Source organism: Parasteatoda tepidariorum, chromosome 9 (assembly GCF_043381705.1).
Source record: "Parasteatoda tepidariorum isolate YZ-2023 chromosome 9, CAS_Ptep_4.0, whole genome shotgun sequence".
In the NCBI taxonomy this organism is placed as follows: domain Eukaryota; kingdom Metazoa; phylum Arthropoda; class Arachnida; order Araneae; family Theridiidae; genus Parasteatoda; species Parasteatoda tepidariorum.
The window spans coordinates 2,482,444-2,595,402 of NC_092212.1; the positions used below are offsets into that span (position 1 = coordinate 2,482,444).

The 112,959-nt window shown below is 31.7% G+C and overlaps 4 protein-coding genes across 8 annotated transcripts in view; 3 read left to right on the forward strand and 1 right to left on the reverse strand.

Moving 5' to 3' along the window:
• LOC107455568 (protein Gawky) overlaps window positions 1–18,179 on the forward strand; it is a gene marked incomplete in the record, with an annotated part of 49,839 nt that extends 31,660 nt beyond the window's left edge. Inside the window, 8 exon segments of the mRNA XM_043042604.2 lie at window positions 1,353–1,564; window positions 3,875–4,009; window positions 4,750–4,857; window positions 7,237–7,476; window positions 8,645–9,390; window positions 10,924–11,057; window positions 15,147–15,202; window positions 16,582–18,179. Coding sequence (XP_042898538.1) covers window positions 1,353–1,564; window positions 3,875–4,009; window positions 4,750–4,857; window positions 7,237–7,476; window positions 8,645–9,390; window positions 10,924–11,057; window positions 15,147–15,202; window positions 16,582–17,091 — 2,141 coding nt within the window.
• A 13,378-nt stretch (window positions 18,180–31,557) lies between these two features.
• LOC107455570 (double strand break repair nuclease mre11) lies at window positions 31,558–52,025 on the reverse strand. 4 transcript variants are annotated; one of them, XM_016073190.3, is made up of 5 exons: window positions 51,802–52,025; window positions 50,367–50,450; window positions 45,642–46,408; window positions 42,833–43,019; window positions 31,558–32,556 (listed from the first exon to the last, which is right to left on the reverse strand). In XM_016073190.3, exons 2-5 carry the CDS (start codon window positions 50,446–50,448, stop codon window positions 31,637–31,639), a joined length of 1,956 nt encoding a protein of 651 aa, XP_015928676.1. In that variant the 5' UTR covers window positions 50,449–50,450; window positions 51,802–52,025; the 3' UTR covers window positions 31,558–31,636. The 4 variants fall into 4 exon arrangements, with proteins under 4 accessions (XP_015928676.1, XP_015928677.1, XP_071041618.1 ...); XM_016073191.3 differs by having other exon boundaries at window positions 51,740–51,975; XM_071185517.1 differs by lacking the exon at window positions 51,802–52,025 and adding an exon at window positions 51,519–51,545.
• Window positions 52,026–52,082: 57 nt separating this feature from the next.
• LOC107455572 (RNA polymerase III subunit RpII33) lies at window positions 52,083–65,788 on the forward strand. 2 transcript variants are annotated; one of them, XM_016073193.3, is made up of 8 exons: window positions 52,083–52,220; window positions 52,308–52,402; window positions 55,504–55,675; window positions 56,276–56,404; window positions 58,986–59,037; window positions 61,666–61,834; window positions 64,664–64,701; window positions 65,537–65,788. In XM_016073193.3, exons 2-8 carry the CDS (start codon window positions 52,317–52,319, stop codon window positions 65,716–65,718), a joined length of 828 nt encoding a protein of 275 aa, XP_015928679.2. In that variant the 5' UTR covers window positions 52,083–52,220; window positions 52,308–52,316; the 3' UTR covers window positions 65,719–65,788. The 2 variants fall into 2 exon arrangements, with proteins under 2 accessions (XP_015928679.2, XP_015928678.2); XM_016073192.3 differs by having other exon boundaries at window positions 52,181–52,402.
• A 1,027-nt stretch (window positions 65,789–66,815) lies between these two features.
• On the forward strand, window positions 66,816–97,497 carry LOC107453824 (galactoside alpha-(1,2)-fucosyltransferase 2). The gene is made up of 5 exons (XM_071185294.1): window positions 66,816–66,851; window positions 70,567–70,804; window positions 82,989–83,188; window positions 88,039–88,290; window positions 96,952–97,497. Exons 1-5 carry the CDS (start codon window positions 66,816–66,818, stop codon window positions 97,414–97,416), a joined length of 1,191 nt encoding a protein of 396 aa, XP_071041395.1. The 3' UTR covers window positions 97,417–97,497.
• Window positions 97,498–112,959: the final 15,462 nt, after the last annotated feature.

Here is a 112,959-nt window from a genome sequence, read left to right on the forward strand (position 1 = left end):
TATGTATATATATATATGTATGTATATATATACTGTTTACAAATGTGACATTCATAATTGAGAGAATTGCCCGTTAGCAAAACATTCAGCCTACGAAATAATTTACTTTTTTCTATTTATAGATAGAATAATTTATAAGGAATAGAAATAATGCATTAAATATGTATATGAAATGCATTATATATTTCATAATAAAATAAATGATATTTTATTATTATAATGAAACCAGCTGCTTTATTATATATTGCCATCGTTGATTAATAGAAATCAATAATGATTTAAAGATGTACATATGCTTATTTAATTTCTTTTAAATTACAAAACAGTTCTAATTTAATCAGTAAAGTGTCTTATTTAATTGAAATTTAAACTTTTATAAAACTTTTTTGAAAATGCTGCAGTGAAAAGTAAACCTGAAATATGCAGCAAATTTTAAGCTAAATGCGAGCTAACAAACGAAATAAAAAAAAACAAACATTGTATCTAAATTTAGAAATATTTATGTTATCTTTTATTAATAAGTAAATGATGACCAGTTCAAAAAAAGGAAAAAAAAAAGCACATGAAAAGTAAATATGAAATAAAATGTTTATGATTTATTTAATCAAATAATTTGATAGTTAAGTAATAATTAAGTTATTTAATTAAACTCGTGATTTTGCATAAGAAAAATTTGATGTCTGAATATCAGATAATTTGTATTCTGCTAACCAAACTTTCAGATCTAGCTGAAATTACTAATTGTTAAATTTTTAGTGTTTTTATGTTTCTTAAAATTTACAGTTAGATTAAAGCAATTTTATTTGCTTATGACGTGGAAGGAAATTTTTTTTTTCTATAGTAAATTTAAATTTCCTTAAAAAAATTGTTTCCAACTTTTTTTAAAAAAATAATTCTTAAGTTATGTAATTTTAGCTCCGTTAATCCTTTGGTCTATGCTTAAAACATTGGTTTTTTAATTTTTTGTAATCAAATAACAATCAACATTATTGAAAAAATTTGCTCCTTTTCTTCTTTTTTTTTTAATTTACAGTGCTACTAGCTCAGAGATGCCAACTTGCTGTTGACAGCGGATAAATATTTTCGTGTGGAAGTCTTTTAATGTATGATTCTTGGTTTTAGTAAATTTATAAATAAGTTTTTTACTCAACACTACTTCTAAAAACTTCGTGATACACCATTTTTTTTACAGTTGAGCCTTAAAAAAATTGGCCAAATTGACCAAAAATCTACAAAATTTAGTTCGTTAGTTCTCTACAGTTTTTTAAATTTTTCATCTAATCTGAAGCAGTTGGCATCTCTGCATGTTACGTATTTATATAAAAAGAAGCTAAAACTTTGTGTGTTTTCAGCGGAACTACAAGCGTTGGGTCAAGCTGCTATGGATTTGGATAATATTGCTGGTGGTAGAAAGCTGAGAGGAAATAACATGTATGATGATGTTCCCATGCCTGACCATAACATTGACTCTTTCAATCCTGATAATCTTCACGGCCCCAACAATTTCCAAAGTGCTATTAACTTCCCAGGAATGGGACATAACTTCAAGCAACCACCACCCAAAGTATGTCATCACCACCCTTCAAAATATATGCTATGCTTCAAAAATTTTTTTTTATTCAATTTTATTTTTGTTTTTTGACACTGTGAAGAAATACCCGGGGAAGTAATGCTTAAATTTTTTTTGTGTGTTTTTAAGCATTCAAATAGTAATAGTGAAACAAAACAAATATTTAAAATATAAAATAAATGAGTTAAAAAATAAATGAAATACACATTCAGATTGTAAAAGCCATTTTATGAGTTTTGGCAGTACAAATGCATTAAGACGTAAGTTCCAAAATTTTTCTGTTTCACTGCTCACTTCGAAACATGAGCATTTTTAAACGCTCCTTAGCACAGGAATCAAACATCACTGTCAGTAATCAGTGAGTTGGTTATAACTATCATTTTAAATACAGTACACTCCCGATTATCCGTGCTCTTTCCAGAGTCACATAAAAAAATTTATTTAATGAGAAACATTTAAAAAAAATTTTGATTCATGAAGTTATAACACTAACAAATTTTTAGAAGCAATATTTGTTATTGGATTGCAGTATATGGAAAATCAGCTGCATGGCCAAAGGTAAAATCATCGACGTTATTATGATCGTGGAGAAAGATCATACAGCTTGATGAACAATCTTCCTTAGATATTCAAGAAGAATATGATAACAGTAGTTTTGAACAAGCAAAAGAAATCTAAGGTTTCGAAATTCTTGACGAAGAAAATTTAGAAGATTAGTTTCAAAGTGTGTGCCTGTCTTCCACTATTTGACAGAAGATGACATCATTGCTAATTAAATCAAACAGTGATGATAGTAACTGATGCAGGAAATGTAGTAAATGAGTGAAATACAATTTCTCATTCTGCTGCTCTGTGGAAACTTAATTAGGTTATATGGGAGAATTTGATTACGGTGACATTACTGTGTCAATATATGGCAAAGTCGCATTAAAATTTTTTTAAGCAGCAAATGTTAAAAGGAAAATTCCTAGTTTACAACATGCAAATATCAGTAATTTTTATATTTTTTGTACTGGTATTGATTTTTTCTTTAATAAAGAGGAGTTTTCGGATTAACCGTGTTTTTCGATTGTCCGTGCGACCTGTCCCGGTGATTAACCCGGATAATCGGGAGTGCACTGTATTGGAATTATTTTTCTCTTTGCACTGTAATGTACTCTTCTTCAGATGCAAGTTGCCTGGCTACCAAAGCCTATTCCCTCTGCAAGTTGTTATGGCATGTCTTTGAATCATCCTGTGGGATGTTTTCCAGACTGTTGCATATAGTCTATTAGGAGCTGTGGGGGCTCAGGGGATAGAACTTTCCCCTCCCGATGAGGTGAAAGGTTTCGAATCTCACACCGACCACTGTGCTGTCGCCAAATATCCTCAGTGGAAGACGGATCGGGGTTAGAAGTTTCTTTGCCGTTAGGCGTGTGGGAGGTTTTCGTGATTTTCCTCGGCATGCCCTGCAAATGTGGACTAGTTTTATTAAAAAGTCTTCCATGATGGCAAAGTCTCCCCAAAACTTGATTCAAGAGTTCCCTTGTCTTTTGGGCAGGGTTCGAAATTACAAAGCTGCTGAGTTGAACATTGGTAGTAGTAAATCCAAAACTTTGGTCGGCTATTCAACGATGATTATAAAACTAAATAACCCATTAGAAACCTCTGGTAAGACGTAATTAAAGTACTACTTATGCATCCCATTAATATATATATATATATAAGCACTTTCCGTTTTTCCTGGGTATTTCAATTTACTGTATCTATCATCCCCGCATCTATTGTCTTGTTTTAATGAACCATCACAAATTATCAATTTTAAAACTAGCGAATTCCTGCCGTAATCATTCAAAAATTCTGCCGACATTTAAAAAAAACAAAGAGTTTTTTTTCGTTTTGAGAAGGAAAATGGTAACACCTAATGCTAATGGTCAAAATTAGGATTTATTCTAGTTTGGCTGAAACAATGTAATTTAATAAAATCTGCAATTTAATTTTTTAAAGCTCTAAACGTAACATATTTTAATTGATAACTTTAACAAAAACTATTTAAGACTGCTTGCTGTTTGAAGATTTTAATCTGAATACGATTTTTAGTTAACATTTAGTGTCAAATTAGTAAATCATATCAAAGATAACAGAAATAAAATATTTTTAGATTAATTAGAAAAGTTTTGCCTTTATGTTGACATTTTTATTATATCATATATATGGCAATTTTAGAGCTCCTACCTTTGCATTGTGTACTTTTGCAAAAATTAAATAACTTTCAAAGCAACAATTGAGGCAGCATCTTAATGTTATATTGTATGTAATTTATAGGGTCCCAACAATAACCTAATAAATTCTGCCTTGAATGGGCAGCAATTGCAATCTGGTAATATATCTCCTGCTATACTCCAAAAACTTCTTCAGCAACAGCAGCAGCAGCAACAATCTCTTCAAATGCTAAACTTAGTAAGTAGATTGCACGGATTACATTTTATGAGTGTTAAAAATTGTCTCAGAGAATGCTTAAACTTAGTAATGTTCAGTCGTAAGCAGCTTCTGACACTTCTTGTAGTTAATTTTTTTTAACTGAACGAACCAAAATCTAAGAACTCAGAAGTCTATTTAAAGAATTAATTTACTGGTCCTTCACAAATTAATTCATCATAAAAGCAGCCTCTTCATTTCCTTTGAGATACTAAATCCATGACTACACTCATAATTTAACAATATCAACTTTTTTAAAGATGTTATTTCACAAGAACAGGATCTTATAAGAAAAAACTGATTGTAAGATAATTTTTTGTTCAAGCAATTATGACCAGATTTTTCTAAAAAATGTGCACCTATTTAATCTAATTTACAAGACTATGAGGACATAACACAATAAGCTCATCATAAGGCTTGTTAGTTTAAAATGCAATATAAGATTATTTTATTAAATTATTTAGTTTGAAACTTGCATTAAGTAATTTAATGAGATACAATTATTTATCATTAGTATTATTTTTTGTTTATTCTTACCCATTAAAAATTTCATTTTACCTTTTAAATAACAAAATTATTTTAATGATAAGAAAGCCTTTGCCTCCCGTTTTAAAAAAATAAATAATGTTCTTAATTAAATTTAAATAGCATGTTCTGGTACATTTTTTAACCGACTTTCAATACAGAAAATATTTAACTGTGACCTTTTCTTTCTTTTTTAGAATAACATTCAGGGATTTGGCAATTCCAAATTCAACAATAATGCTCAACTTCGACATTTGTGCCAGCAGATACAAATGGCTGTTTCTGCTGGTCATTTGAATGCTCAGGTAATTGAAGTACGTTTCTTTTTCTGGCTATCTTTCTACCTTTCTTTCAATTTTGGAGCACAGGGCAGGTATGGTATAGAGAAGGACCCACCTTTTGGTCATATCAGGACTTGACAATTCTTCTTGAAATATTCCTTTTACTTTGTTTAAATTAATATCTTGGTATTGTTCAGGTATACTCTGTTCAGAAATATAAATTACCCAACCTTGGGTTGAGCAACTAGCCCTGTTTTTCAAGGCTCTGTATTTTAACTCCATTTTAGGAATATCATATAATTTTGATCTGATCGTACAAGACGGACCGTACACACTCTACTCCCCACAAACTCTGGGACTCTCTAATTTCCTGCAATCAAAATGAGAACTTGAAGCCATGCCATATTCAATGTGTATCTTACGTGCTAGCTGTTCAGTTGCCTACCAGAATCAAACTCAGAGCCCTAGCTCTCCTCTAGCTGTTGGAGTGGTGTCTTAACAGACTATGTCCAATTTAGAAACAAAAAATTGAGGGCTTAGAGTTGATATAAAATTTTCTTTTTTCCATGTTACTCTGTTAAATATGGTTGATTTGCTTCATCTTGTTTTTTGGGAGGTTTTCCTATTATATATTTGAATTGTCCTACATGCAAGAGGTGTGGTTTGAATCATAAAATCCTTTTTATCAAAATACTTCTGCTTCGGAATGTCACATTATTATCTGTTGCAATATCAAATTGCACAATTAGCACATTGATTACATTTCAGCAACGTTTTGTGATTAAATGGTTATAAATTGGAATTCTGTTATAATTGGTAGAGGTATTTTTGACAGAAGATTTACAGTTTTTTGTATTATGTCTGATACTAGTTGCATTTTCAGTAAATAGAAGACCAATATCATGTAAACTATATAAATAAAAAAAAAGTGTTGAAATCCTTACAGGAAAAAATTAATTTTAGTGGTCGTTGAAATATAACAAAATACAACTTACCATCAACCTAGTTGAACAAGATTGAAATGCATCAAATATCAATTCATCATCATCTATAATAATCTTATTTTCCTTTACGTTTTTCAATCTGTTTATTCTAAATGGGTCCTGATTAAATATATAAGTGACTCTTTTGGTCCTCTCAGATTGGTTTCATTTAAAGAAATTTCAAAATTGTTGATTCAGCTTTATTTATGCACACATTCATTTGCTGCTGCTCAGTGCTCTATAATTCAACTAATTTTCATCTTATTTGCTTTTTTAACTCTTTTTTTTTTCCTGACTTTAAATTAGTTGTTAACATTTAACTTTTTTCATTTTAAATATTTGTCTCTCTTTGTTGTATATTTTTGAAATTTAAATTATATTAAATAAGTGTGTTCATGTAATTTCATAAATTATTTTTTTGTTACAACTGTTTTTGGGAATTTTTTATGTCATAAAATGTCTATTTGTTTCTTAATTGATCTAATGTAATTTAGAGTGGCTGCTAAACTAAATCTGCACTCAAAATACAGATGTGATATTTTGTAACTACAATATCTCATCTCTTATTTTTTTTAATTGCTTCATTATAAATATAAAGCTGATAAAATTTATGTATTCATAGCTGTCAACTCTACTGGTTTTACCAGTAGACTACTGTATTTTGCCAGTTTCTCTTGGTCTACTGGTTTTAGAAAATTACCTAAAATAGAGTAGTTTTCCAAAAAAAGAAAAAATCCCTATTGAAATAGAATTGTTTGCTTTAATACGAAATAAGTATTGCTAATACATAATCAAGTGAGCCTCATTTTTAGTAATCAGTTAGAAACTTTTTTGTTCTAAAAATGTCAGTTTATTTTTAATCAGAACTCCTTTTTTAAAATAGTTATAGGAAATTTTAACTATCAATAATAAATTACTTGTTTTACTATTAATAATTAACATAATGAAAAAAAAACATTTCAAATTCATTTAATGTTGATCAAAAGCGAAAAATATTGATGACCATTTGAAAATGATTAAGTTTTTGTATTTTGATGTTAACAAAAATTCCTAAAATTCTCTATACGTAAAATATACAGTTATCATTAAATATATGCAGTTATCATAAAATAATAAAATATATACAGTTATAATAAATAAATTTTTCATAGATTCGATTGGATTTTTTCCTATCTACATTGTTGGCTATGTATATTCAATTGTGAGCTTATTAATTTTAGAATATTTTTCTTAAATTATCGATGTTTGTAGATAATAAGTTACAGATATTTCTATTTTTCGGATATCTGAGCCACTTCCTGAATAATATAGAGCATGCCTGCAATTTTTTTTTAACTGGTCTTTATCAAAGTTGCCACAGCTCTCTGGTCTTTAATTTCAACACAGGAATAGTTATAATTGTGTATTTAAACTCTTACAGATACTTAATCAACCATTGTCTCCACAAACACTGCAACTCCTTTATCAGTTATTGCAGCAAATCAAAGCCCTTGCAGGATTACAAAATCAGCTTCTTCAAGCAACCTCTCATGGCTCAAAACAGGGTAACAACAATGCAGCAGTTCTTCAAATAAATGTTCACATTGCTCAAACTAAATCTAGAATTGCCACCCTTCAAAATCAAATATGTGTTCATCAAGCACAATTCATGAAACAACAGGTAAGTTGCTTACAAAACAGTTTTTATTTAAAGGATAAATTTTTTTTCCAAAATTACTGAATATATATTTTTATTTATAAAAAATTTCACTTGTCCAAGCTCTTATTAAATGCATCACAATTTTTTCTTACTTCTATTTTGTAAGTGAAATTTCCCTAATTTAAAAAATTAATAGTTCTAACAAGTTAAGTTAATAAATACCTTAGTATAACTAAAATCATAGATGATTATTAATTTCAATACTATAATGTAAACATATTTTAAGAATATAAAAATCATTCAATACTTGGAGTTAAGCATTTAGCTATTAACGAAAATAAGTATTTCATTTAAAAAAATTTTAAAATAAGTTAAGTATAAAAATTAACTTTGACTTTTTTTCTTTTCTTTAATATTCCAGTTTATCCTTAGAAACACTTTTTTTTTTTAAAGCACCAACAAAGGTATTATAGATAAAAACAATACTGCAGTTCTTAAATTCAAATATTCAGTATTTTTTAAATGATTATTCAAAAATAATATGCTTCTAGTAAAATTTTGTAATTTATTTTTAAAAAAAATCTTTCATTATAGATTTTTAATATGCTGCTACAAGGTAGTTAATACTAGTTTTATAAAAGTACATTTCATAAATGTACAATTATATTTATCTAGAGTTCAATTTTTCAGCAATAATTTTTGAAATTATTATTTATAATTAAGATCTGTCTTTAATATTTAGTAGAAGTATGATTTAGAGGAAAAATAGCGTTATTGACAGACGCTCAATAAATGTTTAAAAGAACTTTTTAAAATTTTTCAAGCATTTAATCTGATGAAATAGTAATTAATCAATGTTCTTACCTTTAAGCAAGATGCAATATATATATATAATAAAAAAATAAAAATAATTAACAAAGACAAACTATCATTTTGATACTGTGAGAAACATCATTATTCATCTCACACTAAACAAAATGATTGTTTGATCTTTGCTTACAGCATTGCTCGTGCTTTTATTTCTGTTTTATTGCAATGTGCTCAGAGGATGCCTCTTCATTCTTCGGACAAATAATAGCTTTTGCCTGTAATCCCACTTTTAGGTTAAGATGAATCAGAAACCATTAAGTTTACATGATATGTTTTTCTCATCATTGCATACACAAATTCCATTGATCTCTTCCTATAGCTTGCTCAACAGCAGCCAAATCTCACCCCTCACCACGGCACTCAATCCTCCATGGACATTTTCAAACCGAATGTCGATCCCATGTCCGGATTACAGGCTGACTTTCGGGATATTTCAATCAAAGACATGTCACACCAAAATCACCAATCCAGACTCAATCAGTGGAAACTCTCCTCCCTGGAAAAAGACGAAAATCAAATGATAGATCCCCTCGGAAACTCCGGGGATTTCAGCCGGGCTCCCGGGCCCATCACCTCTAAGCAAGGAACCAACTCTGGCTCGTTGATGCATCCACTTCTAGAACAGCCAGACAACACTTGGTCCGGACTGGGAGGTCGTGGTGAGTCCAGCTGGCCAGATCCCGCCTCGTCGTCCGACAGCACGAACGTCCCTAACTCCACTTCCCTGTCTACATTAGGCTCTGGACAAACTGCTGAAAACAAAGACGGTTCTCACTCAGCGACTGTTTCCACATCCACCACCAATTCTTCCACGTACAACCTTACTGACTTGGTTCCAGAGTTTGAACCTGGGAAGCCCTGGAAGGGTACTCAGCTGAAGAATATTGAAGATGACCCACATATTACTCCTGGCAGCATTGCAAGATCCCCTCTATCCGTCAACAACATCAAAGAATCCAATTTGTTTTGGCCTCCTAAATCTAGTCCAGCCAATAGTGACGGTGTGGGGAATTTACCTACTAACACATGGATGTACAGTGCTCCTCCAGTTGGCACTCCTAATAGGTAAGTCTCTTTTTTTTTTAGCTCAATGGGTGGAAAATTTAGAGGAAAAAAAATGGTTATTAGTTGCATGCAGATTTGTATGAAAGTGCGGGGGCAATTCCTCGTTTGTACTTCATTCTTTGGAAACAAGTTTTTTTAAAAAAATATGTCACTTGGTTCATACCTTATATTAGTTACCTTTTTGTAATTAGTTCTTACTTTCTATAATGATAAAGAATGAAAACAGTTTAAGATTTAATTTAATATTGTATAAGTTCAATATTTAACCGTACTTAGTTTATTAAAAAAATTGCATTCTAACTCAAGCATGTCACAGAATTATTTTTTTTTATTAAAAACAGAACAGAATTATTTTTTTATTATGTTCTGTTATTGATCCAAATTAAGTTCTTTCTCGCTTTACACCTTAGAATTGTATTTCTGTTGCACTATAAATTAAAAATGAGTCTGAGATCTTAAAACTCATCAATTAAATGTCCCCCCCCATTTATTGGAAGTCTATTAATCTAACTAAAGAACTCTTGTCTAAAGCACTGTCCGTGACTATGGTTATCAGGTTGATCTTTTTTTAGAAGAGGTGTTGAGTAAACATATAGAACAGCTTTTGACTCTAGTCTTTAAGAGCAGTATTATAAACTTATTTAATACGCTTTGTCTTGATTCTATGGTGTGTAGAGTTCTTTGAATAGGTAGACAGTAAGAAATGTGTAAACCAGGGTTGGCAAGATTTTGCCGCAGGTGGAAAAAACCATGGTAAATACCGGTAAAAACCGTCCTGGCAAAAACAGGTTTTTGCCAAGCAAAGTGGCAAAAAGTGGCAAAAACCTATATTTTCCAAGATGAGAGGACAAAAACACATTTTTGGTACAAAATTATTCCTAAAATTGAAATATATACTATGAATATAAATAATTACAGAAAAATTAACAAAATTATTATTAAATCATAATTAAATGATAATGTAATAATATATCATTTTAGTAGTTTAAAACATTATTGATTGGAAAATTTGTGATTATTCTCTTTTTTCCAGTGAAATGAACTTATTTTAAATTAATATAACTATAATTTAAAGCATAAAATATCTATCAACATGTGTAGTTAATTATTGTACAAATAATAATTTTTTATAATAAATAATAATATTATACAAATAATAATATTTATTTATTTGTAAAAAAACATTTATTTTAGGATTCTAAAATGAAAAGAGATCAAAAACTTTCAATCTTTTAAAAATTATTACCTTTATATTAATTATTAATATGTTAAAAATAATTTTTTCATGTAATGTATCAAAATTATTATTCCTTATGATTGATTTAAATTTGTTTCAAGTATTTTGTAATAATATTTAATCAGCAATTTAGATAATTTGGTTTTTGCCGGTTTTTACCAGTTTTTGCCGGTTTTGACCAGGTTTTTGCCACTGTCCTGGCAAAAAAACCTTTTTGCCGGCAAAAACTCCAACCCTGGTGTAAACAGTTGATTACATAAGTGTAATTAACTGAAATAATGTTTTTATGATTTTAGCTCAAGTGCAAATTTGAAACCTGGAAATGGTAAGTCGAGCTGGAGCTCTGAAATTGGAACAACTAATGACTTATGGGGATCAATGCCAAATAAAAATTCTCGTAATTCTGCTCCACAAGGGATATCCAATCCAGGTACATGTCATCACATTTTTAATTAATTTTCTAAATTACAACTACTGTATTTCCTGGTGTATGAGTCCCTTAAAACCCCCAAAATTTTACAAAAAATCAGGGGATTTAATTTTTATACTATGTTAAGAAAATTGGATATTCAATGATCGGGAAATATAGATGCATTATAAATGATGAGAGTGTCATTTTACTCCTTTCAAAAACTATTTTTAATATCTTATATACCATGGACGTGAGGGGGAGGAACCCTTTCATATTAAGTTGAAGACAACTATGACAACAATAAACTTNATTTCAATCTCATCATAGAGTGGGAACCATGAAATAGTAATGAGAAAAAAAGTAATAAAAGTAAATCGTTCGTCAGCTTTGCTCTGCAAAGTAAGTTAATGATTTATTTCCGTTTATCTCGGAGAGATTGTTGCCATTTAATTTTGCAAGTACTATTTATGGCAGTGGTTCAGTGTTAAAGTAAAATTGAATTTTTATCAATAAATAGGAGGTATTCTTTAAGTGAAGAGTAAATATTAAAGCATATGATTTTAACAATTAATAAATTTTGTTTTCGAACTCAATAGTAAAAGTCAACTTTAGAAATAAATGAAATTTTGTGAGTTTCTTTTTTATTTATCATTTGTTTACTTTTTAATCTTCCAACTATGTTTAAAGTACTTTAAATTATTAAATATATTTATTTAATTTATGATATTTTTATTATATAGACAATTTAGTTATGCATGTTTAATTCATATCAGGGATGTAACAAATATTTCTCATTATTCTGCCCTTTTGCCTAATAATCGGCAAAGTATCATTTGTAAAATTATTTTTCAAAAAATTTTTTTTGTGTGTTGAGGGAAATATTAATAGATTTAATATAAAAAAGTTTGAAATTATGTTTTTTCTATGCATTATTAGAAAATGTTTTTACACACGCTTTTTAAGCTCTAAAACTTGAAAACTTTTTAAGCTCTAAACTAAACCATAAGTTTTGCAATGCTGATTTTAAGTTATATTGAGGCAAATTAATTTCATCGTTTCCCCCAAATTTTAGATTTTAAAAATTCAGAACTTTTTTTAAAGTTTCATTTTTGCTTGTTTTTCTGTTTCAACTAAGCGAAACTAACAGATCTTTTCTAATAGGTTTAATTACTCATTGCCACTTTTTTTTGTTTGGTACGACAAATAACTAGTAACATAGCAGTGTTTTCATCATAGAAAAAAAAAGTGTGAGAATTTCTCACCCTTTCTCAAAAACAGGGTGAGATTTCAAAAAGTTAAGTGAGATTTCTAAAAACTAAAAAAACACAAAAACTCATGAAAAAAAAATCATTTCTTTAATTATAATACATTTTTAACATCTTCTATTTTTTAAAGTATTGAATATTTTTGGTGCATCATCATAGATTTTGCCTTTACAAGGTATTTGTCCATCTTACATAAGTGCATAAAAAATTTGAACGTCTTACATGAAGAAACCTTACCTACCGTAAACACGTGGTTGCAGAGAAATGTGTTGTAGGTAATGTGATGAAAGGGGTTGTGTTCTGTTGTTCGAAAAGGTTCTAATACTGGAAAATAGGGAAGCTAGATAATGGGGCAGATGTTGTAGATAATGAAAGATCCAGGAAGGGAAGTGAAAAGAATTTTATTCTAAATGGCGTAATTCGAAGCTTTTTCCAAAATGCTAGAAATTCGTGAATTTTGAAAACGATTTATAGAATGCCCGAATTTCTCGCGGTAATCATTTCTTGATGCGAGAAAAGAAAAATATCTACGAGATTCTCGCGCTGTAGTGAAAACACTGCATAGAAAACTGTAATTACCGTCGTGGAAGTTATATTTCAAAACTGAGAACAATTTTTTTTATTTATTGACTTTTCCTTTCGTCAGCGTTTTTATTATGACCGCTTTTTTTGAAAGACCGTTTCTAATGAACATTTTTCTTTTATGATAAATTTTTTTCTAAAAAAGTGGCAATGTGAAGTTGTTAAATTAAGATTTTTAGCATTAAATCTTTTGTTAAAAAATTAAGATTGTATTTTGTTTTGGTTTCTATCCTGCTTTTGCAAAAAAAAGAAGTATGTTTTTTATTTATAATTTTCATGTGACTCGGCAAATAAGAGAATTTCTATTAAACTTCATTTTTCCACTCTTAACTTTTTCTTGAAAATACGGTAATTGGAGAACTAAAACGTTTAGCTTTAAAATTTTCTTTTAAAAATTAAGATCGTTTTTTATTTTTTCTGTTTTGCTTTTGTATATTATCTTCATTTTTATAAGCATTTTTTGATAGCATTGCATTTTTAAAAGCATTTCTAAACTAATTTCTATATAAAAAATAATATGTATTAACAATTAAAAAAATATTGCATTCGGCTGAATTTTTTTTTGGCCGAATATTTGGCGAAATCTCTGTTACATCCCTAATTCATATTAGTTTTTTCAACTAGAGTCTAACTACAACCTGAATTTTTACGATTGCAGACTTAAATGTTTGCAGGCCCTTAACCTAATACTTCCTATACTATTTATTTTGCATTTTCACTCATCATATAAAGATTTTTTTAAAACAGTACTTTAAATTACTTTCAGAAAAGTTAAGATAATTTATTCAAGATCATTTAAAAACGTATAGCACAGTAAAAACTTTTTATACCTTAAAAAGCAATAAGTATAGGTTAAAGCTTCAAACTTGTAGATTCTGAAACATCTGTCGGATTCAGTAACATTAGCAGTTTCGTTATACAGGACGAGCCCTACTCTGTGACCCGAAACCCATAGTTATAACTAACAAGAATGCGTTCCTAAAACCAAGTGGGAGTACATGCGAATAATCAATGATCGAGTAAATAAAATAAGTGATTCTGCAAATCAGCAATTCAGCCAAATGAAGTATCATCATATTAAAACATTGTTATTTTAAAAACTATGCAAAAATACATTTTGGTAACTAATGGAAAAACAATCGAAAACCCTGCGGATTCATCGTAAAGTCATCCCTAATCGAGTGGAGTCGAGAAATGCACGGTTCAGAATTTGCAATAAATTATAATGGCACAATAAAATATTTTGTTTTTAGAAGGAAATCTGTAACAATAGCTGCCAAAATAGTGATTGGCAAACCAAGTGGATCTTCGTTGATTGAGTGTAGCTAAAAAGTAAGAATGCAAATGTGTGATTCGACTCACTATAAAGTTGTATGGACACATTGAGATCTTCAACATTTTGTGGAAATAAGTGCTAAAAACGCTATTGTCAAAAATAATGGTTAAAATGTAGAATATATCAGAAAGTGAATGAAAATTGACTCAATTCGTTACCATGCTTTAAGTTTTAGGGTACAATTAAGTAAAATTTCTCAAAAAATGAATTAATCATAACAAAATTTTTAATAGATTAATTTATGTTATCTGCATCATTGACTCGCAGTGTTGATGAGCATATAACATAAAAACCATTAAAATAAAATTTTTAAATTTCTGACTTTAAAAAAAAATATTTTTTTTACTGTGTTCATGACTGTTTTTTCATCAGTCCTAAGTTCCGTATCCGTTTACAGCGTGCATAGTGTTTTTATAAAGTGCTTAATTTTGATTTGCGTTTTTTAAAAGCCCTTAAAGGAACTTTTTTTATTCAGGATTTGTTAAAAGTGCTTAATTTTATATATTTTAAATACAGATTTTTCTTTGCTGTGTCAATGTCATTTGAAATTACAAAAAATGCATGATTTTGGCAATTTTCTCTGCAATATTTATCTGAAGTTAGTTCTATCATGATTATGTAAAGTTTTTGAATTTTATTGATTTTATGTTCATAAATTAAGAGCTTTAAACGATGGAAAAAAACTTTTTTATTATCGCACAGATCCTAATTATTATTATTATTTTTTTTATGGAAAGTGATTAAAAATATTTTTTGAGTGCTTAAAAAATGCTTAAAAGGTTTTTATTTTTTGTTGAAAATTTGACTACGCCTGTTTATAATAATTCAATCCTTATTTTAAAATTTCTTGTGGTTCCTTTTTCAATGTTTTATTGTAGTGATTGCGTCATTATTACTGAAAATAACTACACATTTCCTTTACAGGTTGGGAACGCCAGTATAACTCAACATTTTTGCTATTGAGAAATTTGACTCCTCAGGTAAAATACTTTACACGCAGTTATTATTTTACTGTTTGAACAAACGATAGTTATTTTTTGCTTATTTGTAATGTTCTGCGAGCTTTATTCAGAGGAATTTCTGTGCGTAAAATAAACATTCCTAACAATAATTTTATCTTGGCTCCATTTGGGTTCAAAATTGGCTCACTCTAGGTCCTATTAGAACTTGCACAGAGGGACCAGTATTGGGATCTCCAGATTTTTAAAGATGGGTCCTAGAAGGGCTTTTAACAGGGGACAATAAAAATTGTGTATAGGGTTAATATAGGTTGAAAAAGGTTGTAAAATATCGGGTGAAGCGGACCATCCTACTTATTACCTTAGTTATTATATATTATTTTATAGTTATTAGATTAGGATAGGGATATTATCCTAAGTTATTAACCGTATTGGGCCGATATGGGTTGAATAACTGATTTAAAATGTTAGGTTAGGTTTTGAAGGGCAGTCATTCTGCTTGCCCTTCGATCCTATTAAATATGCCCCCTTTGTAAAAATAGCCACCATCCCTGAAAAACACTGGCTTTTTACTCATATTCCATTTTGAAAAAATTCATTGTTTCAATTATAATGACGCACTGGTAAAATTATTTGTGTTTAGGTTTAATTCCGTTTACTATTACAAATATTTATTTTGTTAGGAATATTCTTAACTGGTTAAACTGTATAAATATCTTCTTACGGGGTATATTAATAAATTTTTGGGTGATTATAAATTTTAAAACTATTCTTTAAGCAAATAACTTTTTTTTTTAAATGCACTTTTAAATGTTCATTTTCTCGTAATTTTCAGTTTAAATTATTGAAAAAGTGTCCAAGTTGTTAATCAATTTATTTATTTTTGTAAGTTTACTTTTTTTGAAGAAAAAAAATTTGCACAGAGATTGCCTTTTAGCATGCATTTAATTATTTTAAACACTACAAATTTTTCTCTTATTTTGATAATGAGGGAGAATAACTTTTTGAACTATATATGTTAAGTAGTATAAGAGGATAATTTAAAAATTTTTGTGTATAAAATTAAGTTATTTCATAATATTGTAAGTTTTTACGGTGTTATGTGAGTGCCCTTTCAAAACTAAAAGTGGCTTTTTTTTATAGAAGAAGCACCCTGCCCTTTTTCATTCCTAGGGAGAACTCTTTTTAATCTAACAATTCTGTGTAGGGTCAATATCGAAAAAATATCGGCCTTTTTGAGTCAACATTACAAAATATTGGTTCAATGAGGACCCGAGTTATTTTGCTGCTATGGATATTTTTTTGTTGCTTTTATTAAATAAAGGTGCTCTAGTTGCTTAATGTTAAAAATTGATATTTTTGTGGGATGTTATAATTGTATATATTTTTTTTCCTCCCAGATTGATGGCTCTACCTTAAAAACTCTCTGCATGCAGCATGGTCCATTGCAGATGTTTCATTTGTTCTTGAACCGTGGAGTCGCTCTCGTTCGCTATTCATCTAGAGAAGAAGCAACCAAAGCTCAGTCTGCTCTCAACAACTGCGTCCTCGGCAACACTACCATGCTTGCCGATATTCCGAATGAATCCGAAATACAACAGTACCTCCAAGTGGCTTCTGGTCAAAGTAGCGGTGGTGGCGCTGGAGGCAATTCATGGCCACCCTCTCAGAGTAACAGTGGATCATCTAGTTATCAGAGCAGCGGTGGCAGCTCCAACACTTATTACGGCAATTCCAACAACGGAAGCAGTGGCGGCAATTGGAATTCGAATGCCCCAACCTCTCAACTCTGGTCATTTTCTAACTCGAGCCTCTGGGGATCATCTCAGTCGAGCAACGATCACGATGCAAGTACAAATCCTATTAACTCCTATCTGCCGAACGACTTGTTAGGTGGCGAGCCCATGTAAATGCTCATTCACAGCTGAAAAGACTCTTCAGGGAGTAGAATGTGAATCGGACAACTGTGGGCTCTCGTACCTGCAGTCTTTTGTTTAATGTGATATGAACTTTTAAGTGTTGCACTGGCCATGTTAACTTCTTCCAGTATGTGTAATTGTCAACATGAACTTATGATTGCATATGCTAGAGTGTGATATTTTCTCCCTTGGCTTATGCAACACTGTATTACTTCTTTTTCTTTTAGTTTTTCTCTTTTTTTTTCTTGATCATTGAAAACTGCCTAAAAACGAGCAATTCAATGCTCCCTTTACAATCATAGAATAATACTGACGAGAGAGCAAATCAAATGATTATTAAAGTATTGAAAAACTGTCTCCAGTTTTTTAAGTGCCACAGGAGAAAAGCCTTAAGTAAATTCTGCCATATCAGTTGGTTTTGGTGGATTATCGAAATATATTTAAGATGAGGATTTGTGACGCGGGGCCGGCCATTCAAACAAGAACGTTTTCCGAGTATGGCCAGCTCCGAATAATTGATTCCGCCACTTTTAAGATTTGGACTGGAATATTGTATGATATATTTAATTTTTTTTTTTGTTTCCATTGAGAAAAAAAAAGTTTATTTGAGATTTATGTATCTTGTCAATTTGTTGCTGTATTTAAATGTTAATTTGTGCTATTTTATTCAGTAGAGAGCCTGATTTCTTTTTTTTGTTATTAAAGAAAAGGGTGTATACTATTATAATATATTATATTAATATTTTGAGAAATGGTGTAAAAATGAGTTAAGTTTGTGGTGTTTCTCTTATGTATTGTGTTTGGTAAGTCTTTCTGAAAAAATTGATTGCATTTTTAACTTGTCGAAGTACATATTTGTTGATTTTAGCTCCTAATTTTTTCTTCTTTTTATAATGGGAGGGCGTCGTTTTCCAACTCTCGAGCCAAAATGTTTTTTTCTTTCTCTTTTATTTTTTACCTCCGGTTAATCAAAATCAAATGTGCTTTTTTAATCCCCCATGTTCCATTGAATGCACTTAAGAGTTGGAAGCGTCCTTCACAGTTGAATGTGTGCAAAAATAAAAATCATTTTGTGTGTATATATATCTTAGTGAGAGAATCCACTTGAAAAAAAAAATGTGTGATAATTAATAGTACATGTATCTGTTTTACTGAAAATAACAAAGTAAATATAAATATCAAATAGAGTTTTTTGGGAAAGGTGCTTTTTCCCAACGAGTCAACAGAAAAATGTGATCAGTGATATTTAAAAAGAATTTAAATCTAAAGTGCATATGATGTAGTTGTATACTTGGTGCTAATGCTGGTAAACGACGTTTCGCCTATAGAGTGCAACACCAAACAATGGCCTTTTTCGTAAGAAAAAAAAACTCCTTTTTCTGCACTCTTGTGGCAATCGTCATTTACCGCCCCATCAGCACTTTATAGTTTGCCAAAGTTCACCTTTTAATGATCAAATCAGAGAGCTTGCAGCAGAATATTTTATCCTTTTTCCCCCCAACCCCTGTATGGAAGCTGTATATAAATATTTTATTGTGAAATAAGTACTAAATAAAAACTTCCAAATTGCTAAATTTGCGTTGTTCGAGTCGGTGGTTCTCAAAACGGGTAAGCCTACTCCTTCGTCGGGACTACGCTGTTACTAGGATCGAGCCTAATTTCTTTCCCCCACCCCCACATTCCAGTGAATTGAAATTATGGAAGCAGGGATCAAGAGAAGCATTTTTAATGTATTTATGATAATGTGCAATGGGCGTCTGCATACCTAGAACATTTTGAGAACCACACATCTTAATTCGGCCGTTCTGATGGTATGTAACCCCCGGTGAATAGTCAAGTGATATTCTTCTTTTTTTAAAAAAAAAAAAAAATTCTAGCAATTTCTTGTGATGTGTTTTATCCTTTATGTGTGACTGTGTGTGTGAGACTTAATGTGTTGCATTCTTTCCAAATTATATATATATTTAATGGCCATCATGTTTATTGTTCAAGGGTGTTATGTTTTTGTTCAATGTACCCACTCTGCTCAGATGTTCTCTTCCCGTACCCTCCCCCTCTTCTTCACAATTAAAGAAAACAACAAAAAAAAGTTAGCTTTTGTGAAACATATCAGCCTATTTGTAAATGAATGTTTGGTTTCACCATCTCTTCCCACCTCCAAACAAGACATAGCCTTGACAGTGCCCTAGCCAATCGTATTTTAGACTTGTATACTCATTTTTTTTTTAAATGAACTTTTATTTTCTCTTCATTTTTAAATCATCTACTGAACATTGTTTTTGGAACAAACTCTCTCTCTCTCTCTCTTAGTGTACTTAAAAGTCATTTGCAGTTTGGCAAAAGGGCTAGAAGGTTGCCACAACTTTTTCCCCTCGTGCCTCTCTGAAGCTTCAAGTTCTGGACCAAGCGGGTATCAAAGCGAGCCTGCGACGGTTCTGTAGGCCCAAAGATTATCATCCTGTGCCATTTTAAGTGATGAATATATATATTATATACATGCATATATATATATGAAACCTTATTTAATCAAAAGAAAAAAAAAGTTTGCTTTCCATGCACAAATGAAAGAAAAGAGGCTAAAGCAAACCAATGGCCCATCGTCGGCCAGATTCGAGTCGTACTCATCCATCCTTTGTGTTAGTCTTGCGAGTTTTACAGCGAGCAAAATTTAACTTACATCATTGCCTTACAGCAGAAGAAATTTGCTTTGCTTCCCAACTGCTAATAAACAAAAAATAAACAAAAAAATAAAATAAAAAAAAATTAACCTGTACATATGTAAATGTTAATGTATGTGTTCTCTTGTGCTGTTCTTTGGTGGAAAGGGACAGCGATTTGTAGGCAAGTTCTACCGTCCACGCTTCACCATATCTCTGGAAAGAAAAGAAAAAAAGTTTTAAGTTCCCGGTCATCCGTCGTCGCATTGTGGTGCTAGGTCACGACCAGCATTCCGTTCTGACGTTCCTCCCTTCTGATAAAAAGAAAAATTCATTTGCTTATGTAGAAAGAAAAACAAAAGTGATTACCAAAGAGCTGGACAGCATTTAATTGACATTTTGAAATGGGCTTTTACATCGTGTTATTCAAAATAGATATAGTTATTTGTAGCAATCACTTTTTGTACTGGTCTCACTTTTTCTATACCTTATTTTCCTTCTTTAACTAAAATCTGATTATTCATACCTGCCGACATCTGTTACCGTCACAATTATTTATAATTCTTAAATGCAAAAGATACCAAATATAAGATTTAGAGGCCTAAAATATATTTGACATCTTTATTATGTGTTTTACAAATTAAAAAGTAAACTGAAAAATAGGTGACACTGTTTCCTGTTTGATTAATAAGGTAGCGATCATTTTCCACTTTGAATTAATCTGCTAATTTTAATCGATAATTAATTAGTTTTCTAATTTCAATTTTATTATGTGTAGATCTCATTGATTTATAATGCAATAAAACTTTCTTTTAAAAATACTTATATTGATCTTATCCCAAAAATTTTGATGTACTTGAAAAATAACATTTATTTTATATTCATTGCACTAGTTATACTTAATAATATAAAGCATTTTTTCAGTATTATTTATCATATTTAGTGTATTCACCAGGTCAGTTAATATTTATTTTAACGTTTAAAACGATGACTGATTCTTTCAAAAATGTTTAAATTTTTAATAGTTCATAGATGTTGGCAGATTATTTTTTATTTCAGTCTTTTGTTTATTAAGTTCACTAATTGATAAATCAATTTCTTATTTTTGAAAACTTTTTTTTTTATCAACAATCTTTAGGGAAGCAAAAATGGACCAAGTTTCCCCTTATAATTCTTGTTTTTAATAATTTTTTGTATTTTAATTAGAATTTTTATATGTGCTATTATTGAAAAGTTGTAATTCATACAGTACTCTATTCCGACGCAATCGTGAAGGAGCCTATTCCAATATCTACTGGTTTATGCATATTGTATTTGTCAAGAACTTATAATATTGCCTAAGTGGCAAGTTCCGTGTCAGTTATTTAACACTGAAACTTCTCATGCATGTAAATCACTTTTTTTTTTCAAAGGGAAAAAATATATTTTGCAGTTGCATTAATCCTTAATGATGAATTTGTCACAGTAAAAGTAATGGGCAATATATTTTAAATGATAGGTTTAGTTTTTTCCCTTATTGTAAACGTATATATTTTTATGTGAATCATCCATTGAGCAAGCTACTACATTTCTGCTATATAAAAAATTTAAAAAAAACCATAAAAGGTATTAAACTCTATTTTTTTACAAGTATGAAGCTCAGAAAATGCATTTCTCACTTTCCAAGTATTTCTAATTGAATTCAAACTGCCGATTTATCATCGTATTTATCAACTGTGACTATGCATCAGTCTTTTTTTTTATTTTGCAAAAAAAAAAGAACTTAAGCATGATTTTGAAAATCTACATAATTGTGATAATCATGAATTTTTTTATGCAAATTTCCAATTCTTGTATGTTAATTTGCAATTCTTTGAAAATGTTTCTAAAAATAGTGATGCTTATGCTTTGTGTCCTATGTTATGCAACTAATACTCATTTTAGGTAATGTATTAGCATATTGTTTTCATTACCGAGTATTTTGATTGTAAAATTAAATGAAATATTTCCTGTGCCACGTATATATTCTGTATTTATTAGCTATTTTTTGGCAGCTGTAAATATGATGTAAAATACTGCTTTGAATTAATTTATTGCTTGTTACTAGGGTAAACATATGCAATAAGGCATATGCATTAAACCAATTGAAAGCACAAAATAATTTTAAAATAACTATACGATTTTTAAAATGCATTCACTTAATATGATTTTTAACTATTTTCATATCAAGTGTAGTTTTGTTTTTTAAATAAAATTGCCATCAAATTTTTTTTAACTTATTTTATGAATAAAATTTTTAGAGCTTTGTGACTTAAATCTTTGAGCTTTTTATTTGTAATTAGGAAATTCAATATTGGTGTGGGGTTTAATGAAGGAATTTTATTTAAAATTAATTGAATATTCTTTTTCTAAAATTCCTAGGTTCATATGATTTTGATCAAAAGTTTCGATGTAAAATTATTTATTTATTTTTTAGTAAATACCCGGAATTATCATGAATGTTAAAGTGTGAAGGATTTTTTTTGTAAAGGCAATTTGATATTAAATTGATACAATTTTACGAAATCTGATATTTTATTTATAAAGAATATATTTGGTGTATTATTTCAGTTATTATATTCATTTCCCAATAGCAGGACTGTTATTGTTTTCATTTGCTAATAGGATAGGATAAATCAGCTTTTAAAATATAGTTTGTACAATTTGTGTCTGAAAAAAGTAGAAAACTATGTGTCTGACGACCCAGGACAAGAACATAGATAAAATTGGCTATTTGGAACTGTGCCGAATTTTCAATTTATTAAAAAGTGTAATATGTCAATACATTTGCATAATTGTTAGTGTGTATGTTTACCTTAGTGATACTGGTGTAGTGATTTCTTTCAAAAACTTGTCATCATAGCAGTTTGTACTAGAGCTTAACGCACATCTAACTAGTGAGTGGACAACCAGTGACCATTCCAACCACTCACTGGGCAATAACTATTTGAAATTCTTATCTTTATTAAACTGGTTTTTAATTTAATGAAATTGAATGGGTTGTTTTTATTTTCTGAGGACAAAAACGAAAAAAAAAATTTAGTGGGTCTCAAATTCACTCGAGCTTAAAAGAAAAATAAAAAGTTTACAATTTCTGAACAAAATCTTATTTCATGCCTAAAACTAAGATGAAATGCCTCTTTGATTTTGTAAACTTGATCGACTAGTCAGAATTGTGACTCTCGGATATTTCGGTATTTTTTATACTGTAATTCGTATTAACAATAATCCAGTGGATGTAGCTGCAATATACGACTCAATATTCCATTGTATTGCTCAGAATAGCATAACTCCATTTGGGACTACCTAAACATGCTTCAATGTTTGTAGTTGTGAGACGTAATATTGACAAAAGGGGTGCCAGGTCTAGTTTATTTTCCTTGCAAATAGATTCGTACACTTACTTAAAAATCCTTTAAAAAGTTTAAATTAAAAAAAAAAAAAAAAAAAACTTTTTTAAGGCCCTTAAAAAGTGCATATTTTATTATTTTTTGAATCTTTCATTGTTTTTTTGGATGCTTTGCCATTTTTAGAATGTTTAAATTTGGTACCCAATTTTTCCAGGATTTTAACATCGTAGATCCAGGATTCTTATTTTTAACATCGTAGAAAAAAAGTTGATGCTAACAATTTAGGATTCTTTTTTTTTCCTATCTGTTTCTTTTATTCTGAATTTTATAAAAGAATTTGATATAGTGTTTCTTTTATGTGTAATTCAGGGATTTGATTTGTAATTTATTTTAAGCCACTGGTTATATTTATAAATTAATTTTATTTGAAAATAACTAATTAGTTTGAATGTTCTTAAAGTAAACAATTTTTGTTCATTTCAATCCATTAAAAATCTATTCAAAAGCGTTTTTTTTTATTTATTAAATTTATTATAGCTATTTCCTTCTTGATTTTTTAACATCTATTGGCTAACTACGGAGAAATTGTTCTGATTTAATTGCAGAATATATGAAAATTTGTACGCAAAAAATAAAGGAAATTTGATATAATGTTTTTCCCTCGCCTATGCCTTAAGTTAAAAAGGTGCTCACGAAATTATATTAGGTTAAAGTCTGCTGGCATCCCTTGAACATCATTTGGCAATGTTGATTTTAATCCTATAGCGATGATCTCTTGCCTTATCTCATTTTAGGAATAGGTGTTGTGCCAAAATGCTTAATTATAAATTCATGGAGCCTTATCTCAACACTGTGCGCTAATCGAATGTGAGAATAAATTATAAGCAGTATTTTTATTCAGTTCCCTTTTTCGCTTCTCACTTTTTTGCCTTTAATGTGATAGATTCACTGGTGAACTTATGTGATAGAAATGACTCTCCCTAACTCCTTGCTTTTTATTTTTAAAGCTTACAAAGCAGTGTATATATATGTGTGACTACCATATGTGCAGAAATTCATCTCATTAGTATCCATATTCACACATGACGTAATTCCTATGAGTTTGAGACCCGTGTCTTTTTCCTAATCAAAAGGTGGATGTTCCGAAGGGCTGCTCAAAATTTTTTCACAATCTTGTAGTATTTTTTATGAAACAACTTGGCTTTCACTTAGTAATAAATAAGCAGCGTTTCCCAAATTGGGTTTTGCGGACACCTTTGAAAATTTGAATTGCTTGTTGTGATGCCATTTCAAAATGCCAAAACTTCTGTGAATTCCTCTAATTGTATTAAAATGAAATGTGTCTTGTATATAAATAGATGTTCCTTTTTCATTCATTTAGTATTTTTTAGCACTTATGTTGTTATGAATTATTCTGTGTAAAGTTGCTCACTTTAAGGAACTTTGTATATAATGCTGCAGTATTTATTTCAATGTTAATGCATCTTTCACAAAAAGCATGAAATCAATTTCATAGGGAGCAGATTTAATTTTGAAAAGGAATTAATCTTTTTTTATATATATATATTGGTTTTAAGAGTAGCTGTTTTTTGTTTAAAATATTTATTACTTTTCTTCATATTTTTTCCTTTTTCTTAAAGCTCATTACATTTGAAGGAAAGAATATGCGTAAATCATTGTTTATCGAAGTGTCAATCTAGTTTCTCTGTCACAAAATGTGGATATAAAAACTAGTGTTTTGTTTATTTAAGAAGTATCTTGTATCGAAATCTTAAATATTGTTTAGTTTAAAATTTTTCTGTTTCGTTTTATTTGCAATACCACTTGTTATAATAGTTTACTTTTCCTGGCTGTTTAAATTTACTATTGTAAATAATAATAAAAGATTAAATGCTTAAAGAAGCTGATTATCATTTCATTAGATATCTGATTTTAAAAAAAAATTAAGCAATGGAATTAAGATGTTCTTCCACTGTTATAAAAAAAAGGGGGGGAAACTAATTCCACAGGAATAGGAGTTACAAATTGTACCTGATATTAATTATTAAACATGACAACTTATTACTTAAAATTTGTTTAAGATTTATATGTAAATGGTATATGAAATCTGTTATATAAATATATATATATCATATTATTAGACCAAATGTGTTCCTTTTTCGCAACTGTGTGCTATTAAGTTCTGGCATTAGTGGGGTTTTTTTGTGCATTCCTTAATTTTTACTGTGTGTTATGACTTAATTATGGTTTTCATTGTAGATTCAATGAATATTTGGGATAAAGGGTCCGCAGGTGATAATAGTTTGAGAAACGCTGGAATTGTTTTGAATACTTACAGGTGGCTGTGTTCATAATCTCAAAGTCTTTTTTATCTGGCATTTTATTTATACTTGTTTGTTTTGCTGTGTAAATTATTTTACAGAAGAAATTATTCGTCAATCTGTGTCTTAACATTTCCAAAGAACTACCAAATTCATTTTCATTGTTTTATACTTATTAAATCATATCATTGCGTGAAAATCTTTTTTTTTCTTCTTTTTTTTTGGCATTGTATACTTTTAGTATTAATTTTGTTTTGTAATGGACGGATTATATCTAGTGCAATTACTTTATATGTATATTTATATCAATATGCTCATGAAAGATTATATAAATAATATTGTGCCAAACTAATGAATGTAAACAAAACCCATTTTGTTTCACGTTAATTATTGCCATTTTATCAAAATTCTACCCTTATTACTTAAAACGTGCATTTCTCAGCCCTTAAAGATAACCGGCAGTAGCTATCTCAACATTTTTTGAACTTCTGTTGTGCGTGAGATAGTTGCCTTTCATTGCATTTTTCTCTCTGCCGGCCTAGTCAAAAACATAAAAAGTAAGTAATCAAAGATTTCCAGAGCTTCACTCTGGTTAGTTCCGCTGAGATTTTCACACTGACCGGTGGTCGTTAGTGGGTTTAGATTTTGAAAAACAAAAATGTGCCTTCTTAATCTTTCAACAAAAATATATATATATATATATCTATATGACGCAACGAGCCCGCTTTGAGATTGGAACTAGCGAAATAACATTTTCCTTGTGGTTCTGAATATGTATTGTCCTTTTTTCTACGACAATTCAGTAGCTTTTCTGATTGTCCTAAAAAAAGAAAAATTATGATGTTGAGTTTATGCATTCTATAAATAAAATTTAAAAAAAAAAATCATAATGAGTGATTTCTTTTGGGAGAAATCAGAACCACTTGGAACGTCGAATGCAAAACTGGTCCAATAAAATCGCCATCATCGGCTTAGCCGAAATCGTCTATGCACACTTTTCCAGATGTGGAAGCACGTTTGTTAGTGCCACACTTTCCAAGCTTTGACCAAATGCATTCTGTTTTTATTTAAAATTATGACACAGTGTACGGAGACCCCAATTCTTATGCTTTTATTCACAATACATGTGCATATTGTTCCTGGATTATAAAACATGCGCTCTTGATTGTACAGGTAAAAATTTTTGTGTATTGATGTTATGTAAAACATTGTAAGCAGTAGTAATTGTAAATGAGTGTGGTTGTTTTCTGTTGCTCAGGGGTATCTAATAATATGTGATCTGAAGTTGTTTTGAGCATTATTAGATTAAATTGTTCCTTTATTATTATTATTATAAAAAAAAAAAAACTAAGTGTCGTGTAGTACTAGTTTTAGAGATGTTATTTACGGAGCATGGATCTTCTAAGTGGCCTGCTTATGTTAACCCATGTCCCTGACTAATTGCTCGGTGCAAGATTCAAATATAAATACACTGCCACCATTGCATCCCTTTTGTGGCGATTTTTCTTTCTTTTTAGTTCTTCCACCTAGCAATTACTTGGGAGTGATCTTGAATGATTGTTCTAAAGCCATTTTGTGGCTTTCATTTATGAAAAGATAGTGCAACGGTTTTATATGTATTCAATTTAATATGTATAAGGCTGGCCTTGTAATTTTTGCTCAGATATGTATAAGACAGTGATTTTCGTGTTACCACCTGTGCAAACACATTGTTCCTTTTAAATAAGATATATTCCTGCTTTATTATATATATAACAAAAAACAACAAACATAATTGACCAAGAAACCATTGTTGCCACTAAAGTCAACATACGTTTATAAGTGTGTATCATAACTTTTCTTGCTGGTTTGTATTTCAAAGTGTAAGATAACTTGTAGAATATGAAAAATAAAAAAAAGTGTGTAATGTTTTCTCTTGACAACAACATGGTTGCAAATCAGTATATATTTCATGATCTGATCGTCCCTGTGATTTGTGCACTTAGCAACCACCAGGGTACAAAAAGAAGGGCGCCTCATCTGAGAAGCATGCATCTGAATTATGAAAAAAAAGAGAAGGGAAGAGAGATCATCCCAGTTTTTTCTTCCCTCTTAAAACGAGCTCTTTTGAGAAAGAAAAGAAGAAAAAAAAATATACATAAATGATGATAAATAAAACAAATCTTTTGTGATAAGTTGGGAAGTACACATTCCTTCCTCTCTCTCTCGCGTTGCTGTGTCAAATGCACATATTTTGAGGCCTTCACAATCAATTCTTGGATATCTCTCTTCGCTTCTCACGTTGAGAATACTTATGTGATGTTAGCTGATTTTTTGTACTGTACTGGGGGTAACTTTCAGCATTAAAAAGTATTGTGTAATCTGTACACGGCTGTCCTGTTTTATTTCTTTTTTCCATTTCTTACCTTAAATTTTATGAGAACGCTTTGTTGCAAATTCTATTTTTCACCTCTAGTTAAGAGGAAAGAGATTTCGGGTAAACCAGGCTGTTTCAAATGCAGAAATTTTTTTAAAAATCAAAAAGTAAACTAAGTATTGCTGGATGACTTCACCATCCTGCAGTAATCTACATTCTGAAAACATTTGAAATTTCCTGGTTTATTTTAAATCGCTTTCCTCTAAACTTTAAAATACAGATGGAGATGAAACAGATATTGCAATGAATGATTTCTACTGTGTGACAGTGTCTTCTTAACGGCGAGTACAAATCAAAGACTTCACCTACTAAAGAATCTGATCGAACTAGGAAACTCCTACTGTGTTTAAGGTGTTAAGAGAAATTTAGCTCGTACCAAATTTTACCCTATTCTCTATTATTTTACTTTGAAGAATTCTCATCTCTGAGGAAAATTTTTTCCCTTAAAACAGTTCTTTTTAGATGCAAACAATTCAGCTAATTCTAAAACTTTTGATGCATAGGGGTCATTCTCATTTAATAGGAAATTATTTTGAAAATGGACAAAAATTAATTACAAAATTTTGATTTAATTCCCGAGTATTTTTCTCCCCTTCATTTTAATGCAAGTATTTATATGTCTACTCGCTTAGAAAAAATAGGCAGCCTTTTCTGTATTATCGAGATGGAAGCAATTTGTTAGGGTTTCTTGAATGGCTTAATTCGCAAGCAAAGGTGGAAGCGACGTTCAAACCTGCTAACTCTCGGTTTTTTTTTTTTTTAGTAATTGGTGTGAGCAGAATTGTGTATACCCTTTCTTTGAAAACTCTTTCCTTCAGATCAGCGATTTCGTAGTTGGAGTGCATTTGGTTATCATTAATTCCTTTTTGGTAACCTTATTGAAATTTTAGTTAAACAAAAAAAAAGTGTAAGGCATTGTTTTTAACCAAACTTATTTAGATTATTCCTTTTTTTTAAATATCTTAATTCATGTTAAAATATCTTAATTAGATTAATAGTTGTATTGTACTCTTTTCAAACCCCAAGAATTTTTGTTAAGTTTTTCAATGTTTGTACAAGTTTTACTATTGAGTAAAAAAAAACTCGTTTCTTGATATTCTAGAAACTTATTTTTTGTACTTAGCAGTAAAAAGACTTTTCAGGATTTTTTTCGTTATCGATACAAAATTGTGTAAAGTCAATAGCAAGGAAAGTAATGCCCACAGTTGTGTAGGCCAAGTTACTCAAAGTGATATGGGACATGTGAGACAATAGTTGATCGCGGGAAAAAGAAAAAAATCCTCAATTTTGTTCTTTGTCTAAAACTGACTTCGGAGAATTATTTGGCTTCGAAGGCAAACCAGATGACTTTTTAAAAAAAACTGAATTTCTCATTTCGTTTTAAATTAAAACATAAATTTATCTTGTCATTTTTACGGGTAAAAAAGTTAATTAAATTTATCGGTATTTTATTGTGTAGATTATATCAAGCTATGCTGTGTTCACAAAAAGTCAAAACTTTTTTGGAGGTTGATAGGTATGAATGTTGCTTGGATAGACTCTTAGAGGCTAGCTTCTTCTGTCTGGAAGAGTGATTTCAATACTTGCATCACATTGGCTTTAGAAGAAGTCCATGACAGTAGTTTCATGTTATTATTTTCAGCGTACAAAGAAGAAAAAAAAAGTCCTAATTGAAAATTATCGTAAAAGATTTGGATAATGACTATAAGATGTCACTTATAAGATTACACATTTGCAGGGCCGTCTTAATAACATGCAAGGGGCACAGAAATGTTAAAATATGTCATACTGTATAAAATCGAACTAAAAAATTACATATACATAAAGTAAAGCTTTTTTAAGAAATGCAAAAATATTTACAATTTTAAAATGCATAATTTTAAAAAAAAAAATTTGAAATGGTGACCAGTTGTAATCTTCGAATAATAAGATAACTTTGAAAACCATAGAAGCTAATTAAATTTTTTAAAAAAGTATAACAAATGAAAAAATCAAAAGGTATGAATCACTTCGTCAAACTTAGCACTTATTAAAATTATCTTTCAATGCACATAACCAGTTTAAAAGTTGTCCTATAGGTGCTGTATAATTCTTAACTCTTTCAATTATTACTTTATTTAAATCCTAAACAGAGTAGGTGGTGGCCAAGCATTTTTCGAGACATTATGACTTAAAACATTAATTTATTTTGCAGCGATATTTTTTTTCAGGAAAGCAATGATTATGCCGGTAGTGCATCGAGTACCCAAAAACTGATCGCAATGTAGACAAATAAATATCGGGTGCCATTTTTAAATTTTCCTGTTGGTAAGTTATTCAAATTATTGGTTTTCGTTATGATAATCAATCACTATTTGTAGAAGGAAAATGCACTTTTAATACAATAGAATATATAAGGCAATATTGTTTATCAGCAGTTTTAGTTTTTTTCAATACAATTTATGAAAGATTCTGAGGAGGGCCCCTAGGTACTGCCTCATTGTGCCCATGCGTGAAGACGATACTGCACATTTGCGAGTGCAAATGGTAATAACTTTTTATGTGCTTTCTTTGTTATCGTAAATCCGGCACTACGTATTTCCACACGATTTTGAAAATTCCAATTTTTTTTTTTAACACGACATTCCAATCGTGCATGTAAATGTGCGCTTCATTGGTGCCGATTTCATCGCAAATCTAAGAATATTTTTTTTTATCGCTCTTTCAACACTCGTTGCCACGCTTTTCCACGGGCATAGCTGCCAACATAAATAGGGAAAAAAATTCAGTAGATTTTATGAAATAATATTCATTTCATAACGATTGTTGCATAATGTTCTTAATATTTTATACATAGAGAATTTTAGGATCTGCAATATTTTCCACTTATGATTGACATAAAATATAACTGAAATGTTAAGTATTATGTTTACTCATAGTTTCGAATATGCATTTAATTCACCAAAGATAGTTATAAGATTTTTTTAAAATTAATTTAAAAAGAGAATTCTGAATAAAAATAAACTAAACATATTAGAACAAAAAAAATTTTTCAACTGATTTCTTTAGATTAGGTTCGCTTCATTATATATTAGTAATTCTTATTTAAATATTTTAGCAAGCGAATAATAATCTGTACAAAACCAGGAGAATTTTAATTAAACTAGTAGAAAATGGCCAAATACAGTAGAGTTGGCAGCTATACACGGGTTTAGAATCAGGCATTTTAATCATCACTTTCATCGTAAATCCATTGCAACTATTTATTTTCACGTATTTTTTATTTTTATATCACGACATTTTTAATACACTATTAGTACAAAACACAAAATTTGAAAGTGGGTTTTTAAACTGTTTTTACCTTGTGAATATATACATACATTATTTTGTTGTTTAACTTAATTATTATTATTTTACTCTCTTTAACCATGATTTATATATAAAGCTTAACAGTTTGCTGGACTGTCAATATATACATAAAAAAAACTTTAAGTATGTATGCAATACATCAATGTTTTTTATTTATTTATTTTTAAGTTCTCTGTGCAAAACAGTTTCACACACTTTATGATTTGAACTGATAGGTAGTTTCAGAGCTTCTGTTCTTTTCCAACACTGAAACCTGATAATTATAGATGATATTTTGAAAATAAAAGCAAGATATAATTTAATAGTTAATAAAAATGAAAGGAGCGAGAAAGTAAAGAATGCAAGAATAACAGAAAAATGAAATTTATTTCAAATTGTAAGTGCTAAAAACCAAACATAAAATCTAAACATTTGTACATCATTTAATCAATCAGAATCTGATATTTGATACACAATCCCTCTTCTGCCACCACCCTGAGTCTTAGGGGCGGCAACTTTACGACGTTTCGGTTGTACTATTTCTTCGTCATCAGATAAGTCTATTTCCTGGAAACCATTATTATTACCTGTATTAAGAAAACTACTTAAATTAGTCTGCCTAGTTTTGCGTTTATTTGGAGTTTCCTGTTTAGCAGCACGGGAAGTAGCTCTTCTGGATGGAGCTGCCACCACACTATCATTGTTGGATGCAGCACCTCTTCCTCCTCTACCCCTACCACGTCCTCTTCCCCTACCTCTTGTTTTGGCCGCAGGGATTTCAACAGTTGTATTATTAAAGTGGTTATCATCCTCGAGGTCACTACCAGAGCTACGGCGAGAGGACCTCGGTTTCGTCTTGAGGATGGCTCGAAAGTCTACCACTTCTGCCTGAACATTCCTCTGCCTCTCTTCTCTGAATTTCGATATTTCGTCGTCAATCAAAGTGTGGTCTTCTACCTTGTCCTCTAAGTGACCTTGAGTTTTCTTCACTTGGTGATCAACTAATGATAAGATGGCCTCCTTTACTTCCTTATCTACAAATTCCTGAACTGCGCTGCTGATTCCAACTTCGGATAAAACTTGCAGCCTCTTGTTTTCGTCCGTTTGCTCAAAGTATTTTTTTACCAGGTCCTCCACTCGCTGCTTGTCGAAACCTTCTTGCTTCAATATTGTTTTTAGCATTTCATTGTCGATTTCGGTCGCTTTCAGTTTCTCGAACTTTTTGCGGCTGAAAAGAATGATGTCTTTGGTGTTGGCAACTTTTGATACATAGGAATGACCAAACCTCTGTACACTAAAAGTATCAAAGGTTGGTGGATAAAACACTCGCAAGCGAATTAATGGTAACTTAGGTTGCTTCGGATGACCTGAAATAAAGTTATAAAAAAAATCTATAAATTACTGATTTGTGTAAAAAAATAACATTTACTGATTCTTTTAATAAATAAAATGTTTACACTTTATACAGTCAAACCTCGATTCTCACATCTTTTGTTCCCCTCCCACACACAAATGTTTTTCTTATAATGAAAAAAATACCAGTTTTGATAATTTTTGAAAATATCTACTTTCCACCTTTATTGTTCAGAAATTTTATCAACATTTTTATTGCAGAATATGCTTTAAATAAATATACAGGATATCTGCTAAATCTAAAGTTTTTAAATCAATGACCTTCCATGACTTCTACCAAACACTTTCCATGACTTAAAGCAGGTCAATACTTTATCACTCAAAACAGTAAAGAAAAAGATAATAATAAGTGCGAGTTTCTTCCTGAAGTGTGATCTTTTTAAATCACACAAATGCAGATCGTGATGAGGGATTCTTCAATCTCACGAATGTGGATCACGATGCGTGATTTTCAAATCGCACAAATATGGATAGCAATGTGTATTTTTTAAATCACGTGAATACAAATTGTGATGTGTTCGCACAAATACGGATCACGATGTTTGATTTTAAAACCACACAAATGCAGATCGTAATGAGGGAATTTTAAATCATGCCAATTCAGATCATGATGTGCTATTTTTAAATAATGTAAATACAAATCGCGATGCAGGATTTTTAAATCGCCGGACAGGATTAAGGGCTCCAATACCTCAAATCTATGACGAACTGGGAGTTTCCATGACTTTTTAGCATTTATCATTGAAAATCATGACTTTCCATGACAAATTTTGATCAAGGTCGAAGTCAATGAATTTCCATGATTTTCAATGACTTTCCAGGTGCGCGGATAGCCTAAATGTACGATGTGAAGCTCTGTCATCTTTTTAAAATGACTTAAATAGACATAATTTTCCATCCTGCCTGCATTCCTAAACATTCGACCCTGGTTGTTAGCATCTCAAGCCTAGCAGGATCAGGCAGTTGAAGAAGAAGAAGAAAAAAAAATCTCTCCCCTTCTGTTTTCAGTTTGAATGAATCTCAAAAAAGGAGTCCTCTTCTTGAGTTACAACTTAGAGCGCTTTTAAATAATCTGTAGAAGAAAGATACAACCTTGTGTTTGACTCCCAAATATCAAGAAGCATTCAAAATTTTTAAAAATGCCTTAATTTGTAAACCTGTTTTGAAAATATTTAATCCTAAATTACAATGTCATATTTTTGTTGAAGCAAGTCAAAGCAGTGTTAAGACAATTTTGAAACAGCCAGATGTTTCAGGTGTCTTACATCTGATAGCATTCCATTCTCGTTCTTTAAGAGACTATGAAAACAATTATACTATCACAGAATTGGAATGCCTTCTATTCTTTGTTGATGCATAAACAAATTTTATCATTATTTATTTGGCAATAAATTCACTATACATACTGACCATGCAGCATTATTTTGACTAAAAAAAAGTAAAAAGTCTAAAAGGTCGCCGGGTCTTTACAATTAAGTATGTACATATGAATATGATACAAAATACACAAAGGGTTTCCTCACTTTGAAGTTCACGTGTTATCTCAGGTCATTCCTGACAATATTGGACACAATAATAGTAATAATAATATTGAAATAAAAAATGTAAACCATTTTTCACATCTTTTGCAATTTGCAAAGCCCAACAAAATGATAAAACTGGAAGTTTTATTGAAATTAATAGCGTTTTTTGTTTTTGCAAAAAGCGTTTACTAAAATGGTTGTCCCATTTTCTTTACGACATAAATTGTTTGAAATTACTCAGGAAAAATTCGGTAATTAAACAAACAAATAATTTACTTACTCTCGTTTATGATTCGGAAAATATTACTTTGCATATTACAAATTTTTTACTTTTCATGTTAATTGGGCTTCTATCATAGGGAAAGTATTGCAAATAGATGACTTTTTTATAAATTTTTAGATGGAACTGAAATTTTTCGGGAAGGGGGACGTAACATAAAAAGCTTCAAGTATCTTTTGTGTTATTTCTTTATTGCGTTATTTCTCATCTTTCTGTGTTATTTCTTTATCTAAATTCTCCTTCTTAAATTCTTCCCTTTCTCACAATTAATTATTCATTTCCTCTTTTCTTATTCTAATTTTGGATTCAGTATGTATAAATTAAAATTTTTGATTCTTCCCTTTAATTTAACTGCGAGAAAGACCTTAATTCCCTCAACTTTTTAATGGACCAATTAAAATTATTAATGTTTTACATTTTCCCCGAGATCTAAAACAATCGAGAGAGAAACTCGTGATACTTTCTCAAGGATAAAAACTCAAGCACACAGATTTTTGAGCATGAATCAGGCTCCTCCAATGATTGAATTTGCTTTTAATAGATGATGTGCAGCTCTGTCATCTCCTTAAAATGACTTAAACATCATTTTCCATCCAACTGTTTGCCTGCGTACCTGAACATTCGACCATGACTGCTAGCATCTCAAACATATATATATATATATATATATGAAACATAAAAAGCTTCTATTAATCTTTTTATGTTAGTTTCTTCGTTATAAAACAACTCCTAATTTATTACTAATTATTTATTCAAATCGAACTGCTTTCTCACACCTTTAAAAGCTACATTCTGTTTCTAAATCTATTTTTGGCACAAGTATGCATAAATTTAAATAAAGACATTTTTCCCTTTAAGCTTCGTGGGAATCAATCAACCTAGTTCATAAACCAATAGTAATTTCTGAGATTTCCCTAAATAGAGACATTATCGGATTTTTGCAAGATTTTCCCTACCAGAAAGACTGATCGTGAATGAAGTTAACAACACTTTTCATTCTCCACTCAACAAAGAATGACTTAATAAAATTTACTGTGCTTTCATTAAAATCCTGTGTCTGTTTTCTTGCTCGGTCCGACTGCATCATTTTACAAGCCGATGAGGATTATAAGAACTGATGAAACAGGCGCAGGATAAATGCTTCTTCAAAATATAATTCAAAAATTAAAATAAAAATACAATTAGCTGAATCATGAAATTGATGCTGAATTGACATTCATGTCTGAATGTTGAATTGACATTGTTAGTGAAGAAACAGATATTATTCTTTTGAATCCTGACTAAAGGAATCCGATGCCAAAAAAATTAAAAGAAGAGATTCTTGGGACTTTCCTCTTTCATGTATCCAGCGGAGTTGTCTTATTTGTGATTTGATTCCCGCCTACCTAAATGCTAAAAGTGCTGTGTAGTGGTTTCAGAGTCGCTGAGTCCCTACTTGCTTACTGCCTCATTGAGAGCTGATGGAGGTCCAGCCTGTGATTGACTTGTTTTGTTAGCGGTGGTTTCCTTCAACGAAAGATGATTTGTGAAAGAGTGCAAAAATCCGAAAATGTCTCTATTTAGGGAAAAGAGGGAAATCTTAGAAATTACTTTTGGTTTATGAACTTGCTCGAGTGATTCCCACGAAGCTCAAAGGGAAAAAAAGTCTTTATTTAAATTTTATCTTATTTGTGATTTGATTCCCGCCTACCTAAATGCTAAAAGTGCTGTGTAGTGGTTTCGGAGTCGCTGAGTCCCTACTCAGGGCTGAAAGCCCACATATATCAAGACGGAAAAGTGTATAAACTGGTAAAAAATAAATTTCATTTTTTAATTTTTTTTCGGGAATAATAAAAATATATAACTACCAACTGTTTTTAACGCATACAATTTTTATATTGAATTGCTTCTTCGCCGAGATAAAATTAATTACAGTGAATTGTTTATTATTAAGAAAAGATTAACTCCTCCTGAATATTATCTAATATTGAAATAGTTGTCCTACCAGTATTTTCTCTTTTCCGTCTCGCTTTCAGGCCTGTCCCTACTTGCTTACTGCCTGTCGGTCTAATTGAGGGATGATGGAGGTCCAGCCTCTGATCGACTTGTTTCGTTAGCGGTGGTTTCCTTCAACAGAAGATGATTTGTGAAAGAGTGCAAAACCAAAAATGTCATCTGAAGCAGTGGCTTCGCGTGCGCAAATGTTTATGATGGTAAATACTATTCGCGTGTTTCATCAAAAAAGTGAATATGCGAAATAATTAATTCATAGTGAACAATTTTCAGCCGTGTCTCTATGGCAGTTGAAAGCTAAAAAGTTAATGATTTGAAAATAATTCACCTGTGAACAATTTCACATAAAATAGTAATTGGTGTTTAAATGATTATAATTTTTGAATTTTTTTTTCATTCTTGATATTTCATTTGAAATGCTTAATTTTTATTTATTGATCTTATTCTCATTGTTTATTTTTGTATTTTCAAAAACTTATTTACTGTTATTGAAATTTATTTCTTCTTTGAGGAATTTCATTTTAATAAATTGATTTAATATGACTAGCATAAAAATGTTATAGGATATTTAGTTTCGTTTTAATTATATTATGTGTTATGAAATATGACCAATTGAATATTTTTGTAAACTTTAAATTTTGCTTTAGTATTTATCGTAAGGTAGCGATAAATGAGCAACTATGAGATTTAAGTTACTTCTAAATGCAATATTTAATTAATGAAATTTATTTCGGTTATTTGAATGCCCTTACGGAGTGGCAAAAATTTTAAAAATTTTATATCGATGAAAATGCTAAAAGCAATACAGATAATTCTGAAAATGAATTAAATGATAATTTATAAAAATTAAGTATCGATCAAAACGTACAGGATAAACCAGACATACTAGTCTTTGAGCCTGACATTGGTGTTCAATTCACATCCTGGCTGAAACATTTTGAAAATCTAACTCCAGATGCTAAATTAAATGACGAATGGAAAGTTAGAAATTTTCAAAAATTCATTAAAGGTTCAGCTTTGAAATTGTATATTAATAACTGCCTTAATTGTAATACATATCAGGAAATAGTTTAAATTTATCAAGAACATTATTTTTTATCTCCCTTTGGCTTTAACGATTTTCAAAATTTAAAATTTTCTGGCCAAGCTAAAGACCTAAATTCATATTTTACTGAAAAGGTAGAGTTAGGTCGAAAAATAAATGTAAGTAATGATCATATAATTGAGGGTCTGCCTAGTGGTTTGCCCCCCCCCCCCAAATTAAAACACTTTTGGTTTTAAAAGAACCCAAAATCCCAATTGAATGGCTCACAATTGTTTCAAAAATAATGCATGATGTACCTACGGTCTTACCCCAAACTGAAACTAAACAAAAATTACCAGAATCCAAATTTAATGGGTATAGACCTCAATATCAAGGCTGGGCACCAAGGCGGCCATTCATTAATAACTCAGGTAATCCAAATTATAATCCTCGACAAAGTCAAAATTTTTCTCGGCCAAGTCAAAGTTATAACTAGAGCCCGGAAGTTCAGGCAAAATGCCATAAATGCCCTTTTCTGCCTTTTTTAAACGTTTTCTTCTGAAAATGCCTTTTTCTTTCCTTTAGTTCATAAATGCCTATTTCTGTCTAATTTAAAATTTTTCTGCAAAGCTTTTTGTGCTTTTGACCGAGCATAAACGCAAAATGAAGAAATTTTGAGGTACAGAAACGGTTGACTGTCATCCGACGTATTGTAATGCATTTATAGAGATTAGGATTTTATTCCCTTTGGGACAGCTCCCTCCCTCTGAGACAGTGGTCACCCCTCGTATAGTACAATGGCTATTCATCTGAGCTGATAGGGTACTCGTGCTTGAGTGAGCAAGGCAGGTGAAAGACATTTTTCTGTCCATGAGATTGACAGTGTTGATTGAATAGAATACAGAAATGAAGCTTTGCCTTTTTCAAAGATGGCCACAAGAAAGGAGATTGCCACGCGCTTGCATAGCACCTTGTAATCCATCTTTTATCGCCCAGAGGGATAGTTTGGGAGACAAAGAGCTTGATTGGAACTCGTTCGCTTGGCAACTAGCGGGAGCGCGTGGGGAATGCTGGGAAAAAGAATATTTCCTCTTCGTCTCTTCGTGGCGTCACCTTCGCCCAATGCGCTTTACAAGGAGAGAGAGAAAGGGAGTGAAAATATTGGAGTTATTTTTACTTACAGTCAATAGGAGTTATTTTTACTTACAACCAATAGAATTTATTCTTACTTACGGTCCATATAGCCTACACCATCGAATAACTCGTATGCTCTCTTATCTACAAAACGAATTCACCAAGCTGGTTGAGCACATTGTAGCAGGAGCACGAAATAGTTTTCTAGTACTAGTTATTTCAAAAATGCCTAAAGTAAAAGCCTGCACAAGCAAAAAAATGGACAGTTTTGTGAAAGAGTTTGGGTCGGATGTGTTTTCTACTGATGGGAGCATTCTGTTTTGTAAGGCATGCGAGAAGTCAGTAAATGTTGAGAAGAAGTATTTTATATCTCAGAACTTGGAGACATCTAAGCATAAAACAGCAAAAGATAAAAAAGATGGGAAAACACCGACTCTGATTCCCACCTGTTTTCAATTATCCTCTCGCAAATTGGAATTTGCAATGGATTTATGCAGATCATTTGTAGATGCCGGCATTCCGCTGTGGAAACTTGAAAATAAAAGCATACGAGCTTTTTTGCAAAAATATACGAATCAAAGTGCGCCCTGTTAATCAACTTTAAGGAAAACTTATTTAGATGACTGTTACACCGAAGTTCTTAAAACTATTCAAAATGAAATCGGAACAAAAAACATATGGCTATCTATAGATGAAACGATAGATGTAACTGGACGATATGTTGCGAATGTCATTGTTGGTGTTATGGACCCATTTGAAAAACATAAAATCTTTTTGTTGACATCTGAACAGTTGCAAAAGACTAACAGTACTACAATTGCTCAGTTGTTCACTAATGCACTGGCTTTACTTTGGCTAAATGGTACTAAGCATGAAAGAGTGCTATTATTTCTTACAGATGCAGCCACCTACATGAAAAAAGCTGGAAATGCCTTAAAAGTTTTATTTCCTAATATGATCCATCTAACGTGCCTTGCTCATGCATTGCACAGGATAGCAGAGGAAGTAAGAGGTCTCTATCCTGAGGTAGGCTCGCTTGTTTCTAGTGTGAAAAAAGTATTTGTGAAAGCCCCTTCAAAAGTTCAAAGAAATTGCACCAAACATTTAATTACCTCCTAAACCGATCCTTACGAGATGGGGAACATGGATTTCAGCAGCCTCATACTACTGCACAAATTTTGAGGAAGTTACTCGAGTCCTTACCAGCTTTTCGGATGAAGAGGCAATATTCATAAGAAAAAGTAAAAGTCTGCTTAGCAGTTCTAAAATAAAAAATTGAACTGACTTTTATTTCAACTTATTTTGGGAAGCTCCCTGGAGCTATTGAACACATGAAAAAAAAAGAAATATGTCTTTGTCCGAGTCACTAAAGATTTTCGACAATACCCTTGAAGAACTAATGTCTGTGCCTGGACAAGCTGGTGACAGAATAAGGAAGAAATGTGAAAACGTCATCTCTGCAAATACAGACTTTGAATGCATCAAGGACATTGCAAAAGTACTTTCTGGTGATACTACAGTTGAACTAACCATATCTCCTACCATGGCAAGTTGTTTTAGGTACGTGCCCATAACCTCTGTCGAAGTAGAAAGATCCTTCTCTTTGTTTAAAACTATATTGACTAACAGGAGACAAAATTTCTCCTTTGAAAAAGCATCTAGTTGTGACTTGTGATGTGCAACAACAACCAATCATCAGAATAAATCTGCATACAATATTATTGTAAGAATGAGTTTTCAATTTTTATTTCACACTTACGCAGTTGAGTTTTTTTTTTTTTGTTGGTGCAATTATGTCCACTTCTTTTGTACTATTGCTACGACAGTCGAGTAAAATGAATATGTAGGTATATCAGATACTTCTAGCAACTTTTTTTATACCTTGGATACCTATCTGGGCTTTTAGGCATTACCAACTACCATTTTGCTCCAATTTCAAGTGCCTATTTCAAGCTTTTTAAATGCCTTTTTGCCTGCCTATTTTTGCATTTTTTATTGCTTGAAATTCCGGGCTTTAGTTATAACCAACAATCCCAATTTAGACCTAGAATTCAAAATGAAAAGTTTCATAAAAATAAACAACAAACTAGTCATTTCGCCCAGGCTTCCCAGGAATTGCCTCCTAAGCCATGTAAATACTGTGATATAATGAGTGACTGTGAAAATAATAATAAAAAGTTATTGTAACCAGTGATGTAAGTAGTGGGAGAGGAAGAAAGAACGCCTGTCCCTGGGCATCAGCCTTAAGTAAGGGTGGTAAATTTTTAAAAAATGGTTAAAAATAAATACCTCAGAAAATTATTTTTCTCTTTTAAATATTCAAAGTTTAATTTTCTAATGGTAGGCCAAATAACGCCTTCAAACTTTTACTTGCTTAACCTAAAAGTATATCAAGATCTCTATTAATAAAGTAGTTTAATTAGCTCAAATCATTTTTATTACTATTATTATTTTTTTTACAATTTGGCGATAAATTGAATGGAAAAGGCGTTTAGGAGAAATACTTGACATTTAATAAAAAATAATAAGCACAATCAAAAACTTAAGCATAATAGAAACTACATTAGTAAAACATTCTGTTAAATTTTAAACTGAATGAAATAGAAATTTATGAAGTCAGGAATGATTGTGAGCCCAAGTCAAAATTCCGGAAAATTTCTTGAGTTAAAAAAAAAAAAAAAGTTTAAATTGAAACAAATTTTAACAATGTTTTTTTCCTTTTTCTCAATATTTCTTAGTTTATTGAAAATATATTTAAAATTTTACACATACCTACACCATTTACACATACCCATGATGACCTGGAGAAGTAATTAAAATTTACAAATATGCCTTTCGTTCTTGAGTTTATGATTATGACAATTATTTACAGATAAGAAAAATGAATATAAGCTTATAAAGTATCTCTCTGGCTCTCTCTTACAAACAAATAAAATAAATTGTGTTTTTGAGTTCCACCTTTGAAAATTTGATTTCCGAAAACTTGTGATCAATGATTTTTCGAAACGTCCGGATCTTCGATCTCCGGAAACTACCGGATCACTGTTAGCGAAAGTTCCGGAAATCCGGATTTTTTCCGGAGCACAATCAGCCCTGTGAAGTAACCTAAAAATCACTGTGCAAAGTTGCAAAATTTTATTCAAAGTAAACTTTTAAAAAATAATTTCAGATGAAGTTGATCTAACCTTTTACATTATCTTAGAACTTAAAAGTGTNATAAAGTAGTTTAATTAGCTCAAATCAATTTTATTACTATCATTATTTTTTTACAATTTGGCGATAAATTGAATGGAAAAGGCGTTTAGGAGAAATACTTGACATTTAATAAAAAATAATAAACACAATCAAAAACTTTAGCATAATAGAAACTACATTAGTAAAACATTCTGTTAAATTTTAAACTGAATGAAATAGAAATTTATGAAGTAACCTAAAAATCACTGTGCAAAGTTGCAAAATTTTATTCATAGTAAACTTTTAAAAAATAATTTCAGATGAAGTTGATTTAAGCTTTTACATTATCTTAGAACTTTATCTAGTGTTTAAAAAAAAGCCTTCTTTTAAGTCTTACACCAAAATGTGAGAAGTGCTAAAACTGAGTTACTCCCAGGGAGCTGTAACCATTGCTACGTCTCTGATTGCAACTAAAACAATGCTTTGATTTTGTGAAAAATTTCAAGAAAAAAAATAAATAAAATAAAAAACAGTGTTCTGGAGACATATTAGGTTCTGAGAATTTTCAGTATTGAGCAATGTGCCCTTTTGGTAGCAAGATTTTTTTAAAAATTTGACTCGGGATATCTAAACATGTAATCAACAGCATAAGTTTGGCCGTTTCGAGAACATTGATTACCTAAATTGCTGTGCTCTAGATTTTTGCTTAGATTTTATCTGAGTGGGAAAAGAATAGAATGCTTATTGGATTGCGGATGTAAATTTACAGTTTGCTAGATAGTATTTTGACTGCTTTGAATCCATTTTATTTCAGTCACCATGACAAAAAGAGTGATAGATTTAAGTGAGAACAAGATTTATAAATTGATGAGCGAATCAGAAAGTGAAATAGAATGTACTTAATAGCACTGCTAATTTTGTATGAATTTTTAAATAAAATTAGGCCTAAGGGAAAAAATTGCGCGGTCATGTGAATACAGATTAAATATCCATAGTTTAGATAATAAACAGAAAAAGAAAGAAAAGGAGTTTTCAATAAAAGTAAATTATCAATAATGTACATCTTTGTAAAAAAAAATGAAAGCAGCAGGAAAGAACTTAACCTGTGTGTTCTTCTTCAGCCTTCTGTATGAACTGATCAACCAGCTCCTGACAATATTCAGTCACTTTTTCAGAACTATCAGGGTCATTCAGATTCAGGCTTGTTTCAATAAGGTCTACATCTTTGATGTAAAACTGACGCACAGTTTGAAGAGGTATTTTGGTTATTTGGAATTCTTTTTTACGAATCTATAGGCAGAAAAAAAAGTGAAAATTTGTATTAAAACCTTTTAGTAAAAAATATTATCATTTTAGTGGAAATTAAACCATATTTGAAAGGTATAAATAGGGTATATCAAATTTTTTCAGCTTAAAATTATGATTTTTTAAATTTTAAATTAATTAAGCAAGAATTTTTTAACTAAATATTATTGTGTAAGCTAACAACTTTTAGGTTGAATTACTTTTACTATTGTCCGAATCTTTCTGCAATTCAGCTTTGTTCCAAAATATAACCAGCAAAAGTAATAATTTGTGACAAAACTACATTTTCCTCATTTAATACACAATATAACTTGTATTAGATAAATTTTTAAAAACAATATAATGGTATAAAAAACATTTTAATTCCTTGTTTAAGCTATAAAATTTATAAAATCATCATTAATTTAACTGTACATATATTTGTTAAGTTCTAAAACTTGTTAATTTATGCTCTGTAAGACAAATGGAAAAGCAAAATCTTAAGAATTGTAACTAGATTATTCTTATAATGAACAATTTTTTTTTCTTTTATTGTTCAGGCAAGTTAATTTCATTGTTTTTTTCAACACTTTAAGTTTTTTTGTTACATTTAAAATATTGAAAGCCCCTCATCTCATACTTTTTTAAAATCTTGCCTTTAAATATTATTAAGTTTTTTCATGCAACAAATTAAGAGCACTGAAAATTGTAAAAGTAAAAATAAAACAATAAAAAGTAATAAGTAAAACAAATTAATAAAATACAATAAACTTTAAAAACAAATTATGCAATTAGTGGTCGGTCCCTCAGGTCACACAAAATCACACTTAATTTTTATCTTTGTTAAATTAAATGAATTAAAGGAGATGAAGATTTTGATGTGATGAATCTTTGTGATTCTTGACTACTCTGGGCATCCACATAAAAATACGTAATTGGAGAATGATCCCCAAGTCAAGTTCAAAGATGTAGTTTCTGATCTGTAAATGGAATAGCGAGAAAAAGCCACTGATGAATACGATGGCGCTTCATCAACGAGGAAATTAACAAGAGAAATAAAATTTTCTTTCGCTATTAGGATTTTTAAAAAAATGGCAATGTTTATTGGGTCCCTATGATCAGCGAAAGTTCGAGAGATTTTTCGGTTCGATTTCAGAGGGCAGAAAATGAAGTCTGAAATTAAGAATCTCTTGTAAAATGCAGCAGAGTTGCACACATGAGTGCAAGAGTCCTTCCCACAGAATACAGCTCAGTATAGGCACACGCGGACCTGCAACTATTTCATCTAACAGGTCGCTTTGATACGCTACAGACCGACAGTAGGTCAAAAAGGATTGTGGTTGAAAGAAACGTGAAAACTTTTAATATAACAATGAGAAAACGAAGTTCCCTGCCTAATTTGTGACGAAAATCGACACAGTAAAAAAATACATAAATAAAACTCACTTAGGTAAGGGAAAATTAAGCACCTTTTAAAAACGCTACACACCTTGAATATTTATTACTGATTTTTAAAAAAAAAAGAATGTTGCTATTAGGCCGAATATTTGGTATTCGGTCAAATCGTGATTCGTTACATCCCTACTTTAAACCAGGGATGGCAAGTTTCCTTCCATAGAAGAAAAAAATTGCCCTTGAAGAAATAGGCTCCTTCCAACTAGTGGATGAAATAAAAGAAACTTTTCTCAATAAGAAATATAACTATTTAAACAGCTTATAATTCGTAATGTTATGTCGATTGATGAACGTAATTTGACAAAATTCAGGGGTTTTGTTTACGCTAGCAGTCTGGAAAGGTTAATGTTGAAAGACGGTGTGAATTGTGTTTAACTGTATAAACAGGAGCTTGGGTTAAGATTCGAGTGTCTCGTCGAACCTTGAGCAGCTGCATCACTTGCAGAATGTTATGCTTGGTTCAATGTGCAGTTGTTCAAATGAACTCTTAATATCATAGAACTATGATGGAAATGTTCACCTATATTTGTGTTAAGTATTGGTTCCATGCTCTTCTATTTTTGGAAAGGAACCTGCAAGAAAACATTTTCCTTTGCTAACTCCAGTTTTAATCGTATGTGCTACCGCACATACGATTAAAATTACAAATTGAAATATAGCTTAAATTATTTATAATATACCATTTTTAATTAGAAAAAAAAAAACGAAAGCAACAAAAAGTAAAATAAATTTAAAGGATTGGAGTTTAATTATTGGAATTCTGCAATATTGGAGATTAATCGCTCTGATTCAGGTCAAAATTACGATCTGTCGATGAATGAATGGGTCCGCCCTATAAACGGGTGCGACGTATAGTGTGGCAGAAGTGGAATTCTTAGCCATAGACGGCGCCACTGGAAAACACGAATAATCGCACCCCTTCTGCCTAAACAGGCATGCGTCAACAACAACAACACATCTTGGAAAAATAATTTTCTTTATGACGACATGTCCATCTTCCTTTAACCTTTTGCTTATGGCTGATATTGCATGTGATGTTACAGCAAGGTACACCGTAAGCAAAGGGTTCACCCTCCTATATTCATAAATACCTCATTTCATTGATTAAAATATGAGTAAAAATGTATAAGGGAATAAACATAATCTATTATACTGATAACATATTATACTGACTTGCAGCAATCCAACATGTTTAGGAACTGCTTCACCATGGCACAATGAAGTGGCAACAGAACTTCCAGGCTGTGTCACATAGAATGCCTGAAGCACATTTTCTTCTGGGTCAATCCGACACTCGTGCTCATGGCCCCAAACCACAAGGTCCAAGAAATTATCGAGAAACTGTTCGGGAATGTAGTTTTTCGCACCGTGCTTTGTCCGATTCTGATGAAGAACCATGAGGTTGAACCAATCATCACAGTTCTCCCTTGGCCTCAGCATCTTCACTTTACCTTCCAAGAACATCCTGTGTAGTCTTTCGTCACGAATGGAACCGAGGCCGTACAGGCACAACTTCGTCCTACCTTTCTGAAACATCAAGGGGGATATGTTGATGTCCTGTAGGTCAGTACACTTGCCAAAGTAATTAACTAGACCCGTCGCACTGAGAAGGTCCAAGCTGCAGTAGCATCCTGGACCAGCAGGATCGTCGTGGTTGCCGTGAATGGAAAAAAGTGGTATGGATACGTTCAGGTTGGAATCTTCAAAATTAACTATCGGTTGGGCACAATGCTTAAAGTTTTCAGATTGGTCACTAAGAAACTCAAATTGGACAGGTCGATCACCCATGCAATACTTTCTCAACAGGGAGATGCAATCGTGTAGAACCTTGCGAGATGGTTTGTTTTCATGAAATAAGTCTCCTCCCAACAAAATAAAATCAACTTCTTTATCAACAGCAATTTTAAGTATTTCTTCAAAAGTAACAATGGAATCTGATCCTAAAAAACAAAAGATATTAAATGTTTAGGAAACTATGTTTAACATAGTTTCAAAAAAATTGAAATTCTTAGATGACAGAAAAAACTTTTAATAAAAAAGCAGATATCCCTTATTTATTTAGTGTCAAAAACATTTGAATTCATTTTTAAAAATTTCAAAAGTATGAGAAAAATTCTTTCAAGCAAGTATTTAAATTTGGATCAATGTTTTTGGGAAATAAATAAATTTGCACGATAAATAAAGCTAAGAATAGTCGGCTAAAGCTAATTTATTGCATTTGTGTTTCAGCTTACTAGTTTAAAGAAAATGTTGACTGCATAACTTTTTACAATTTTGTTTTTTCCTAACTTAAGAATTTCTCTAAGACTTCAAATGAATAAACATTCTTGTTTTCATTTTTAATAAGAAATTTTAGAAAAAAAATTATGTTTTACTGCAAATTAACATTTTATACAGTGGAGGACTGAAAAATTAGAAAAGCTTAATTTATTTTTGAAAATAATAAATACTATTTCAAAGATTTAAAATTTCAACAGTCAAAATACTTTGTTAAATTATTTTGCCTAATTTGTATAATATGTGTGGCATTTATTTTCATTTTTTTTATAATCGACTTTGATCAGCAGGCCCAATTTTGAGTTTACAACTACTAACGTTCAACCCCGCAGCCTAGTATCTTTGAACTTAATACAGAAGACAAGGGAACTCCTGGATCAAGTATTGGAAGAAATTTGACATTGTGCCGAACATTTTGATGGAACTAACCCGCATTTGCAGTTTATAGGGGGAAAAAACCTCCCTATGTTAGCCTGATGTAAGTGGACTCTGACCCATGATCCGTCTACCACTGAGGATATTTTATGGTAGCATTGTAGTTGAGGAGGTACTTGACCCTATGCTTGGATCCCTTCTTTTGTAATCAAGTGAGAAAAAAAAAAGTCTGAACTTTTATCAGTTATAAGCAAAGTCAAGTCAATAACTTCACTTTTCTTATAGAAATTTTTTTTTCAAGAGCTAGATAGAAAGTACTATTCTGGCATAGCATAAATAGAGATGGAATAAGCTAAGTGAGACAATCAAGGCCAGCAACCGGCTGTAGTACTGGTAGGAGAATAAAAAATTTGTTAAAAATTAAATAGAACTATCAGTTTATTTACCTATTTTTTTTCTTTCTCTTTTTACTCATTTTCTATTTATAATTAATGCTTTTGATTAGATTATTCTTTTTTTTTTAACTCTTATTATTTCCAAACAATTTAATTAACAGTTCTTTAAGTTAAATTTAACTTTATACTAGCGTGAACCAAAAAGAAATTTCAAGGTAATTCAGGGTTGCCACTCAAATCTGGAAAAAAAAATTCCTTGTTTTCCCTCTACATGCTATACGCAATATATTAAGAGGAAACAACAATTACTGTGTTCTTGTGCGAGCTATATTGGGCTAACTATATATATTAGTTTCAATTGCTGGAAAAACAGCTGAACATACTTAAATAATGCTATGGTAAATGAAATAGTTTAGAATAGCTGAAATATCATGGTTAAATATCCCATAGATTACGCTTTGAGTGGTCACCATTTTTTTAAAGACCAAAATAAAAAAAAATTCCCTGTATTTTCCCAGTTTGTACAGAAAAAATCAAAATTCCCTGCATTTTCCCTATTATTTTAGGTGATTTTTAAATTCCCAGTATTTTCCAGGTTTTCCCTGTGGAGTGGCAACCCTGTAATTGAAAAATAGGCGCTTATCCATTTTGTAAAACATCTTTCTCTATATCTTTGCGAGATGTTTATATTTTGGTTCGTTCGTTGAAATTACTCTTAATAATGACAATGGATTTGGATGGAATAAATATTTATTTTAGTAATCTAGATTATATAGGTACTCGAAATAAAATACGGAAATATACATGAGCTGCATAATATATATATTCCGGAGCTCTACTGCTCCCTTCTAGTCCATACTCTCTCTACATTCCATATCTTTCATATTCGAGCTAATACTACCGAAAATCCTCTTTCTCACCAGAAAAAAGTCCTTCGATTTCCCTTACTCCACCCCCACTCTAGGGGGACGACACTTCCTCATTCTCAGGTCAGGGGTCAATAAATTGAATGGGAGAGGAATCAGGATCCTGACACATTTCAAGCATCATAAAAAATTGCTTAACTATTGTTGGTGCTTAATTAATTGTGGTAATAGCTACAACTGGTATTGTGGTAAATGTTACTTAATATAATAATTTTGTTCCTGAGGTAATATGCTTCTTTTTAAGGTCATTAAAATAGACAAGTACCAAAAAAAATGTCAACAGAAAAGAATCTTTTAAAAAAAAAAGGATCCGTGTTATTATTATAATAGTTTTGAACTCTAAACTGACTGTCATATTAGTTTTGGTTTTTTATCCCGGCACAGAAAGATCAATGATTTTTTAAAATTTTTTTAATTCAAATAAGTGATTATCAAAATGGAAAAAGAAACAAAATCATTGTAAAGAATCAGTTCACAGCGATGACATTCAATATTCTATCACACTCTAACAGCGATATATATAGATAAATATATTATATAAATACAGTGAAACCTCAATTAAGAGGACATTCATGGGATCGAAAACATTTCGGTTTAGGGGAAGAGTACACTAATAACAAACACCATAAATTGTTTTTAGAATATTATCTAAGATAAAGAAATAATTAAATAATCTACAACGATATTTATTTAAACTTTAAAGAGATAAAAATGAATATATAAAGAAGTTTGATATAAATACATAATTCTAGATGCAGCTACAGATGAATGAATATAATTTTCCTATTAGCCCAGATACTCAAGTTAGACATATGATACTGAATAGGAGCTTTTAGTCCTAAGTCGGTTTCAATTATTATCCCCTACCTATCATTTGATAGGGAACATGGTCAATACTTCCTTCAAAGTAAACCTCCCACGAGTCACAGAAGAAAAAAAAAAAGGTGTGAAATACAGTCTTCAAATTGATTTTAAAAAAATGCATAATTATCAATGGGAAGAAGCATTGACCGCATTTCAACTTGAGGGGTTTCACAACCTGTATTGTCCAGATGAAAAGATGCCGCTGTCAGAATTATTTTACAAGAGCAGTATCATTTTCTTTCCTTTCTTTACAAAGATAAGGCAAGGTAACAGAAGGAAGATTGATTCTTCAGTAGTGAAATAGCTTAACAATATTTTTAGTTATGGATAAGGCAAAAAATTTACATCATTTAAAAATGGAGAAAAGTTGCATATTTTTTTCGTAAAATTTAAAGCAGAAATTTTTTTTTTCAAATTTAGGAAAAGTAGTGTCCGGCTTGAAGAGATAGAAAATAACGTTTCAGGGCAAAAACGACTGTCCGTCTCCGGTTACCGGAGTGTCCGTTTTGCGAAGAATGTGCATAATGGTTTATTTATAGAAGATTCTAGGGGAATTAAAAATATGTATGTATTGAGAGGCGTCCGTTTTGCAGGAATGTCCATAACAGGAGGTTTGACTGTATATATATATTTGTTACGCTTTGAAAGCATTAACATTGTAAATTCGTAGCGTGTTTATTGAAAAAGATACAGGAACATGGAGAAATAATGGAATTTTATTAAAGTAAGGGCCCAAAAATTTAAACATTACATGCTGAGGGATAGATAGAGAAGATAGCGATTGACCTTGGAAAGAGGGTTTTTTATATCTTCCTGGATAATATATTTAACTATTAATAGGTCTTAGAAACATGGAACAGATAAATTTCCCAAGCTACTAAAGATCATCTTGCTTTCTGAGATAATTAGATCAATATTATTACTTTCTTGTGGTAAAGGTTTTAAATGATTGTGCGTTAGATATAAGCTCTATTTATAGATCACATTTAATATATAGTTCTTTTAACATTATATATATATATGGTTGAAAAGGAGGATTCAAAGTAATCAAGAATTCCTACCTCTAACTGCATCATTTTCCTGATAGCCTAAATGACAATCAGTAGCCAACAGGATTTGCAAAGTATCATCTTCACTTCCCATGGCTGAAATAAACATTCATAAAATCAACTAGAGAGTTTTCACCTGTTTTCAGAATGGGTGTGAAATTGTATCGTAAAATAAATGACAATAATTTTTCATTATACACTAAAAATGAATCAGTTACAGTTGAAAGTTTTAGTGAAAAGTTTGACTCCTTAATTGTTAAATTGATTTCACATATTCTTCAGTAGGTACATAACTGGAACTAGTGAAGCTAATGAAATAACATTTTGATCACAAAGATACACCTCATTAACTGAAATACAATTTCAGGTAAAAATAAATTTCAAATTTATTTACTATTAATGAATGAATTTAATAACAGTGAAATACCCATTTGCATAATGTGGTGTAGATATCTTAAATATTGCAGAAGTTAATTGAATCAGTGGACTGCAAGAGAATGCATCACAATCCTTATTAACGTTATTTAAAAATCATATGTCACGATTCATATTCAATCTGCATTGACTGAGAATGAAAATAGTTTAATTAAAGAAGAAAATGGCGCCCATTGTTTGATAACAAAGAATAATGAAAGATTAAAATTAGCCATTTCAAAAAGTAGAAAGACATACAAGTTTTACAAATGATGGTCGAGGCAGTAAATAACTGCCTACAAAACACTTCCAATCATTTGTCAAGATATAGCTAAAAAATATATATATATTATTTATCTAAGTTTTTAAGTTTAATTTGATTTTTGAAGTAATAAATGCCTTCAGGAAGAGGTTGTTTACCATGCATTTATTAGGCATTTCTTTTCCTCTTATTGTTAAGCTATTTATTTCATGAAATAAACGTTAGAAGTTAATTTTAGTCCTCATATTTTTAAAGTTCGTGAGTATTGATTTTTGGCATCATGTAAATATTAAATATCCTCTTCATTACGTTGGTCCACGTATAGTTTGTCTACGATACAGTTTAAATCTACAATTACTTAACATTTAAAAATTAATACAGGCAAGAACATGCAAGTTCACGCATGTCCCTTGACATGTAAGGAGGAATTTATGACAGCGTAGTAGTCAAGTAAAATCTCCTAGTATTAAATATTTAATCTTAATTACTTTTATGTGTATTTTAATTAATATCCCCTAATTAATTGTTTTATGAGGTACATACATTCAATTCATGTTTATGCTTTTTTTTTTCCTCTGTAATTTTGAAAATTTACACACAAGAATTACATATTTTTCCAGATTCTTTTCAATAATTCTTTATTTTGAGTGCTTATTTTCCAGTTATTTGAACTAATATTTCTTATTGACAATTATTATTATTCAATTACTTCATAGCAGTTGCCTGTAAATAGAATTCCAAAGAATTACATAAGAATATAATATTCCTTACTGATGATCTTCGTAAATTGAAGTTTAAAAAAAATTCTTGTTATAGCAGATGATAAAAATGTTTATTTTCTTGAAACAAATGCACATATTTAGATAAATTTTAAGTAGATAAATTAAAGTGAAAATAAGTCCTCTGATAAGATATGTAATCATATGAATTACTATGGAAAAAAGTAAATAAACATTACACCTCCCGCCGTATAGTAACATGTTTAGATGTTTCGAGCTGGATCTTATTAAATATTTGTTGACATCTTTCGGCTCATTTTGTAGCAGAAAAAGCTTTATTAGAGGTAAATTGTAAAAGAAATAGATAGCCTAAAGCTGTTTATCTCCTAGCAAATTGAAAAGAAGTCCGCAATTTGTTTGTGTTTGAAAAACGTTCGCTATTATTTGTTTGTGCTCGAATATTCCTTTCTTGTAATTTTCAGTTTTTCATCTCTAATTTCTTTTTCGTAATATTAAATTGTGTGTCAAAGTTAGTAATACCCAATACTATTTCTTCAGGGGAAGAAAATGCCCTACGCTAACCAACCTTCGGTACAGCTCAGTGATTTAACAGAAGAAAATGTTAAATTCATTATTGAAGACACTGATTTAAGGTGATTCAAACTATTTTATCGAGAAGTTGTTTTGTTTAAAAAAAAATTTGCAATTTTTTTAGTTAATTTTTATACATTTGATTTGTCTAGAATTGCACTTTTGTTAATTTTGGTTGATATGGCATTCGCTTGTTCTTAGTTATATATTTGATTATGTATTTTTGATTTTGTTCATATTTCTTTTGCTTCGCATCCTAACGTTTGACGATGATTATTGAATTTCACGATTATTGAATCACTTAATATTATTATCGTATTTCCCCATGATTAAATATTACCAAACTGTTCTCTGAAATTTTTAGACTGTGAAACCAGGTGCTGAAAATTTTCATGTCTGTGTACTCCTCAAGATATTATATTAAATGTCATATAAACAGAATATTTTTGTCTAAAATGTTTTGTTCAATTTAAACTTCTTGTGTTTATTAATATTTTCTTGATGTATTAATTGGTATAGAATAATTTTTAACCTTTTATTATTTCAAGTCATTTGTGTGCTGAATATAATTAACTTTAGACGTTATTTTACATAATTTAAACAAGTGTTGGAAAAACAGATTTTTTTTTTTTTGGTCAAAAATCGATTTTTTTTTTATTTCTCAATATAATATACTAGATAATATTCTAAGCCATTGATTGATATTAAATAAACTATTCAGAAGTATTTCATAGTATTTCTATTAATTAGTGTTCTCGATAATAATTCAAAAACATCCACTTTTGTTCCTAAAATGTGCTTACATAATTATAAGGACTGTATACTTTATCTATGCTTTTTATTTTACTTTAAAGCTCCATTTAACATGCAAATAAGCACTTGACCTATAAATTGTATAGCAATACTTCAATATTATTTAATATTGTCATTGTTAGTACAGTAGAGAATGAATTATCCGGGATGTTCGGGACCTTCGCTATCCCGGATGTCTGAATTTCCCGGTTTTCACCAAAAATTGTCGTGAACCGATGCTTTATGGAACCCAAATTACAAAGAAAAAGTGTAACACATTTTAAAGTAAGAGAAAAAAAGAAAAGCATTCCTAAATTTAAAAAGAAAAGAAAAAAATTGTAGAAAAATAACATTTAAAAGAATAAAAAAATTTTTTTGCAAGTTTCGACAAGAAAAACAATTTTAAAAAATACAAAATTCTCATGTTTATTTTTTAAAAATAATTTCAATTCCTAAATTAACTAATATAAACAAAATCAATGATTAAGTAATGCAATATATTTCATACCTAATTATCCGGGAGGGAAAACGATAAAATAAAAGGAAAACTTATTAATCTAAATGAAAATTATCGAACTGAAACGATAGTTAAAAAAGGCACTAACATAAATATTAAAACCCGGAACAAGGCAAGATCAATAAGATCAACGAAATTTTTAAAAAAAGATGGAAACAAAAACCTAATGATAAAATTGATGAATAAAAAGAATTAATTTATTGAGTGCGAAATTTATTGTGAAAAGAAAAAAATAAAAACAAAAGTATAGTGGAATCAAAAAACAAAACTGCCATCTGCTTCATAAAATAATCGTATGTTTAAATTAATAAACAATTCTTTTATTTTTTTTATAAAAACACATTTTTTTTTTGTTAATCAATGTCACATAGATAAATATATTTTTCTCTTTCATTTTCTGTTCACTGATATGCATGTGCAATGCATTTCCCCCACCCCCTCGTAAATCAAAGCGAAAATGAAATCAACATGCCACTCCTTTGAGTTTGATTGACGGCCTAAAGGAGAAAATAAAACATTCATCCCTTCCCTGCCTCCTCTCGATCTGAAGATCTTCAAAGTCACGGAAGAAATGGTAAACAGGGGCTTCCCTTGGTAAACGGGGAAAAAAATTCTCCCCTTCCTCTCATTTTCCTTTACTCAACTTCAAGGATAAGTCCAATTTCCGTTTTTTTCTTCATAATCGTTTTAGTTTAAAATGGCTGGAAAACCGAGCAAAATTTCCCCCGGTTTTCTGGTTTCCCGGAGCATTGAACTTGTATTTGGAAATTTCTGTTAACAGATGAGAAAATGCTTTATTTGAATATAAAAAAAAATAGAAATATTTAATGATTTTTTTCTATTTGCATCCCCCCTTTGAAAAACTAAATTTCTGGGAGTGCATCATGTGTATGTTGCAATTTTAATTATTTGGCTAAAAATTTCCTACAAGTTGTAATTATTTTGACAATATAAATTATTGTACATCAATAAATTTAAAGCAAAGAATTAATATTGTGTGATTTGTCATTGAAACTTGTAAATAGAATAATAAAGAAAACATAAAAATTCTTGAGAAAATGTTACGATTAGTAGTTTTGTATTTATTATATGGAGTGTTAAGCTATTTAGAGTGCTGATTTAGAGTCCCATTAATTAAGAGATAAAAATTGAAATAATTTTAAATAATCAAACAGCAAAACATCTTTCTCTTGTGAATCAAACCTATGCTATCTTATATAATTCTACAAGCATATATAACTTCCTTAATTGCTTTTTTTTTGTTTTGTTTTAAAGGCTTACACAACATTTTTAGTCTTTTAACTATTTGCCAGCCTGTTATAAAATTTTAAAAACACTATTAGAATTGACTGAGGTCTGAAGAGATTAATCAGTTATAAAAAAAACCTATTTCCAGTTTAATATATTATAAATACAGAAAATTGTTATAATTTTTCAAAATGTTTGGAGGTAATTTTGCCTAGAAATCTCTTAGAGGAGAGTGAAATCGCTTCCATCATTTTGTCTCGTCTTTATTTATTTATTTATTTTTATAATTTTTTATGGAATTTTTACCAATGAAACTGGAATAATTAAACAATAGAACTGGAAAAATGACCACACAATTACAAAATTATTCGTTTGATAAGTCAATCATTAGCTTAAAGATTATTCAAAATAGTTAGTTTTTAAATAATAGTATTTTACATTAAATGAAGAAAGAAGCATTTTTTTATTAACAGTTGCAAATTTTTAATCACCGGTTTGTTCAGATTGTTCTCTGCCTTCAATAGAATGAAACAAAAGAAGAAAAATAGCATTAAGCGTTTTAATAATTATTATTTTAATTATTTTATCTTGTTTTATTTCTTTTAGTGTTGCAAATAGCCTTCGTAGAGTTTTCATTGCTGAGGTTCCAATGTTGGCCATTGATTGGGTTCAATTGGAAGCTAATTCTTCTGTCTTACATGATGAATTTATCGCTCATCGCCTTGGCTTGATTCCCCTCACAAGTGACGATGTTGTAGATAAAATGCAATACTCCAGAGTAAGTGAATGAAGCTAGGGTGGCAAGTTTTTGACAGTTATGATCATGGATAAAATTACCACAACAAAGCATGTATTATGAACCTAAAATTTACATCTACATATTTGTAAAAATATTCATATTTGAACTAGCGAGTTGCATATAATGCCTAAGACTAATTATTATATATTCTTTTTAGTATGCAATTTAATATACATAAAAAAAAACTTTTATGCTGCTATTGCGTTTGATAAAAAAATAAAATGAAATGAAATTTTAAGCTGAAAAGTTAAATTTTTGTACTAAATTCTAATAAAAAAAAGTGTTGCACCTTTTAGTAATTTGAAGTCAAATATAGCCTTATACTTTTTAAATGTGTATGTAAAGTAATACTGAAAAAATGTTTTGAGGGAATTTTAATTGTAATATACAAGAATTCGGAATGGATTTTAAAAATCATATATGTTTTTAAGCGCAATTAAGCTCAGTATTTGTCAGACAAATGTGCATTTTAATTGAATTTGTTATTTAACCTCTATGCCAAAAACTATTTGTTTCATCCCAACGATGACCCTTTATTAATTTTCATTTTTCATAGCCTTTGTTAATATTTTAATTTAGGATTGCACCTGTATAGATTTTTGCCCTGACTGCTCCATTGAATTCACACTGGATGTGAAATGCAACGAAGAACAAACTCGTCATGTTACAACTGCTGATATGAAATCAAGTGATCCTAAAGTAGTCCCAGTAAGATACACTCATATTTTATTTTATATCCGTTGCTGAACAGCTGACCCAATTTTTTGGGTTTACTACTACTTTATAGCCTTCCTTGTTTTGAAACCAATCTGGAAGACAAGGAAGCTCCTGCATCAAGTATTGGGAGAAATTTTACCCTCATAAAGGACTTTTTGATGGAACCAACCCGCATGTTGTTTTACATGGAAAGGAAAACCACGAAAATCTGCCATGGTTAGCCTGACAGCAAGCGGACTCTAATCTATGATCCGTCTACCACTGAGGATATTTTACGTCACCACAGTGTTCAGTGCAAGCCGGATGTGGGCGTATCGACCAGCCATCGCTGGGATTCGAACCCGGTGCTCCTCATTGGTAGATGAACTCTCTATCCCCTGAGTCATCATGGCTCAGATCCACTCATATGAAATCTTTTTTCTAATGAAGAAAGGGTATACTTTGTGCTGCATGTTGTAAATGAAGCTAAATAACAGGCAGTGGGCCTATATCATTTTGACCTAAAATTTTAGAATGATCCAAATATAAATCAAATGTCATGGATACTATTAAATTGGAGCTCAAAATTGTAAATTTAGTCTATTCAATCATGGTGGCTCAGGGGATAGAGCACTCGCCTTCAATGAGGTGACTCAGGTTCGAATCCCAGCGATGGCAGTTCGATAATAATTCTGCATCTGGCTTGCTCAGACCACAGTACTGATGTAAAATATCCTGAGAGGTAGACAAATCATGGGTTAGAGTCCCTTTGCCTTTAAGTTAACCATGTGAGGTTTTCATGGTTTTCCTCTCTATGTAATGCAAATACGGTTTATTTCCTTTAAAAAGTGTAGGCAAATTTTTTCCAATACTTTATCCAGGTGTTCCTTTGCCGTCTGGATCTGGTTAAAAATTATAAGGCTATGTTGTGGAACTTAAACTGTCGTAAACTCAAAATTGGGTAGGCTGCTTAATAACAGTGATAAAATAAAACTTAGTCTACTATATTTCTATATATAATTAGGATATATCAAATGTTTATTCATTGTTCTTACAGCTTTAAATCTACAGCATTAGAAATTTAGTTGCAAGATTGTCCCACAAAATAAAATGTGCATTTTCTTCAAATAATATAATTTTCTCATCAACAATTTTCTGTTTTTTATTTTTACTGAGCCAATAGATGAAGGTCTAGTGGCTGAAGCAAGTATTCTTGCACGGAAAATGCTTCTTTATGTGCTTCATTGTCGTAACTAAAGAGAGGAAAAAGTGCAAAGAAGAAACTTCTGTAGAAAAAATTATTTTCTTCAATATATATATTTTCCAGGGTGACAGAATTATTTCATCAAATAAGGATTTTCATCTTTAGTTCAATTGATTTGATCACCAGAATTATTGAAAGGACTCACTAAATAAACTATTTTTTAAAATTATTTAATATTTTCCTTAACAATTATAAAGTAATATCCTTAACCTCAGGTTTCTGTGATTGTAAACTCATGATTTTAGCTTTTGAGGTACAAAATTAGTTTTTATGTTTTATTATTTTGAAGGTTATCAGACTTTTTCTTGTTTAATTGTTATTCAAATGTAGTTGAAGTTTGACTATGACAGAGATCCTGCGCTATAACTCGTCAGCAAAAACTGTAGTACGGACACAGAAAAAGATTTGTAATTCTCCATCGAGGAAAAAAAACACAGAATGGCATCCTAGCAGTTTTATGTTGACAGAATTAAACCAAACTTCAAAGAGAAAAAAATATTCTAGATTAAAAATAGAAGGTGAAAATGATCCAGAGTATCAATTTTCATGGATGCTTTTCCTTGATACAAGTGATTCAGTTCTAATTAAAAACTGTGATTTCAAATCTAATTTTTTCCTTTTTAAAAATTCCTTGCTGTTTATCGACGGATGGAATCCATATAAGTGTGCATATTAATAGATAAAGAATTCATTGATTTCTCAATATAACAAATAGTTTTTTATGTTTTCTTCGAAGACTATCTTTGCCTCTCTTCTCTAGATTTTTTTATTCACAATTTTTAAAACATCGTTTGAAATATTAATTTATTTTATTTTGCATGGAATTTCGAAATTCTTGAAAATTTAGAATGTTAGGAAAGATTTATGTTGTTTTAAATTGGATGCCGCACATTTAGTAAAAAAGAAAATTTGAAAGTCATGGATCCTAAGAGCCTGTAGCTTCCAAAGTCTAGCAGAATCACTGTTATAAAATATTCTGTGTTTGAAAGTCTTTTTTTTTCTTTTTGTGTTCATCATTTAACCTTTCATTTTTTTTCTTTCAGATTCTGTTTTGCAATCCTGTACCGTATTTTCTTTCTTGTGTATTTCATATGCTCAATTTGTTGTTTTTTATTTTTATAACTATGACTGTCGTACAAAAATAATATGGAAATATTTCATAGTTCAAGTTTTCTTTCTTTTTTTTTTAAATGTTTATTATTCACTTTTAAGTGACATCATTATTGTTTAAACTATAAATTTTATAAATGGCAGATTTATGTATTTATTAATTTTTTTGTGTTTTAATATTTACTTTTATATCCTATATAACAACTTTAATTTTTGTAGGTAACTTCCAGACATAGGGAAGATGATACCAGTGAATATTGTGGAACTGATGGTAATTGGGAATATTTAAATTTAATTACTTGCATATTTGGTGTTGATTAAATTTTTCCCCTTACCCTTTTCTATGTTTTTTTTAATCAAACTCTAATTTTTTTTTACCAGGATTTTCTTTTTTTATCTACTGTATATTTTCATTTGTAAGCAGGTAGACGAAACGAAGAGCTGAATTTTTTCCACTTAATGAAGAGAGCAAAGCAAAAACTTTATGGCGTGAACACCTTTCTATCTTGACTGCTAAAAAAAATCAAATTTTTTATAGAAATATAATTGAAAGCCATTAGAAAACCTACGTAAATAAACTGGATAAAATTACCTTTAACAGAATTTTTTTTATTATTTTTTATGTGAACTGCAATGGTTAATCATAGGTGATTGTATTCCAGGTCTAAAAATTAAGAGTAGGGCTGGTTATTTTTTTAAAGGGAATTCTGGTAAAACAATTTTCAAGACCATTAATTTGGGGATTTCTACCAATTAAAAACCTAGTCCGTTTGTTGGATGTTCACTGTTTTAATATTTGAAACTATGATGGAATCCTCTAATATTGTGAATCATATTCACGCGATTTTAATATAAAGCATGGATTTTCGTATTTACCTCATTTAAAAGCTGCATCGTTCATCGAGATTCTTATTCACGTGATTTAAATACCCAATGTCGCGATTTGTATTTTTGCATTCTTAAATCTCAATATCGCGATTTGTATTTTCACGTTCTTAAAACGCAATATGATTTTCTGGCCAGTAAAAATGTGCTGACAACAATGGAAAACTGCGACAGCATCATTACACTTTAATATATAGTTACATCCTGCAATTTCTTCAACAAGCCCCAGAAGGTAATCATTGTAGAATTGAAATAATATTTTTTTTAAGGTTCTATTGATCCGAGTTCGCCTCAAATGTTCTATCTGACTCTCAATATTTTATTTGAATTCAACATAAAAGCAAAAAACGTTCATGCTACTTTCTATTCACTAAAATTGGTCCTGACATCTAAATTTTTTCTATGTTTGTAAACACTGTGTATTCAGTGTATCTTACGTTAAACACTTTTCATTCAAATAAACTAATTGGAAATTTTAAAATTAATTTATTTAATTTTTTGTTTAATATTATGAATTCGATAACGAAAATTTTCCAGAATTTGGTACTTGCATTTCAAGAAAACCACATATTATGACACATGTGACCTATGACGTCAGCTTCAGCTAATCTTTATCATCAATATGGAGTATTGAAGTTGAGCAAAGTTTCTCTACATAACTTAAAATGTTAATCAACTTTATGTAAATTAAAAACAGAGCACATCCAATGAGTTGAAATATAATTCTTTCACGTCTACTTCTTTTACTTTACTGAGATTTAATGTTTGTTTATTATAAGCATGATTTTTTTTTGTTTTGTGTACCTGGCAACTTCTTGCCCGTGTTTGTGTAAACATATAGTGAAAGAATTGAAATCTTTGTGAAAGAATATAGGCTATGTTACTTAAGAGAATTGGTACTTGACAAGCTTGGCTTACTTGAAATAGAATGAATGGAAAGAACAGTTGCTAACGTAAACAAATGCCACATGTCGACAACCCATCAGGATCGAGATACCCCACACTTGCCATTAAATGTAGTTTTGTCTGCCTCGAATCATTTAAAGCTTTTGTGTGGTTCTCGTAAAAATGTATTTCATAAAGATCTATTTGGATTTTTTCTTTTCATATTAGCATCTATGTTTTTCGCTTAAATAAACGTGTTTAAATCCTCATAATTTCATGTGTTCTGTGGGAAGAGTCGTTATCGACAATGTCGACCTTCGTCTATGAAAAGAATCGAGTACCCCACCCTAGAAACGAGTTAATATGTCGTATGCACTAGTGAAGTGGAATTATATTTTTGTAGTGGTAGATACACTACCTATTCATTGTAAGTTTTTTTTGCTTTTATTTCACAGGATGCGTAGCATTTTTTAAAAAGTGCTGGCAGGTGCTTTTTTTTATATGGGGTTTGTAAAAGATGCTTAATTTTCTGTCTTTTAAAAAGAGTTTTTTTTTCTTTGCCGTATCGATTGTCGTTCTAAATTACGAAAAGAAAAAAATTCACGATTTTCACAATTTTCTCTTCGATATTCATCAGAAATTAGTTATTCTATCATGTTTATGTAAAGATTTTGAAAATGTTTTCGAATTTTATTGATTTTATGTTTATAAGTTAAGAGCTTTAAACAATAGAATAACTAATATTATTTTAATAAAATAGTAAAAATTAATTTTTCTATCATGTTTGTGTAAAGATTTTGAAAATGTTTTCGAAGTTTATTGATTTTGCGTTTATAAATGAAGTTTATAAGTTTTATCATGATTTTGTAAATTTTTTGAAAGTGTTTTTAATTTTATTTGTTTTATGTTTATAAACTAAGAACTTTTAACGGTAGAAAAAAATCATTTTTATTACGGCACATATCCTAGTTATAATTTTTGGAAAGAGATAAAAATATTTTTTGAGTGCTTAAGAAGTGTTTATAAGGTGCTTATTATTTTATTTCATTTTTTGAAAAATCTGGTGTTTTAGAAACTTTTTTATTGATGTTGTGCATTATTGAAAAAAGCCTCTTTTATAATTTATTAGATATCCTCATTGTTAAACTACGTAAAGGTCAAGAGGTGAAAGCGAGAGCATATGCTAAAAAAGGATTTGCTAAGGAGCATGCAAAATGGAATCCAACGTGTGGTGTGGCATTTGAATATGATCCTGACAATGCATTTCGTCATACAACATATCCCAGGCCTGAAGAATGGTATGCTTCTTATTTTTCCACATCTTCTATCAGAATTCAATTTAAAAAGACTGTTATCTCTAATACTCTTCTAGAGCTATGATGGCTCAGGAGATAGAGCGTTCGACTTCCAATCACCGAGTTCGAATTCTGCTGTGACTGCGATACAAATTCAGCACCCGGTATGAATTCTGCACCCAGCTCACACTGACCATAGCGCTGGTGTAAAATATCCTCAGTGGTAGACGGATCATGGGGTAGAGCCTCCTTGCCATCAGGCTAACCGTGGGAGGTTCTCGTGGTCTTTGTAACGCAAATGCGGGTTAGCTCCATCAAAAAGTCCTTCACGAAGGCAAATTTCTCCTAATACTTGATCCAGGAGTTCCATTGTCTTCTGGATTGGGTTCAAAATGACATGGCTACAGAGTTGAGCATTAATAGTCGTAAACTCTAAATTAAGTCGGCGGTTCAACGATGGTAATAAAATAATATTATGATAAAAAAATCCTAATTAATAAAAGGTTTCTTCAGCATATTTATGAAAATCAATCACAATTTCAAAGGACTAATCTAGAAATTGAAATTAAGAACGTAGAATTAAAGAGTAGAATGATGTTAGACAAAAATAATTTTTGCTCTATATGATCAGACTCTCTCTCTCACACACAGTGGTGGCCAAAAGTGTGGACATTTTTTGAAAGTTTCATGTTTTTCAAATTTGTGTGCTTGTAGAATATATTAGTTTTTCACTTAAATACAAACGTTTATTTATCAAATTGAAGATAATTTAATGTAGAATTTAATAAAAAATACAGTATTACAATATCTGTATTACAAAAAAGTTGTGCTCATTTTAATAGAACAAACAAACACAAATCGTTTTGAATAAGGACGTATTTTGTAATAAAAGCGTACTAGCCAATCACAAACTATCGCTTCTTAGGACTAATCAAATGTCTGTAATTATAGTTTAGGTTATTTGGATGGTAAAAGAGTTATTGTTGTGGAAATATTTGATATATAATATATATGTTGTGGAATACTGATGCATATTAGTACAATTAAATAGAGTATTGCTGTTTTTGAATATTTAAAGTCCTTTTTTTTTAAATTAAACTAATTTTAAACAATGTCATCAACAAGAAGAACTAATTGGACATCTACAAAAAGAAGCCGAATTGTCATATTGAGAGAAAATGGCCTCTCTTATGCTGAAATTGCAAGACAAGTTGGTGGTTCAGTGACTTGTTCTGGTGTACGAAAGTTCTGTTTACGTTATGAAAAAACGAAATCAGTGGAAAATAAAGCCAAATCAGGCCGAAAAAAATGCACAAGTGCTACTGCCGATAGAAAAATTAAACGGCTATGCCTTCAAGATAGAAAAATTTCATCAGATGCCATTAGATGTGAAATGAATGCAGCGGGTATTGCAGTAAGTTCAAGAACAATAAGAAGAAGGTTATCAGGATTTGGACTACAAGCTAGAATTCCAAGGAAAAAACCATATTTAAATCAAAAGCAACGCGAAAAACGAGTTAAGTGGGCAAAAGAACACATTAAATGGTCAGAAAATCAATGGAAGCAAGTAATCTGGAGCGATGAGAGTAAAATATCGCTCTTTGCTAGTGATGGTAGAAAATATGTGAGACATAGAGTAGGTGAAGCACTTCATCCTGATTGCATTGAAGCAACTACAAAAAACCCATACCTTGATACCTTCCATCAGGGATCTCTTCCCCAACAACGCACCATTTATTTTTCAGCAGTCTTCAGCTCCATGCCACACAGCAAAAGTATGCAAAGCATGGTTTCAAGATGAACTCCAAACACTCGTTCACTCGATGAAAAGACGCTGTGAAGCTGTCTTTAAAAATAAGGTTTATCCTACTAAGTATTGATTGTGTAAATATCACTTTTAAAAAATGCAAATCTAAGATCTTACTATTAGTTGCATAGCATTTTTTGTAATTAAGATATTGTAATACTGTATTTATTATTAAATTACCTTCAATTTGACATATAAACGTTTGTATTTAAGTGAAAATTAATATATTCTACAAGCACACAAAGTTGAAAAACGTGAAACTTTCAAAAAATGTCCACACTTTTGGCCACCACTGCATATATGTGTAATATCAAGATGATCATAACAACAAAGCAACAAGAAATATCTTATACTCCTGTGTAATATTTTAATGAAGCTAATCTTGTAATCAGGTTTTTAACATTAAAAACATGCACAATTTTTCAAATAGCAAATTTATAATATTAATTTTACACATTAACAAATTTATATTGTAATTTTACCTAAGCAAATACAATAAACTCTTGATATCTCAATTTTTTTTTCTAGATTGTAAGTTTTCGAGATAGCAAGTTCCGTACTAAATATGTTCTAAAAAGTAGAAAAATATGTTCTAAAAAGTAAAGTCGTGAAGAATAACTAGTAATAAATATGTATGTAATGATAGTTGACTGTAAGTCTAAATACGTAATTTTATTTTTAAGAGGGAGACAAAATTAAATTGAAAAATTTGGCTTACTTTGTGATTTTTCTGAAGAAATACATTTTATATTTTCAAAAAAATATTGAAATAACAAAGTTTTGAAAAGAAACCCTTCGACATAGGAATTCAAAAAATTAACATTAGGTAAATCTATAATGACAAGGGGAAAAATATTTTTTGGTCATAACAAGATTTTCGAAATATCGAGAGTATACTGTATTTATATTCTTATTTATATGTTAATTAAATGTTTTAAATGTACTATAAAAACCATATAGCTATGTATAATGTTTATGTATATATAAACTTTATTATATTGATGGTGAATGTTTTTCGTTTGCAGGCCTAAGAGTGAATATACTACTATTGATGATGATAAAGGTAATTTCTGTTTTTAAATTAATCAGTAACATTTAATTGCAATTATTTTAAAGTAACCCATATTTAGTTACGTGCAGTGTGTACAGGTATATTCTAAATCTGTCTCATTCGACTCTAGGACTATTACATAGACTTATCTTTAGTGTCCATCAAAAAATCTGTACTAAATAAGAATCGAGGAGATGTCATGGCTCAGGAAATAGAGTTACTTTCTTCCCAACGAGGTGAGTGAGATCTCGAGGACGGCTGGTCGAGTCTAATTACGCTCCTGGCCTGCATCTGCCATACTGACGCAGAAAATATTCCCAATGTCGACAAAAACATGGTTTCTGAAACAATGGGTTCAGATGATTTTCAGATTGTTTTTATTTGCTTATCTTAATAAGCTATTGAGTTAATTTAGATGAACGTTTTTATAATATGTGCCTCAAAAAGTGTTTTTTTTTAAATTTTAGTTTTTTAATTTCCAAATTTTTTAAGAGTTACTGCAAAAAAAATCAAAATGATTGTACTGAAATTTCCATGGTATGCATTTCTTTTCTGTTTAATAACATGGGGAAAACTATTTTTTGATACTCAGAAAAGCCTGCATTTTGAAGTTCGGAAAAAGTTTGGACTAATATTTAGTCAATTTTAAAGTTAATTTAGATACAGACTTTGAGATTACTAAAATATTCTTATTTAGAGGGTATAGCAAAAAATTATTTTCCGTTAAAATTAAGACTAAAAGTTTTAATTTTTCTCTTTTCATTTAAGCGTGAACCCTGATTTTGATGAGTTATCATAAGTCTTCTTGACAAAAAATTCGAGACAAAATCTTTTTTTTTCTTTCCAGCTGAAGCTGAGTATGTTCCTGATGGGAAACCCAATAAATTCTTTTTCAATGTGGAGTCGTGTGGAGCCATTCGGCCAGAAAATATTGTACTGACCGGCCTCAATATACTGAAGAAAAAACTGAGTGACCTTCAGACACAGCTGAGTCATGAAATGCAAACAGATGCATTGGCCATCAGCTGAGCTTATTCATCTCTCCAGGAATGTTTCAACTCAATGTGTATAAAGTTATTAAAATGATGTGAAGTTTTAAGCATGTTTCATTTCTCTTTATTTTCTTTAAAGTTTAACATGACAGGGAATTTTATAATTACTCCATACAATCTGTTAAAACACTCAGGTGGAAAATCACTCTCCATTTACAAGAGGCTTGAGATTAGGTGCCTGCATAGCTGCCAACTCTACTGGAAATAATCAATAACTGAAGGAAATAGCTCATAAAAAATAACAGTTTTTATTGTAAACAAAAATACTTAATTATATTATTTCGAATGGATCATAGTATTCCAAAGTATGGTTACAATTAACCTTAAAACAGTAGTTATCAAATCAAAGTTAAAGGAAACGATGAGGAGCTTAAACAACTGGTAAAGTGAACGGGGATGCCGATAACAGCGAAACTCAATACCTACAATACACGATACAGAGTGGCATAGAGCCTTCCAGTGAGGCGATCCGACTTCAAATCCCTGCAATGACTGATCGATACAAATTTCGCACCTGGCTTGCACAGTGCTGATGTTAAAGTATCCTCAGATGTAGACGGATCATGGGTTAGTCTCCTTGCTGTTAAGCTCGCCATGGTAGGTTGATTTTCCTTTTTATGTTACGCAAATTCTGGTTAATTTCATCGATAAGTCCTCCACAAAGGCAAATTCCTCCCAATACTTGATCCAGGAGTTCCCTTGCCTTCTGGATTAGGTTTAAAATGACAAGGCTACGGAGTTGAATATTAGTAATCGTGAACCCAAAATTGGGTCTGCTGTTCGACGATAGTTATAAAGTACACTAATTTTACAATACAATGTACATTGGGTCGGCTCTTCAACTCTAGTTATAAAAGTAAATTAAAATACATGATGCAGTGCTGCTGAGGCTCAGGGTATCGAGCACTTCCCTCCCAATGGTGACCTATGTTCAAATCTCAGCGGTGGCTGGTCTACTGGTCATTTTGAATTCTAGCCATGGCTTTTTTATAAGTTTACAGTGCTGAGGTAAAATATCCCCAGTGGTAGATGGATGATGGTTTTTTTTTATAGTTTTCACACCATATAACACAAATGCGGGTCAGTTCCATCAAAAAGTCCTCTATGAAGGTTAGTTTGTCCCAACGATTCGGGGGTTGCCTTGTTTCCGAGGTTGAAGTTTAATATTACAAGACTGCAGAGTTGATGGCTCTGACGTGCACCGACCAGTGTTCACCTATAGAATATCCTAAGTAATGGAACGAATCATGAGATAGAACATGTGCGAGTTTTCCTCTCCATGTAGGGTATAGAGTGCTCCCTTCCCGATGGTGATCTAGGTTAGATGGTTGGTTAATTCGAATTTTCCCCCTGGCTCGCTAAGACCACAGAGCTGACATCTAAAATATCCTCAAATAGTTAATGAATCATGGGACGGGTTTTGTTCCCCTCTCCATGTAACGCAAATACGTTTCATCAAAAAGCCCTCCACCATTGGTTAAAATAGTTTGCTGAACGGATATCGTGAAGTCTCGTTTATAGTGAACCGAAATTTTGGTCCCTTGAAGCAGTGATCTGTTTAGAAGACGGACCCTTCACAAAATATCTTTTCATAAAAACGGACCCTTCACAAAATATTTTAACTTAAAAATGGACCCTTCACAGACTTGTTTATCTTCATTATTGTTTTGCTAATCGAATAAATCCTTCCCAGGAAGGGGGAGAAAGAAAGACAAATTTAAACTAAGTTTTGTTTTCGGCAGACGCTTCTTCCTTTATTCGCCCGAAATGAATATTCTGCGTTCAGCAGTATATGCTAAATATTGTGTATGTTGCATCTCTAATTTAGAAGCAGAAATTGCTGTTTATTTTTTGAAATAAAATTTAATTTTTTAATTATAATTGTACAGTGTTGAGCATAATCTTGTATCTATTTACAATTTAAAAACTCCTTGAAAAAGTTTTTTGCAATAACAGGACCCTATTTGCACAAATTCACAAAAGCCGGACCCTGATTGAAAGAATATGACTAAACGTTTATTTTACACTGGTGTGCAAAACTTAAACAACAAGTGCGTTTTTTGTCATAACTCTACAAGAAATCATTCGATTGACATGAAATTTGAATATGATGTACATTATTTTCTACTTAAACGATGGTAAAAGAATAATGGCGCAGAAATGAATATAAAGCTTAAAGTAGGGTATGGAACAAAAAAAGGTTTTTTTGACATATAGTGGCGTTACACATGACTGCCTGAAGAAGCGTAAGTACAACTGGCAGATGTTCCTTAGTATGAGATATGCCCTCCCCTTACTGTAATTGTTGCTTGGCATCGTCTCTCTATGCTAAGCACCAGATTATCTAGGAGTTCTTGGGGTAAAAGTTTCCATTCCTCCTTTAACGCATCTTTCAGCTGATGGATGTTACCAGGAGGATACTGTCGTGTCGCAAGACGTCTCCCTAATGCATCCCACACATGCTCTAATCATGCTTCCCAATCATTCTTCCTCGAGTAAAGTCATCTAAATGATTTCTTGAAGACATGTTTCACAAAACAAATCACTTGCACTTGCAGCGAATGTCTTTAACTACGGTGCTCTTCATCCTTTTATCACAGCTTTGACCTGCGCGAGCCGACCCACAAAGTTTACGTATACTTATATCACCTACGACGTTTTATTTCTAAAATTTGCATACAAATAATCTTTCTACTGAATTACGGTCCCGCAGTGGACTGATCGTTAAGACACGGTTCCCAGCAGATCACCGAAATCAAGCATCGCTGGCTACGGTCAGTGTGCGGGTAGGTGACCACTTGGATCAGTCTGCATAGGGACCGACGGTGTGCGGTATTGGTCCTCGTTAAACTGTGCTACCGTAAAGTGCTCGACTTCGCGCGCAGGTCGTCGGACGACCGAAGCGGGGGTGCCATCCCCTCCGCAGAGGATCAAAATTGTGATGGCATGTCTTTGGATCATCCTCCGGGATGTTTCCCAGACCGTCGCCAATAGCCCATTGTGCAGCTTTAGTGCGTCGTAAATTAACAACAACAACAGATTAGAGGGTTATTTTAGAAGTGAAGAGCTAAACTCTTGTAAGATAACAAAAATTGAAAATGCATCACGAACATTAACGGGAAAATGGCCGTCCGCGCGGACGCCGGATTCGAAAAATTCGTTGTCCGTGGGGAATTTTTGTCCGCCAAGGACGAGCGGTATTTCGAGCCCTGAAGTCCATCATGAAAATGTAGAGTATTGTTGCTTTTCAAAATTAGATTTCTCAAGAACTCAGGTGGATTATCTTAAATATTAATTAAAGTTTTATTACAGGTCGCGGTGATCGAAATCAATATTAAAAATAAAGCAATTAAACGCAACATTTCCACTTTAAATATTCAAGAGAAACCTGTTGATAAAAGGTTTAATGCTTCGATAAAATAAGCATTGTTAACATTACTTACTCAAATTCGTACAACCTTCGTAACTTAAAGTTTTATATTTTTTGTCAAGCTAAACAAAATGTGCAGTAAAACAAATCAATAAATAAAAGAGAGAAAGAGAAATTAGGAGAAAAGAAGCCCCACTTAACTCTGCAATTATTTTTTAAAATTAACTTCGTGTTAAGTTCATAAGTTTAGCATGCCAAATTGTTTACTCCGTAATTGTATTTCTGAGGTCTGCTGAGTGGCCCACGTGCTATTTTTTACTACAAGACACATTTCACTACACATTTTCTAACTAATTATTGAATGCCAATTTTTTTCTTACATTAAATTTAAATTTACTTTTTTTTCGTCCTAAAACAATAAAGCTAAATTCTCAGAAGAGCGGTGGCGAATGCAATTCTTTAATATACTCTTGATATCTCGAAAACCTTTGTTACGTCAAAAAAATATCCCCCCCCCCTTAGCATTATATAGGGGAGAGTCGGGTAGCCCCGCTCACTTAAGGAGTATTGCTTATATTTCTGTATAATACTGAGTAATAATCANGTTTATTTACTCTTCATCTTTCACCATCCCCTCCGCAGAGGATCAAAATTGTGATGGCATGTCTTCGGATCATCCTCCGGGATGTTTCCCAGACCGTTGCCAATAGCCCAACGTGCAGCTCTAGTGCGACGTAAATTAACAACAACAACAACTTCATCTTTCACCTTTTTGATTTTATCAACCTATGTTTCCTCATAAGAACCATGTATTTTAAACTGAAATATATTCTATAAAGGGTTATTAAGCAATTTTTATCTACTTTCTTACTTCGATAAATTAACTTACGTTCATGAGAATTTATAAGTAAAAAATGCCTAAAAATGATACACTAGGAGCCGCATACGCTTCTCGCACGCGGTGTTTATGTGGAGTAGAGGGCCGATATCTCTAAAATACCTGGGCCGGTTTTAGGTCCCAGTCCGGGCCTGTGTGGACCCCTCTTTTAAGTGTGCCACTTTTAACCCCCCCCCCATATTAAGAAGACCATCCATGCCTCTGACCGGGATTCGAACCCGGGTTCCCTTATAGACAAAGTCAGCTCCTTAATCACCATACCAGAAGGAAAGATTATTTTAAAAAAACTATACATCCTAATTAAGTAGATAAATGTTCATATTTCAATTTAAAAAATACTAGATATGCTCAAAATAATGAATAGTGCGTTTTTTTATTTATTCATTTATTTCATTTAACAAATCAGTTGAAATTTTTCAAACTAGTCCCTTTGTCAACTCATTTTTGAACAATACATTAAGGTATAATGTCTTAGAATTTTTTTTCTTCTCCTCTTTTAAGAAATACGGATAAGTTAATCAAATAATGTGATATCAGAAATGATATCACATTTATAGAGTCAAAAGCGCATTTATCAATCATTGTTTAACAACAAAAGCAAAAAAGAGTCATTATCACCTTTATCATCAAACTTCTGGTACATTTTACCTGTAAAAGGTGAAGATAAGGAGGTGGATTACTTCAGCAGCAGATGGGTGATGGATATCGGGCAGCTCTACAAAATACTTTATGTGCTCGCCATTCTTTCGTGTGCTTGTTTCGTCATCTTTTATTTGATTCCATATGAGAACTCAGGTAATTTAAGATTCATTCTTCTACTTACGAAGAGTCAAAATGTATTTATTTTATAACCGTCGGTGAACAGCCGATCCAATTGTATGGTTTTACGGCAACTCATGTTCAACTCCGGAGCCTTGTCATTTTGAACCCAATCCAGAAGACAAGAGAACTCCAGTATTTGCCTTCGTGGAGAATTTTTTGACGGAACAAACTCGCATTTGCGTTACATGGTGAGGAAAACCTCCCATGGTTAGCCTGACGGCAAGGGGACGCTAACCCATGATCCGCTTACCACCGAAGATATTTTACATCGACACTGTGGTCGGGTGCAGTCATCGCTGGGATTCGAACCCGTTTAACCTCATTGGAAGGCTCTATCCCTTGAGCCATCACGGCTCAAGAATCACAATTCGTTACATGGACCGATCAACCCTAAAACGGGCCCCAATGGTGTATCTTGAGGGGCTGCACATCCCCTAACGTAGCCTTGGAGGAGGGCCAAATTTAAGTTACATAATTATAAATGGATTCCAAAATAAAATGCCCATTTTGATGTCACTGTTTAAAACTCTCTTTTGTTAATGAATTTATAAATGTATACTGTAAAAGTCCGACAGTTTATAATAGCAGATGAATTTGTTATTATAATAGCGAGCTTGTCGTTATACGCAAATATGCACATTTAATGTTAAAATAACCAAAAAAAAATTTAAAATGTTATGTACCACTTTTTATTTTATCTTTATTTTAAATAAATTTTATTTCAAATCTAGAGCATCGGTTGTGGAACCCCAAATAATAAACCATTTTTCGTCGGAACCCTGACATTATAAATAAAATTTATGAATGAAATTGTGAGAGTTATAATCTACAAAAGACTATTTTTAAAATATTTAATTAGAGAAATGATGTTTTATTCCATTGTTTTATCATTAATAATCTTAAATCACATAGCCACTTTGGTAAATGTCCGAAATATATACCAGGTCCAGTTAAGTTCCACTGCCCGGTATGCCATACATCAATGTTTTTTTAAGGTCAACTTAAATTGATTTGCTAAAAATAAATAAATAATAAAAACGTACTATTAATTATTTTGAACTCATCTAGTTTTTTTTAAAAATCGAAATATGAACATTTATCTACTTTTTGAATAATGCATAAGCTAATTAGGATGCATACTTTTTAAAAAAAAAAATAATCTTTCCTTCTGGTATGGTGGTTAAGGAGCTGACTTTGTGTCAGAAAGAACCCNTTTATTTTAAATAAATTTTACTTCAAATCTAGAGCATCGGTTGTGGAACCCCAAATAATAAACCATTTTTCGTCGGAACCCTGACATTATAAATAAAAGTTATGAATGAAATTGTGAGCGTTATTATCTACAAAAGACTATTTTTAAAATATTTAATTAGAGAAATGATGTTTTATTCCATCGTTTTATCATTAATAATCTTAAATCACATAGCCACATTGGTAAATGTCCGAAATATATGCTAGGTCTAGTTAATTTCCACTGCCCGGTATACCCTACATCAATGTTTTTTTTTTAAGGTCAACTTAAATTGATTTGCTAAAAATAAATAAATAATAAAAACGTACTATTAATTATTTTGAACTCATCTAGTTTTTAAAAAAAAATCGAAATATGGATATTTATCTACTTTTTGAATAATACATAAGCTAATTAGGATGCATACTTTTTAAAAAAAAAATAATCTTTCCTTCTGGTATGGTGGTTAAGGAGCTGACTTTGTGTCAGAAAGAACCCGGGTTTGAATCCCGGTCAGAGTCATTGATGGCCTTCTTACTGTGGGAGGTAACGGTGACCTACCTGAAAGAGGGGTCAACACATCTACCTTTCTGATACCCGAATATCAATATATGGGTGGGCATTTGGGAAGAATAAAATATATATAGTATACTCTCGATATCTCAAAGTTGAAGAGACGCTAAAAAAAATTTGAGATAGCGAGTTTTCGAATTAACAAGTTCAGAACTAAATACGTTCTAAAAAGTTAAAAAAATATATTCTAAAATATGACTCTAAAAAGTAGAGTCATTAACATAAGAGTGAAACATAAGAATAACTACTATTAAATACGTATGTAATGACAATTAACTATAAGTCTAAATACAACAATGATAATTTTATTTTAAACAGTAAGACAAAAATAATGATGCATTAGATAGAAAAGAATTGGTTTAAAATGAACTTTCATTGTGATTTTTCCGAAAAAATTCATTTTCTTATTTCTAAAAAAATTCGACATAACTAAGTTTTCGAGATATCAAGAGTACACTCTGTATATTAACAATTGAACGGGAGTTGAACTTCGGGAATTGGAATTTTTTTGGGAGTTGGGGAATTGAACAGTATTGAGAATTGAACTTTTGTGTGTTTTACTGCACAAAATCTAATGAAACTTACAAACTTGAAATTACTAAGATATGTAGAAAAATGTGCTGGAAGTGCAATTGAATGTAACCCATTATATTACCTAATTGGCAAAATGGGTGCTGTTTTGGGTTGGATGGCGTGCGCACTTTATTTCGACGTCATCACACTTTTCAACTGTGTTCAAGAATATTAGTAAACAGTGCGCATGTGTTGCTATGGCGACCGCTGCTGTTTGATAATTTTTTTAGAATTCTTTTTCCACTTTTAATTTTGTTATGCATTAGGTTGGTGAATTTATTTTTGAGATACGGGACCAGAGAGATCCCATAAATATTTCTTGAGTTGCGAATAAAAGCGAATTTCATCATTTGAATGATATTTTTGTTTTGAATGTTTTAATTAAAAATCAGAAATTCTAACCTACAGTTTAAACTGGATCGTTTTCAATACTAATTCAGGTGAATATCACAGATAAAGAGGGTCCCAAACTGACTGACACAGTCCCAAAGGTTAGAGTTGAAGTATTTATATTTAAAAAAAAAGTAGGCAGCAACCATTTTGCCAATGGATAACCTGTGATCGCCTTTGGGCAATAATTTTTTTTGTTGAAAATTGTCTTTTTTCTTTCCTTTTTTTTAAATTTATAATAAAAGTAAAGTTTAAAAAAGTTCAAAATAGGGATTGTCCTTGTTTACTTTCCCTGCTCTACAAATTTAAATTAATCCCGCAGACTGAGGTAACTCCCCTACATTAAATGGTAACTGGTTTTCGTTAAATCTGTCGGGGTCACAAAGTCCTCCTCATTCCCATAGTAAATCAATACTTCTGGGTATACTGAATTGGAAATTGATAGTTCTCTGATTCAGGTCGAAATTACGATCTGTGGACGAATGATTGGATGTATGAATGGGTCCTTGCGAAACGTGCTGTGACGCGCGCGTATGCTGCTGATATCGTATTGTTAGCCATAGATAGCGCCACTGAAAAACAAGAAACGCACCCTCTGCCTTAAATACTTGCTTGGTTTCTCAAACAAGCTTGTTGGCATGGCAAGTAGACAATAGCAACAACAATATTTATCCTTTTACGTTAAGATTTACCTCTATTATATTTAAGTTCTTAAATAGTGTAAAGTTTTCTGTTTTAATTAGCCTTTCTCTTATGCCCTTTGCCCTTATTTTTTGTTTAGCACATTATGATGCATCATCTTATTACTACAGCTTTTTAAAAAATACGTAAGACGCTGCTATTTTCGGAATAATTCGATATTAACTAAGAGCATTTATTTAATTTTTGCTCTACAATATGTTTCTTGTTTTTTTTTCAAAACATGTAAAAAAAATCATTCTTTTGTTTAAAATCGTATTTAGTACCTTATGAAAAAAAAGTCGGACTATCGTGAAAATTAAAAAAGTTTCAATTAATTTTACGAGTAGTTCATATAAATTTTGAAAGAAAGAAAGTTGAGAAAGGGTTTCATTTTGTATCACAAAACAAAATTCATTAATAAATGATACAATGGTTGTGCGGAGAGCGAAATGTATGATGAAAGAAAACATATTCTAATACAAGATAGTCCTCTATGATGCCATTTCAATTTGAGTTGCGTTTTTTAATTTCAGGGATATTTAAATATCCCTATAACTAAAAATGGCTATTGTTAACCAGGGGAAATAACATAAAGAATCAATATGGGTATTTTAAATGCAACAGAAAAAAACTGCTTTTGCTCTTTACTTCAACTTAAATCTAATGGTTGGATCTAAATATATTCGGAAGTCTTAAAACTCATCACTGGTCTTAAAAACTCACGGAAACCCTTTCACTCTTTCAAGGAACTGTGGGGTTCCGCGGAACACCATTTGTGAATAGCTGATCTGAAACTTTTGCAAACAGAAGACTGAATTACCTAGCTCTGTATTTTATGAAAGACTGATAGAAACAAAGCAGGAATGTTAGAAACAAAAAGTTTCCAAATTGTAACAAGTTTTTACTAGAAGAATTCCATCTTCCATTTAATTTTATACAGTTTTTGTATGTAACATTTTGACGGCGACGTGAAAATGTGTCGTAATAGCAAACGTTTCGTAATAGGCCGTACTCGTTATACCGAGTTTTTACTGTATTCACTTTTTTATTTAATATTGCTCATAGAAAGATTCATATTAATAAAAAAAAAAAAGACTCCGTAAGAAATAAAAATAGCTCCTTCATTTATCTATTTCGATTATTAATTATTTTTTTTAACATTTAAATAAATAAATTTTATTTGGAAAACAAAATGAAGCCATTTAAATATTAAAACTAACGCAAATAAAAAGGTAAAAAAACAAACGATTGAAAAATGTCTCCATTTCAAAATAGGGACAGAAGCCCCCAAATCCTTGGCTACGGCCTTGGATATTTGTTTATTCAGTTGCATTTGTTGGCACTAATGAAATATTGTTTGGAAATAGTTGCGTGAGAAAAAAAATGGTTTAAAAACGTGAAACAATTTTTATTTTTAAACGTGACGCTTACAAATCTACTGAAAATTTGTAAAGGTGCGTGTAGAGAGAACGAAGTTGGACGAACGAAAAGTTTTGCACGTTTTCATCATTTAAAACATTTATCTCGTAAGAAGAAAATGCATAAAAGATTAAGTGGATGAGAAACGTTCGAATTAGTTGCCAGTTTATAGTGTGGATTCTGTTCAGTTTCGGTCTAATAATTTCTTTTCACATCAAGTTTGTTGGATTAAGTGGTAATTATATATAGTTTTTGTTAGAATAAGTAAAAAAAAAAAATTCCTTTAATTGCAGGGTAACCCACGAATCAATCAAATGTTTACACTTTTATGTCTGGCGTCCTTTTAAAACAAGATGTTGCACTCTATTTTTAAAAAATCATTTTTCAGAAACAATTTAGTTATGCTATATTAATGATAGAAATATTTATACTTGAAGTCAAAGTTAAAGTGATTGTTAATAGGAAGAATGGATTGTCTTTAATTTCTTAAAATATTCATAACAAAATTACGTTCCTACGTCTTCAACAGTGGTCAGAAAAACAGTATTTTTTTTTTTGTAGTTGACTGCAACTACTTTGTTACAAATGTAGTTAACTACTTTTTTTCTAAATGTAGTAACTGCAAACTACTTTGGAATTGTAGTAACTACTTTACAGAGACGAACTTTGCTGGAGAACTTAATTTACACCAATGTTCAAAATGGTTTTGAATAAAAAATTGGCTTACATTAAATATAATGGAATATTTAAGAAATATTTTTTTCATTTTTTATATTCGCCAGTTTCTTATTCCAAAACATTTTTTTCGAATTTGTTCATTTGAAGTTCAACTTTTTTTTGCCTTTCTTGAAAGTGAATACTTAATTTAAGAAATGCGAAGTTATCTAATTTTTAATTGTTTAAGGCTCTTTTATTTCCTCTAAGAAATGAAGAAATACGTTCCATTTCTTTGAAATAAACATTCATGTTTCACGAGATTGCATTCGCGTTGATAAAAAGTGTGACCAAAATGAATAATTATCTAATTTTCGTTATAGCTAGTATAAATATTAGTCACACATGATTTTAAATACGTAATTTCTGCCAAAGCTCAGTTGCAGTTACAGGGTCATGTTCATTGCAACAATTCAAGGACCCGCAAAGCTTTTCTACACTAACGTTAAAAGTAGTTGGCGGGAAACGCTGCAAACTACTGCTTTTTTTTCCCTTTTTGATATTGCACTTGATTTATTATAGTTAATGTATCACTATTTTTTGATTAATTAAACTTAATTTATAGCAAGGGTTGTTTTTATAGTTTATTATCATTTGATGTCCGCTGAAAAATAATTTTTGAAAGTGTTTCAGACAAAAAATAATTTTTGTTTTTAACATGAACATTAGAAAATACTTTCATTAAATAACGATTTGAAATACATTTAAGATAAAATAGCATTACATAGAAAGAAATTAGTTAAGGGAGAACTAAAAGTGTAGCTGTCAAAAACTAAAAATTACCTCACTGTCATTTTTACATTTGTATCAAATACTTTAAATAATGTGTATCGAATCTTTATTTGGAGTATTTGATATAAATGTATTATCGAATATTCTAGGGTATTACTAAAAAATATAGGTTTTTGCATAAATATCGTTGTCGGAAAATTTTTCAAAATTCTGTTAGAACACTTTCAATTACATTTTTTAAACTATAAAATTAGAATTTATGCGTAACAACAGCTGTTTTTTTATCTGTAAAACCAGTTTAGAAGTAATAAAGCAGGTATTTCGAAAGAAGAATTATAAGACGGTATTTAGTTAATGATGCAGAAGCTTCAGAGTGGTCTTTTTTTTTAAAATTTAACTGTGCCGTCTGTAACAATAATTAGTTATATAAAAATGTTTTATTCAATTTGATAATTTAACTTATAAGGTTTTTAGAATAATATGAGCCGCGATGGAATAGAGCATTCACCTTACAATGAGGTGAACCGGGTTCGAATCCCAGTGGTAGCTGGTCGATAGGAATCCGCACCCGGCTTACACCGACCACAGTGCTGACGTGAAATATCCTCAGTGGTAGATGGATCATGGGTCCCTTTGCCGTCAGGCGAACCGTGGGAAGTTTTGGTGGTTTTCCTCTCCACGTAACGCAAATGCGGATTAGTTCAATCTAAAAAGACCCCCACGAAGGTAAAATTTCTCCCAATACTTGATCCAGGAGTTTCCTTATCTTCTGGATTGGGTTCAAAATGACAAGGCAACAGAGTTGAACATTAGTAGTCGTAAACCAAAAAATCGGTATAACTATTGTTATTTGATTAATTGAGCTTTCTGAACTTTTATTTCTTAAAATGTGATGGACGTTGCCGGTCATTATCAACAATCATGACAAACATTTAAATGCTGTTCATTTGAAAATCGTGTAAGAAACTTCATCTAGAAGGCATAAAATAATTAAGAATTACGATATCAAATCATTTTTATCGAATCAGGCTAAAAATTATTAACTAATATTAAAAACTAAAACTGTTTTGAAAAGAAAGACATTGATGGCATATGTTTTAAATTACTTTTAAAAACTAAAAATTTTTCGATAATCTCCATTTTTCAAAAGACACCTTATTTTAAAAATTACTCGCAAACACCTTATGTTTTAATTATATCCAATAAGTAGAATTTCAGTAAAGAGTTTCGTAAGATAAATTGCCGATAAATAGTAAATTTTTTTATCTAAATAAAGTGTCTTTCTGTATATCCCCATTAAAAAAAATTATTCTGTTTACTGCCTATTATCTTCCATGGACTAAATAATAAATAAATAAATGAATAAATAAATAAATGAATAAATAAATAAATGAATAAATAAATAATTTAATAAATAAAGCAGTTGAGGAGAAAGAGAAAAACATTTAAAAGCTGTTGTTTCGCCTAAACAAACCTTTAAAACATTATTTTAAGAAACGCGAGAAAAGGCCAAATGTAATTCAATCAAAAGAAGAAAAGAAGTGTTCGAACAAAAATCGATTTTATTCCATTTCTCGGTTGACTGGCGGCTCTGTTACGGCTGTTAACCAGCTTTTGGCTCCAGTTTTCCCTTTCTCCACCTCACCACCCCTTTCTCAAACTTTCCTTGCATCAGCTTCCAAAATGCTCGCTGTTTACTTCTCCCTTTGCTTCCACAAAAGCTACGAGAACTTTTTCCCCTGAAAAGGACTCTACAGTTTGTCTAATGTAGGAAAACCCCTAGCCATTCGTTTGAACCCATGGCGGTGACTATGGTAACGAGGTATAACTATTTCAAGTAGAGGTGTGGGGTCATTGTTCGGAACAGGTGTTGGCTCGGATCGGGGAGAGAAATTGAATCTTTTTCTTCAGTTTACTGTGTTAGCCCTAGAGTGAAAAGAAGATACTCTTTCTGAAATGAGCTATTCTTGTTAGCAGCAGACACCCTCCGACTTTGTGGCGGAGGGAGTTCTTACCGTAGACAAACTATAATCTACTTCTTCATCTAGATAGCTATTGTAGAAGACAGTTTAAACTGATCTGAGAACACATAGTTGAAGGGAAGTGTGTAAAAGTTTTTCCTTAAGTGTTAGGACCCATTTTGGAACACATACTCTTAATGGAATGGGTGCTCTTAATGAGTTTAGAATAAATTTTGTACTGATTGAGATTTTCTTTTTTATCCAATCAAATCTCTTGAGTAAATCAAAATTAATTCTATATCTACTCAACTGGTTTTGATAAATATGAACGGTTTGTTAAAGTTTAATCATACAATTTCGTGACGTAGCAAAAGCAACAATAAACAATTTTGCATACAAATTTTTACAACAAACTAGTTTATAACGAAAATATGTCGTAGCAACCCGCTAATTGAATCAAATCATTTGTCAGTCAAAATCCTCAGAAATTAGCTATATAATTTTCTAGTGCTATATATCTAGAGCTTTAAGCAGTGAAAAATGCTTAAAATTGTCTTCTTACCTTTTACTGTTTTTTAACACTAAAGAAAAAAATGTGTCAGCTTTGCGTCTTGGCTAAAGATGGCTCCACTGGAAAACAAGAAAAATCGCACACCTTGCCTTAATAGCCTACGACGACAACCACTTCGTATCAGAAGAAACAGTAACCCCAGTCAGTGTGAGTGACACTGAAATCCCTTTTGCTGTCGAAAATTGAGGTCATAATTTCGTAGACTTCTGTGTCAACTTCATTATCAAAATTGATATCTTGAATTGGTGTATTCGAAGTAGCTGAAAGATCTTCCATCTTTTTTCTTTAAAATCTAACAAATGAGGATCGGATTTTGAAAGATTATACTCTTCAGGATGAAATCGTTATTTTCCTTCGAACACTTTCTCGTAACATATACTGAACTTGTTCTGAAGTTTGTTTCTGACTAGTAATTTCTTCCCAAAATTAAATTTTTGCTCCTTTTGTTCGTTTGTAAATCTAACATTTTTTCTTTCAGGAAGAGCCCAAACTTCCCAGAATAATCCAGATAAAATGTTCTCATTGAGTTTTTTAGTCGATGCATTAGCAAGACAGCTTGCATGTATCAGATTCACTTGATGGTAGTTAGTTTATATCCTTGCACAGTGTTCAAGAAACTTAGGTTGATTTTATCATACGAAGTTATAATTTTTATACAGTTATGTTGACCGCTGTAAATGCATTGCTCTACATTATGAAATTTAACTCACGCTGTTTTTGGTTCACGCTGTTCTTTTGTTTTTGCACTGAAAGTTTTATTTAATGTGTGCTGCTGTGATGATGTCTATGTTACCATAAATGACCGAATTCAAGAGAATGTCGACTTTCACCTGTGAATGTTCGAAATATTTGATATATCCGATTTGATATTAATTTATTATTATAATTATTCGATATTTTAATATCTACTGAATATAGATTAGGAGAAATATCAGTGTTCGGAGTGCCGGTGAAATGGATACCGGGCAGTGGCACGTGACCTTATAAAAACATTGATGTAGGGCATACCGGGCAGTGGCACTTCACCAGATCTAGTATATATTTCGAACATTTGCCTAAGCGACTATGTGATTGTCAATAACCACCTATTTCGGTCATTTAGAGTAACATATNCTTAACAGCAGAATGAAACAAAAAGTGTTCTTTTCGAATTTAAATTTTACGACCATCAGTTAAAAGTTAAGTTTTGTTGTAACCGTGAATGACCGACATCAGGAGAATGTCGACTTTCACCAGTGAATGTCAACAATCACGTAGTCGGTTCGAAATATTTGTTATATCCGATTTGATATTAATTTATTATTATATTTATTCGATATTTTAATATCTAATGAGTATAGATTAGGAGAAATATCAGTGTTCGGATTGCCGGTGAAATGGATACCGGGCAGTGGCACGTGACCTTAAAAAAACATTGATGTAGGGCATACCGGGCAGTGGCACTTCACCAGATCTAGTATATATTTCGAACATTCACCAAAGCGACTATGTGATTGTCAACAACCACCTATTTCGGTCATTAAGAGTAACATATATACATTATATCCAGCAGAGAGAACTGCCTCTTTATTTAGAGAAATATTTTTCCCAGAACCCATACCAAAGTACTGCCATACTTTTAAACCATTATCTGTGGCTTCTGCAGAATGACATGTACTAATATTTTGAAATGTAAAATGGGTAATATTGATCTCAATCGCCAACACTCAATCCCTCCCATATACAATAAGCTCTCTTTTAGCTCTGTGGCGTTAGCTGATATTCGTTCCAAAATTCAAGTAAGCTGTGCGACAATGTTCTCCATCACATTGATCTTCACCGTACTGAGGCTCAGTAGTTTTATACCATCATTTATTAATATTTCCATTTCTAATTTGGAAGATCCGTCAGTTCTACCAGAAAAAGGGAAGTGATATCTATCATTGCACTTTCGCAGAATCTCGTAAATGAGACGCGAGAGAGGTCCCATTCATCTTTCTTTTCCACCTGTTAGTAGATTACCTAAAAAATGGTATACTTCATTTTGTTGCGAGACGATGCCGTTTTGAGATAAATCTGAAAAAATATGGATTTCGCATTTTTTAAATTTTGAATGGTTATATTTACTAAAAGCTTCAATAACCCGGACAAGTGTTGGATCACAGAGCTTATCCTTAGAGTGACCTTTCATGTTCAGTAAATAAAAAAAAAATGAGTAGGGGGATTGTTACTTAACCAAGATTTTCACGGTAGAAAAGTGCCAAAAAATGACATTTTTCAATAACTATGATGCATCATCAAACAGAAAAGTCGCAATGCCCCCATGGACATGTTCATAACTAGGCAACGATATATTAATACAAAACAGAACGTTAGTGCGTTGTTGCTTTTTATAGATAAACTACTTCAAACATACCTTGAACTACGATATTTTTTGTAAGGAAGGGAAAACTTTTTTACGTTGGTTGGTTAGCTAAAGTTTATTGGCACAAGAGCCAGAAGTGGCTATACTGCGCCAGTTTTATAGGTAAAAGAATTGAACTTTTACTTATATTAATGAATACAGTCCTATTGTTTTGATGAGATTGTGATGCATGGGGTCACTAAGTAGGGATGAAAGATCGGGATAAAATCTGTCAAAAAGTTTCTTCCTCAAATAATTGAATCGTCTGCAGTCAGTTAACTTAGTTGAAATGTCAACTTGACACAGAGTACAGCTGGGTGCAGGTTCGGCTTTCATTAAATGCATATGCGTAAAACGAGTATGACCGATACGTAGTCTATTAATTAAAGTCTGTATTTTGCGATCAACAGTAAATGATCTTACAATTATCAAGATTAGGATAAATTTCATGTAATTTATTATTATTTTGCGTATTCCAATGATTTTTCCAGTCCTGATGAACTGAAGATTTACAAATGTGCTGTAAGGTCAAAATGCTTAAGTTATGTTTTAGCTATGATATCAACACGGTCCAAGAAAAAACTTTTTTAGGAGATCTAACTTTGTTTCTCACTGCCTACTTCAATATAAAAAAAAATTAAGCCAATCAAAAAATACAACTATCACACATTGTCTGAATTTCAAAATAATGGCTCTTAAGATAGATATCTCATGCTAATTTAACTTAATAAGTCATTATAAACTTTTCAAAGGCTGGTTGATGGGTAAATCAGTTTAGTTTTTATGGCTGCATACTTTGTGCTGTAGCTAAAAATATATTCAGAATACATATTGTCAGAATAGCTTGCTCATTTCTAGCAATCTGCTCCTCGCTTATTATTTTGAAATTTTTACAATATCACGGAGTATATGACTTTTTTTTTTTACAGAAGGGGAAACCTTTCGAGCTCCTCCACCTCTCGTTGATGCACTCGATCTGACCATACACACAAATCAGGGCCGACTGGGCAACCAGATGTTCACCTATGCAACCCTCTTTGGACTGAGTGCGTTGAACAAGCGACATATGCAGATAAAGACCTCCAACTACGAAGTCCTTTCCAAGTACTTTGACATCCAGACGCCTGTAGTGAGTTCATGCTTATTCTTAAGATAAAAAAAAAAAAATTGTATTGAATTGCTTGGCTTAGAGCAAAAGACAGCTCGTCACATCTTCCCTTTGTGAGGAAGTGAAGTGGAGCTGTTAAACCTCTTTCATGGCATCGAATAATTATAAAAGCGGAAGGATACTCCGGAAGTTTTCTAAATTTCTTCTGATTTTAAGGAGTTTGCTATTGTTTACACTCCATCCATAGCAACAATTCATAAGAAATAAAATTGTCGTCGTAGCATTCCGATACACGATCGGAGAAATTGCATTTCAATCAGCATTTACCCCGAAAAATTGAATTGTAATCTTAGCCATCTTAGGCTGAGATGGTGTCCACAACACTGACACAGAGACAGAATTTTTTTTTAAATGACGTGATGTTTGTTCATTTAATGCTCAACAGGGTAATTCAACTAAGTGTTTCTTCGTCAGTAAATGTGATATTCTCGAGTATAATCCGGATTTATTAAATAGAAAATATTGCGGAAATTAATCTTTGCAGTATTGACTATCACTTTACATTAAAAGTCCCGCAGTGGACTGGTCGTAATGGGCAAAATTCTCGTAAAAACACGGCTACTAGTAGAACACCGAAGTCATTGCTGCGATCAGTAAGAGGGTGAGTGACTACTTTGATCAACATGCTTAGGGACCAAGGGTGCACGTTATCGGTCCTCGTTTAANCTGATTTTAAGGAGTTTGCTATTGTTTACACTCCATCCATAGCAACAATTCATAAGAAATAAAATTGTCGTCGTAGCATTCCAATACACGATCGGAGAAATTGCATTTCAATCAGCAATTACCCCGAAAAATTGAATTCTAATCTTTGCCGTGGTAGGCTGAGATGGTGTCCACAACACTGACACAGAGACAGAATTTCTTTTAAATGACGTTATGTTTGTTTATTTAATGCTCAACAGGGTAATTCAACTAAGTGTTTCTTCGTCAGTAAATGTGATATTCTCGAGTATAATCCTGATTTATAAAATAGAAAATATTGCGGAAATTAATCTTTTCAGTATTGACTATCACTTTACATTAAAAGTCCCGCAGTGGACTGGTCGTAATGGGAGAAATTCTCGTAATAAAGACACGGCTACTAGTAGAAAACTAAAGTCAAGCACCACTGGCTGCGATCAGTAAGCGGGTGAGTGACTACTTTGATCGACATGCGTAGGGACCGAGGGTGCACGGTAGCGGTCCTCGTTCTACCGTTAAGTGCTTGAATTCGTGCCCAGGTCGTCGGGCTACCAAAGCAGGGGAACCATCCCCATTGCAGAAGATTAAAATTGCGATGGCTTACTTTCAGATCATCCTCAGGGATGTTTCCCAGACAGTCGCCGTGCAGCTCCAGTGCGACGTAAATAAAGTACCTAGCTACCACTTTACATTAAAATAAAATAGCATATAGAATGAGGAACGCTGAATAAAAATGTTTTTACCTTTAAGCTCATGGGGGATGGCAACAGCTGAGTGTAGGTGATCTGCGTTTGTTAAGTGATTTCTACAAATGTTATTTTAATGTTATCATTGATTAGTGCTTATTTTAAATAACATTATTGTTCATCTTGTCATGAGCTTTACGTCGATTTAAAAATGTTAATGGTGAGCGAAATTTGTTTAAAAATGTTCACGTTATATACGTGCTGAAGTACATTTATTCAATATGGCTGCAAAACACAAGCTGTCCCTAATCCATTACCTACTTCAGTGTTGTTCAGTTTATCCTTTTTGGAAGATTAGTATAATTTGTGACTACTTAAATTGTGATTCAACAGACGACAATTTTCAGAAATGATCTATGCTTGTACGTATTTGAATTGGCATTTTTCATGCTGTAGTGAATTTTACTGTCAACTAAATCTTTTGCCTGCTTTATTTTACTTCACTGCATATTTCGATTTTTCACTGATGATTTTGAAATACTTGTTTTGATTGTGCAGTATTGATTGATACTAATTGTCAACAGCTGATGTCTTCAATGATCTGTGTGTAAACAGTTTACCTCTGGTGATGGATGTCAACTTGTGCTTAATTGATTTCTGACGTCATCACTGGATTTGATTCCCTTCGATAATTGGTGCATTCATTGACTCAACATCATCTCAAGATTCCTTTGCATTAATGAATTGCCTTAATCTGAATATTGTCTGCTTGATCACCGCTCCTGAATGATTTAGTTCAACTGTCTTACTGATGGTCCATCTGCGTCGGGTCACGTGATCTGATGATCTTACTGACTTGCTCTCTTGATGATTGTTACTCTAAGGTGGATCTGTCCCTGACAGTTCTGGTGATTCTTCTGCCTGCTGTCTTTGAGGATTGTGGTTCTCCGTGAGCAGCTGGTTCTCGTCATCTCTCTCATCTTTGGCTCTCTTGTGGTTCACTGACTGGTCTGATCTGCTCTAAATCTTTGCTGAACCTGAGTTGTAAATTGAGTAACACGTGATCTACATCGAGTTACCGATTGGTTATCTGTTCGTCTTTACTTCTATTCCACTTGTGTGCCACTCTTCGGGTGCCACTTTGAATAACGTCAACACGTTGACTCACACTGTTTGCAAAAATTGAATTAATATTCAAGTGATTTTTCCACACCACCTCATTAACTTGCCTTTGACCCAGGCGTATACTGTGTTTGTCTCTAGCGATGGCGATTTCTTAGGAACTATTTAACCGATTTTACTCAAGTTTTGTATTTTGTCATTTAAAATTACATTCTTCAGAATGATGCAAAAATGTGTACCTTAAAATTCAAAATTTTTTTTCACCATTATTAAATAAAATAATAAATATTTACTAAAAGTTATTTTTTGCGTGGAATTAAGCTTGGATAATTGAATTTCACAATTGTGCACAAACACTTTTCAATTAGCTTACAAAGTTCTGGAGATATAACGAAAAACGCAAAAAGTAAAATTAACATAAAGGGGTCCAAAAGCAGTATAATAGAAATAAAATAGTGTTGCCCTTACCCATTATTTGAAATCAATTGGTTAAAATAAGTAGTTAAAATCTATTCGCCATCGCAACGCTAGAATACGCCTCCCTGAAAAAAAACCGGTTTCACGTCCTTACCCTCCCTCTCCTTCTCTTCTCAGTTGTATAGGATTGCACAACGATTATTACTTGTCAAAATTATTTTTTAAAATTATAGCGACATTTTCATTTAGAACTATGTTTAATGTAGTTTTCAGTTCCATATAGTTCCCGAAACTCAAAAGTTTTTAATCTATTTGAAACTTACGTACTTCCCTCTCCTATTGCTGAGGGTGAAAGAATGTGAAGTGTTGCCATAGGTAGAGATTTCTGCGCCACGAAGCCCATTTCGCTCGCCAATAGAAAATTAAAAATCCAAAAGGCAGCAAAGGTAGGTACTTTATTTACGTCGCACTAGACCTGCACAATGGGCTATTGTAATTGAATTGAATTAAAAGTATGGTTTAATGCCATTAGGTCCAAAAAGGACATGCTGCTCCAAACACTCGGTTTTGAAACAGGTTTTGAAACAGGTTTGAACACGGTTTTGAAAGTGCATCATTTATGTTCGGAAAGTACATAGATGAGAGATAGCATGGCGATTACTAGTAAAACTGCATAGGTAGAAACTTACAAAAGTTGTTTAAAGTTTTGATAAAATTGTAAATACAATAAAACAGCTATATACAATTTAAAATACCAATAGCAAATATGTTGGGTTTCATCTAACAAGTCTTTTATACATAAAATGGATCTACCAAAATAGGTGATGCGATGTTGGTTAAAATAAGGGCAAATGATTAAAATAGCATGGATTGCAAGTAAAAACTTGCAAGTATTGCATTGAGGATCTCCGAACAACAATTGAAGGTGGGTGAGTTGGGTACACTGGGCTATTAGAGACGGTCTGGGAAACATCCCTGAGGATGATCCGAAGACATGTCATCGCAAGTTTGGTCCTCTGCTCCCCTGCTTTGGTAGCCCCGTTGACTTGCGCGTAAAGTCAAGCACTTTGCGGTAGGACAGTTAACGAGGGTCGATACCGTGCACTCTCTGCCCCTAAGCAGGTTGATTAAAATGGTCATCCACCTGCTTACTGACAGCAGCCAGTGAAGCTTGTCTTCGGTGTTATACTGTGTCTTTACGATCAGTCCACTGCATGACTAAGAGACAGCCAAAAGAAATATTGAGAGTTAGGATATCCTGTGAATTGGATTCTGAGTTTAGTAGGTTTTCTAGTGCTATTCTTATAATGATTTTAATAATAATGGTATAGATAAAAAAAAATTCACTTACATCGAAATATTCATGATTCCTTATAAATGTAATCTTGCTCGACCATTTCTCAAATTTGTATCCTTTGCATTTTCGTGATCATTTGTCTCCAGTGGTTGAATACAGTATGCTTAATCATTCAAATAGAGGTACCTCTTCCAAAAATGAGATATTTAATTATGTTTATGATTGGCTTCTGAATCGACACATGTCACGATTAACTAACGATGACATCATTTAAAGGTATCCAATTCACTTGGCTTTTTGTGGCAATATAATAAAAAATAGACGTAATCATTTGTAATTGTATTCTGTGATCTAGTAATTGTTTTTTCACTTTTAAGTTCTATTTACATCTGTGTGATATGATTGATGCTGTTCAAGTAACTATGTCATGATTTTGAAATCTTTTTGTTAAGTAAATTTTATTTAATCTGGAGTTTTACTCTGCTCATCTTTAATTTAACAGTTTTATACCTTTCTGTTAACTAAATTTTATGATTAAATTCTTCTTGCAAAGGGTAAAACGAAAAATTATTCATGCTTGTTTCTTCTTTGTTTTTCTGCTTTAGTTTAATGAGAAAACGTTTGTTGAAATCAATCCCTACAGTATTGGAAATTGGTTAAAGGAAAAGGATTATCATATTCCGATTACATCGAACATCATCAAGGGGAACGTCTACCCTACCTCCTACACTTTCTTCGATCACGTGAGGAAAGAGATTCGAGAAGTCTTCCGATTCAATCCCACCTACAGGAAACACGCTCAGGACGTCCTCTGGGGGATCAAGAGGCAGAGACCCCACACCAAAGTTTATGTGGGAGTAAGTTAAGACATTTTTGCCTTAAAGTAACTGAATAACTTAGGAGACAAAATTTTTAATTTAGTTGACTATAGCCGCTCCCAATTATAATGCAAGCTTTTATTTCTCTTAAAATTTGTTACACGAACTAAAAAAAGTCAAGCATCAAGTTCTTGTTTTATTTAAGAACTGGGGGGGGGGTTACGCCCCCTATTCGCTGCCGCTCACCAATCCCGATGATGCAATAATTGTTGTTTCTTGGCAGAAATTTTTTTACAAAAACTGAAATTATTCACTTAACATGTATGTACTACAAAGAATTCTGTTGACTTACGCTTCTACTTCCACTTCTCACTCTCAGTTCAAATATTATTTTCTGTTATTATTATAAATGTTTAGATCTATTGGTGAACAGAAGTAATTTTTCCCAGGAAACATTTTTTACCATAATATTTATATTTTTATAACATTATATTGTTTTATGAGTTCACAATAGTAATTTAATATTTTTGCTTACCAATACAGGTGGATATATTAAATACAGTTTTTGTTTGCATCACATTGTTCATGCAGCTGATCGTTAAGTTCTAAATCATTTAACTGATGTCTTAACTATAGTTTATAACAGTACATTAATGTTATTTGCACAAAAAATATAATTGTGAAATGTTTAATGAGATTAGGCCACCTTTCTAAATAACTAAGCAGAATTACATTATAATAATAATAAAAAAAAGAAACAATAATTCTCTATGTTTTAAACACACGAATTAAAAGAGTAATGATAGCAGTACAGCAAAATAGCTATAAATTAGGGGTGCAAAAATGTTATAGAAAAACAATACCTTTATGATTTGTTTTAGGCTAATGACAAACAAAACAATATGGAAGTGAATGAGGGAAAACTGGATCCTACCACGTTATTTTTCCACCAATAAAAATACACGGACAACAATGAAAAACTGCGACACAATCATTCGATTTTTGTATAAAGTAAGAAATTTTGAAAATAGTTTCTAAAAAGAATGTGAGATGACTATTCGGATGTAGCTACTACACTGCTCAAAAAAATTAAGTTGGTTGATTAAAGTTTATTGGCGCAAGAGCCAGACATGGCTATACTGTGCCAGCCACTAGGTTAAAAGAAAAGACTTTCTTTTTAAAGCAGAGAGTATAGTTCTTTTTTTTTTTAAACAAATGTAATAAGATTGTGATCTAGAGGGTCACCGATTAGGGATATAAGATCAGGGTGCTAAAATGCCAAAGAGTTTTTTCCTCAACTGCTCGAATCGTTTGCAGTTGGTTAAAACATGCTAAATAGTTTGGTCGACTTGACATAGAGAACAACAAGGTGCAGGATCAGCGGTCAGTAAATGTTTATGGGTGCAAAAAAAATAGGAGAGCACATGGATTTAACGAAATTACACAAATATATCTTCTCATACTTACATCAAAACAACATATAAATAGTTTTAAGTGTTGCAGAAAACAGCAGAAGAAAATTTCATATGCAAATAAAAGTTCATGACGATAAAAACGAAAAAAAAAAGGATTTAAGTGCAGAAATCTTGATTTCGCAGAAGCTGCTGTCTTTCGACATTTCAGAGTAAAAATCAACCTTTCCGCTTTTGTTTTGAGGAAAATAAACTTAAAAATATCACGACAACGTGAATCTACCAGAATTCATGCCTTGGCGTGTTATCGGGAGACTGGAATGCAGGCAAACACAACGAAGTGTAGTGGATGCTGTTGAAGACGCAAGAAGCGTCATTGCAAGACTGGAATTGATTCCGAGAAACAGGGCATGGTTGACGTCATGAAGGAAAAGGTCGTCCACATTCTACCACAGCAAATAATGACTCCATATTGACAGCTTGTCGAGATAGAACAGCCAACACCATACTAATTCAAAGACAGGTTCTTTTGGCAGCAGGACGAAGGGTATCACGGTAAACAATTCGAAACAGATTTCATGAGGGTGGCCAAATGGTGTGTATTCCGTTGCAAGACAGGCACCGTGTTGTCCGAAGAAAGTGAACTGTTGAGGATCGAGATTGCATGCGAAGTGATTGGAGTCAAGTGCTGTTTACAGTCAAGTCCTGATTCAGTTCAGAGTGTGGCACCAAACGTGTTTAGTGTGGTGAAATAGGTGCAATCTATATAACCCTATATATTTGTTTAGAAAGGATCACATTGCAGATGGGGTGATTTTATCGTATGGGCTGAAATCAGCATAGGTGGACATTCTGACCTGTATTTCATTCAGAATGGCTATTTAACTGCTGAAAGGTATGCAGACGAGATCTTCAAACACCATGTCGTATCGTATGCTGCAGACATTGACCATTTTTTTCTTTTAATACACAATCAGACCACATACAGCTTCACACGTGGAGGACTGTCTAGAAGCTGAAAGTCTGAAGTCTGCTTGGGGCGCACTCGGACGAAGCGTTTCTGCAAGGCCTCTTGTTACTGTCCAAGACTTGGAGTCACTTCGTTAGGAGTGGAACAGTATTCCCCAAAGCCTCATCGATAATTTCATTGCATCCATGCAAAATAGTTGCGCGGCAATCTTAGCAATTTCGGGGGGACCATACACCATAATAAACATTTTGCGTCATCTCCGTATAATTAGTTTTTCGTCATTTACTATATGTTTTCAAATTATTACCTTGAAACATTAATTCATGCTCTTTATAATATATATATATATATATATATATATATATATATATATATATATATATATTTATATATATATATATATATATATATATATATATATATATATATATATATATATATATATATATATATATATATATATATATATATATATATATATATATATATATATATATATATATATATATATATATATATATATATATATATATATATATATATATATATATATATATATATATATATATATATATATATATATATATATATATATATATATATATATATATATATATATATATATATATATATATATATATATATATATATATATATATATATATATATATATATATATATATATATATATATATATATATATATATATATATATATATATATATATATATATATATATATATATATATATATATATATATATATATATATATATATATATATATATATATATATATATATATATATATATATATATATATATATATATATATATATATATATATATATATATATATATATATATATATATATATATATATATATATATATATATATATATATATATATATATATATATATATATATATATATATATATATATATATATATATATATATATATATATATATATATATATATATATATATATATATATATATATATATATATATATATATATATATATATATATATATATATATATATATATATATATATATATATATATATATATATATATATATATATATATATATATATATATATATATATATATATATATATATATATATATATATATATATATATATATATATATATATATATATATATATATATATATATATATATATATATATATATATATATATATATATATATATATATATATATATATATATATATATATATATATATATATATATATATATATATATATATATATATATATATATATATATATATATATATATATATATATATATATATATATATATATATATATATATATATATATATATATATATATATATATATATATATATATATATATATATATATATATATATATATATATATATATATATATATATATATATATATATATATATATATATATATATATATATATATATATATATATATATATATATATATATATATATATATATATATATATATATATATATATATATATATATATATATATATATATATATATATATATATATATATATATATATATATATATATATATATATATATATATATATATATATATATATATATATATATATATATATATATATATATATATATATATATATATATATATATATATATATATATATATATATATATATATATATATATATATATATATATATATATATATATATATATATATATATATATATATATATATATATATATATATATATATATATATATATATATATATATATATATATATATATATATATATATATATATATATATATATATATATATATATATATATATATATATATATATATATATATATATATATATATATATATATATATATATATATATATATATATATATATATATATATATATATATATATATATATATATATATATATATATATATATATATATATATATATATATATATATATATATATATATATATATATATATATATATATATATATATATATATATATATATATATATATATATATATATATATATATATATATATATATATATATATATATATATATATATATATATATATATATATATATATATATATATATATATATATATATATATATATATATATATATATATATATATATATATATATATATATATATATATATATATATATATATATATATATATANAAAAGTATGAACTTTAGCTAAGTATCTATATATATATATTATGACCATCGTTGAAGAGCCGATCCAATTTTTAGGTTTACGACCACCAATGTTCGACTCCGTAGCCTTGTAACTTTGAAATCAATCCAGAAGACAAGGGAAGAATTGGGAGAAATTTGCCTTCGAGAAGGACTTTTTTGATGGAACTAACCCGCATTTGTGTTACATGGAGAAGAAAACCATGAAAACCTTCCACTGTTAGCCTTATGGCAATGAGACTAACCCATGATGATCCATCTATTACTGAGGATATTTTACGTCAGTACTGAAGTCGATGCGAGCCGCATGCGGAATGTGAATCGCTCAGCCATTGCTGGGATTCAAACTAGGTTCACCTCATTGGGAGGCTAGCGCTCTATCCCCTGAGCCACCACGGCTCTCTTTATACCATTCCGTATAGTTAAAGTTTCCATGTAATTGTTTTTAGCTTCTTTTTTCATGTATTGCGCTTAGTTAAACCTGTATTCTCCATTTTATGCTCATGCATGGCTATCACGCAAAGGTTTCATAACTTGTTTGCTTGCTCCCCTCATTTTTTTGAGCAGAGTAGAATGGTAACGTAAAACTTTGCTATGAGTGGAAACTGCTGGCAACAGAGACCTTTATAATCACTTCATCAGTCATTTGATTTGCTTAAATTTTTAATTGAATTTAATGTTACTTCTGTTAAATGTAGGATACCTTAAAAATGTTTTACTGATATGACGTTATATTAAATGAAAAATGCCTTAACTATCAGGGCTTAGTTTTTAATCATCCAAACCTATAACATAATTTGCATGCAATGAAATCTATTTTAGAACATTCTCTTCAACTTTCCGATATTCGAGGAACATTCGAGAACTTTTCGATACTCGATGTAAAATTTTTATCGTATAACTAATGTTGAACAGAAAATTCATATCGTAGTTTTGAAATCGTAAATGTTACGATTCCATCTTCGTATTGAATTCATTTTGAACCCCAAAAAATCAAACTCGTAGATCGAGCACCAAACAAGGAGAAATTTTGCTTTTATGAAAAGTTTTTCTGTCAAATAAACACATATTTGCGCTACACACAGAAAAAAATCACGCAAACCTCTCATGGCTAGTCCGACGGTAAGAGAGTTTTAAACAAGCAGGTTGGGAATTGAATTTATTGAGCTAAAGCGTAACATACTTTCGATTAAAAGTTTAGTTTAAAGACCAATTTCATTCAATTTATAATGAAAAAAAATTTCACAGTTGAATTTTTTGTTATGTAAAAATAAATTTTCCTTTTTCTTTCTATTAAAAAAACAAACAAACACACATTTAAAAAATTTATCTGCCAATTTTTGTTAAAATAATTGGCTCATATTTAGCACATGCTTTTAGTTTAACTTAAAAAGATAATGGTGTAACACAGTCAGCCCTTGTTATCGGTGCATTTTTGAATGCATGCACAAATTGTATTTAATCAGTCTATTTGGTAAATAAAAATACTAAATGACGGTTGTAAACTCACTAAATTTGCTTAATTTCAATGTTATTTAAAAAAAATGATTACTTAAAAATATTATTTATGTTCCATCTTAATAGAATCGTGTTCGGACGGGGAGGGGGCTCAAGCGTAAGAAAAGAACATATTACTTTTTAGTGCATATATTTTAAGTGAATAATTTAAATTTTCGATGATCGCTTAGTGATCACCGGGTCCGGTGAGCAGTAGCGAACAAGGTGCCTAGACCCCTACAAGTAAATTAATCGTTAATGACGGTTAAATTAGTAATAGCAATTGTATTTGTAAGAAAATATTTATGTTTTGTATGCGAATGTTGTACATAATACTTCAATAGAGAGCTAAGCCTACAAGCCCAAATAATAAAACATATTGCATTTACTCGTTTGCTGAAAACGAATTTAGTTGTTGTTGTCGTAAGCTATTGAGGAGCTGGGGATGTGATTGCCCTTGTTTTTAAATGGCGCCATCTATGGCCAAGAATTCAAATTCTTTCACACTCATATGTCACACCCGTTTTATAGGGCGGACCTATTCATTTATACACAGATCGAAATTTTGACCTGAACTGGAGAACGATCCATCTCCAATTCAGAAACCCCAGAGATATAATTTGTTATGGGAACATGGAGGACTTTGTGACCCAATAGATTTAACGCACACTAGTCACCATTCACAAGGTGTCTTTGGCCGGCTGTATTTGAAATCCTGTTCTCACGAACGTGAGTCCAGCGCCCTGCCAACAAACCCGAACACTTTGCCCTGAAAAAGAAAAATGATTTTATTTTTGCTAATAGGAGAAAAAAGAAAACGTGGAGCACATTGCTTTCGCTTCAAAAGTTATAGCCTCACAACTTTCGTTTTAAATCTAACGTAAAATATTTTCTTCTAAGTACATTTGAAAAAAAGTAGTTTTTAAAAACTTCTTTTTTAAAAAAATATTATTATAATAGGTACAAATAAATCAGGTACTTGCCTCACAATGAAGTGGTTGTGATGATATCTGATTGATTTGAATGCTATTTCTGATACAATTTCGACAATCATTATGACGTAAAATATACTGAGTGGTTAACAGATCATGGGTAAAAGTCAGTATGTCGTCACGCAAACAGTGGAAACTTCCGTGGTTATTCTCGCCGTGTAACTATTAAGTGTGGTGAGTTTAACTCAATATGTCCTCCGAAAAAGCGAGTTTGTCTTAATTCTTGATTCAAGAGTGTTTTTCTTTTGGAATGAGTTCAAAATTACCAGGCTACGGAGTTGAAGATTTATAGTTGCAAACTCAGAATCAGGTCGACTTTTCAATACCATTCTGCCTCTGACTGTGTTGATATATGAAATATTCTCAGTGGTGAATGAATCATGGGATAGAATCTATTTGCTATGCAGCCAACGGTCAGAGTTTTTCTTTCTCTCTCCCTGTAACGTAAATTACGGGTTAGTTCCAAAAAAAGTTCTCTACGAAGGTCAGTTTATTCGAATGCTTGATCCAGGAATTTTCTTGTCTCCTGGGTTGGGTTCAATATTACAAGGCTATGGAGTTGAACATTGATAGCATTCATCTAAAGGTGGTCGTATGCTTAACACCGATAATGAAATGAAATATATTTTATTACGACTTTTAAAATGGTTTAATGATATTTCCAACAGGTTCATGTCAGAAGAGGAGATTATCTTTCCCATTCAAGAGGAGGCTGGTTACGAGGTTACGAAGGAAGGGAGGTGGACCGAGAATATTTCGAACGTGCNATTCTCTTACGTGACTCCCAAATTTTGGCTGAAGTGCTTTGTACAACTAAATAAGATTCTTTTCACTACACTTAAATATTTACTTTATTTTCTTCATTTACAGAGAAAACAGCCGGCAAAGAATTCTGTTAGGTTAAAAAACATTTCGCTAAAAAAGGAACGAATTCTAAAAGAAATAAAAATAAGAAACTTAAAAAATAAAAATGCTGTTGCCAGCCATCGAATTTTTTGATAGTTAACTTAGCAACATAAATCAAAATGACATAGAAGCGCAACTAGATCAAAATTAAGATACCTGAGCGCTTGACGTAACAAATCCTTCAATTCTATAAGTGTTGTATCACCAAATGCCCAAATTAACAAATGTGTTTTTAAAGAAATTATCTCTATCTGCTATTCAGACTACTATTTCATATTCTTTTATAACATGAAATAGTGGGAAAGACTTTAAAACAAAACTTACAACAGTTACTTTTCTCAACAACTGAAATTTAGAATAGTGTGATTAAGAAAAATATGTGAACTGTTTGCAATTTCAAATTAATATTGAAATGTACAGGTGTAGAATTTTCTACAGTGAAAAGTTTTCGGAACTTCAGTATTCAAAAAAGTATACGAAAGCTAGACGTTAAGAGCGTATCCAATGAGCGAGCAAAGCGAGCATTGGATTGCGAAGCAATCCGAAATGAACTGCGAAAGCAGTTTCGGGGGTTGGGGAGAGCCAGCGAACAGGGGGGGAAGCCTCCTAGTGAAATGAAATATATTTTATTACGACTTTTAAAATGGTTTAATGATATTTCCAACAGGTTCATGTCAGAAGAGGAGATTATCTTTCCCATTCAAGAGGAGGCTGGTTACGAGGTTACGAAGGAAGGGAGGTGGACCGAGAATATTTCGAACGTGCGATGGAATATTTCAATTTCAAATACGACAACGTAACCTTCTTGGCCATAAGCGACGACAGAGATTGGTGTCGGAAGAATCTCACCGATCTCGGAATTGTGACAACGCCGGATAGTCCTAGCGCCGGACATGATCTGGCGTTGCTCACCGAGTGCAACCACACCATTATGAGCTACGGTACCTATGGGTTCTGGGGTGGGTACCTCGGAGGTGGTGAGGTAGTGTACTTCGCAGACTTTTTAAAGCCAAACACAAGTTTTGTAAGGGACTATTTTGTGTACGAGAAGATGTATCCCACAGACTGGATTGGGATATCTACCACAAAACCTGGATTCTGGGAATCCTACACGAATCCCTTTATGACGTAAAAGCTGTGATGCATATATTTGATACAAATCGAGCTTCATTATTTATTTTTTTATTTAAAAATAAAATTATTACTGTTTTCATGTGTTCGAATTGATTCTTCTATACCATCTCAAGAAACGAGCTTTTTCCAAAGAAGAGAAAATCTGGTTGAAAAATTTATTCCGATTCTGTCTTTTTTTTTCTCCGGAGACTAAATATATTATCTTTGATTTTTACTTCCATTCTTTTCTCTTTTCTGAGTAAGTATCAGCCCATGTGTAGGTACATATATTTCAATAGTCATGTCAAAAAGTTTTAAATGTGATAGCTAATTTATTTTTAACTAAGAAACAAAAGTTGTAGCTAAATTTAAATCCAGCAAAGTATTTAATTTTAAGCTTACACTTTAAATAGTGACACTAGGTTTGTTTTAAGAAATAAATATAATCACGTTAATTGTTAACATGTTGCAGAATCCTAATAAAATGCTATAACCACTGATACATCTGACAACTAATATTAGTGTATTCAATACATTAGTATAAAAAAAAGTAAAATCAAATAGCAAATGTGAAATAATATTCGGTCCCATAGCATTTCTGCCATTTTTGAAAATAATTAATATGTTCTTTTAGTAGTTTAAAATAATTTTCAAAAGAGTGGCAACACCATGAGAACCCAAGCTGGTATTGGTAGTTGTTTATTTACGTCACACTAGAGCTGCACAATGGGCTATTGGCAACAATGGTCTAGGAAGCATGACTGAGATTGATTCGAAGACATGCCATATCACAGTTTTGATCTTCTGCTTCCCTGATTTGGTAGCCTATCGACTTGTGCACGAAGTCGAGCACTTTACATACCGCACACCCTCGGTCTCTTAACCCTCAACCCACCCACAAACCAGAGATGCCAATTTGCTCCTGACAGCGGCAGCGGATAAATATTTTCGAGTGGTAGGTAGTCTTTTAATGTATATTTCTGGGTTAGTAAATTCCATTTAGTGGATTTTTACTCACCACTACTTCCAAATAATTCTAAGACTTATAAAATACGCCGCTTTGTTACTTGTTAGTCGAGCTGAGGTATTTAAAAAAAATGGAAAATTGACCAAAAATCTGCGACTTTATTTCGTAATCCTCTACCGTTTTTTGAAACAATTTGTCGAATCCGGAGCAACTTTGCCACACTGATCGGAGCCAGTGTTTCTGGACTTCGGTAAAAAAAAGAAGCTGAAATATAATAAATTGTTTTTTTGGTATAGTGATAATTCTTCCAAGTTTTTGACAGTATATAAAACTATATAAACAACACAGGTTGAATAAAATAATTGAAAAACTTCTATGCTACCTCTATGGACACAATTTTTCTATTCAAGTACATGTTTCGGTGAGGCTGGATGGACACAGCATTTCTTACAAGTCGAGTAAATTTTTGCGCCATGTTCGAATGTTAGACATTTTAGGTGACCAGTTCAGAATTTGGCAAAGGCAGTCTTCGATCGCAATTGATTCCCAGAGATGTTGCGGTGTTCCATTGGTGCGTAGGTGGAGTTTGCCAGATTGATTTTTGTCTATATTTTTCATTGGAGTAAAGTTCCTCATAAGTAAGTGATGACCCGGTGGATATATCTTCCTCAATGCCCGCTTGGGCCAATCTATCTGCTATCTCGTTGCCACTAATATTAACATGGGATGGAATCCATTGGAGATGTACGTCATGGTGCTGTGAAATCTTTTTCATCTTGAGCAGGATAGATATACTAGTTTCATCGCTTGCAGAGGACCAGTTACTAAGATGTTGCTGGGCACTGCGGCTGTCCGATAAAATCCTCTGACGTAATTGCTATCAGTGAGACTCGTGCCAGACCATGTCAGAGGTTAAAAATACTGAATTACAACTCTTATCGACGTGATAGTCTCACACACTATGGTGGTGGCTCAGCAATATATATCTCAAGATCCATATATAATCTTAAAACAACTGATAATATAGATGAAAACTCTGTTATAATGCAATTTAACGAACGTCATACTATTATTTATAATCCACCAAACAATGATTTGAATTAGGAACAATTTAAAAGCTATTTCGACATAAATATAGATACAATTGTCCTTGGTGACCTCAACGCCAAAAGTTATATATCTCAATCTTAAAGCAACTGATAATATAGATGAAAACTCTGTTATAATGCAATTTAACGAACGCCATGCTATCATTTATAATCCACCAAACAATGATTTGAATTACGAACACTTTAAAAGCTATTTCGACATAAATATAGATACTACAATTGTCCTTGGTGACCTCAACATCAAAACTAAAAATATGGGGATGCACCAATTAACAATAAACAAGGATCGACTCAGCATTTCTCGACGTAATTGTATGTAAATCATCTAATACTTTAGATGAAGCACAGCTCAAATTAGACTTCTGACTTGAGCTTGCTGATATTGGCAAGTTGCATTAGTAACAACAACAACAACACATAAACACAACAGAATAAAGGACATTTTCGCCAACTTCCTAATAGTTTTACCTCGAGATGATTACAACAAAGGTGTATTTTATATACGGCCTTGTGTGTTTCATACATTGCGGGGGAAAAATTGTTTAAAATTTAATTTATTGAACTAAAAATAACTTAAGACGCACCTACCTCTAAAAAAATATTTTTTTGCAAAAAGGAACAAGTTGACCTCTCTGACAATTGAAAAATTGACATTTTAGTTTTGATTGAGGAAGCAGTTGAAAATTCTACACTATTCATTTTAATATGTATCTTTATAAATAAATGATTAACTCACCTATTTTCGTAAAGATCAGTTCAAGTTAAAATTTCCGTGGAGCATTATCAACACCACTTTTAAAAAAAGTATGAAAAAAAATCAATATTTTAATTTGTTTGTTGTTACGTATACCTCCAGAAATCCATACATACAATATCCAATCACTATAATTGAATCATTATATTGATTACAATAAATCAATATTTCATAAGTAACTGAACAAAATAGAATTTACTAAAGATATTAAGATCAAAGAACCTCATTGAAAGAAATAAAATTTTATCAATGCAAAAATAATAAAACATTGTATTTATTTTCTTGGCTTTTTTTTAAATTGTTAATATGCTGCCACATCAAAAAGAAAAAATTTCGTACTTTAGCACTGATGACTGTAGATGTAAAAAGTATGATGATCAACTATTTTAAATTGGATCAATAGGACAATATATTTTTTTTTGTTGAAGATTCTTGGAAGTTAAGAACAGTGTAACGTATTTCAATATGACAAGGTGTAAGATAATCTGAAAAAAAAAGTGTTAAGTCTTCTCGATAGTTGTGTTATGGAAGTTTAAAAATCGCGGTACCGGTTCAGAACCTGACCATGAAAAACGGGGTAGGCGCTTGGCCATAGTTAAGTGATGATAATCTCAGTAGCATTAAAACGAACACTTTAATCATCTAGCTATAGTTTAATCAGTACTATGTCACGATCGCGGCAAAGAGAAAAAATACCAAAGAAAAATTATTTGTATCGAATTTTGTACTACTGTGGCCTTATTGCTGACTTTCGAACAACTAAGGAATTATTTTTAGCAATCGCGATTCGCTTACTTTTGCTTTTAACTTACTTCGATGCGCTGTATATGGGTTATAAACATATTAAGTCGAATCATAGGCTTTGGAAAATAACCATCATGTTCTGTTTTTCGCACACAATGAATTTCATAGCATTAGTGACCATTAATCTCCAACAGAAAATGTTAACGAAAATTCTATTGAGTCAACCCATAGAGAAGCATTGTTCAGTTCGAATAATGACTGCTTTTATACTTCTGTTGCCCGTGATTTTCGCTTTCACGCCCTTAACTTTCCTGGAAATTGGTGATCACCCTTATTTTGTGTACGGGTTAACTTTAAACATCGAATCAGGAGAAATCGCTCTAGAGTACCTCAAACGGCTGCTGCACACTCTGATTTATTCCCTGAGCTTTCAGATAACTTTTGTGTATTGTTTACTCTGTCAAGTTTGCAGCACTCAGTTCCGGAATTCCTCTCAACACATCGCTGATACGAAACCACATGCTTTCATCAATGCGATGCAGTTGTTGTTCATAGAAAAGCGAGCTCAAAATGTCGAGTTTCCGAAAAAGACTCAAAGCGTATTTTCATTTCCCATATTTTGCGTGTTCAACACCTATTTTTGGATGTCACTCGCAGTTTCGGGTTCGTTTGTGGTAGATGATATTTCTCGGTGGCCTACAAAGCACACGTGTTCGATACGTCATACACGCTGGTGACGTCTTTAACGGCAATGATTCTTATCGCATGGAATGCCGGTAGAGTTCCAAACGAAATGGCCAGATTCAGAGTTGAGTTCTGCGATAAGATGGAGAGGAGAGTCTTGCGTGGTGTGGACGTGACCGGCGACGTGGATCGGGGGTTGTACGACAAGTCCGGTTATCTGATGTCTGGTTGCGACATTTTGTATTTCAAGCGAAGCATGATAATTAGTGTGATTGGATCAATGTTTACTTACAGTCTTCTTTTATTAAGTACCATTTCGTCATAATTAATGGATGTACATTTTTGGAGCCATAGTTTGGCTATACCGCTCCCAAAACTTAGTTAATATGACTGTAACTTGGTTAAAATCAGAACAGCTTGGTTAAAATAAGCAACTTGTCCGAAATTAATTTAAAATTTGTCGATTAATTTAAAATGTTTAATTGAAAAAGATCGATACTTTTCATTTCTTATCTGATGTATTTTTTATGCCAACATAATTTAATTATCATAATTGAAAATTACTCATAATAACATCGATTGCGTGACTATCTCAATAACGTTCAACAATACAGCAGGATCTTCTGTGATTATCAATTTTAACATTGTTATCAAATAGTTCGATATTGCTTTTATTTCACAATTGGTAACTTGTTATCGAAGCTAAAAAATAAAATATTTCTAATAAATGCTTCTAAAAGATATTTTTGAGGCAAATACAAATATTCTGAAGATATGAAAAAGTAATAATTTTGTAGAAACTTTATCTATCTCCGATGAGTATACAGACATTAACATATCAATTTCATATTGAGCGGTTACATGATACTGAGAATGTGAATATCATGGTCACGCCTCAGCAAAGTGAGATTATTTCAAAGCAAAATATTTTACACTGCATTTTATCCTACTACGGCATGGTCACGGGGATTCGAAGTAAAAAAAAAATATTTTTAAAAGGCACGATTCGATTTTTAATATTTTTAACTTATACTGATGCGCTATTCATGGGCTGCACACAAATGATATCGGGTCGCAAGTTATGGAAAGTGAGTGCAATGTTTGTTTTTTCACACACGATGAATTTTCTAGCACTGGTGGTTATGAACCTGAAACAAGAAAAGCTCACTCATCTGCTCATACTTCAACCCGTAGAGAAGCGATACAGAAGTTCCGCTGCTATCATTATTGCTCTCATTTTTCTGTTGCCCACTATGTTTGCGTTGACGCCTTTAATATTCCTGGAAGCTGGCGTTGACCCTTATTTTATCCATGGATTCAGTTTAAATAATGTATCGCAACGAATCGCCTTGGAATACATCAGGCGTTTGATGCACTCACTGATGTATTCGGCGAGTTTCCTGATAGCGTTCGCATATTGCCTTCTCTGTCAACATTTGTGTAGACAATTAGGAAGTGCGTCTCAACATATCGCTAATATAAAACCAGACATTTTCATCAGATTATTACAGTTGAGGTTTGCTGAAAAGCGGGCTGGATGCATGACAATTCTGAAAAAGATTCAAAGTGTATTTTCAGTTCCGATCTTCTGCGTGTTCAACTCCCTTTTTTGGATATCCCTCGCTGTCACGGGATCTTTTGAAGTCGATTACGCGTCACAGTATTCCACATTGCTGGCGTTCAATACAGTGTACCTGCTGGGGACGTCTTTATCAACACTGATTCTCGTCTTATGGGTTGCCGGTGGAGTGCCCAACGAATTAGAAAAATTCAGAGGTGCTTTCTGCGATAAGATGGAGATGAGAGTTCTACTTGGTATGGACTTATCCGAAGATGTAGATCGGGGTTTGTATGATAAACCAAATTGTTTTCTTTCCGGTTGTGATATTCTATCTTTCAAAAGAAGCACGATACTCGGTGTGATTGGCTCAATACTTACTTACGGCCTTCTTTTATTCAACACCAGTTCGTAGATCCATAGTATTACACTGTTAAAAATTCTGAGCCACGGGGCACCAAAAATTAGTATTCCCAAGTAGCATCTAATATTAGATAACATCAGTAATCCAATGTTTCTCAGGATTGAGTGAACTCGCACCTCTATAACTGAGCCCGAGCTCATCTCTGATTTCTTTTAGCTTAAATAAAATATTAAAAATCCTTCCAAACCCAAATACAGTCGGGATTTTCAGGGTTATAATGTAATATATTAAAAAAAGAACAATACAAAAATAGTTTGAACGAAATAGTCTGCAATAGAAAGATAGTAATAAGAATGACTGCTATAAGTTTGAATATCTTTCAGAATTTAAAGCATGATTACGAATATGTTTATCCAAATATTGTTTTCTAGAATAACTTTAGTTACACAGATGGCAAGAATAAGGTTTTTCACCTGTATGCACACTTTAATGTCTATTCAAATCTAATTTATGAGAAAAACCTTTCTTACACACATTACAAGAGTATGGTTTTTCTTTAGTATGAATAAAAAAAATGTCTAACCGAATGGTTTTCTGGGAAAAAGTTTTATCACATTCTGTGCAAGAGAAGGGTTTTTCTAAAATATGGATGGAACTATATTTCAGCAAATTACTTTTGTGTGAAAAACATTTATGACACCCCCCACAAGACTAAGGTTTTTCCACGAAGAGATGCCTCGTTAAATCGCCTTTTCGTGAAAAACGTTTGTTACACACATCAAAAGAATGAGGTTTGTGAATCAAATCTCTCTTTTGGGAAAAACTTTTGTCGCACACACATCACAGGAAAAAGGCTTCTCTTTCGTGTGCATTAAATGATGCGATATCAGGTGACTCTTTTGGTCAAATCATCTGCTACACAATTCACAAACAAATGGCATCTGTCCAGTGTGAACTCGACTGTGAGCTACTATATAGTAGCTCTTTTTTTTTTTCTAAAACTGCTATTACAGAAATAGGGTGTTCCTTTTAAAGTCACAGAATATTCCATCGTTCCAAAGAGAATGCTCAACTACATAAAACTGTAAGAATATTTCAATTTTAGCATTACTAATAAAGTTAGTTTATTTAAATATTTTGTGCAAGAGCCAAAGAAGGCTATACCACGCAAATTAGAAGTCTATTTAAAAATTTTGGAAGCATTCAGTGTCTTTAAGACATTCACTGTTAAAATATCATCGTCTCTTAGTTTTAAAATTGGAACACCGGCTTAAGATGTGCTTTATAGTTAATGGTTCTTTGCAACTGGGGCAAACAGGTGCTAGTTCGTTCAGTAAGAGGTGATCACGTTATCAGCATATTAGTACTTCAATTTTTCTGCAGCAATTAAGGATTTTAAAAGGGGAAATTAGCGGTTTTATTTCCTGCAGTATATTATTTATTTCCATTTTGTCTGCCAATTAGTATTTAAAGCATTTATTATTTCGGTTTAAACATCATGTCTTAAAACTGGCCCATTACTAATAAAGATTCATTGAGTTAAACATTTGTGATCATTAAACAAGTTTGAAATATATTCAATTAATAAAAGTAATTTTTCATAGAAATTATTTTCATCAAAGGATAATTCAATAGCAAACAATAGTTTCGCAGCAAATTTTAGCAAAATAAATTTCATACAACTACATCTTTTATTTACAGCAATTTTAGATTGGATAGTAAATTCTCATGAATAACTTTACATTAGGAATAGATTTTTGTTTAGAACAGACACAACATATTTTTATAGTGGTAACTTAATTTTATGTGAAACAAAGTAATACTATGATGGTTACATTAACCTTAACTTAGCAATGCAAAACACAGTAATTACTTCTGTTTACGATCAAACTTTACCTACAAATTAAAAAAATTGTTGTTGTTGTTGTTAATTATCCCCTTGGTCTAGAGTCCTAGACCAAGTTCAGAAGACCATGTCGCAGCAGCAATTCATAGACAGTCTCTCCAATTAAAAAAATTTTACAGCATAAAACTGGCATTTTAAATAAATTTTCACTTATAAAACAAAATATGAGAAAAACGCATAAGTAACAAGAATGACTAAATAACATTTAATAATTAAAGTAAAAAACTATACAGTTTGTGCTCGGGACAATTTAAACATTTGTAGTAATGATCCCATGCAGGCAAATTCATCTAATTAATGTAATTATTCAATCCACAAGCATTTGCAGGATAAGTATTGGTGTTCCAATTACTAACTCCATACAAAGTCATTAAATTTATGCCCGCAAACAAATCACGCAGCATTCGTAGTAATATTAAGTTGATTCAATTACGTGTTAAGCAGAGATGCCAACTTACAAATATATATTTTAAAGTGGAAGTTTATCAATTCAATTCAGTAGATTTTTATCCACCACTTTTTCTAAATAATTCGTAGGCTTATATAATTCACCAAAAAAATTTATTTTGTAGTTATTTATCGTTTTTTTAAATTATTTTGGCACATCCGGAGCAGTTGGCATCTCTGGTTAAGTCATCCAATTTATTCCTAGAAACAGTTCAAAATGTAGCATGTGTGGCAGGGAGTCTATTAACGAATATGCAATCAGATTTTTGGGAATATGCTTAAAATTATTTTTCCTATACATATTTGTCTGAAATACCTAATATACAACGATAATACAAGCTTTTAAATCAATGCATACAAATCTATTTCATGTGATTCCTTTGTTGCATAGTAAAGAAAGATTATGTTTCAAAGAAAACCAATCTTAATTTGAAACATTATTTTTAAAATTGCTTACAATAGTATATTATTTTTTATATAATTCCATATTTAAAACGATAGAAAACTTGTTAGTAGACGATTTATAAAGAAAAATTATTCCCTTTTNACGACGAAACGCTGTATTTGTTGTGTGTCTGAGAAGTATCTATATTAAAAATTAGACGATCCTTTAGTTGTTATTTTCCGGACACTTTTTTCCCGTGACTGTACATATAAGTACATTAGAGTGTTATTGTTATCGTTTTAAAATAACATGCGTAAGCTGGATTGCGTTTATACAAATAAAAATAGTGTTCTGAAAGAATGTTTGTACTTTGCGTACTGCAAATATTTATTATAACATATTATGAGATAATTTATGTAACCACACAGCGTAGATGCCATAAGGAAGTGCTGACAGACACAGGTCTGCCAGTAGAAAAGACGTGCCATTTCTATTATGAATATATTATTACAGTTTGATTTAGACTATTAAAGTGACATTATGAATTAAATATTAAATATTGTGAATAATATTTAGGAATTAACGTTTATTATATTACACTGGCACTAAATTTAAAATATATTTTCCGGAAATCAATTATAATAAAAAAAAATTACTCAGCAATTTTTTGTTTTGCGGACCATTTGGCGCCCCTTTGTGTGTAGCGCCCGGGGCATGATGCCCCCCTTGCCCACCCCTCGCTACGCTACTGAATCTATTTCATGTGATTCCTTTGCTGCATAGTAAAGAAAGATTATGTTTCAAAGAAAACCAATCTAAATTTGAAACATTATTTTTAAAATTGCTTACAATAGTATATTATTTTTATATAATTCCATATTTAAAACGATAGAAAACTTGTTAGTAGACGATTTATAAAGAAAAATTATTCCTTTTTCCAACAGTTTAAGAATTGAATTGAATTGAATGTGAGGTTCAGTGGCACAAGGTCCAAAAAAGGACATACTGCGTCAAACACACGGTTTTAAAAACAGATTAAAAGGTTAAGTAAAGCACACGTATAAAATCAGATAAGATAGTGAAAATTCTAAAACAATGTTGTTAAGTTACATACATTAAAATCAATAAAACTGCATGGTAAATTTACTAGAACACTAAATAGTATAAAACAATTATATACAACTTAAAATTCCAATAGCGCGTAAAAATGCAAAGATGATTGGATGGTGATTTTTATCTAACAAGTCTTTTATATATAAAATCGTGCTTCCAAAAAAGGTGAGGCAGGCGTTGTTGGTTAAAACATGGGCAAGCGATTAAAATATGATGAATTGAAAGTGAAACGTTACAAGTATCGCATCGAGGAGGCGGTTCTCCGAACAGCAATTGAAGATAAGTCAGTCGAGTATGTCCTATTCGTAGGTGGTTGAGCTTGACATCTGCTCCGCGCAATTGCAACACAGGCCAAGGCTCTAGCGTGGATTTAATTGTGCAGTTTGTTTTCAATTTGTAAATCCCAGTGTTGCTGCCACAAAGGCATAGTAAACTGTCGTATATAATTCTTCATGTCAGAAATGGGGACTGATAGTGTTAATGGAGTCGTAGCAGATCGGGCAGCAGAGTCAGCCATGTCATTACCTGAAATATCAACATGGCTGGGAATCCAACAAAATAAAATGTTAAAACCACTTTTGTGAAGACTAACTAACAGATGTTTAATGATACATAAAATAGGGTGAGCTTCGTTGTTTACATGATTATTTAGCTGACGTAAAACACTTAGGCTGTCAGAGTAAATGCAAAACTTTCGTGCGGTTAGTGACGAGATAAGTCGTAGAGCTATGAGAATGGCCACAGCTTCAGCAGTAAATACAGAACGTATGGCAGGTATGATATAACTGTATGTTCGATCAGCTATAATGATTCCACACCCAACATGCCCTGGAGATTTTGACCCATCCGTAAAAACAGAAACATATTGAGAATGCTCATGACGGTGAGAGATGAATAGCTGAATATACACGCTAGGAGATATACTGAATTTTCTGTATGAAGCAAATGGAGAATAAAAGTGATATGACGGAATAATCCAAGGTTTGTTAAGAAAGTGATCAGTTTATTGAGTTGGTGATTCACAAAAATTGAATGTCTGAATGACTGTACGCATACGAGCATTAAAAGGAGGTGTGTATGAGGGTCGCGCATCATATAATCGTCGTAAGCTTAGTGGAATAACCTCATGTCGAAAGTATAAGATTTAGATGACATATCACGAAAGTAAAATGTAAGACAGAGCTGCATACGTTGAAAATAGAGAGATGATAAATTACATATACTATATAAACTTCCGACTGGGGACGTTCGAAATGCGCCGCTACAGAATCGCATTGCAGTATGATGCACTGTATCTAACAGCTTCAAATTCGACGCAGTTGCTGTGCCATAGACTGCGCAAGCATAATCAATGCGTGATAATATCAACGCTTTGTAGATTCTGATTAGGGCGATGCGATCTGCACCCCAGAAAGTATTTGAGAGAACACGTAGGACATTTAAAGTTTTTTCACAACGTTTTCTAAGATAACGAATATGGGGCAGGAAAGTGAGTTTGCTGTCAAAAATTACGCCTATATATTTTGTCTCCGACTCAATAGGTATATTAACGTTATGAATGGAAATAACAGGATCATTGTGTAATCTGCGTAATCGACAAAAATGTATGCAAGAGCTTTTTGTGGGTGAAAGTGTTTAGATCGTCAACATAAAGTGAGCCAAATACATGAGGTGGTAGTATGTTCAAAATGAGTAATAAAATGTATGACACTTAAAACACTGCCTTGAGGAACGCCTTCGGCCTGAATGAAGAGGTCTGAAAACGTAGAACCCAATTTCACCCTAAAATATCGTTTCATCAGAAAGTTCTTCAGGAAGATGGGTAAATTACCACGAAGTCCCATATCATAGAGTGTCTTAAGAATTCCGTATCGCCATGTCCGATCGTAAGCCTTCTCAATATCAAAGAAGATAGAGACAAAATGGTTACGTCGGACATAGGCGTTACGAATTAGTGACTCTAAAGCAATAAGGTTATCAGTAGTGGACCTTCCTTTTCAAAAACGGTATATGCCGTTTGCCTTTTTTACTCTCGACCAAACTTGTTTGGGAGGTGTCATTGATGATATAGATGAGACATAGCGCTTCCATGATTCTCTTTGGCTACGGCGTCGGATCTTAAGAGCAAAAGCTTTAGCTCGTTTAAATGCTACAAGATTTGACGTGGAAGGTGAACGACGGAAATGGCTCCAAAATCGTTTCTGTTCCTTGTAAGCGGTAGAACACTCTGAATTCCACCAAGGCTTACGATGGCGAGGAGGAGTAGTTAAAGACTTTGGAATACTCTCTTCTGCAGCCTTTATGATTGCAGAAGTTACAGTATTCACTGCATCATTTACGTTGTTACATGTTACCACAGCATCAGTAATCTGAGCAAGTTGAGTAAATAAGTGCCAATTAGCGCGATGATGTATGAAAACTGATGGTTTAGGACTCATGGGAACATTATTAGAATATGAAATTATGAGTGGAAAATGATCACTATTGTGAAGATCATTACTCACAGAAAAGTTTATGAAAGGCAAGAGAGCTGGTGAACATAATGCTAAATCGATGGAGTGAAAGGTATGGGTCGGCATATGAAAGTAAGTCTCCTCGCCTTGGTTTAACAAACATAGATTATGGTCCTGTATAAGTTGCTCTATTTTACGTCCCCGATCATTGGAGACGGAGCTACCCCACAATTCCTTATGGCCATTAAAATCCCCGAGCAAAATAAAAGGTGAAGGTAATTGTATAATCAATGAATTTAGTTCTGTTTGGGAAACAGATGTATTAGGAGGTAGATAAAGTGAACAAACAGTGAAGAGTACATTAATGTGAATTTGAACAACAGTTGCTTGTAATGAAGTTGATAATAAATAATGAGTAGATGGTAATGCATTGCAGGTTAAAATTGCAACGCCGCCATGAGGATGACTTCCATCATCAAAATCATGTCGGGTGCAAGAGTAATTATGAAATTTAAAATTATGACATGACGTTAAATGAGTTTCCTGCAGAGCGAAACATGCAGGCTGATATTTATGAATAATATCCTTGATATCTGAAAGTTTATTTCTTATGCCACGACAATTCCAGGATATAAAATTAATAGACATTATGGAATGGATTGATATTTTTGTAATTTAACGCCAAGTATTTTAAGATCAGTCAAGTATGAATTCATCATCGGAAGGGTGAAGGGACAATTCTACGTCAAGATCCATCTTCTTCAGAGCACCAGAAGTGGATTGGTTGACGTACTGATTGTACTTAGGATCTTTCTTCTTCCGAGGTATGCCAGGTTTTTTACTTAGGGGTATTTCTGTTGATACGATCTGCTTGGAGAAAGGTGAAGTTTTTTCTGAGTTGTCAATTTTAGAAGTTTTTTTTAGGAGGAGGAGATTTTGTTCTGTTTGATGGTGCATTAAAGTTAAATTTCGATTTTTGAGCTGTATTTTTAACGTGATGAGATGTAGAAGGGAGAGGTGGAAGATCCGTTTGCGTACTGACAGAGCATTTGATTACCTTTATAGCCGCAGAATAGGACACGCCTGGGCGAGGGGTTCGTGCGGTTACTATTCGGCGTGTCTCATTGAAAGTCAGATTCTGTAAAACTTTGACGCACTGAATCTCCTTTTCCTGTGACCATTTTGTACAATTCCTGGAGTAGGCCGCGTGGTCACCATTGCAGTTGACGCAATGGGGCTGTAGCTCACAGGTTGTATCAGCATGGCCACTGCTGGAGCAGCGGGCACAGATGGGCTTGCTTCGACAAGATGCCTTCGAATGTCCAAACCTTTGACATTGGAAGCAGTGCCGTTCCTAGCGGGTATGCAGCGAATGCCCCGCCAAATTCAACTATTCGAAAAGAATCAAATTATAGCAAATTATTAAAAATCAAATTATTGAAAATCAAATTATAGCAAAGCTGTAAACTTTGATTACAGGAAGAAACAGTAAACTAANTCGACAAGATGCCTTTGAATGTCCAAACCTTTGACATTGGAAGCATCTCAAAGGGTTTGGCACATATGGTCTAACCGGGCAGTTATACCAGGCAAGCTTGACGGCAGATGGTAAGTTTGGAGTAGCAAAGGTAAGAATGAGATGTTTTGTCGGGATAAGTTGACCATCTCGACGAATCTTTATTCTTCGATCAGCAATAACGTGTTGGTCACGCAATTCCTCTACAATATTTTCTTCGGTATCATTGATAAATTCGGACTGTGATATAACGCCTCGTGAGGTGTTTAAAGTTTTATGAGGAGTAACATTAACAGAGAACGAGCATATGTTTGTACAAGTAGACAGAGTAGTAGCTTGTTTCTCGGACGAGGCTTGAACTAACAAGTCACCTGAACGTAATTTTTTAACCGAGGCTACTTCTCCTAGAAGAGAAAGAAGAGCCTTATGTATCAAAAATGGAGAAACTTTGCTAAATGACGTATTAGGTACTGTGGGATTTGTCAAAGATATCAAGAAATACTGAGCGTGTTCAAATGGTACTAAAGGTGTTCCACTGTTTTTGTATTGGTGTGCGGAAAGGACCACCACTTCATTTTCAGCCATAGAAAATCAAATCAACTTTCAGCTACCAGCCGCACCACCCACCACAACTAAGGGGATGCAAATAACAAATTAGTGCTACCACAAATCCGTTATTTAACATCGATGCTAACCAACAGTTATACGCCCGAAAGTCACCACTTAAGCAGCCCCCACCCTTAACGAGTTGCCCAGTAAGTGAGCTCGAGCTTGACCTTAGCCAACAGATGACGTTTGTGACTAGCCGATTGGTGCACACAGGCCAATGTGCGCCTCCCGTTTACCTGAAGCACGGGCCAAAGCAGTGTATTTGGGTACCAAGATGCCCCTCAACTGCCAGGATCCCCTTTCCCAGGGACACGGGTCTCCACGCACGGCAAACACGTTCGATATGTTACAAACTGCAGATTTGGATAGTTTATATTCCCTGCAAATATCAGCTTGATTGCATCAATTTTCAATTTTTCTGATTAGGCCCATATTATCATCAATGGAGAACGTTTTACGTTTACTGCTCGCCATAGTTAAATTTGAGACACTTGTTTGCAGGATTTTTTAAACTGAAATGAGAGCAAAAAGGAGTTGAAATGAGGGTCTTATCAGCACATATTAGTGTCCAACCCTTTGACCAATAATGAATAATTGCTCATTCCCTGACAGAAAATGCATATTGATCCGACTGACGCCTTACAGGGGCATCGTCTGCCTGGGTTGGAAACATCTGCTTTGTTTGTTTAGGGATGGGAAAGTGAGATAAAAGAAGCAAACAAGAAAAAATGCTTATCGCTACATTCCCCTCTATAGATGGCTTTGAAAATCGGTATACATATATATTTTTTTTAAAGTAGAAATTTCAAAATTATTACAAAAAAGACCAGTTGAAGACAGAAAAAAGTTCATTATATCCAACTTCCTCACTTTTTTGGTTCACCGAACATTTCGTTCACTATATCCGGGAGTTCACTATAGACCGTGTTCACTATAGCGGGGTTTGACTGTAT

Excerpts from the sequence above, each read along its gene's own strand:
- LOC107455572 (XM_016073193.3), top strand. The coding sequence starts at position 52,317 with ATGCCCTACGCTAACCAACCTTCGGTACAGCTCAGTGATTTAACAGAA. Across the intron at positions 56,405-58,985 it reads GTGATCCTAAAGTAGTCCCA|GTAACTTCCAGACATAGGGA; the intron begins GTAAGATACACT and ends TAATTTTTGTAG. Across the intron at positions 64,702-65,536 it reads TACTATTGATGATGATAAAG|CTGAAGCTGAGTATGTTCCT; the intron begins GTAATTTCTGTT and ends TTTTCTTTCCAG.
- LOC107453824 (XM_071185294.1), top strand. The coding sequence starts at position 66,816 with ATGCGGGTCAGTTCCATCAAAAAGTCCTCTATGAAG. Across the intron at positions 70,805-82,988 it reads GATTCCATATGAGAACTCAG|AAGGGGAAACCTTTCGAGCT; the intron begins GTAATTTAAGAT and ends TTTTTTTTACAG. Across the intron at positions 83,189-88,038 it reads TTGACATCCAGACGCCTGTA|TTTAATGAGAAAACGTTTGT; the intron begins GTGAGTTCATGC and ends TTTCTGCTTTAG.
- LOC107455570 (XM_016073189.4), bottom strand. Across the intron at positions 43,020-45,641 it reads AACATGTTGGATTGCTGCAA|ATTCGTAAAAAAGAATTCCA; the intron begins GTCAGTATAATA and ends TTCTGCCTATAG. Across the intron at positions 32,557-42,832 it reads GGCTGAAGAAGAACACACAG|GTCATCCGAAGCAACCTAAG; the intron begins GTTAAGTTCTTT and ends ACTTTATTTCAG.